This window comes from Notothenia rossii (genome assembly GCF_949606895.1).
Source record: "Notothenia rossii genome assembly, chromosome: 12".
Classification (NCBI taxonomy): domain Eukaryota; kingdom Metazoa; phylum Chordata; class Actinopteri; order Perciformes; family Nototheniidae; genus Notothenia; species Notothenia rossii.
In genome coordinates this window covers 3,240,868-3,385,046 of record NC_136911.1, presented here as the reverse complement: position 1 = coordinate 3,385,046, position 144,179 = coordinate 3,240,868, and the positions used below count along the sequence as shown (strand labels likewise).

At 41.3% G+C, this 144,179-nt stretch overlaps 7 protein-coding genes across 12 annotated transcripts in view; 1 reads left to right on the top strand and 6 right to left on the bottom strand.

Moving 5' to 3' along the window:
- The window catches only part of LOC307026689 (alanine aminotransferase 2-like), a 17,059-nt gene extending 8,450 nt beyond the window's left edge, over positions 1-8,609 (bottom strand). The window contains exons 1-5 of the mRNA XM_079662277.1: positions 8,463-8,609; positions 7,804-7,963; positions 3,559-3,648; positions 2,738-2,846; positions 958-1,091 (exon numbers count right to left, since the gene is read on the bottom strand). Of these exons, the coding sequence (XP_079518403.1) occupies positions 958-1,091; positions 2,738-2,846; positions 3,559-3,648; positions 7,804-7,944 (474 nt within the window). The 5' untranslated portion in view covers positions 7,945-7,963; positions 8,463-8,609. The remainder of the gene's footprint in view (positions 1-957; positions 1,092-2,737; positions 2,847-3,558; positions 3,649-7,803; positions 7,964-8,462) is intronic.
- A 1,936-nt stretch (positions 8,610-10,545) lies between these two features.
- ppp1r16a (protein phosphatase 1, regulatory subunit 16A) lies at positions 10,546-30,315 on the bottom strand. Of its 3 annotated transcripts, none has more exons than XM_079662217.1 (11): positions 30,184-30,315; positions 20,415-21,406; positions 19,821-19,891; positions 18,702-18,847; positions 17,958-18,061; positions 17,630-17,754; positions 14,986-15,111; positions 14,826-14,901; positions 14,437-14,566; positions 14,176-14,338; positions 10,546-12,259 (listed from the first exon to the last, which is right to left on the bottom strand). In XM_079662217.1, exons 2-11 carry the CDS (start codon positions 20,659-20,661, stop codon positions 11,756-11,758), a joined length of 1,692 nt encoding a protein of 563 aa, XP_079518343.1. In that variant the 5' UTR covers positions 20,662-21,406; positions 30,184-30,315; the 3' UTR covers positions 10,546-11,755. The 3 variants fall into 3 exon arrangements, with proteins under 3 accessions (XP_079518343.1, XP_079518345.1, XP_079518344.1); XM_079662219.1 differs by lacking the exon at positions 30,184-30,315 and adding an exon at positions 29,355-29,466; XM_079662218.1 differs by lacking the exon at positions 30,184-30,315 and adding an exon at positions 22,932-23,279.
- Positions 30,316-32,912: 2,597 nt separating this feature from the next.
- Positions 32,913-38,795, top strand: foxh1 (forkhead box H1). 2 transcript variants are annotated; one of them, XM_079661223.1, is made up of 5 exons: positions 32,913-33,078; positions 33,580-33,740; positions 34,949-35,541; positions 36,204-36,308; positions 37,027-38,795. In XM_079661223.1, the coding sequence occupies exons 3-5, from the start codon at positions 35,071-35,073 to the stop codon at positions 37,960-37,962; spliced, it is 1,512 nt and encodes a 503-aa protein (XP_079517349.1). In that variant the 5' UTR covers positions 32,913-33,078; positions 33,580-33,740; positions 34,949-35,070; the 3' UTR covers positions 37,963-38,795. The 2 variants fall into 2 exon arrangements, with proteins under 2 accessions (XP_079517349.1, XP_079517348.1); XM_079661222.1 differs by lacking the exon at positions 33,580-33,740.
- Positions 38,796-41,249: 2,454 nt separating this feature from the next.
- On the bottom strand, positions 41,250-67,088 carry LOC307025977 (5-oxoprolinase-like). Of its 2 annotated transcripts, none has more exons than XM_079661014.1 (27): positions 66,853-67,088; positions 65,555-65,761; positions 64,528-64,719; positions 63,689-63,803; positions 62,771-62,894; positions 61,799-61,994; positions 60,670-60,835; positions 60,297-60,435; positions 59,618-59,685; positions 59,014-59,189; positions 58,804-58,920; positions 58,347-58,459; positions 57,516-57,686; positions 55,265-55,402; positions 54,954-55,092; positions 54,687-54,799; positions 53,639-53,790; positions 52,939-53,201; positions 51,834-52,008; positions 51,341-51,525; positions 49,556-49,702; positions 48,324-48,458; positions 47,105-47,254; positions 44,449-44,606; positions 43,812-43,972; positions 42,954-43,051; positions 41,250-41,899 (listed from the first exon to the last, which is right to left on the bottom strand). In XM_079661014.1, the coding sequence occupies exons 2-27, from the start codon at positions 65,723-65,725 to the stop codon at positions 41,747-41,749; spliced, it is 3,915 nt and encodes a 1,304-aa protein (XP_079517140.1). In that variant the 5' UTR covers positions 65,726-65,761; positions 66,853-67,088; the 3' UTR covers positions 41,250-41,746. The 2 variants fall into 2 exon arrangements, with proteins under 2 accessions (XP_079517140.1, XP_079517139.1); XM_079661013.1 differs by having other exon boundaries at positions 66,866-67,088.
- Positions 67,089-69,457: 2,369 nt separating this feature from the next.
- On the bottom strand, positions 69,458-86,204 carry LOC307025930 (interferon-induced very large GTPase 1-like). The gene is made up of 6 exons (XM_079660930.1): positions 85,881-86,204; positions 81,037-81,112; positions 80,844-80,925; positions 80,498-80,761; positions 77,803-78,060; positions 69,458-75,564 (listed from the first exon to the last, which is right to left on the bottom strand). Exons 2-6 carry the CDS (start codon positions 81,076-81,078, stop codon positions 70,910-70,912), a joined length of 5,301 nt encoding a protein of 1,766 aa, XP_079517056.1. The 5' UTR covers positions 81,079-81,112; positions 85,881-86,204; the 3' UTR covers positions 69,458-70,909.
- Positions 86,205-99,028: 12,824 nt separating this feature from the next.
- LOC307025979 (5-oxoprolinase-like) lies at positions 99,029-128,110 on the bottom strand. Of its 2 annotated transcripts, none has more exons than XM_079661017.1 (28): positions 127,863-128,110; positions 126,573-126,779; positions 125,552-125,743; positions 124,611-124,725; positions 123,728-123,851; positions 118,422-118,617; positions 116,917-117,082; positions 116,544-116,682; positions 115,869-115,936; positions 115,265-115,440; positions 115,056-115,172; positions 114,632-114,744; positions 113,892-114,062; positions 111,643-111,780; positions 111,332-111,470; positions 111,065-111,177; positions 109,974-110,125; positions 109,288-109,550; positions 108,176-108,350; positions 107,652-107,836; positions 105,878-106,024; positions 104,540-104,674; positions 103,350-103,499; positions 102,159-102,316; positions 101,522-101,682; positions 100,682-100,779; positions 99,649-99,790; positions 99,029-99,119 (listed from the first exon to the last, which is right to left on the bottom strand). In XM_079661017.1, exons 2-27 carry the CDS (start codon positions 126,741-126,743, stop codon positions 99,776-99,778), a joined length of 3,777 nt encoding a protein of 1,258 aa, XP_079517143.1. In that variant the 5' UTR covers positions 126,744-126,779; positions 127,863-128,110; the 3' UTR covers positions 99,029-99,119; positions 99,649-99,775. The 2 variants fall into 2 exon arrangements, with proteins under 2 accessions (XP_079517143.1, XP_079517142.1); XM_079661016.1 differs by having other exon boundaries at positions 127,876-128,110.
- Positions 128,111-130,472: 2,362 nt separating this feature from the next.
- LOC307025976 (interferon-induced very large GTPase 1-like) lies at positions 130,473-141,999 on the bottom strand. Its single transcript, XM_079661012.1, has 5 exons — positions 141,905-141,999; positions 141,712-141,793; positions 141,360-141,623; positions 138,747-139,004; positions 130,473-136,523 (listed from the first exon to the last, which is right to left on the bottom strand). The coding sequence occupies exons 1-5, from the start codon at positions 141,944-141,946 to the stop codon at positions 131,869-131,871; spliced, it is 5,301 nt and encodes a 1,766-aa protein (XP_079517138.1). The 5' UTR covers positions 141,947-141,999; the 3' UTR covers positions 130,473-131,868.
- Between the last annotated feature and the right edge of the window lie 2,180 nt (positions 142,000-144,179).

The following is a 144,179-nucleotide window of genomic DNA, read 5'->3' as shown; positions in this document are numbered from 1 at the left end:
GTAGCTTAGTTAGTGTCTAGAGTAGCTTAGTTAGTGTGTAGAGTAGCTTAGTTAGAGTGTAGAGTAGCTAAGTTAGTGTGTAGAGTAGCTTAGGATTTTGTGACTGTTGCCTTTAATTTAGCTGTGTTTTTGTACAGTTTCCTGTATTTAGACTGTACCACTTTGACAGTGAGGGTTTTAGTTGTTATTTAGTTCGTTATTATCTATTTCTTTGTATGTAAACAGGCTCCTTTTGTTCGAGTCCTCCCTTTGTTTGTTCCTTAGTTAAGTCGTCGCCCTTTTGGCCCTTTTGTTTGTTCAGGCTGCGTGCCTTCCATTTTGTTTCACCCTGTTATATAATAAACTACTTGTAACTATTACCAATTCCATTCTGGTGTATGTTAATCTCCTCTACCCTAGAGGGGGACGTAACACTGTTGAAAATTACCCTTTGACCATACACGTCTCTAGTGTGCCCAAAAAGTAAGGTGGATATATTATAAATAACATTACGCCTGTTTTTAAAAATGACATTTGTCCGATGATTTGTTAATCTTCGCCAATCTAGATTCGAACAATAGCATAACCGTCAGTTCTGGAAACAAATAAACAAGTCCCTCAAACCCAAATCAAATTGGAAACCCCTATGAGCTTCCTGCAGGTACAAATATGCCAAATAAGGGCGTGCAAACCTCAATCCACTATTTACTACACTGAATACGGACCTCATTTAACCCCACTCCACAAAATCCTTGATCCTGATTTAGTTACATAAAACTGGAAAAAGCTGCATCCTCAGTGGCAAAGGTCTGTGGGTGGAGGATGTGCAAAGTGCAGCAGAGTGTATAATCAACAGGAGATAAACAAAGAAGAGACTCACGGGGCGATTATACCCAGAGTGTGTCCCATGTGCAGGGGTAAGGCAACAGATGAACTGATGGCCTACAGTGAGTCACTAGTAAACGGTGTAACGTGTACCACGATGGCGTCGCTGGCCCCGGTGGAGAGGTAGATGTTGTCGGGGTTGGAGGGGATCCCACCGTCTCTCTTCTCGATGTAGCGTGACACGTCCTGACGGATGCACTCGATGCCCTGGCTCGCACTGTAGGCCCCTGAGGTGGGAAGTAGTGGAGTACAAATACATCGTTACTTCATTTTTAAGTACATTGTTTTGGTATCAGTACTTTACTCCACTACTTATTTTTCTGAGGACTTTTTACTTTGACTTCTTACATTTTGAACACAAATACCTGAACTTTCTACTTCTTACATTTTGAACACAAATACCTGTACTTTCTACTTCTTACATGTTGAACACAAATACCTGTACTTTCTACTTCTTACATGTTGAACACAAATACCTGTACTTTCTACTTCTTACATGTTGAACCCAAATACCTGTACTTTCTACTTCTTACATGTTGAACACAAATACCTGTACTTTCTACTTCTTACATTTTGAACACAAATACCTGTACTTTCTACTTCTTACATGTTGAACCCAAATACCTGTACTTTCTACTTCTTACATGTTGAACTCAAATACCTGTACTTTCTACTTCTTACATGTTGAACACAAATACCTGTACTTTCTACTTCTTACATGTTGAACACAATACCTGTACTTTCTACTTCTTACATGTTGAACTCAAATACCTGTACTTTCTACTTCTTACATGTTGAACACAAATACCTGTACTTTCTACTTCTTACATGTTGAACCCAAATACCTGTACTTTCTACTTCTCACATGTTGAACACAATACCTGTACTTTCTACTTCTTACATGTTGAACACAAATACCTGTACTTTCTACTTCTCACATGTTGAACACAAATACCTGTACTTTCTACTTCTTACATGTTGAACACAATACCTGTACTTTCTACTTCTTACATGTTGAACACAAATACCTGTACTTTCTACTTCTTACATGTTGAACACAAATACCTGTACTTTCTACTTCTCACATGTTGAACACAAATACCTGTACTTTCTACTTCTTACATGTTGAACACTAATACCTGTACTTTCTACTTCTTACTTTTTAAACACAAATACCTGTACTTTCTACTTCTTACATGTTGAACACAAATACCTGTACTTTCTACTTCTTACATGTTGAACACTAATACCTGTACTTTCTACTTCTTACTTTTTAAACACAAATACCTGTACTTTCTACTTCTCTCATTTTCCAAACAGGCTGGTTCCTTTAGTCTGAATGTGTGTTTGGTGGCGTGATCATTATTATTTAGAGTCATTGCGTGCCTATTGATTTGAACACGATCCGTGTATCCATCATTTCCTGGTCTTCTCTAAAGAAGAGGGACCAATGGAAACGTTGTCATGTTGCCGTTGTTCAGCATGGAAACATTCATTAGCTAACAATGACATTATTGTTCTATTAATATAAAGGGAGGTCAGGTACTCTTTAAAACAGCTGCAAGTTATGGGTACTTTTTACTGAAGTACATTTCAAAGCCTCTTTACTTTGACTTGAGTCAAGAGGTTTAGTCAGTACTTCTACTTTCACCAGAGTATTTTTAATCACGAGTATCTGTACTTCTACTTGAGTAAAGGATGTGGGTACTTGTGCCATCTCTGCATGACAGTGAACTTGGACTTAAAAACAACACTCACTGCCTGTTTGAATAGTCAAACACTGTCCAAACAAATGTTAATGAGTAGACGAATGGAGGTGGGTGCGATGGAGGAGGGGTGGATGTGGTTGGAGGAGAAAGGGGGGGTGTCTGACCTATACTGTGGCCCCCGCAGGCCCCGAGGATACGCCGGGCTCTCTGCTTGGCATCCTCTGGAAACTTTTTGTCTTCCAGGAGATCAGGGTACGCACACAGAGCCAGGACCTGAGACGAGGGGAGAGAATACAAATCCAACAGAAACATTTAGACTGTGGTGTAAAGTAACAAAGTACATTTACTCAAGTACTCTACTTCAGTGCAATTTTGAGGTACTTGTACTTTACTAGTGAGTATTTCCATATTTTGCTACTTTGTACTTCTACTCCACTACATGTATTTAATACCTTTAGTTACTTTACAGATGTGGATGAATGATGTGAAATCTAATCAAGTGTTAAATCAGACTTTAGTTCCACCTGGAGTAAATCCACCAGCTACCCTGCAGTATACAAAGTCATTCAAACTAGCTGCACCTTTACCAGCTTTGAGAACACTTTCATGATCAATCATTATAAAACATATCATATATATTATTCTGAAATGGACCAATCTGCACAATGACTACTTTTACTGTCGCTACTTTCACTATATTTTGATGAGAATACTTTTCTACTTTTACTTGAGGAACATTTTGAATGCAGGACTTTTACTGTAACAGAGTATTCCTACACTCTGGTACTTCTACTTTTGTAGTACAAGATCTGAATACTTCTTCCACCTATGCATTTAGTCTGTGTAAATCCAGTAAGGCCAGTTTAACATGGAAGTATAGGAAACAGGTTTATAGCCAAGTAGGTTCACACATACGAGGCATTTGTCTTGGTGCATACATCAACACAGTTAAATAAATTAAAAAGGCACTCAAAAGATGTCTGACCTGTCTGAAAAATGTGATTGGTTTCTGACCCATGGCGTGGGCGTCACCAATGTTTGCCTTGATGACTTCTGTGAAAGGTTTCTTGACTCCCTGAAAATGCAAAAGACAGAAAACACAGCATGTGAGAAGAAGTCAGAACAGGTTGACTCGTATCATAAATACTTTACATCCATTATCTCTCGCATGTAGCAACAGCTCCACAAACAGGATGTGTGAAACTTTAACGAGGGGAGGAGACATCCATCTGGATAGGGAGGACTTTATGGCTTCAATTCAAAGTAGGAATTACAGCGACCTCCGCCCACTAGTCAATAACAGTTCAAATTGTCATCATTTAATCCTACGAGACATCTGTGTGAAATGTTCATTATTACAGTTATGGCCAAATATGTGTTTTGTGAGATCCTTGATTTAAAATGTTAAGACATTTACAGAGTGAATGGGATGGAAAACCTTCAAAAACGAATGCCTCCAGCCGCAGCATGGAGACATAAAAACGTCTCTAAACAAAGAAAGGTATTCCCTTCCTATGCCCAGAGTCAAAGAGAGAGGAAAGGTTGTTTGCATATCCCGCACACCCTTGTTTACAAAAGTGATTCATCCGTGTTGATTCAGACTTCTTACAACTCCTGTGTTTGAAATTCAAAAAGGTATCCCGATTTTATTTCTTTAGGGCTTTGGTGGTAGGAAAATGAAATCCTAATATAATCACGTGTGTTGTTCCCAGCTCTGGCTCTGAGTAGCACATTTTATTTTGTTTCTACACACACACACACACACACACACACACACACACACACACACACACACACACACACACACACACACACACACACACACACACACACACACACACACACACACACACACACACACACACACACACACACACACACACACACACACACACACACACACACACACACACACACACACACACACACACACACACACACACACACACACACACACACACACCTTCTGCTTCTGGTTTCACTCAAGAACTGCTGCCTTAATCCAAAAGTGTGACGAGCTTGGTTCTTTTTCATTACATGTCCCTCCTCGTCTGAACCATTTGCTTCTTCTATCAACTCGGATCGAATCAGAGTCCTTCATATTGATCTCTTTGCCTTAAGTGGACATTTAATCTTTAGTTTGGCGCCTGTAAGTCTGTGGGCCACAACACGCTGCAGCTGTTTATCAGATGACGTAATCAATTTGACTATAGATTGTCCAATGTTTCTTCATACCAGTGTTGGGCAATGAAAATCATGATAATCTTGAGTTTTATGGCTTTATAGTTTGTGCATTCAGAATCAGTTCATTAAATGAAGAGTCATTACATTTGACTGCAGGCTGAAGTGAAACTCAATGTATAATGAAACAGAAAATCTGATTAGATTAAGAAATGTTTGACTTCTTGTGAATTTTTGTATCTAATTGAACATGTAGAAACCTGCCTCGGGTGAGTGAGTGCAAACATGTCCTAGTGGTTATCCAAATAGTGGCTCATATCATATTATTGAACACACACAAAGCTACAGATAGAGCTGCACATCAATTGGCAACACAAATAAAAAGGTTTCATCCCTTTTCTAAATATAGTTGGACTTTGCATTTCACTATGCACTTATCAAGCCGTGATATTACATGATAACATATCAGGCAAAAGGCGTCCAAGGGTACATGTTTCCGTTTGATTAAGTCAATGTTAGCGTTTCTATGACCGTACATGACAGCGGGAGCAAAGCACAGGTTCTCTGGGTTTATGGGCCTGCTTGAAATGTGAGTAACCGGACGTTTCCTTTTCAGTCCCGGAGCAACAAAGACGCTGCTGTTCTCGGGGAAAGAGAGGAGCTCGGCACTGATTCTCCCTCGCTGCGCCAGGCACTGATTACACAGGCCGGAGCCCAGAGAGACAAGAGAGAGAGACAGGCAAGAGAGAGAGAGAGAGAGAAAGAGAGAGAGAGGCAAGAGAGAGAGAGAGAGAGAGACAAGAGAGACAAGAGAGAGAGACAAGAGAGAGAGAGAGGCAAGAGAGAGAGAGAGAGAGAGACAAGAGAGAGAGAGACAAGAGAGAGAGAGAGGCAAGAGAGAGAGAGAGAGAGACAAGAGAGAGAGAGACAAGAGAGAGAGAGAGGCAAGAGAGAGAGAGAGAGAGAGAGAGAGACAAGAGAGAGAGACAAGAGAGAGAGACAAGAGAGAGAGAGAGGCAAGAGAGAGAGAGAGAGAGAGAGAGACAAGAGAGAGAGAGACAAGAGAGAGACAAGAGAGAGTGACAAGAGAGAGAGAGAGAGAGAGAGACAAGAGAGAGAGAGAGAAGAGAGAGAGACAAGAGAGAGAGAGAGGTAGGAGAGAGAGAGAGACAAGAGAGACAAGAGAGACAAGAGAGAGTGACAAGAGAGAGAGAGAGAGAGAGAGAGAGAGAGAGAGAGAGAGAGAGAGAGAAAGAGAGAGAGAGAGAGAAGAGACCCTCAGGGCCACCAGGCTGAATCTCACTCAGTCTATGATTAATCTGATACACTGTCCTTACAGTGTCCAGTCAGGCTGGAATACTAAGAAAGGTTTGCTCATGCGATAAATGCAACTCCTGCCAATGTTTTTCCACACAAAGAAAAGAAAAGAAAGAGAAATACTTTTGTGATTACACAAATGATAACTAAATAAAAGAAGTGTTCTTCCCTGGTCTCTTGCTCTGTTGTCCTTGACAGTGCAGACTTTAGATCAAAGCTTAGCTAGATGTCTGGGTTAAGGATGAATAAGGGTCATCAACACACCAGCCGTATAACACACACTTGCATAAAATGTGCTGAGCCATCAGGAGAAGTGTTCCAGTCACAGGTCTGACAGGAAACACACACTCCCAGCTGATTGGACATCGGATGGAAACCCTCCTGACCTCGCAGAAAAACTCCTGGATTTCACTTTCATTTAACTCCTTTTTTATTGCTGCAAGAGTAACAAATGTCTGAAATCAAATCTGTACAATTCGTAAGCAAACGATGGTGCTGCAGGAGAGCTTTCTAGCTGCTCCTTGCTCCTTTCATCACTGGAGGCTAAACAAGTGGATTCCCAGGCACTGGAGCACTTTGGGCTGCGTGTACTGGAGGTCCTCGCAGAGAAAGGCCTGTGACGCTGCGGGGCCTGACAGCTGCAGCTCTGTCCAATGAACCCCCCCCCCCCCCCCCCCCCCCCCAGTGAAGAGGAGGGAGGTGAGCAAACCCAGAGACACAAAAGAGGAAAGAGAATGTCGTCTCTCATCTTACGTAATAACCTTCTACCGCACACATCCCCTCTCTTTACCCCTGAAATGCAAACACTTAGTCCCTCCCTCTAGGATGTGGCTCTATAATAAAAAGGACATAACTACTGAGGGCTGCGTCGCTCCTTGTTTAAAGTGCTGAGGAATGCATGCTGGATCCAAATGACCACTGTAGGATGTAATGTGAGATGAGAAGGGCTGCGCAGAACATAACAAGCTGTCATGCAGGGGCTTTTAAAACAACTACCATCTACTTCCTGCCTCCACTCTCTCAGCACAAGCTGTCAAATGCTTGCATGTCATTAGTCAGGTTTATAGCCTTGTCTTTCCTACCTCTTTGTTTTGTTGACATATATATTGAGGAAAAAGAGCATGGTAAATAACTCGTGTCTTCCTTCACAGCTAATGATGGGTGCCAAAATACACTGAGAGCCACTCAAGGTTTGATTGATTAAAAAAGAGTTTGGGAAAATACAGTAATACAATTTTTGTGAGAGAAAAAAAGCAGGGAAATAACTTGTGTTTGCTCTTAAAACTCATTTCCGAAAGAAAAACCGACTAGTATTTGGCTTTTGGCTTAAGTCAATTTCCAGGTGGTTCAACAGCTTTTCACACCTTCCTCTATCCCACAAACACGTTATTTCAATTCTCAACATTTGGAGTTTACTATTTGCTTGTAGGCCTACCCGTAGCTATGTGAAAAACAATAAAACTAAATGTTCCACATAAAAGCGTCAACTTCCCCGTCATATCATGGAAATGAATAATAACCGCTCTAAACTTCCCGCGTCAGCACGACTGAAATATTAATAAAAACATCCCTTGTGCTTTATCAACAGTGGTAGCCTATAGTAACTGTGTTCATTTAATGTACACTTTTGAGATACTAGTAGGCCTACTTTACTTGAGTATTTCAATGTTGTGCAACAATAGTCCTACCCCCGCCTCTGTGCATTAGCTCGCTAAACTCCATGAGTCTTCACCTCTTTCAGCTCCTTCTCTATCTGCACGGCTCGCTGCACGATGGCTCCTCGCACCGCGTACTCCACCTTCCTCACGTTGGGGTTCATGTTCTCCAGGGTCAGCACCTTGCCCCCGAACCCGTTCATCGGCTGATGTGACATGTTGCTTCTGTCTGGGTATCTGACAGAGAAAGAGTTTTAGATACTGCACAGTGAACAGCTGTGACTGTACACGGGCAGTTAAAGGGCGTCAGGAGTTACCCTCAGAGCTGGAAGAAGTATTCACATTCTCCTTTTGTAAAAGTACAATCAGGTAAATGTACTTAATGTATCACAGTAAAAGTACTCATTGTGCAGAAACATTGTGTGTATAATTTATTATGTGACATTTCTAGATAACATTGTTGCATTAAGTCGCATTTGACTGTTGTTTACAAACAAAGCTCTGATGACTTTTAGTAGGCTATACATTATTCAAATAATGTCTCTCTTGTGATTTAAAGAGTCCACTAGTTCAATTTTTTTAGAGATGCATTTCGTTAAAAGTAGCTGTTTATGTAATGTAGTGAAGTATATTTACACTATTTCCCTTTTGGAGTAGAAGTAGCATTACATGGTAATACTCAAAAAAAGTACCTCACAATTGTACTTAAGTGCAGTACTTGAGCAAAAGAACTCACCAGCTCTGCCAGTTGTTCCGCGAGGAGCTCAGAGTGCTCGCCTCGTGTTGTTTATCTCCACACGCACTCCTCGAGCTCCGATTGACAGTTGAGCCTCTCGTGTTCATATTCCCACCGGCGAGACACGCCTTCGCTCGTGGTTGGCTGGTTCCTTCTCCAACTTCCCCTCACAATTCAGCGTGCCATAAGGACGCCTTTACGTTCCGTAGGAAATATATAACATCCATGGGCCCTTTACGTACAGGAATGTAGATATCCCACTTCTTCAAAACCTTGTTCTCTTAAAAGGCAGAGGTGGAAGAAGTACTCAGTACCAGAGTGTAGGAATACTCTGGTGCAAGTAAAAGTCCTGCATTCAAAAGTAAAAGTAGAAAAGTACCACCATCAAAATAAACTTAAAGTACCAAAAGTTAAAGTAGTCATTGTGCAGATCGGTCCATTTGAGAATAATTTATATAATGATATGTTTTGATTATAATTATTGATGCATTAAAGTGTTAGCTTGTACATTTACTCCAGGTGTAACTAAAGTCTGATTTGTGAAATGATAGCAATAGTATACATTAAAATTAAAATGATAGATATGGAGAGTCATTTGGACAATTAAGTATTGGGTCACTCATGAATTGTAATTTAAGAGTCTATCATTCTGTACCAAAGGGACAATATAAAAGCAGTGCTGCGTTCGGAACCTAAAGAAGTTGTTTGTTTGTCTCTTTAAAAGGCAGACAAACCACATTAGGGTAATGTGGTAAAATGAGTGTTTGAGGAAATTAAGTTAAATTGGGTGTGTGTCTCACATAAATGCTTGGGTGTGTTGCAAGGAATTATGGGGCAGCATGTTTTTCTCAGGGATCCTTTAATCCATCATGTGCTCTGCATTAGGAACAAAGAGAGTTTTGAGAAAGGCTCTTACAATGCAAAGGTTATTTTCTGCAAGTTGCAACATTGTTAATAAGTTGACAAAAGCAGACTTTCCAGTAGCTCACAACCAAACATACTTTTGAAATGAGACTTGAGGACATGTTTTGGACAAATGTGGGGGTAATGAGAGACTTGGAATTTGGTCGACAACAAAAGCGAGTAAGAGTTAGGAATGCAGGCAAGGCAAGGATTTCAAAGCAGATAGAAGCTGTTGTGCAAAAAAAACCTTTGTTAGTGCAACAGAAAGAGAGCCACAGAATAAGCTGTGAGTGTGAGACATAGAAACCCCACGAGATGTTCTGGAAAGGTCTTGGGAAAGACATTTGATATCCCAACATGTGATGTCCCTGCAGTCTTCCCGAGCCATGCAGTGCGTATTTTGGCAGCATCACCTGACACTGTTCCATTTCAAACCACACCTTAATTTGAAGGACGCATCGACATTGTATAATAAATACAACTTTCAAACAGCTCTCTGTTAGTCGCTCACAGCCCTCGAGTTAAAACATCTCTGAATATAAGCAGGGGGGCATATTGAACACACTTCATGCACAGCTGTTACCAAGGCCACATACAACATGTGCTACACAGTGCGTGTGTGTGTGTGTGTGTGTGTGCAGAGATTCTTAAAAAGGGAAACTAAATTCTTGATGACAAGAGTCCCAAAAGTTCTATGTACATGCAGGGGCGCCGTAAGGGGGTGAAAAGTTAGGACGATTTTAAGGGCCCGTGACGGACAGGGGCCCAAACTATTTTAGAACATTAAGAAAAAAATGTGTAAGTAACCAATGTGATATCTTTTCATGGGGGCGGCGCCCCTGTGTACATGTGATACTTTTAAGTGTAGGGAAGGGTTTATTACGTACATCATGCGCTTCCCTTCGCAGGTGGATTAAGGACGGAGTGTGACATTCGAGATGAGCTGAAAGTGAGTGACCACATGATGTAAGAGGAAAAGTCTTTGTGCATAACACTTTTACATTTTCACCACGAGAGGGAGACATCGCTCACTTCATGTCAACAAGACCGTCAGTTCCCTTAACATGAGGCCAAGTTAAATTAAGCGTAATGTGTAAAGGTCCCCAAAACGTAGGTTGCAACGTCATGTTTCTTCACAAACGTGTATATCTAAACCAGACAGACAAAAAAGGCAGAAACATTAATGACAACTTTTTTTTATGTAGTTTTTTTTCTTAACAAGGCTCAGTAAAAATCACTAGCAAAACTGAATTGCAACACAGAAATGAGAGTGCATTGACCGCACGTCACGTAGGAGTTCATATCGGACAGATCATTTGATCCCAACTCTATGTGGGACTTTGTGCAAGCATTGCAAACCTAAGTCAAATCACCACCTAAGGAAGGCACCAACCTGTGAAATAAATCATATGTCAAGTTCACTTGGTTTGACAACTTCAATTATATATAATTACTCTGATAAATATCTTGCTTTCAAACTTTTATCTTAAAAAAAAAAAAAGGAACTGTACACCGTCAGCCATATTCAGTATTAGATAATAAATAATGTGATTCCATTCAGAGGGTAAAAAAAATAGAAGTGATTATGATAGGCCGAGGATCCACTGATTTCAATAGAAGCATTTATGATCTCTAATTATTTTTAAACAAAAACACTTGCACCGTTACACATGTAGGCTTTTCTGTGCACTGGAAAAGTAACAAAAAAAGTAATCAGGAAATGAAGTCCAATAAAAAAAACAATCAAGGAAATGTTTTGATCTTTCTGTAAATGAACATTTAGAAGAGCTCTGCTGTAGACGGGAACCATCATGACCGAGCAATCTCATGCACAAAGCGATCTCTGGCTCCTAATGGAAATGTATGCAAATGTGGATCACCCATCATAGGACTCAGAAAAGAAAACATCTTAATTTGAAACAAATAATCTTGAACTGAATTTCATTCATCTGAAATGTTAACCGACAGTAATTGTGTAGTGTAGTAAACGATAAATAAAGTAATAAACAAAAAGGCAGAATAAAGCAATTATTTGGTATCCGTCGTTTTTCTTTTAGTGTCTCACGTACACCTGACATCTGGAGGGAGCCACAGGGAATGTTAGGACCTTTAGTGGAGCGAGTGTATCGTGTTAAAAAACGTGAAATAAGCACAAGGGTTGCCCCTCAGTCACTGAGATGCTGCGTGGATCAAACCCTCATTGGCATGTGGCCTCAACTCAGTCTTTAAGGATTTCTTTGTTTGTTCTGAAAGCTTTTTTGCCACTTTGGAGTGTAACGCCGGCTTGTGTGTGTGTGTGTGTGTGTGTGTGTGTGTGTGTGTGTGTGTGTGTGTGTGTGTGTGTGTGTGTGTGTGTGTGTGTGTGTGTGTGTGTGTGTGTGTGTGTGTGTCTACATGAGTCCACAGCAGGGCTCCTTATTGTTAGACTGCTCCTCCTCAGGCGCTCTGAGTTTCAGAAGGGGAGGGTCTCCGCTGGCGGGGGTGAAGTACACCTGGCTGGGGGAGGCGAGCTCCTCTGCAGGGGGGGGGGCGGTCTGGACCTCATGCTGTGCCTGAGGGGGGGTCAGCTCCGCGGCAGGCTCCTCCTCCAGGGCAGGGGGCAGCGGGGGTTGAGGGGCTGGGTACTTGTTGAGCTTGGCGGCGGCTCGCTGGCGCTTCAGGTCGGCCAGCGTTTGGTGAGATTTCTCCCGAGTCATACTGTCCGCCCCCTCCCCCTCTGAGGGGCTGAGCTGGTAGGAGGCGCTGCGGTCCATCAGACCTCCTCCACTCCACACCTCTCCGGGGACAGAGGACGCCGGAGACAAAGACGTCCCTCCGTTACCCAGGCTGGACACAACGCTCCTGTCTGCAGACTCCAGCTCCTCGAGGCGGGACGTGGCTCCGGCACCAGCGACCTGGAGCAGCAGAGAGAACATTGAAGACAATCAGCTTCAACTAGTCGTGTAACAGGGAGACAGCATCCATGAGACATCTTCCAGTCATCATTAAAAACTCACCTGTTCACCATGGCCTTTGACCCCTAACCCATCACAGCTAGGCCTGTCGCGATAATCGATAAATTGACTTATCGTACGATAAATAAAAATGGACTCGATAACTTTTCTGAGCTCGATAAATTGCCGTTTACATAAAGATGTGACCAGCATTTTAGCCTGGAGCGCTGTGGCTGCCAGGCGCGCTGTGAGGGGCGGGGCTGACACACAGCCAGGTCAGGACACTCCGCGTGCACGTGCAGCAGCCAAATTAATAATATAGCGACAAGCGGGAGACAACGTGTGACTTACTCGCGGGGAATTTAAAGTGAAATGGAATTGGTTACAAAACCTAACTACACATCTCGATTCTCCGGTGTGGCAGTATTTTGGATTCAAACCAAATCAACGAGGCGAACCTACGGACTTGAATGAGCCGGGCGGTGTGTCGCATTGGTTTAAAAAAGTTAGCGACAAAAGCAGGCAATACCACGCATTTTAAACCACCTAAAACACAACCACTCCATTCCGTTTTCCCAGCTGGGAGCAAACACGGCAGCTGGAGATGGAGAGCCCCGCCCGACAATGCAAACATGTTGGTGTTCCTTGCTCGAAAACTTAGAAAACAGGTTTGGATATGGGCTGTTGAGGCATCTGGGTCTTTGACAGTGAACTGTACTCTTGACTGTTGTTTTAAGGAGGTTTTTTTTGCTTGTGAGACAATGTGTGCTCATATATATATATATATATATATATATATATATAGAGAGAGAGAGAGAGAGCTCTGTTTTCCAGCCTGACTATTTAATTTATTGTTTTGGTTGTGTGATTTAATTAATTTATTATAATTTAATTAATTTGTTTTATTTATTATATATCATTTATATATTTTAATATTATTTCAGATTTCATTTGCAATTTTGAATGTTCAATAAAAAGTTATGTTTGAAAGGATGTACTTGAATTATTATTATATATTATCATTATGTCTAAAATGGTCTTAAAACGGTGCCGACAATATTATCGTTTATCGCAATAATTTCCAGAAAAATGTATCGTCCAACAAAATTAATTATCGTGACAGGCCTAATCACAGCCCCCCTGCTTCCACTCCTACTGCTATTTATTTGATTTTTTTACTTTATTATTTGCCCCTTTTGTTTGTTTGTTCATCATGTAAAGCGGCCTTGGGTCCCTTGAAATGCGCTATACAAATGTAATCTATTATTATTATTATGAGACAAACGAACACAGACCCATGTCGCCCACATTGTTTAGTTTAATACTTTATCTACCTTAGTTGAACTATTCACATCTTAAACTGCACTGTAACTTTTATAATGTATTTTTTCTTATCTTTTTTTTTTAATGACTGATGTTAAATGCCATTTTCTTAATGTCTTTCATTTTTTGTAAAGCACTTTGAATTGCCTTGTGTTGAAAGGTGCTGTATGAATACACTTGCCTTGCCTTAGTGTCCTTAAGTGTTCTTATATAATAAAAAAAACAAGAAAGCTTTCAACCCGTTTTCTTTTTCACCCCTGAACCGGAGTTTGATAGAACTCTTTGAAAATGTAAGAATAAACAGTGAGAACTAGACAAGACATTATTGATTGACTAAATTGTCGTTTTGTTTTCGTTGTGTGTACGGCGACCTTGAGAGCCTTGAAAGCCGCCTTTATAAATAAGAGGAATTATTATATTATGTTTCTTTTTCCTAAGTTACAACCAGCTTGTTAAGAAGTGTAATCGGCTTCGTCTAGCGGTGTCCAAGTTCGACTGAAACCACGACACATCTCCTCAGCGCCATGTCAGCCTGTCTCCGGCCTCTCTCTCACCATGGTGGCGTGCCGGTGCAGCTCGTTGTCCGTCTGTCTGTCCTCGTCCTCGTCCTGAGACTCCGGCTGTCGGCCGCGCTCCTGCCACACCATGGCTTCTTTGTGGTGCTCGCGCCGGTACAGACTGGAGCGCTCGTTCACACTGACGCGACGTACCACCTTGCTGCACAGACAAACGAGAGAGAGGGGGACATTTTGGTTGAACTGCTCCAACTTCATGAGTACTTTCTTCCCCCTCTGGTCTGTAATGCTCCCTCTCACCCTCTGCTGCCGGTGCTCGAGGCTCGTCTCTGCAGCGTTCCTTTCTGCCGGTCCTGGCTCTTCATGATGGCGTCATGTTTGTGTTTCAGGTCCATCAGTTTGGCTCTGACCTCTTCGTCCATACACACATCTGAAACGCCAGTAGAAGCAAAGGTTACATGGAAGGAAAGATGCCAACAAGAATCAACAGGACTTTAAGAAATGTACCAGGATAACTAGTTCCTATTTTAGCGCAGGCAGTTTATACGAAATTCTAGCAGGGTGATTGTTGCTTTTTAAGTAACTGCATAGCCTGGGTGCCACTGGGATTACAATCAGATGAAAGCTATGGTTTCTTTTCCCAATTATTATTTTGCCATGAAGCAATACAGAACCATAAATGATCTTACCCAGAGGCGTCTCGTCCAGCACAGACTTTGTATTTAAACTGGCTCCATGCGCCACCAACAGCTCCACCATCTGGATCTATGGATCACACAGAGACATAGAGATGGTTCATTTAAGAAAAGTGGAAGGGTTTCATCCTCCGACGTGTGTTTCAGCACTCACCTGTCCCCAGCAGGAGGCGGCGTGCAGCGGCGTCCAGCCGTCAGAGTCCCTCACCTCCATCTGAGCTCTGTGCTCCACCAGCAGCTCCGCCACGGACACGTAGCCGTTAGCCGACGCTATGTGGAGCTGGAAGAGAAGTCAGTTTAACGTAGGGAGAAGCAAACAGCTGATGTAAAATACAACGTCCAAATGCATTCAGAAAAAGATACAAAACACATTTCCTTTGTTCTGCTGATTTAGAACTTCTCTGTTCGCACATCCGTGACTAAGAATAGGAACCTGTTTCGATATTGAATTGTAACCTTGAGATGGAGCACTTCAGAGAAACTAAAAGCACAGCCTAGATCAGGGATGGGCAACTTGGATGGTGGTGGGGGCCACATAATTGATGTACTGGCCACCAGGGGGCCGCAGATTCACTTGGACCACCATGTATTGTATGTAATTATTAACAAATACACTAAGTCTGACATCTTCATTGACATTTTACAATCTTTCAGGGAACATCCTCTAATAAGCTCACTAAACAAATATCAGTTCACAGAAATGTTATTTAATGTTTACAAGTGGCATGTTTGTATTGAACAGGTTATTTAACAGTGGAATAAAACTATTTTAAACTATTGGAAAACACGGAACATGTGTGTGCATTGAGATTAACCGTTAAGATGACATGAAGTCATGAACATTACCCCAGACATTAGTTTTTCTAACTTGAACCTAAGACACTTGTAGCCTGTCTCTGCTGACGCACAATAAGGGGAGTGTCCACACAGACACCTGTCAGCCCCCACTCTGCTGTTCCTCAGCTCCGCTCCCCCTCCCTCCGCTGAAATTATGACTGAAAGGCGTATAGTAATCATAGATAATTTTTTTAGTGTGTGCACGTGCGAAGTGCGCCGCGCCAATTTGTTTCTATGTGTCAGCACAAGAAAGGCTCTTGAGGCCTAGTACCAGGGCCGGTTCTATTTGCTGCCCTAGGCGAGATTTTATATATAAAGAATAAATGAAAACTCTCTACAAAATACAAATACACTAGAAAAACAGAAACTTATTGATATACGTCAAAATGGCTTCAAATGTGTTCAGTATTGTATGATTTTCTTTTAACCTGATCTAGGGGGTACAACTCTAAAACGCCCATATGAAAAAGATCAGTTTACATTTTAATAATCAATAAGTATGTGAACATAACCAATAACCTACCATAGCCAATAACAAATAAATGTAACTTATTTTATTTTTGTTGTTCATTCATATCTTATTTTACCAGTTAACATTCATTTATTTATTCATGCATATTTTTGTATCTCTCCAACTTTAAACGATATTTTTGGTTTACTGTCCTATAGTATACATTGGAATGATTTCAAACCTGTTTTTATTTATCCTAATAATTATAAAGGAGTGCCTTGGGAATATGTGTTTACATATAATAATAAAACACATATTTGTTTGAGACCCACTGAGATAACTTAGACTCAAATTAAATATCTAAACACTCAGAGAGTCCTTTACCTCACTGAGCCTCTCAGTCTGACAGGAGAGCTCTCCTCCACCCTGGTTGTAGAAACATCTACTTCTTATATCCGTTAGCGCAGCTAGCACCAGATTCTAATAACAACAGCGCCGGTACCGGTGCGCCCTCTCTCACTCTCTCCCTCCCTCCCTCGCTCGCTCTCTCGCTCTCTCTCCCTCGCTCGCACTTTGGCTGTGAGCTGCGGGCGCCTGATAAGCCAACACCCCCCACTTTCATCACTTACAGCGCCCATCGTACAGGGCAAATGAAAAGTGTAACTGGGGTGAAAAGGGTGTTACATTTACTTAATTATGAATGCTGTTAGATCAAGGCCAAAAATTAGGATGAGCGCCAACGGTCAAAAATGTTTATTCCCCTCCCAGAGCTCCCAGCGCAGCGCCCCCCAGATCTGGCGCCCTGCCAGTTCATACAGTGGCAATGTCTCAAGATTTAGCCAAAATACACCTTTATTGAACATACAGTAACACAAATACTACAAATCCACATAACAAACAATCAAAAATGAAAAAGGGTCGCCACTTATTATTATTTTAAATTTTTTTTTTTAAAGTTAAAAGAAAATATTTCTTTGTTTGTTTTGGGTACCTGGCTGCGCCGCCACTATCTGTATATAGGGGAAACACTGAAGCGGTAACTTGACGTCACAGCAGGCGTAACAACAGCCGGTGTTTCTTGTGAGTGGTTCCCCGGGAAACAAACAATATACACAAACGCGTCACAGATTATTGTGCAGCATTTGGCTGCCGAACGACATCATGTACGCAGCTCGCGACGTAACTAGGAGTCAGGCCCGCCATTTGCCCATCCCTGGCCTCGATGAACTAAAGCAAGTCGAGAAAGCTATGTTTGTGTTTTCACTGTTTGCTTTCGGACTCTAAACACAAGGTGGATATAATCCTACGCAGACACAACTGTAAACTAATGATGCCACTCTTTGGACATTCTCTCGTGCTCTCCTTGAAAAGCAATTTCCCCCAGAGGGTAATATATATTTCACTCATTCACCTAATTCTATAACACTAAAAACATATTGATAGCTTTCAAACTAAATGGCACAGCCTTATAAAAATCCCTGGCCTAATTTCTAATGTCCCTCTGACTCACCAGTGTGGTTCCGTTAGCATCCTGTGCGTTTAAGTCCGCTCCGTTCTGAACCAGAGCCTGAATGTCAGCCAGCATGGCTTTCTCTTTAGCCCCCCGGCATTCATCTATGCGGTCCTGAGTTATCCCTACACACACACAGGAAAAAAATGATTCATGTTAGCATACACACATTAACAGCCTGTTTATTATAGAGCACTAACTGGTTTCCAAAGGGAGCGACAAATAAGGAAGATGTGTTAGCTTAGAAAGAATCCATTATGTTTTTTATAAATGTTATTGCAAACAGCACCAATGCGTGAGAGAGCAAAAACAGATTTATTTTACTGACCCTGTTCAGCCATGACCATCTCCAGCAGCTCGAGCGTGGCCTCATCCTCACAGAGGTTATAGGGCATGTTGCCATCTGCATTGACAGCCAGCAGGTCAGCCCCACTACACACACACACACACACACACACACACACACACACACACACACACACACACACACACACACACACACACACACACACACACACACACACACACACACACACACACACACACACACACACACACACACACACACACACACACACACACACACACACACACACACACACACACACACACACACACACACACACACACACACACACACACACACACACACACACACACACACACACACACACACACACACACACACAGGATTAGTGCCACACTGTGACACGCCCAGATGTACTCACGAACATTCATACACATGCAAAGTGTCTTGAAAGCCAAAGTGCAGCCATGTTTGCATCGTTTATGTAGATCAGTCCCTCGCAAAGAAGTCTGTTTATATTCTGGACTAGAAATTGTATAATTAAAGCAGAATTTATCCTAATATAGTTTTTGTAAAACTCAATAATATATCAGTTTGGGGACATTACGTTTTGAAAACCTTTCCGTTTAAATATGCAAATGAGGCATTTCCCTTTTAAATGTGTGCTTATTTGCTTAGACCTTTGTTCACCGCGCTGACAGCAGGACGTTTTGAATGGTATCAAAGAAGCTGAAATATGGGGTTGATATTGATGGGGGAACTCACGCCTGGATGAGCAGCTGCACCAGGCCGGTGTGTCCACAGGTGGCAGCAGCGTGCAGCGGCGTCCACAGCTCACTGTCACACGCATTCACACAGCCACCAGCGTCCAGCAGGCACTGCACGACCTCCACAAAGTCATCTATGCAGCACTGAGAGGGAAAATACATACGAATACACAGGCAGCGTTAGAGAAAGGGATATCTATGCATTATTATTTATGGAAACTAATACACTTGCTTGAGTCAAATGTGCATGCGTGGCCCAGCCCTCTGCTCTGTAAACACTGACGTTTTCCAAGGGGAAGAGCAGAGGCGACGGCTTTTATAAAGAGTTCTCTGTGCGCACATATACCACCCTCGTGAATTTATGGCAGAATGTGTTTACTTAGGAAGAGAAATAAATAACAGAGAGCAAAACAAGAAGGGAGAGAAGGTTTCTGAGATATTTTAAAGTATGTGTTTCAAGGTCCTGACAAACTAAACACAGGACGCTAATGATGGTTACTTCTCAATCTGACTGCTGTGTTCAGGAAAGGAATGTAAGCCTTCAAAAACAGATGATTACACTAAAAGGGTGGAAATGAATAAGAGTGTGTTTTTGTAAACTGACTGAGGGTAGGTTATGGTTCAGACAAAACAAAGGCAAACTCAGATCAGAGCTGTGACTGCATGAGACGTACACACACACACACACACACACACACAGTGACCTGCCTCGTTAAGGGCAGTCATGAAGTGTTGGTGTAAAAGTAGGTAGCATCATCGAGAACAAATCATCGCTAATTTGAGCTCCACAGGTTTCAATGTACCAGTGTAAAGAATCTCCTCCCAACAGCTCCGCTTAAAAGTATCACTATAACACGACGGATAGCCATTACCCAACTGAACACCATAAAACAATCCTAAAAAAGGGTAAAAATCAAGAATAATATGCAAAATAATCTATGGAGTGTGAGCTAGTTTAAGCACCTTGGTCACAGATGGCTGATGCTACGCTATGACAGAGCAGTCTGTGTTTGAGGGGCGGGAGGCCAGTGAGGGATCGTGTCCTTCTCCCTGCACAGGTGACACAACTAGGTGTAAGTGTGTGTAAGTGTGTGTGTGTGTGTGTGTGTGTGTGTACCTGATGTAGGGCTGTCAGTCCATCCTCGTTGACCAGATCTGGGCTGACGCCGTTGTTTAGCAGTTCCCTCACTAAAAGAAACACACACACACACACACACACACACACACACACACACACACACACACACACACACACACACACACAACTGAGCACCCGGGCAGAGTCCTTTTCACATAAACATTATAACCCTTGGCACCTATCTGTCTGCACTAAATTGATCTAACGAGCACCTACAATGTGTCTGTGTGTTAATAATGAACTCACAAGGTTTATAATTAGCCCTGGGACTGACTATCCTATACACTATTGATAACCACCGTATATATAGGGTATAAATTATGCATAAATAACTTCCTTTGAGTCCCTTTTTACGGATCATCATGCCACCTTCTGATAATTGCTTTATGTCTCAGAAAAGGAGTTCATAGTGCCAAAGACTTTTAGCTTTCAAGGGTCATCGGACATGTTTTGGCAACTTCTGAGTGTTCTTGACTTTCCTCACCTATTCAAGATTTACTGATTTACTTTTCATTCAATGTATTGTGTTGTTTAAGCTTCTAGCGTTCTCTCTGAGTGCGTGTTGGTACCAACCCTCCTCCACGTCGTTGCGTGCAGCAGCATCCAGCAGCGTGATGGACTGGGGGAACGTGACTTTTATGGCGCGTGCCTTCTTCTTATCCGCTTTGGCTGTCGACCCTCGCGTTGAGTCCTTCTCCATCTGCGCCCATCCCTTCAGCTGCTGAACGCGACGCTTCTGGGCGTGTTTCAGGCGCTCGGTGGCTCCCAGGCGCCCGACTGTGGCCATCTCACCCAGCAGCTCCCCGTGCTCTGCTGCCATGCCACACCACCACCAACGGTCCCGGTGTCTTCTCCTCTCGGGTTCTCTTAGTCCAAAAGGATGTGGAACATAAAAGTTTCTTAAACGTCTTCTACGTCTCGCCCCTTAAGGAGGCCCTTCTGTAAGGCCAACCAGGCCTACGTTAGGGCCAGTGGGAGACAGACACTGCAGCTTAAGCTTATCTGTAAAAAAATAAGGAGCAAATTTCACAAATATCCAGAGTGTGATGAAACGTATGTTGTGCAATCAGGTGGAAGGTATCTCCCTGATTTCAGAAGGAAGCAACATGTTGTGGCAATGTCTCCTCCTCATCTTTCACATCGTGCCTTGGAAAATCAAAGAGAGAAACATCCAGGATTTGGGCTGTGAGCAACCGTCAGTCCTCCCGTCCATATCAGCTGTGGGGAACTTGACCCACTGAAGGGAAGAGATCGAGAGATGAGATGTTTCTAGAAAGGAATAGATGCCTTATGAGAGCTTCTGATCCAAAGTGAGGGTGACTGTGTCCAAGATGTTGATCCAAGTGTTTGAGAATCCATCGTGAGAATGTGATGAACAACACATCCACAGAACCGGAAGAAGTGAGGAGCTTAAGCTAGGATTTAAGTCCAACTTCAGCTGATGCTGTGGCAGTACCCCCCCCGTGTGGGTGAGTGGAGACTTTTCAAACGTGTTGTTGTGAACGTTTTGTCTTCAGGGATTCAAACGAGGTTTCAATGATTCGTCCCTCAACGTCATTGTCTGCCTGTAGAGCGGGAGAGAGGAGAAGAATTCAATGCGAGTGCCGCGTTACAGTGTAATGTTTGCACACTGCTCTCCTCGTGCTGTTATCTTTAACCCCTGAGCTCCTTCCAGCGACTCCCTCCTCTCCCACTCCTCTCCCGGAGGAAACCTGAGACGGTGGGACGCTTTTCATTAATGATTGACACACCCTGCAGCCCGATACACACGACGCCGCCATTAGCATAAACGTGGAGTAAAAACCGAGAGAGGGACGTGGTCGAGAAGCGGGTAAAAAGATCAGATGTGAGCGTGGAGTTATAACTCAGGTGACCGCACTCTCATTACTTTTCTTTAACTTCCCAGATGAGTTACGTGGCTCTCACACACACACACACATTAATACTCTTTCCAGGCTATTCATTTATAATTTAGGCCTGGCCTGTGAGCGCTGAGAGGAAGGTCAACTAGACGCACTCAGCGAGATAGAGAGCGACTGACAAGACACCAGTCCTGGGCCACGGAGACACGCCAACACGCAGCCACAGATAACACACCAAGAGGCATTTATAATAACCAGGTTAAAGTTAAACTAACTAGTTGATTTAATACATTACATTTTATCCAAAGTGACTTCCATACTCAACACTGTGGACAATCCCCACAGGAGCACTTTGGGGTGAAGTGTCTCAGGGACACAACGACATGCAGTGGGGCTTGAACCTGTGCTCCCCTGATCCCAACACCTACGGACAACCCACTGCACCACAGCCTCCAATTGATATCCAAATGAGGTGAAAGAAGTGCTGTCAATTGGTGTAAAAAGATGGATGTATAATTGCGTTAATAGTCATAACGCTATATATAAATAATTGTATTTTGGGGGAGAAAAAAAAAACATTTGGTGTTTTAATAAAGAAATGAATGACAAACTAGAAAGAGACATTTAGAGGGTTTTAAGTTGAATCATAACAACTCAATGGCATTAAATTCTGACTTTTTTCTGACAATGAGCTAAAGCATCATGAGGAAATACCTAACATAACTCAATAAAAATAAACACCAGGTCACAGTCCTTCTCACAACCTAGAAATCCTAAAACAACTGGATTATAATTTATATATAACGCAATTATTAAAAAGCAGTACTATTATCATATGACTACTTTTAGAGAAGTAAGGAAAAACATGTAGTACCTGCAGCATCACTGGCATATTGTGTGCAAAGTCTGAGGGTTGAATCTGGACATATATAAGGTGTTTATATATATATTTAGAGAGAGACCTACCAGTCACTGTTTCCGTTAAGACAACTTCCTAGCCACTCAAATAGTTCCTGTTTAAAAGGCGGACAGACGGTTGTCATTTGTTCCTTCGCTCTGCCGTTATTCTATTCTTAGGACATCTCACCTCTCACCCTTTGTCACAGGATACAATACAAGGATTTCCTTAGATTGAGGTAATAAGCTTAACTCTCCCCCATAGGCTGCTGAACACTGCACGCATAATTCATTCAGACAATACACACACGAACACGGACTTGTTACTCACGGGATCAAACATCATGAATGATGAATGTTAGGCTTGTTTATAATGCCAATTATCCACTTCTTTATTTCTTTAAGCCGTCCTCCTCCTAAAGGGAAAAGTCCATGTTGTGTTAAAAGGTCAACAGGATTCTAACAAACCCTTAAGGAACAGTGAAGGCTACGTGTAGCTAGCAGCAGCAGAGCTTATTTTGGGTCATTGTTCTTAATCACAGCTAACAAACTAAAAAGGGAAACCGTTTGTTAGCATTGTTCGAGCTTTAAGAGAAAGGATTGGAGGAATATGGAAAATCTCTGCAGGATTGTAACAGCTGTTAGCGGGACAATACCATCCACCAGGGACCATCAACAGGCGGCCCGCGGGCCAAATCTGGCACGCCAGACATTCTCATCCGGCACGCGCTGTGGCGCTGGCGGAGTGGTTACGCAGCGTCCACACGGCGGCGTGCGTTGAAGCTTGCCAGTGAGCTCGTCTGAAACTCAACCAATCACATGAATCTCCCGCCCCGGACACACAAGCACACGGTTTGATTGGCTAGAGCTTGTACTGGCATATGATTTGATTGGCTGACGCTTCAGCCGAAGCTTCAAAAGTTGAACATTGCTCAACTTTTGAAGCGAAGCAACGCTCCCACAATGCAGTTCGGTGATTCGTGACGCCCCCCTATTCAAAGTGAATGGACAGAAGCGTTGAAGCGTCAACGCACGCCGCCGTGTGGACGGGCCGTTAGTGCGTTCACCCCACACTCATTTCTTTTTTATTTTATTTTACAACGTCTCGTGAGTAATGTGCAGTACCGGAGTCCAACAGAGAGGCAGCAGCTGCGGGACAGTAGCCTGCACACTGCGTAGCCTGAAGAGTCTGCTGCGAGGCTCCGGCGACTTGACAGTAAATGAGCGTGCTCCACGAGCACCCCCCCCCGCCCCCCCGGTCAGCAACTTCAAAAGTCAGGGCTATATATATATATAAATCGATGGCCCCCGAAAGTGTCTCTAGGAATAATTTGGGCCCTTGGTGATGTAGTTGATGATCCCTGCCATACACAATCTAAAAGATCAGTGGAATGAAGGTCCCACTCTTGGAGCTGTGTGGCTCACAAAAGAAACTAAAGAACACATTCTCATCCGGCAGGATTTGACTCATATTTCAGATGACTCGTTTAAAGGAGTGGTGAAAAAACAACCTCCTAACAGAAACATCCACTTAATTCACCTGTTGCTCTGCACCTCTGCTGATTGTATCAATTCTATCAGCTTCTATTTGATGACTATGCAAATCTCAGGAGCAGGAGCGTTAGGCTTTTAGTTTGATGGCCTTACACTGACCTGCTTCGCCTGATTTGGATTTGTACTGTAAGAAGGGATGAAAGTTTGCTTTATTAATCCAAAATAAACTCACCGTGTTAAGTAGCTTTGGGACTACATTGTTAGTCCAATTGTCTCCATTTTGTATTAATGTAGTGCCAACCACGGTTCCTGTGATCATAACAATTAAACCGGTTTACAGTCTTTCCACCCTGACCATGAGCACAGTGACTCACCCGACTCAAGGCCACTTAGCGCTGCACAGACACACAGAAACACACCATCTAACATCTGGGAAGGGATTGTCTGGATGTTAATCACAACTACTTTGTGTAATGTCAGAACAGAGATATTTAAGTGTTCCTTCAAAATAGAGTCATAAAGAGAAGTTTAACCCTTAGAGTGAGGGTTGTTTACATAAAACGTCCATTTCTGGCCCACGTTGAAAGCATCAGGATATTCTAAAAGACAACAAAATCCCCCCCCAAAAAAAATTCGATCCGTCATTTGACCTAGCTTTGCACCAAATATAAATAAACAATCTTAATCTAAATCTCACCCACACTCAAGCGTCTGCCTTTAATGGCGCATTTCCACTACAGCACAGTTTAAGCGTGCCGTGCCCGGCCCATTTTTGGTTGCGTTTCCACCAGGCGTAGTTCCGGCTAGCGGATATCTTTTCACTCTTTTCTGGCTCTCCAAAATCGAGGTTCTTTCCGGGCCAACAACCGGGCTGAGTCGGGCTGAGTATGCTAAACTAGTGAGAGAATCGCTGGCAACTACAACCAAATGAACATATTTGACCTTGATTTAATTGTAATACACATTTCAAAATGATGCTGAAGTAACAACATACTGATACCGGTTAGTAAAAACCATGAATTAATGCTTTGACTAGTCTGCAGACAGACGGCAGGCGGAACACCTTTTAAAATGTGTGTTTTCTGAATGGAGCTTGGCTAAGCTAACGCAGTATATGCTCAGATCGTCCACACTCACAACAACGGCCTACAGACATAAACAAACCAGCGACTGTATTCTCCATGACACAGACAGTCTGTGGTTTGTACGTGTTTAACTTGTGTCTAGTCTCTGAACAGATATGAGGAGCTGTGAGCTCTGAGGGCTAACAGCTAACGGCTGATGTTGGTTTTGTGTTTCTCATTGAAGTTGACGTCACGGCTCCGCCTACACTGCGTTACTATAGTTACTGCCCCAGTTCCTAAACTGTAATGGAAACACAGCATAAAGTGAGCCTGGCCTAACGAGGCCTAGCCATACCGTACTAACCCGAGTGAGGCCCTGCAGTGGAAAAGCGCCATAATTGTGTCTTTCATTACAACAGACCAAACGGAGGGTGTTTTGTGAAGCTATAAAGTAGATTAATAATATTTTGTGTGTTTATAAATCATTTAACGGACTATTGGTGAGTGGTGATACTAATTTAGCGACTTGTTACATAACAGAGAGTTGAAAGGGAGGTCAAAGCTGCATGTAGGTAAACTTTTGACACATGCAGGCCACTCTAGCACTGATGATTTGCCACACACACACACACACACACACACACACACACACACACACACACACACACACACACACACACACACACACACACACACACACACACACACACACACACACACACACACACACACACACACACACACACACACACACACACACACACACACACACACACACACACACACACACACACACACACACACACACACACACACACACACACACTCTTGGCAGAGCGGGCTAGACAACACAAATCTCGGCCAAAGCCAATCAGTGCAGTTATCGAGGGAATGAAGCCGAGACAGTACGATGTGCGTGACTAAGAACAAAGAAACAATCCGTCAGGTCCATCATGAATAGATCATATTGCTCCTTTACGAACCTGGAATTGGACACACACTTTCTTTGCTTTCCACACAAGATTGGATTTGACAAAAAGCTATGTTTTACAACAGTAGCTGCACAATCATTATTAACAACCTCACTGAGCTCCCACATGTATGTAAAACTACATAATGAGAACAAATGGTTACTTCTAGTGTTGGAAAAAAATACATGATTATCCTGCCCGAAACAGCTCTCCAAAGTATCCCAAGAAATCATGCTTTAAATGGCATCGTTTTATCACTTTCCACTCCGACACAGATGTGGCATAAAGGTTCATTCTACACCAACAAGACCTACAACTTTATCATCAACAAATCAACTGACACAATGCATAGATTTACACACCCATACTCAACTATAACACATGGTAACTTTGAGTGAAACTGATTAAATCTACTCAAGACCAAGAGGATCAATACAGCCATCTCAATATTTCTCTAATGTTGTGATCTTACCTCATCTCTCTGTGCACACTCCTAAAGGTCTGCACACTCACAGGTCGACTGAGACACTGGATGCTAAGCTAGCATTTCACGAGCTGCAGTTGATTTAGTCCCGTATAAAATAAGCCCCAGCTCAAATGCAGAATGTTTTGGTGGCTAAACTGTGTAAGAGCCTTGTGATCCTGAGTCAGGACGAGGCCAGACGTCCGGGGAAAGCCCAGGTGAGATCACTCGTAGTGTACAAAACTAAACAGTTTGTGTTTTTGAAAAATATCCCTACATCAATATGACATTTGTCGGATTTTTCCACCTATTGACCGAACAGGAAGGGCTGAGAGGAACATAACCTTCATTCAACAGCTGCAATGAATAGACTAGTATACCTACCTCACACACACACACACACACACACACACACACACACACACACACACACACACACACACACACACACACACACACACACACACACACACACACACACACACACACACACACACACACACACACACACACACACACACACACACACACACACACACACACACACACACACACACACACACACACACACACACACACACACACACACACACACACACACACACACACACACACACACACACACACACACACACACACACACACACACACACACACACACACACAATTTCTTACTTTTACTATAGTGGACTTTAACCTCTGTGATCTTGAGTGCGGATCCTCCAGTACTGGAACTCTAGGTTATCTCAACTTCAAAAAGCACTTCACAAGATACTGAAGCGCCCGGTGTGTCACTAGTTAATCATTAGAAGTGTTTTTCTTGTCCTTATATACGGTAGTTATTTTCTTCAAAACAAGTTGAATGACCCCTGCAGTTATTTAAAGGTCACACTCTGTTGCATTTCTATTCTCTCGTACATCCTTTCCTTCTCATTTTTCTCAGTGTTTGAATCTGCACATACATCATCTCAGACTGTTGTCCCAGGAGTTTCTCCGTCTCCTCCCCATACTTCCTCCTCCTCCTCCTCTATCTCCTTCACACTATTTCCTCCACATCCCTTTGCCCTCTCATTCTATATCCTGTTCTCCAGAAAAAGCAGCAACTCTTTGTCTGAATTTCTCCTCTATACCTCCACACTCTCTCTCCCTCCTCCGTGGCATTGCTCAGATTTCTGAGTGATTATATGGAGCAAACCATTGCACATGACAGGACTTACTGTGTGCACACTTCTCCTCAAGTGCAACCCCCTCCCCATTTAGTTTGGCACTCATTGACCCGCAGTGTTTCCCCGAGGGCTGCAACTCAAGGGCAGATTGCTTCTGCTCTGAATACATTGTTTAACGGTTTCTGTTGTTAAAAGTTCAATATACTTAAGAGACGCCCAGTCGCCCACGGACCAAGGTGGATTCTTCAAATGCTTTGACCCATCAGAGGGAATAGGAACATATAGAGTAGTTTCCCCTTTTATGGCAACCATCATTTGATTGTGTGTAATATTCATATAGTAATTCCTGCATTTAAAAATAAATAACATAGTGCCACATATCTTGCTAAAATGATCTCCAGAGCTGAAATCCCCAATTCTGACTGTTTATTCGACCATCAAGGATTCTTTTCTAAACACTCTGAATAAGTTGATTGTAGTTTTCTGGAAATGCTGCAAGCTTGCTATTGTGGTAGCAAAGTACAGGAATGATCATGTGAACAGACTCACTCTATGCAGGGGGACCGTGTTATTAACTTTTTAAAGCTGGTTTTTCCCTTTTTATGATGTTTCTCTAAAGAAATCTGTCCTATCTATGATGCAGACGTTTAGACATTATTCAGAAATAATCAGGCAAAGTGATTCCAGCAACTTTGAGTGCCGTTTGAAGAGTTTTAAGCATCATTTCCTGATTATCGGAATGATTTTGGCCAGGATCATATCACTTAATTTGTATTTGCACAGCAGCAGATGAAACCCCTCTGAATATGATGCAGGCATGTTCACTTGGCATTGGTTCAGAGTGCAGCTCACGGGATGCTTCCCGAATGATCGCGCTGCACCGACTCAGCTTTGTGTGTTTCAGTCAACAGCTGAGCAATGTCATTCCTTTGTATCCAGGTTGAGTTCTGAGCAGAGTTTTAGCTCGGTATCGGTACTACTAAGTTCAGTGTGTGAGTGTGAGTGTGAGTGTGAGTGTGAGTGTGAGTGTGAGTGTGTGTGTGTGTGTGTGTGTGTGTGTGTGTGTGTGTGTGCTATTGAAGAAGTACTTTGACCACACGTCTGAATACTTGTGAGTTAGGTTAGACAAAGAATAAATGACTGTTTGTTTGGGTTAATAAGTCAGTGATGTTGTGTTTAAGTCGAATGGTCAGTGAACTATAGTATATCCTGCATAAAGTTATCATTAATCTGCATTTTTGTTGGAATAAATCTATTATTTCACCCAACATTTTGAGTTTACTGACACACATGGCAAAGAAAAGCAGTAAATCCAACTCATGGGACTCAAAATCATAAAACTCACCATCAAACACTTTTTTATTTTAATTATCTCCGGTAGTGTTCACTTTCTTGCAACCAACATGTGTGTGTAGTATAAAAAGCTAATTTGGTGCAACAGATCATGCTAAATATAGCTTAAGAGCTAAACAACTTCATTTGTTAAGATATTTGGACGGTATATTTAACCACGGAGGATACATCTAATGTCCTTCAAACTGTTATCTATGGAAAAGTGATAATATTCAATGCAGATATATGGAAAAATAGAATTACCTTTTTCTAAATCCCATGCATTTAACAGACGAGTGCACATCCACTAATCCATGACAATTAAAGGGAGATCCTGATGAGTTGATATGAAATTCCCCTAAAGTATATAACACCCCCCCCCATTACTTTTGTATATAAATCACTATACCAGCAGGACTGCAGCCCTGCATGACATTGGAGCCATGTGACTGAACTATGAGCTGCAGTTTGTGCTGTAACAGTCAACGTGCAGATGTATGCCAGCCCATGCACCTGATAGTATAGACTTTGCACTTACCACCCTGTCATAAAGCTGTGATATAATATAGACTAATATGAATCAGAAAACTACCATATAAGTATTAACTTATACTCACTTTCATTGGCTATAAAAAGGCTTTGAAAGCAACAACACCAGTGTTTACTTGTAGTCACTGTGCAGGATTAACGGTGGCTGCAGATTAGCTAATTTACCTTCATGCCCTCAACAGGTGGCTAATTCGACAGGTAACAAGCGGTTAATGAATAAAGCTACCTGGTTCATTTATCGACTCCAGCACGGATACAAGTAAACACAGGAGGGTGTGTCCTAACGTAGTGACTTTATATGACTAAACATGGTGAAAACACTATTAAAAGCAGCATTAAAGTTGACTAGCTCTGATGTCATGCTAACATCACTTTAGCCTCAGGTTAGCTCACCTTTCCGAAACACGACGCACGAACGCACACAGCGGTGCATTACAAGGTACGTCAAATAAAGAAAACGACTAACTTTGGCGAACACAAGTTAAAGTGAGAAAAGTGGAGAGGTATATCGATGGGAAATGATATTACATAAAGTGGATCCTACCTGTTGGCTGTGAGTGCTGTCTCCTGTGAAACTGAATCAGCTGCTGCTCCAGCCCTCAGGGGGAATGCTTCACCATAACAACCGGACCTGCGCGCTCTCCTCCCGGGTATCCCTCCGCCGGGGGGCGCCACAGCCTGGAGGATTTTATTCTCAACACACACACATCAGAGTATTTGTGGAGAGATTGGAATACAATTAAATTAAAGGTATTTATATAAAATGACAAGGGCTATAAGTAAGAGAGTAGGCCTACTATATAAATATAATAGAAAAATATCATTATAAAAGATCGGATTTGTATTCATTTACATTAGTACAATAATATTGTTCAATAATCTTTACTTTTACATTGACCCTGCAATTATGTAGGCCTATGTATTCATGTATGTATGTACTGTACAGTCCAACCAATATACTATTTGAACACATGTAATCATGAATCTTAATTTACATTATTATTTTTTACACGTTTGTTATACAGTACACATCATTGTTTACACTTTATTTTTCAATTTTCATTGCTTTTATATATTGTAGTATAATGCACATACTTAAAATACTTTTTATTTTATTTCGATGTATACATACATATATATATATATATATATATATATTAAAATTGGGGCAACAGTAACTTTAAATAATTTTCCTGCAGATATCCATAACAATTTTTAAATAATTTCTTAAATCAGGCACAGATAAGAACAAAAAGTCAACGAAATGGAGCAAAGACTTAAGAAATAAGGGGTACAAATCAAATTGAATTCACATAACATATCTCTGATTAATCTTAAAGAAAATGCTATATAAAATTGTGGAAATTGTGTTACAACACTGACCTTTATCCTAATTTGTACAGGTAAGTGCAGAGTGCAAACGCCCCTCGCCTTCTTTATTAAGCTGAATATAAAGGGGTGTGTTTGTGAGCTTAAGTATAGGATATACAGCTAATAGTGTGCTTATAATTGTAAAACATGAATGCACTTCCCCTATTTCACAACAAACTATCAGGGTGTGTTTGCCCTCTTGACAACACAAGCCTGAACACATGATCCTTTAACAAGCCACCAACCTAAAAGTCGTCTGGATGGTTTTCTATTATAAAAAGGAACCGGCTGATAATACTAACAGAAACCCAGTGGTGATCTGCTGACCCCTGCAGTGAACTGATCACCATCGCAGTAGTGACTCTGCAGAGACGCAATAAAGAAACAGCTCGGGAACATACTGTAAATCCCATAAACATTTTTTGACCAACTTGTGCATATTGTTTTGGTTTTAAGACATCCCTCTTCAAGACGTCTGCATTCCCTGCAAGAGGATATAATGCCTATTCAAAGGTGACATTTATAAGAGCTATACAAATATAAGCTTTCAACAAAAACTGTGTCAATGGTCATCTACATAATTTGATTTATTAAAACTTGTTTTTACTAAAGAAATAGTCCCTCTGTGGTTTATCCAGATACAATACATACATGAAAACACTATGAACAACACATCTAGTTAACGCTTCATTTGAGTGTTGGTTCTTTAGTCAAAAAGTGAAGTTGAAGAGCATTGTTTTGACCATGTATGATGTTGCTGTTTGATTTGTAAAATAATGCCCCTTTTCCACACTCTTACGTACATCCAATACACTTTGGTTGCAGAAAAAGATTTGGAGATGTACGTGAATCTCAAAAGAAGCATTCCTCAACAACAAGACAGCAGAGGTTAACAGTAATTAAACACAAAGAAGAAGTGTTTTTTTTCTCTGTCAATTCTTCTTTAAAAAACTGAACTCTGTTTTGAATAATTATTTTGATATAGGCCTCTATTATTTCCCTTAAACCTGCACAACACTGATGGCCGATCTGCTACTCAACAGCTTTAATCTGGGGCAGTGTATGTTTGTTGTTTGTGGTCAAATGAGTTACTAAAGTCTACTCTTGCAGTAATGAAGCAGTGACAGCACAATGCAAACTTCCTCTCACTTTCTGTGTCCGTCACAAAGGCTTAAAGTCTCGTCTCAGTTTCAGGATGAGTCCCAGGGCAGCTTAGGAGGGATTTGTCTGGACACAATCAGCCCATGTGAACAGCCCTGTGCCGCATGCTCTCCTATTCATATGCTTTTCCATTCTTCTCATGCGAGGCTCACTAACCCGGGCAAAACCTATTAACTGGCCCTCCGGTAGACAGGAAGACACAGATAAACAGGTGGTATTTAAATGACTGCGTTTTGCACGAGCACTTGTTTATAAAAAGGACATGTAAATCAGTCCAAACGTGTGTGAGGGGTTTGTACGTATATGTTTACTTTAATCTGATCTCAAAAAAGAAACCGCATTGATATGAAACTCAAATGTAACGCTCTGGAAGTTAGTGATACTTAAAGTTGGGATGCGTTTTCAGATTATAATAGTTTTGAATCCAAAAAGGCTTCATATATGTTTCAATCTAACCATTTCTTTTAAATCCTGAATTGCTCATCTAAGGATTCAAGTTTCTTTTGATTTGTCTTTCATATTTAGTTTAGGTTGAGTTTCGGGCAATACATTAATGTACATTGTGCTTTCATGGTTATTTGATCTGCGTGAAGATGGTGAAAATCAGTTTAATATATTTGAATATTTCTCACTAATATTTCACTTTTGTGAACTAAGAATTTTGAGTGTAGATCAAATAAAATAAGCTATATTAAAAAAAATTGAGTGATCCCTGGTAGATTCTTCTTCTTGTATGGGACACATTTGGGGTGAAACCACTAGAGGGAGACACACTTTCTGAGCATGCAGAGAGTGTGTGTCAACCAGAGAAGAAAATCACTGATGCAAACTGCAGCAGGTGAAGGAGGTTGAAGCATCTGACCTGGAAAACATTTAGAGTTTTACTGCAAAAATCAAGCTCAGCAAGGTGAGTTTGTCTCTCAGGGGGAATCATTGCTCCAATTGAGGCTTCTGCGCAGGACAACTTCAATGATATCAGCTTCTTACTTTATGCAATAACCCAATACAGAGTTTGAATCTGAAAGTTAAATTATGGAGAGGCTAGATTCCACTTTGTGTAAAAGGTAAACGCCCAGTAGCATTTTAAATTCAGAGTGATTTTGCATTTTACATGCAGGCTTCACTTCATGTCAAAATGTGCGTTCATTGTCGCTTAATTATGGATTTGGCAACATAGCTTTTCTTGTTTGATATCAGCTTGAAAACTGACAACTCTTTAGTTCCTCTGTCTTTCTGACAAATCTTGGTGGCAAAATCACTTTTTTCAAGAGTGGTTTCACTATCTTATCACATTGTAATATATCCACAATTTAAATTGAGCACATGAATACAAATCAAACTAAATTACAAAATGTACAAAAGCAACGTTTGTTGTTGATTCTTACATTGGGTTTTTGTTTGAGTTCAGGAGAACTTGATGGCTCCGTGTTTGAGGTGTGAATGTCCTTCCCAACAACGACACTTAGCAGCTTGTAATCGCTAGAAAACCCACAAATGGTGTTGAATGGCCCCCGTATTTCCTCACATGCTAAGCAGCTTCTCGGGGAAGGAATCGTCTCCAGCCTGCCGGTGGGGGTTCCTTCTAATCCAACTTGTTTTCACTGTCTTGCTGGGAAGAAAGCGTCTGCACATTAGCACTACGTTAATATGAACAAAAGACATGCATTCCCGAAACTTAGTCTTTCAACGCTGAATGATGTCTTGCATAGTCACAAGGAGACCCTACTGTGCGTAAAACACCCCCAAATGTTGCGCACTCTCACCAAAATGTCTCCAAATTATATATTCGGAGTCAGTTACAAATTGGAACATTTCCTTCCAAAATGCTTGTTGAGGAGTTTACATGTGCATTTAGTTTGGAATGAGGCTCAACTCCTTCAATGAAAGCATGACCTTTTCTTTTCTTTTTTAAAATTAACTTTCACTCTTTCCCTCACAATATAATTGACTCAAATGACTCAAGTATTTCAGAGACTACGTTATTGGCTGTGCCCTTTTTAAAATGGATTATTCTCAATCATGTAAATCACCATAATCGTAATGTTTTAGCGTTTGTATATTAGCCATTCGTTATGTATATTGCTCACCAAAAATTGTTGATTGCAAGCTTCAATCGAAATTACCCCTCTTTCTTGTACCCCACCCAACCCCCACACGCTTTAGCTTTCGCCTCTGAGCACAAGTGTCCTGACTCTCGAGAAAAGTATTTTTAATACAGCCTATATATGTAGATGACATGTTCTGCAGATTTAATTGAGATATTCAAATACAAATGATACTGCTTTATTTTTATTGTATTGATATCTATCTATCTATATACATATTGTTTAAAGTGTTCTTGATATAGTTCGCTATCTATGTACTTTTTTTTGTTTGATATTTCATGTATGCACCATGACATCAAGTCAAATTCCTCGTACGTGTGAACCTAGCTGATAATAAACCCGTTTCTGATTCTGATGCCCTTATCTTTGGAATTGTTAAAGTCAATGTAATTGTTTGGTTTAAATTCCCTCCTCCAAATACGCACTTAATATTTTAGGCCGTAAATCTCCTGATTCCAAAGAAAACTGAATCCCTGGGATGTAAGTGGCGTGTTGATATTATCATAAGGGTTATTTACAGGTTTACTGTCTTTCTGTCGCCCCTCCTCGTACACAGACCCTCCCCAGCCCCCCGGCGCGATCACTCATTCTGCTCTCAGATAACGCGTCATTCTCCTCTCGATTACGCAGCGGGATTTACATGAAACTGTTAATTGTTTGCTCTGTAAATAGTCAGCCTGGAGCCAGCAGTCTGCCAGAAAAGTTAAGGACCGACTCTTTGACCTCCCTCCCCCCCTCTCCGAGCTCCTGTCCAAACGTGCGGGCCGGTCTTCACCCCCCGGCTGGGCATCAGCATGACAAAGCACTGGCCGGAGCCGACAATCTCGGCACCAGCCGCCCTGTCCCACTGTGGAGAGCATCACGGCCATCACCTTGACTTCCACAGAGATGCGCAGCACAGTTGTCCTCCTCACTGCGGAGTAGCGCGGAGCTCTGCAGCCCAGCATTGGCCTCACCAACTGGCTCACATGGTTCCTCAGCAGCGCCTGGAGAAACCCACTGCGCGTCCTGACCACATCACCAGCACCACAGGATTCATGGATAAAACCGCACCACCAGGGTCTGATTACCCGAACCAACAAGATGCCAACTTTAAACAGGAGACTATTTCCCAGGGGACGTGGAATGGTGACCGGGAGAAGAGTAGCACCAGCGGGGCGAAGAAGAAGAACTATCAGCGGTATCCAAAACCTCCGTACTCCTACCTCGCTATGATTTCTATGGTCATCCAAAGGTCGCCGGAGAAGAAGCTTACGTTATCTGAGGTAAGATTATACTTAGTTTAATCACATATTTGTAAATGCTTGATTCCCCTTTGCTATGTTTGAGCTATTTTGGTAAAACTGGCACAGGGTGAGTTTTTACGCACAGTGCTACTCATGATGTTTACTTTAAACCAGCAGCATATCTCACAGGAATTACTCTGTAGTGAAATTCTTTCAGGAGACAAAGTATAACGAGACTTACTTTCACTTTCTATTAAATATATAAATAACGTAAACAGATAATGGGTTTCTAGAGTGACACTAAACAGCAGCCTGTTGGTGACACTTGAGTGACCGGCACCCTGACCATTCCTGCTTTGATTTGATAAGGCGGGACTGCAGTGAAACCAGACACTGATCTGTATCAGAAAAGTGATAACATGTGATATCACTTGCATTGTAAAACCACATTTCAGTTGTTAAACTAACAAAGTTCTGCCAATACAACTTTCATTATTATAGTGATTTCTGGCTCCCTGGCTTATTTCTTTATTAATTAACAGCTTTAAACTGAAGGGTACAGTAAGCATTAACTTCTGCAAGTCAGTTAAGTAACTTATCAACTCTGAAGTTATCGGTGTGTTTACATATCATTGCATACCCAAAGTTAAATGAAAATAAAGCTTCTTCTTCAGGCGGCCATACTGATGTTTTGTTTCTAGATCCTGAAGGAGATCAGCACCCTCTTCCCATTCTTCAAAGGAAACTATAAGGGTTGGCGGGACTCTGTGCGCCACAACCTGTCCTCGTATGACTGCTTTTTGAAGGTATGTTGAAATTATCACACAATTGAACCCTTATTCAATTTAAAATACACATTTCAATCCATCTAGATTGTTTTGGTGTGAGATTTTGAGTGTTCTGGTACGACTGTAGACTGCTTGTGATGCTTAACCATACACTCTAAAACTCAAACACAATGTGCCTTTTCAGAAAAGCATGGTCCAAATACTCAAGATGATCCACAGACTTTGTTTTAAACAGTTTCATCTTTGAACTATTTGCTTCATACCAAAACCACGACTGCCAATGAGTGAGCCTCTTCATATACCTCTCCTTCTGTGCAGTGATGCAGTTGTAGTTTGGTAGAGTGAAAATAGTTCCTACAGAAGGGAAACAAGATCTGTGTTTCATTTTGAAGTCATGATTTCTTGGAAGAGACGTGGTTGCAGCTGAAATCACCAAAAATCTGTAACTTGCACCAAAACGATCTAAATTCACGAGTAGCAATACATATAAAAATAGAGAATATGTTTCTTTGATTGAACTGGCCTTTTAACATTAGCATCGCACCATAGGTATCTCTTCTAGAAATATGCTCTAGGGGGTTTTGATTGAACCTTCAAACCAGTTTTGGGCCTACCCTCTGTTATTGTGATGGTTAACAGTAAAACTAGGTCAGTCCGGTCTGACTAGGTTTTCAGGCCAAGTGCTCATCTCACTGTCCCCCCCCCCCCCCCCCCCCCCCCCTCTCTCCACCTGTAGGTGCTGAAAGACCCCGGGAAGCCTCAGGGGAAAGGTAACTTCTGGGCGGTGGAGCTGAGCCGGGTCCCTCTGGAGCTCCTGAAGAGGCAGAACACGGCGGTGTCTCGGCAGGATGAGACCATCTTCGCCCAGGACCTCGCCCCCTACATCCTGCAGGGGCACAAGGTTGAATCTGAGCCTCCTGCACCTCCACCTGTCACCCACCTCCCCATTGTACACTCCAGAAACCCCTCCCCACCTCAGGAGGATCTCTTCCGCCCTAAACTGGACTCGTCCTTCGCCATCGACTCTCTTCTACACAGCCTGCGACCCCCGAGTGCCTCCGATGTGGACGTGTCCTGCTGGGGGAGGGGCGAGCGCCCTCGATCCCCTCGCCCTTGCTACGCCTCCACCGCCCGCAGCGCCTCTGCATCCTCCGCCAGCCCTGCCTCCACCTCCTCGTCGGATGAGGACTGGAAAGGGATGTCTGGGAAACGTGTTCCTTTGGATGGGGAGGCCGGGTCCGACGGGTACGAGGACTACAGACCCCCTCTGCACAAATCAGCTCGACGAGACACCTCTGCACCCCCATGGGAACTCCCTACGTCCTACGCCAAATATGCCCCCCCTAATGCTGTCGCCCCCCCCAGCATGCGGTTCAACGGAGGCCCTCTGATGCCCCTGCATGGCGGACTGCCTCTATACGGATATGGCAGCTCTCCTGTAGCTCCGGGTCACTTTTTAGGGCACGCCTACTGGCCTTTACTCCCTAATGGAAGGGTCTCTGCCCAAACCGCCCCCCTCCTTATGGACCTGGACAACATGTTGCAATCAGTGCCGCCCAATAAGAGTGTGTTTGACGTGTTGGTGCCGACCAATCAGAACTCACACCACCAACTCCCCAGTCAGTACACCCTGCAGAGCGGCCCCCACCTGAACAGGTACCCTCAGTACTGACTGAAACTCTGACTATTGGTGCAGGACGGGAAGATAAACCACACAGGAAATACATTTCTGATTTCTATCACTACCTCCAGGACAAGACATGTTGACATATGAACCACCTTTAACTACCTTAAAAGTCTACGTTTGATTTTTTTATGTTGCTATTTCCCCTTATTGTTTGTCAGTGTGGACTACATGGTTTCTTTGGGGGAAGCTGCTATACAACCAAACAGATCTACCTCAGACTCACTGCAAAGTTGCATGATTTTTTTTTTTATACATGAATTACTTTTGTATGTTGTCTACCTCGACGCCGAATGTATTGTTGGATCTAATCTTGAATTTAAAGTCGAGAAAAGTTTGAAATACGTTTTTTCAGGGTGTGAGTTTGGTTTGTTTGTTCAGATTACCAACATGTTTGTCCTTGTCTGGACTGTCTCAGTTTGGCCGTATACTTGTCTTGTTCCATTTGTGTTTGATTGGTTTACAAAAACAATCTTAACCAACAGAACTGACAACATTTTAAATTGTAGTCACTCTGTGAAAAATGCTGCCTGTCTTGAGGACAAACACTACACGACCTCCAGTCTCTACCTCAGGTTTGAATGTTTCCTCTGGACTTTGCACTGCCTGTTCTTTGCACTATTTTAATGTCATTATGATCATCTTCCAAATGAAATTGCTTTGTAAATATCTGCCTACCTCGACAGCTGAATGTTCTGTTGTTTTTCCTGTGGTCTTGTTAAAGGTTTGTACAGTAATGAGCTGAAGGGGAAACAGCTCAACGTATTATAAGGAGGAAGTGGAGTGGAACAGGGTATGCAATAAAATGCTGTTTATTTGAACTCTGCTGCTCAGCGTCGTTTGTGCCAATGTCTAAAGTCAAACTGCAACTCTTTACGGTCTCTTTACGGCGTGCATGTTGGATTGACTTTATCATTTATGTGTTAGTTTCAGCACGTTGGTTCAGATGCTGTTTAGGGCGGCTCGGTTTATTTGCTGACAGCTGGACTCTAGCAGTGTTGCACAATTTGACTAATGGCGGTCTCTTTAAGTCTCTTGATCTTTAATATTCAATGATTATTGGCTTTGGTTCTTCACTGCAGGTGAGCTGCAATGACAGAGCAACTAATTTTAAAGCAATTTTTCATGCAAAAGTACAAGAAAATGCTTTTTTCTGAAGCTCTAACCATCTTTTTCAGTTTGATATCAAAGCAAATATCCTTAGGAATGTCCGGCCATTTTATAAACCAGTTAAGAGAATACTCAAGCAGATCAATCAATATAGCTGTTAGCTGCATAAAATTACTTTATTCAATCAATTTTGTTTAACTATTTAGACATTTGTAGCTAATGTTTTAACTATCAAGCCATTACACATAGCTTCCTAATTTGACCATTTAATAGTTCATTATTTAAACTATGTTCAAACTATGTTCTCAACTATTTCAATTTGTTATACATCACCTTAAAGGTGGGGTAGGTACGTTTGAGAAACCGGCTCGAGATACACTTTTTGTTATATTCCATGGAATGCTCTTAACGTCCCGATAGCAATGAATATCTGAAGTGCTTTGACAAAAAATCCATAAAAAATGTCATCTGTGGAAGCCGTGGCGCTGTAAAAAGCACGACCAATCATCTGAGCCGGCCCGGCTAAAGTAACTGGATGGCCTACCTGCCTGTCAGCCTTCCATCTGTGCACACACTTATCTCGTGCCCTCATTGGTCATGTGCGCGTTCGTGTGTGTTGGAGGAGGGGCTCTGTGAGGAAGTCTGAAGGAAGAGGCAGATTATTTCCGGCTGTGTATTTTCAAATCCTAGCACACTCGAGCTGGTTTCTCCATTCTTACCTCCCCTACCTTTTAATAGTTCATTATTTAAACCACTGTTCAGACTATGTTCTCAACTATTTCAATTTTGTATACATCACCTTAAACTATTAGCCCTGATTAATTCGACTAAATATTTCAACTTATTATTCAAGCATTTGTATCCACCATATTCTGTTTACTATCTCATCTATTCATAATTTTTAGTACATTATTTTAAACTCCAACTCCATTTATCTTATAGCTGTCTTTGTCAAGAAGGAATTCATTATCGTTAGCTCTCTTTTTGTACCGTTTATTTTGACTAACTAAATTGAAATGAAGTCATTTATCTCTGAGTTATTATGAACGCAAGGCTTTACGAATGACATTCTGTTTTAAGATAGATTGGTTGTTAGGGTTGCCTCTACAGTTTCTCAAAGCATTTACATGAACTCTCTTAATTTCACAACTAAGGACTTTCTGTTGAGTCACGCTTTCTTTCTCTTCAGTCTCCAAAACCCAAAGCTATTTTCTTCCAGTAACTGAAGTGTAGAGATGGAGAGATAGTGCCAGATAGCAGCAGGGGGCGAGTTAGAAATCCTCTCAGTTTGATAGACTGTTTTACCACAGGAAATGTGATCTATAAACAACAATCTTTGATCCACAGCCCACAACACACACACACACACACACACACACACACACACACACACACACACACACACACACACACACACACACACACACACACATTTACATCCAGAGTCCACCCGTCAGCCTCCTGCTGTTCTCTGCTATCTCTTTATCTCATGCCTGCACTCCCTCACCATCCTTCCTCCTCTCCTCCCTCATCATTCCTCACCCACAGAGGGGAGGAGGGGACGCCACTTAAACAGGGACATGTCCCCTTCCCCCAAAAACACACAAACACACACACACGCACACAACGAGCCATTCTTGAATGCATCTCAACAGCTCCTCATGAATTTACATGCATGGCTGACATTGTGTTGTTTAATGGTCTGTGATTGGCTGGCTGGAAGTATTCTTCAAATTGTCTGCGTTCCCACACCCTTTTTTATAATTATCTATAGTAAAAGGGATATTATTGTTAAAGTGAATTATGGATGATATGTAGTGAATTCTGATATAGCCCTAGTATGTATTTATTTATTTGTATATAAGTATTTGCACATTCATACTAGGCTTTTCTGATGTTTTCCTTCCTTTTACATTTTTATTATGTTCTCAACTTTACCGTTATCCTTTTAATGCAAATTATATATTAGTGTATTTAAGCAGCAGTACATTAATGTTAACTCTTATAACAATGAAGAAATCCCAATGCCTACTTCCATACTGCACACGTTTCACAAAGTCAATTAATCTTTTCAACCATTTCACACAATTCCTACAAACACATTCATCGTGTCTTACATTAAAACACGTAGGGTTTTCTCTAAAAGGAATACAAAGAGGACAATCTAGTTAGTAGAAATGGGGTTTATTTGACACTACATTAGGACTTTGTTGTTCCAGTTCAACACAGATTAGCAGCTGCTTCATATGATTTACTTCAATTAACTTCAGTTCATTTCAGAATTAAAACACACTATGCTTTCCCTTACCTGGCGAATGTACACTGGGATGTGTAAATTAAACACATCCCTATTGTCTGTTGAATACAGTATGTTGTACATGTTCTATAAACAATTAAATGTATATTTCTATAAACAGATTCTACAAAACAGTATTATTGAAAAGAGTTTTGTGCCTGAGGTTATTTTATGCTACCAAAATAAATCTGTTGTTTGACATATTCCCCCTTTTTAACGTTAGTGTGTTCTCTGTCTCACAGTTTATTGCTTTGATCGTTTTAAAGAATCCTTCACTGACAAAAAGCCCCCCTCTGTTTCTGTGATTTCCCACCTCCTCCTCCTCTTCCTCTCTCTGTTAACCCTTCCTCTATTTCTGACTCCTCTTCATACTCCCTCTTGGGCCATCCGGTACTCGAAGACGCTGCCTCTCTCGGGGAAAGAGTCGTCGAGGCGCCGGCGCTTCGTTTGGGGTTTTCCGTTCGTGTCCCCCTCTCTTCCATACCCTCCTCCTCCGGGGGTGTAGAGGCAGAACATGTCCTGTAGGGGGAGACAAAGAGAAGGTTAATCTGACTGCTTATAGTTAAAATCAAATCAAATAAGAAGAAACTTTACTGATCCCACTTTGGGAAATGTTTGAGTTGCAGCAGCATAAAAGACATGGCATTGTACAACACACACACACACACACACACACACACACACACACACACACACACACACACACACACACACACACACACACACACACACACACACACACACACACACACACACACACACACACACACACACACACACACACACACACACACACACACACACACACACACACACACACACACACACACACACACACACACACACACACACACACACACACACACACACACACACACACACAATGCCAAAGGCAAGTATCAGCGGGAGCAGCAGCGCATTTACAACTTGGAGATATAACCACTATTTTCAATTTGTGGGGATAAAGGACGCAACAAATATTACGGTGAAATGTAAAGTGTGTGCAGGACAGGAAGCATTGTCCACTTGATTGTTGAGGCTACAAGAAAGATGCCTGTCAAAATGTCTAAACATATCTTTTGTGTTTTATTGTTCCATTGCATTTCATAATGATAATTGCTACAATGATGGGGAGTTGTCTTTTCTCTTACTGTGCCACAGAACAACACAAAAACTTGCATTTGTATTGTTATTATTTTTAAAGTAAAGTAAAGTAACTTGTTACAAGTTACTTTTATAATTTAGTAACTAATAAAGTAACTAGTTACTTTTTTGAGAGCAGTAACTATAACTATTACTAGTTACTTTTTAAAAGTAACTTGCCCAACACTGATCGACGTATTGGGCACCCCTGGTCTAGATATATATCCTTTATTCAACCAGGTAAAAAGTCTCATTGAGATTAAAGTCTGTTGACCTGGTCAAGAAGGGCAGCAAGAACAACAGATAAAACACAGACAATACAGGCAGAGGAACTCAGCTGTAAAACACAAATGAAATGGCACATTAACCAATCTATATGCGATAAAAGAAACTATTGGAAATCATAAAAACCGGTCAGTCTTAGTCTCACCCCGGGCTGCAGGCTGACGCTGGTCTTGCCTCCCAGGTTGAGGACTCGTCCGTCAGCTCTGTGCAGGAGGTTCAACCCGGAGGAACCGTCCTCACCCCCTGAGCCGCAGAGAGAGAGTGTTAGAGAGAGACAGAGCAAAGGACCTTTCAATGCTAATTAAAAATGGTCATATGCAAATATTATAATGACTATTATTATAATTATCTTAGTATCAGTTGACGTAAAAATAGGATGAGAAATGAAACTGTCTTGTTATCTGAATATGGACTTGTAGGAATTTATTTTTTATAAATGGGTGTATGTATGTATGTATGTATATGTGTACATATGTATGTGTATGTATATATAGAATTGAGTTTATCTGTGTGAGTATTTAATTATCTTTTATTTACTTTATTCTGCAACAGGATGACTAGCGGGAGGGCTACCTCTGTACAGACTACTTTCTGCCCTCCCACTTCTACACATTGTGTTTGTTTTTTAGATGTATAAACTGTCTAATTGTTGAAATAGTAGAATAAATAATAATTTAAAAAAAAGATACAAGTCTATATACATGTAAATAGAATAGGATATGTACAAGTACAGAATATTAAATACAATAATGTCAATTAAGACAACAAATTAAATACGGTTTATTGCGGTGTGTAAAATGTCTGCTGGTTCAGGTTGAAGGGGTCAGAGGTTGTTACAGGATGTATATTTTGTTGTGTAATTTTTATTATAATTTTTGTATCTTTAATATTTGTTTACGCATTCGTCTGAGGTAACATTAAGCTGTCTTTGGCTCTTTCCTGCTGTAACAATGTAAATGTCCCCTCTATGGGACGAATAAAGGTATTCTGATTCTGAGGTTACCCTGCAGGCCGTACGGTCGGGTGGACCTCCTCTCCGTCAGCACCGACAGCACCACCTGGTTCCTGAACAGAAGTTTCCTCACCACCCCGTCTCCCCCGCAGTATTTCCCTGCTCCTCCTGAGCCGGGCCGCAGAGAAAAGTGCTCTAAGATGACGGGATATCTGAAGAGCAGCAACACGTCGGTCAATATTCATACAAAGTGTTAGGAAAATACTGAATGTACTCTTCCAATGTACACATGATAACAAAGGTATCCCAACTGTAGCTGTGAACATGACAGGATGTGTGATTACCTAGAAGAGCATCAGGACTGTTTGAGGCATATGATAGCTATGTGATTAACATGATGATTCAGCCTCTATGGAGAGAGACATATGACAAGCATGATCATTTCTGACGTGGAGCTAATCTGAAGTAAACATTGAATACTGCTTTCTATTCCTCCATCTTGTGACTGGGTAACTCCCTCTCTTTGATATCAGCATGTGAAGGACACTGTTCAGGAACTAGCTGATGCTCTGTATGTGATGACTACTTCCATTCTGGAGAGGATCACAGATACATGGATCCTGAGATTCAAGCTCAAGCCGGAGACCAGGGAGATTTTTCTAACAAAATACTTGAGCTCATGTCTGACCTCTTCTCCAGGATCTCGGGGTCGGTGATGCGGGTGTTGGTCATGTGACTGTGAACACCGCTCCGCCCCCTCCAGCCTGGCCCCGCCCCCGCTCCCCCGGCAACCGTCTCATAGTAACCAACGCTCTCACTGCCGAAGGAAATGTTGTTCATGCAGCCCTGAGGGGAGGAGGAGGGAAAAGAAAAGTATGGGAAGTTCAAAAAAGTTTTAAAGGTCCACTATTATACGGTTTCTCTCAATATATCACAGGTCTCAGATATATACAGAGCCTGTCTCTGATTGGTTGAAACACCAAACAGATCATTGCAGCATTACCCATAATCCCCTCTGTTTCAGCCCTGTTTCCAAAGTGCTGATTCTCTGTCTGTTACTCTAGATGAAAATAAGGAGCCCCTCCCCACGCCCCTCTGAGAGATATTTGGTTACAAAGAACTCAATGGTGCTCTAGGAGGAGATTCAGGTGATAAGGGGGGGGTTACCTTGGTTGCTGATTGGCTAATGGTTACACAAGACAACACATCGTTATGACATCATAAAGTGGCCAAAATCTGATCAGCTCATTTTCAGTCAGGTTTTTATAGAAATGGATCAAAAAGAGAGAGAATCTTTGTTCCTGAAACTTTCAGAGTCTCTTTCCACAGAGGGGACACATGGTGATGTAGAAGAGACATGAAGAAGAGGGGACACATGTTGATGTAGAAGAGACATGAAGAAGAGGGGACACATGTTGATGTAGAAGAGACATGAAGAAGAGGGGACACATGTTGATGTAGAAGAGACATGAAGAAGAGGGGACACATGTTGATGAAGAAGAGACATGAAGAAGAGAGGACACATGTTGATGTAGAAGAGACATGAAGAAGAGGGGACACATGTTGATGTAGAAGAGACATGAAGAAGAGGGGACACATGTTGATGTAGAAGAGACATGAAGAAGAGGGGACACATGGTGATGTATAAGAGACATGAAGAAGAGGGGACACATGTTGATGTAGAAGAGACATGGAGAAGAGGGGACACATGTTGATGTAGAAGAGACATGGAGAAGAGGGGACACATGTTGATGTAGAAGAGACACTAAGAAGAGGGGACACATGTTGATGTAGAAGAGACATGAAGAAGAGGGGACACATGTTGATGTAGAAGAGACATGAGGAAGAGGGGACACATGTTGATGTAGAAGAGACATGGAGAAGAGGGGACACATGTTGATGTAGAAGAGACATGAGGAAGAGGGGACACATGTTGATGTAGAAGAGACATGGAGAAGAGGGGACACATGTTGATGTAGAAGAGACATGAAGAAGAGGGGACACATGTTGATGTATAAGAGACATGAAGAAGAGGGGACACATGTTGATGTAGAAGAGACATGAAGAAGAGGGGACACATGGTGATGTATAAGAGACATGAAGAAGAGGGGACACATGTTGATGTAGAAGAGACATGAAGAAGAGGGGACACATGTTGATGTAGAAGAGACATGGAGAAGAGGGGACACATGTTGATGTATAAGAGACATGAAGAAGAGGGGACACATGTTGATGTAGAAGAGACATGAAGAAGAGGGGACACATGTTGATATAGAAGAGACATGGAGAAGAGGGGACACATGTTGATGTAGAAGAGACATGAAGGAGAGGGGACACATGTTGATGTAGAAGAGACATGAAGAAGAGGGGACACATGTTGATGTAGAAGAGACATGGAGAAGAGGGGACACATGCTGATGTAGAAGAGACATGAAGAAGAGGGGACACATGTTGATGTAGAAGAGACATGAAGAAGAAGGGACACATGTTGATGTAGAAGAGACATGAAGAAGAGGGGACACATGTTGATGTAGAAGAGACATGAAGAAGAGGGGACACATGGTGATGTAGAAGAGACATGAAGAAGAGGGGACACATGTTGATGTAGAAGAGACATGAAGAAGAAGGGACACATGTTGATGTAGAAGAGACATGAAGAAGAGGGGACACATGGTGATGTAGAAGAGACATGAAGAAGAGGGGATACATGTTGATGTAGGAGAGACATGAAGAAGAGGGGACACATGTTGATGTAGAAGAGACATGAAGAAGAGGGGACACATGTTGATGTAGAAGAGACATGGAGAAGAGGGGACACATGTTGATGTAGAAGAGACATGAAGAAGAGGGGACACATGTTGATGTAGAAGAGACATGGAGAAGAGGGGACACATGTTGATGTAGAAGAGACATGAAGAAGAGGGGACACATGTTGATGTAGAAGAGACATGAAGAAGAGGGGACACATGTTGATGTAGAAGAGACATGAAGAAGAGGGGACACATGTTGATGTAGAAGAGACATGAAGAAGAGGGGACACATGGTGATGTAGAAGAGACATGAAGAAGAGGGGACACATGTTGATGTAGAAGAGACATGAAGAAGAGGGGACACATGTTGATGTAGAAGAGACATGAAGAAGAGGGGACACATGGTGATGTAGAAGAGACATGAAGAAGAGGGGACACATGTTGATGTAGAAGAGACATGAAGAAGAGGGGACACATGTTGATGTAGAAGAGACATGAAGAAGAGGGTACACATGTTGATGAAGAAGAGACATGAAGAAGTGGATTTTGCAGAATAGAAAAGACTTTTAAATGCACTAATGCAGTTTCTCTCACCTGTGAAGCGGCGCACACCTCAAACGCCCTGAAGATGACGTCCACCACTCTCTGGGATGTGAGCACGTTTCCTCCGACCACTGCTGCATTCTGGGAAGGCTGGAGGATCGAGCCGGGGGGAATGACCACTTTGATCGGAGCTAGACAGCCCTGAACATGTAAAGAAACCCCAATTCAACAACAGAAACTATATGGAAGTTATTGTACTTTTTTTAAACATTTGGGTTTATTGTTTGATGGGCAAAAATAATTACTGATCGACTCCAAGTTGAGCAAACATTCCGATTTCAGTTTTTTTTCTTTTTTATACTAATTATAAACAAGAGTCCGATGCAAAAAGTGACAATTTCGGTGGAATGTTTTTGTTCTCTTTACCCACTGATGGCTGTATATTGAGATGCAATGGATTTTATAAGTGGAGGTAAAAGACAGTTCCCTATTTCTGTTGAACAAGGGGCCAGGGCATTACATATTGAACCTTTCAACACGAGGCAATTCAAAGTGCTTTACAAAAATGAAAGTCATTAAGAGCACTAAGAGACATAATTATAAAATGGCATTTAAAAGCAAAGATGATTAAACATGAATAACAAAAGGTACATGGATCAAAGTTACAGTTCAGTTTAAGATGTGAATAGTTCAATTAAAAGCAGCGACAAAAAGAAAAGTCTTCAGCCTGGATTTAAAAGTAGTCAGAGTTGCAGCGGACCTGCCGGTTTCTGGGAGTGTGTTCCAGATATTTGGAGCATAATAACTGAACGATGCTTCTCCATGTTTAGTTCTGACTCTGGGGACAGAAAGCTGACCCGTCCCTGAAGACCTGAGAGATTTCTTTTAATATATATAATATTTTTCACTGATTCCCGTTTTATTAAAACACATTAGATTCAGCTGATTAAGCCAACAGAACATTTGGTCCTCAGTGACCAGATAACAATCAAACCGTTTTCACACATGCTCTGTATCCCTGAAACCATTGTATCCAGAGGAGGTTTATGTGAGAACACTAATGTCCTAACTACTCAGTCTGTGTGATGTCCAATCGATCCAACGTGTGAAAAACAGAAACAAAAAAGCCTTCCAAAACCTCAAAGTATTTAAAAGAAAGGTCACGTGATTAGCAAGGCCCATGCCATACGTCCTTTAATACTACAGGGATGTTCTGCATGGTTCATAATTCAGAAGTAGGTTAGAAATGTATTTTGGGCCTAAACCGTACCTGATTGAGGGGGATGTCCTGGCCCACCATGCAGCGCAGGCAGTAGATGAGGGCGGAGAGGGTGATGGCGCGGGGGGCGTTGCAGTTCCCCCAAACCTCGGTCCCCGTCCCCGTGAAGTCAAACACCGCACTGCCCTGTGGGGGGGGGGGGATGATCAGCTCAGTGTCAGAGATGGCAAAAGTACACACATCCTTTACTCAAGTAGAAGTACAGATACTCGTGTTTAAAAATACTCTGGTGAAAGTAGAAGTACTGACTAAACTTCTTTACTCAAGTCAAAGTAAAGAACTTTGAAATGTACTTCAGTAAAAAGTACCCATAACTAGCAGCTGTTTTAAAGAGTACCTGACCTCCTTTTATATTAATAGAACAATAATGTCATTGTTAGCTAATGAATGTTTCCATGGTGACCAACGGCAACATGACAACGTTTCCATTGGTCCCTCTTCTTTAGAGAAGACCAGGAAATGATGGATACACGGATCGTGTTCAAATCAATAGGCACGCAATGACTCTAAATAATAATGATCACGCCACCAAACACACATTCAGACTAAAGGAACCAGCCTGTTTGGAAAATGAGAGAAGTAGAAAGTACAGGTATTTGTGTTCAACATGTAAGAAGTAGAAAGTACAGGTATTTGTGTTCAACATGTAAGAAGTAGAAAGTACAGGTATTTGTGTTCAACATGTAAGAAGTAGAAAGTACAGGTATTTGTGTTCAACATGTAAGAAGTAGAAAGTACAGGTATTTGAGTTCAACATGTAATAAGTAGAAAGTACAGGTATTTGTGTTCAAAATGTAAGAAGTAGAAAGTACAGGTATTTGTGTTCAACATGTAAGAAGTAGAAAGTACAGGTATTTGGGTTCAACATGTAAGAAGTAGAAAGTACAGGTATTTGGGTTCAACATGTAAGAAGTAGAAAGTACAGGTATTTGAGTTCAACATGTAAGAAGTAGAAAGTACAGGTATTTGTGTTCAACATGTAAGAAGTAGAAAGTACAGGTATTTGTGTTCAGCATGTAAGAAGTAGAAAGTACAGGTATTTGTGTTCAACATGTAAGAAGTAGAAAGTAAAAAGTCATCAGAAAAATAAGTAGTGGAGTAAAGTACTGATACCAGAAACATGTACTTAAATACAGTAACGAAGTATTTGTACTCCACTACTTCCCACCTCTGCTCATTGTGCAAGTGTTTCAGATGATCATGAGACGATGCTCTCTGCTCACCTCTGTCTCATTTATCTGAACTCTCAGTCTGATCGCTGTCCCGTCGTCCATGAAATCCTCCGCCTCCACATCTAAGGAGCCCGTTTCTTGCCGGCGGCGCCGAGCAAAGTCTCTGAGCATGTCCCTCACCGCCAGCTCTGCATTACTCTGAAACATCAACAGGAAGCATGTAGAGGTACAACACCAGCAGTACACACTACTACTATTGTTCACTAAAGAGTGGTGCAGGCAGGGAGGAGGTATTTTTGAAGGCTGACCTGGAAGTTAGCATCGCAAAGGCTCTCTCCACAAAGAGCAATGGGGTCTTTCCATATCCATAAACACCACTTGATTATTGAAGTAAAAAGCTAACGTCAGGCTATCAGCGTGGACCACTGCTAAGCTTAAGATAAGACTTTACTCATCCCGAAGGAAATTGTTGAGCCAGAGTTACAAAAATACAATAATCACAGCAGCATAATAGTAACACTAACAGTAACACTAACAGTGCAGCAAAAAGATTCAATTCAATATCTACAGGAAACATGGACGGTCACATCATTAGTGTAAATATTACCAGTATTCAGTAGTGCAAAAAAACGTAGTGGCAGATGCATAATTGCACGTTATCATAGCACATTATTAATAATAATAATATTGCACATGTTATATAGCGGATAAATGTTGGGCGTGATGACGGTTAGTCGTCACATTTGTTAGTAACAGCTGTTTTTAATCCACCAGTGTGGTATTTACTGACGTATTCTATGTCGTAGAAGAAAACTATTGGAGAGGGGACAGGGATTGGTGAAATGCTGACTCATATCTGGGTTTTAGGACTCCTTCCTGCACCACTGAAATCACTCTTTCTACTGTGCACAGCAGAGTGGAGCAGTGGATTTTCGTAGGCCGATTGTAAATTAGCATCCCAGAGAGTCCCTCAACGAAAAGCGATGGGATTTCTCCATTCGATTTTGGATTATAGCAGAAAAATAATCTTGTTTATGATACTCACACGCTTGGCTCAGCAGGATAATCTCCACATATTAACACCATTTAAAAGATTCTTTAAAGGGGACCTATCATGCAAAATGCACTTTTGTACGTCTTGTCTACATGAACATGTGTCCCCGGTGTTCCAGGGAACTCACCAAGTGTCAGAAAACACAACCCTCTCTTTTCCTCCATACCCAAATCTCTTAAAAAGGGGCTGCAACGGATCTGATACAGACTGATCCAGATTTGAACACTTCTATGACATCACAGAAGTGGCGCTACGGCGATTGGGCCAACTCCACCAATCAGGAGGAGACAGCCACGGACATTGCCGTTGGAAAGCGCTGGAGATGCTGTAGTACATATGCCAGGCCTGTAGATGGTGCTGTTCTCACAGAATCAGCCCATGATGCAAAGACAGTGTTCAATTGAGAGAAATGAGGAATGGCTGAAATGCATGATCTGTTTGGTATTTTGAAAAATAAAAAGTATAAATATATCATAGGTATGGTCCTACACTATATTATTCAAATAGCATGATAGGTCCACTTTAAGTAAAAAGCTGACTATAAAGGAACTGCAGCAGCTAAAGGCGGCTAATGATGGGTGTGATGACTTTTTATTCGTCTCATTTGGGCCCTTGTTAAATCTCTTGCTTGTGTTAACCACAAACCTTATTTAAGGCTATCCAAAACACGTTAAGCACAAAAAGTTGACTTGGTGACAGTGGTAAAATGCTGACTCATTTCCAGGTTTGAGGACTCATTCCTGCACCGCTCTCTAACAGTGCTTTGTTTCCTTCACAGTTACCTGGATGTATCCCATGTAGGCCTGAACCACCGCTAACCCGTAGCTGTCAATCAACTCCCCCACCAGCTGGCTGCCTCTCCGATTGGCTGCCACCTGAGCCCGCAGGTCTGACAGGTTGTCATGGAGATTACGAGTCCCAGAGGATTCTGGGTACTGGGCCGGAGCCATCAGAGCTTCAGTTACAGCTGATAGAGACAGAGGGGAAAGAGACGGACAGAAAACAACGTTACTGGATGTTTTATTAAAGAAACAAATGTAAATGTTAAAGAACATAACTTAAAAGGATTTATGTGGATATCTAAGCTCCCCAAACCGGACCATTCTGGTAGTTTCTTATGTTTTAAATATAGTGTCCCTTGTCAACAGCAGTACACCTCTTAGCCTCCTGCTGTGACTCCTGTCTTTTTGGGGTCAAACACTGACTGTGGAAACCCGGTACAGTAACAAGACCCAGCTCTGACCTCTCTCTGTTCCCCTCCTCCTCCTCTCTTACCCTCTTCCTGGAAGACCCCACCAGTGACCAGTTTGAAGGAGATGAAGACGGCCCCCTCCTGCTGAAGGGAGGTGGAGTGGGGGGGCATGGAGCCTGGAGTGATGCCTCCGATGTCAGCGTGGTGCCCCCTGCTGGCCACGAAGAACACAGGACTGCTCACCCCCTTCCTGAACACCTGGAGCAGGAGAGAAGGGGTATTTAGAATCAGAATCAGAAACAGGTTTATCCCCAGCTAGGTTGACACGTACGAGGAATTTGACTCAGTGTCATGGTGCATACCTAAAAAGAAGATCCAAAGATATCGAAGTGACCGTTCATTTATATATTGATTGTTGTGCTTTCATTTAGGTCTTAATGTGTGCACATGTACAAATGTGTCTATGACTGTGTATATCTATACATATTTGCACACATATTTTTATATACATTTGTTTTTATATTCGGGATTGTAGGAAACGGTATTTCGATCTCTCTGTCTGTACACACAAACTGAAAGATTGACAATAAAGTTGACTTTGATTTGAAAGTAAAACAAAAAATAAAAACACAGATAGAGAACTATTTTAAGGTAACTATAATAACATTAAAAAAAAATATTAAAAAAATAGTCAAATATAGCAGTATTTATTTACATAGAAATAGAATGGAATAAAGTATGGAATAAAATGTGGCAGTGATAAAAAATGAAAACATATATTGTACATTATTAATGTAATAAGTGAGAAGAAGATGTAACTGGAAAATTCAGAGAAATGTTGACTGTGTGACGGAAACTGTGTGACTGTGTCCCAATGCCAACATTACCCCCGCTGAGTAAGTATTTATAGCATTAGTTGTATTGTTAAGGTACAACAAAGAATATCCATACATTTTAGCTCACTTTTAGCTGACTATTTTAACTGTTTATCTATTACATTTTTGGATTCTTGTAGCACATTTTTGTGTGTTTCGTGTCAACGCTGCCGGACGAGTAGCATGACAAAAATGTGCGGCCGTAGAAGGAGAATAAGATGAGATAATTATGTTGAATACTAGACTGTGTGTGGCTTCACCAGTCACACATAATTATGAGGAGATAAATCCGACACACAGCTGGAGGACTTACTGGTGTGATGACTGTGAGGTCGGGGAGGTGGCTCCCCCCCGCACACGGGTGGTTACTCAGGATCACATCGCCTTCTTTCAAAGTGTTCCCCAGAGACCTGATCTGGAACTGGACGGTCTCCTGCATGGCCCCCAGGTGCACGGGGATGTGGGGCGCGTTGGACACCAAACCTCCGTCAGGTCCGAACACGGCACAGGAGAAGTCCAGACGCTCCTTGATGTTGGTGGAGATGGAGGTTCTTTGGAGAACCCTACCCATCTGTTCTGTAGAGGAACAGAGGAGGAACACAAGCTGGGTCTGAGTGTCTGGACTTCAACACCACACACTCTCACACACTCACTCAGGACCAGACACGCTTTACGCTGCTATGGACAAACTTGCACTAATGTACATTCTCAAAGTTATTGAAGTGACTGTTATTTTTTATATATTGATTGTTGTGCTTTTATTTATGTCTTAATGTATACATGTGTCTGTTGATTGTGTATATATAGGATAAACATATTTTATACATATTTGTATTTTTGTATTCGGGATTGTGGGAAACGGTATTTCGATCTCTCTGTCTGTACACACAAACTGAAAGATTGACAATAAAGTTGACTTTGAGCTGATAAGAAAATGATACTCAACATGTTATAGTGACCCCCCCCTCCTCCACTTGACCCCCCCTCCTCTCCTCTCCTCTCCTGTGTTTTACCTGCGATGCTCATGAAGCGGTGAGAGAAGATGGAGAGCTGCACGGTGTTGAGCTCCGTGCCCAGAGCGCAGTGAGGGTCCGAGCCCACCGTCATGCACACATCGCCCCCTGCTGTCAGACGGGCCTCACAGCACGGCTCCACCAGGATGGTGCTGAAGGACGAAAGAGCAGAACACATATAAATAACACAGGCAAAGATGCATACAGGCATTCATGTATTTTAAAGAAACCACTGTTAGCTTAAAAGTAAAAATCAGGCTCAAGTGGAAGTATCTCAGTATGTGGAAAAATATCACGTCTCACTTAAAGGTGGGGTAGGTACGTTTCAGAAACCGGCTCGAGATACACTTGTTGTTATATTCAATGGAATGCTCTTAACATCCCGATAGCAATGAATATCTGAAGTGCTTTGACAAAAAATCCATAAAAAAATGTCATCTGTGGAAGCCGTAATACTGTAGATTGCCGCCCTGTCGGTCAGCCTTCCATCTCGTGCACGCACAAATGTATCTTGTGCCCTCATTGGGCGTGCCGTCACTGGGCGTGCATTGCAGCAGTACTTCAATGACTCGCCAGCAACAGGCGGCCACTTTCACCATGGCAGAGTTAGGTTCAACATCGTCTACTGGTCGCAAAAGAAAAAATGTAACAGAGCAAATTAAGAACAAAAAGAAAGTGGAAACTAGGAGAAGTCAAACCAGAGTCAATATCGGAGTGGCTTTGGCTGTGTAGTATTGCTAACCTAGATGTGTTTAGCTTTGCCTGATATGTAACGTTACTGCAGCCTGCTCTCGCGGAGGAGGTGCTCTGTAAGGAAGTCTGAAGGAAGGGGCGGATTCTTTTTGGCTGTGTACTTTCAAATTTTAGTGCACTCGAGCCGGTTTCTGAAACTTACCTACCCCACCAATGTTTATCTATTCAAATGTTCCAGTCTGTTGACTACTTCCATTCTTTCAAGGATAACAAATACATGTATCCTGATTATTGAAGCTCAAGCCGGAACACAGTCAAACCTTTTTATTATTTTGACAGCTGTTATAACACCTGCCTGTTTTTGTCGATGATGATGGCCGGCCCCTTGATGCTGTGACCGGACGGCAGCTCCTCCCACAGATACACACCTGTGTCCAGGTACCCTTCCTCAAAGTAACACTTGGTCATCTACTTGGAAGAACAGAGAGTGAAACTAAAAATAATACATTTAAAAAGGTAGGATTTAAAACCGATATGAACTTGCTTTCTTTTGTCACTTTTTGATGTCAGGACGTTTTTCTGTGTGTATTTGAGTTGTATGTATTTATAAGAGTGTGTGTACCGTGACTGGTTTGGCCTCTCCGCGCCCCGTCTCGGTTTTATACACAGATTTGATCCCAGATTTCCCACAACCCCTCACTCTGATGTCATCCACCATGATGGGTCTGTCTGGGATGGTGAATCCGAACTCCTTCAGATAACTAAAGAAGAGAAAAGGCAGCGGGAGGAATGTAGAGGAACATTAGCCTTTAGTAGAGTAAGCAACGTCAGCTGCAGAGTTTACTAAGCTTATCTCCTATGGAAAAATGACTGTAACTCGACTCGAAATGTGTAAGAGGCAATGGGTAAACCTGTAGAAGAGACAAATCTGACCGCTTGGTGAAGGCGCTGCGGAAGTCTCCGGCTGCACAGGACTGAGCGTTAGCGGGGTGAGCGTCAGCGGTGACCATGAGAGCGCAGTCTGTGCCTTTATAACGCAGGTGGAGGAAGACCTCCAGCGATATCTGACTGCTGGAGACGACAAGAAACAGAAGGAGAGGACGTATTCAGAGCCTGCACTGAATTTAAAGTACTAATACAACACTGTCCTGCATCCTAAACCTTTCTTACTTAAAGGTTGGTAGTAAAAGTATCGACTGTGCTTCTGAAGATTATTATGATGATATAAATCTGGCACAATATATATACCTCAACATTTAAAATTGAGACCATTCTGTCTGTGTACTTATACTTAGATTTATTCCACAAATGCAATACACACACACCTCCATCTTGGTTTCATTACTTGTTTAGTGAGAATAACACTCGACTAACACAGGGGTTCCCAAAGTGGGGTCGAGACCCCGAGTGGGGGTCGCGAGATGATTACAAAATTAAAATGGATTTATTTATTTTTTTTGATTTTTCTCACTAGCTCCCCCCCTTTACATAAATTGTGATCAAAACGTTTGAGACCCACTGAGATAACTTAGACTAAAGTGAACTATCTAAACCCTCAGAGTCCTTTACCTCACTGAGCCTCTCAGTCTGACAGGACAGAACTCTCCCTCCACATTATTGTAGAAACAGCTTCTTATATCCGTTAGCGCAGCAGAAGCTAACAACAATCCCCGCCGGTACCGCGGTATCCCCTCTCTCTATCTCTCTCACTTTGGCTGCGGGCGCCTGCTAAGCCAACATCCCCCACTTTCATCACTTACAGCGCCCATCGTACGGGGCAAATGGAAAATGTAACCGGGGTGAAAAGGGTGTTATCTTTACTTAATTATGAATGTTGTTACATCAAGGCTGAAAATTCGTTTTTTTTGTATTGTGGAAGTGCAGATCCCCTGTCCTCCACCAGGGGGTGCTGCAGCACCCTCAGCACCCCTACTTCCCACGGCCCTGACAGGATGTGTATTTTGAGCGTGGTCTTTAAATTTGAGAGCATACTTTATTGATTTCACGTTCAGAATATGTATTTCTTTCCCTCAAACCCTGTCCTCACACTCAAATAGTGCCTGCTTGCGCTTAGATTTGCTCTGCTTCTGCTCAAACTGTACGCGTGCACTCAGATACATTGCTGCGCTTACAGGTTTCCTGTGTTCCAGTTTAAAACCTTCTCCTTGCACTCAGGCTGTTTCTGTGCGCTCGTGAAATGTCTGCTCTCAGATTTCTTCTGTGCGCGCTTGGATCTTTTGTGCAACAACCCTGTCAAAATCCCTCCGTGGGGATTCCCCACAGTATTGAGTATGTAGTCGCTTTAGATAAAAGCGTCTAACAAGTAACATGTGATGTAATGCGCTATAAATGCGGTTGCTAGGTCCACATTGGGTATACAGCGTACGCCGGCTGGTGTTAAAATCACCCAATAACCCAGCAATGTTAATGATAATATCTTCTCTGTTATTTTCAGGCATTCAAAGGGAACAGAGGGGCACTGAGGGCGTCCTATCAAGTCAGCCTCCACAAAAAAAAAGTTAATCAGTTGCCAAGTGTTGGAGTTTCTTTGTCTCTCAGAGTGTTTTAAAACAGCTCTGTTCATTTAAAAGTGTTTAAAAAATGTGTGTACATAGTTTTTGATCTAGTGACAAACTTAATGTTGCACTTCTGATCATTTAAATGTGGTTTCACCTGTGATGTACTGAATACACTTGACTGCACTTCAGTTAGTGTTTTGTCCCTTTCTGTTTCCAACATGTTTGTTCTTTGTTCATTTAAAATAGTTTAAAATGGTGTGTACATAGTTTTTGAGCTAGCGACAAACTTAATATTGCACTTTTGATAATTGTATAATTTTGATTTGTACTGTATATACTTGACTGCACTTCCCATGTTTCGTCTTTCTGCTTTGATCCTTATTTTTTCTGGTCATGCTCAAAGGGAAGGTTGTTATGGTGAGAAACCTAATTGCTGCGATGCACTTTTAGAATTAAATAAATATTTTCATTTACATTTTAAATTCATGGTGTGTTGCATTCTTTGTTTATAACTGTAGATATTATGGAAAATCATGACATTTTTTGAGCTTGGCTCGCCTTAGGACAATAACATTTCTGTTTTGGGTCTCATGCTGAAAAAGTTTGGGAACCCCTGCTGTAGAGGGTCTAGTTTAACCTGATCACCCTGCAGTGTGTGTGCTGACCTGCTGAATCCTCGTGCACACAGCGTCTCTTGGCAGCGCTCTGAGAGCTGCTCCACCCTCCGGTTCAGATCTCTGAAGGCCTGCTTCTCGTACTGCAGGGAACACGGCTCCTGCTCCTCCTCCACCACGTCAGCCAGAGCCAGGCCGTAGGCCGACAGCACGCCGCTGTATCTGTGACACACACACACACACACACACACACACACACACACACACACACACACACACACACACACACACACACACACACACACACACACACACACACACACACACACACACACACACACACACACACACACACACACACACACACACACACACACACACACACACACACACACACACACACACACACACACACACACATCAAGTCTGAAATGTGAGTTGCATCACAGCAGCTCCATGTGTAGCATCAACATAGTTTGACTTTATTGATCTGCCATTAGATGGTAGCAGTTCATATTCTCTGTTCAGAACATGCTTTGGGTCCCAGAGGATGTTACTGGACAGCCTCACTAGGATTGACCAACAATCTTTGAGCAGATTTTTAACAGGTGGAGGAGTTTTGATTTTAAAGTGTTATTGATTGATTCTATTACAGGCTCAAGTAGATCCACACCCACCCACCCACCCCCCCCACACACACACACACACACACACACACACACACACACACACACACACACACACACACACACACACACACACACACACACACACACACACACACACACACACACACACACACACACACACACACACACACACACACACACACACACACACACACACACACACACACACACACACACACACACTCTCCCTTACTTGTGTATGAAGACCGTCTTCATCCCCAGGGCGCGGGCGATGGCACAGGCATGTTGCCCACCTGCCCCCCCGAAACATGCCAACACATGCTGAGAGGTGTCATGGCCCTTAGCCTGGGAGGTATGGGCGTAAGGAAAGAGAAAAGAATGCAGAGAAATCATAATTAAAATCATTTACACTACAGGTATTTGTGTTGTACCAGTATTGATTGATTTTATTTGAGGGATTATAAAGAAAAAAATATATATACAAAAGGTTGAAATGTTAAAGTGAAAACATAACAAAGCACGAGATATGCAAAATGAAACGAAACAAAGATGAGCCTGAAATCTATTTAAATTCCTCCACAATCAAAATACAAAAAATAAATGAAATCTAAAACCACTGATATGGTGACAGCCCTATTTGACACATTTACCAACCAAACAATTATCTGGAGTTAAAAACCAAAGCATACCTGTGTCAGCGCTCTGATTGGCCGGCACATGGCCTCATTAGCAACACGGATGAATCCCATCGCAACCTCCTCCACACTCATCTCTGACCCGCTGCCGTTGGCTCCATTTGTAGTAACCTGCGAATAAAAACACAAAAAAAACACATTACAGCCTCATCAGTAACACCCCCTTATAGACTTATTTAGAACGATATCAGTAGTTTTTAGTGCCTGTGATTGCTTAGAGGACAGGAAGAGGTTGATCTCCTTGCTCAGACGATGGAAATGCTTCATGGTTTCCTCTGAAGACAACGCCTCATTCTCCCCCGGCCCGAAGATCTTTGGGAAGAAGGACGGGAGCAGTCGACCCAGAGCTAAATTAGCATCGGTCACAGTCAGAGGGCCGTCTACGAGAACCACAGGGAAGCAAGGTTAGCTGAATGAGGTTCAAAGCGGGTATTTCAGTCTTGTATTTTAACAAAAGTTATGTAAGTCTGTGAGAAATGTTATGCTCTGCCCTACAGGGAACATTACATTTGAAGTTGTGTTTATTTTTGTTGGCACACAGCACATTTCCAACTGAGCACTAGGAGCTCCAGCTTCAGTTATATCATCTGAAGCTTGGACCTGTGCCAATGTCCAGGCTTCCTATAGCTATACCAGATTATAAATCCACAGAAGGGGGGAGGGAGGAGGACATGAGGAGACAGAAGTAGAAGCTCTGTGTGGATTTATGTCAAACAGATGGATTTAATGGCGAAAGGTGGGAGAATCGACCCTGACATGTATAGTTTGTAAAACAGATTAAAAGGGAGGGAGCAAAACAATGAGTTACCTTTTCTGTAGCAGGCGGGTCCTGGGTGAGCTCCTGCAGACTCTGGTCCAACCACAAACATCCCTGATCTGAGAGGAAGGAGAGAAAACAGAAAGGAGAGAGGCCATGAAACCCAAAGGAGCAGATATTGTACAAATCTGGATCCAACTGGATGCAGAGAGGAAGAAAGAGTATCGTGAATAACATGGCCTTATTTGCGTAAACAAATTGCAAGAGTACTCAGAATCTCAAATCTTAAGTACTTTGGACAAAAGGGCCGACAGTCTTTCATGCCTGTGCCACTTTGTTTTGGTAAGAACTGAGGTAAGTTTATCCTAGCACTTTATACAATCAGATTTGAAGTCGACCCCCAGGTTTAAGCACAGCGGGGTCTAATCCCCAAACACCGTTACATGCATCTGTGTATTCCCGGCAATACATATATATCGTTACATCAACACTGTCTCTCCTGATTGGAATGAAGCTTAGCGCAAGTTCAACCAGGAAGACCATCTTTAGTCATTCATTCACATATTCCCAGCTTACTACTCTCTCTCCTCTCAATCAGTGATCGACAGCTAGACCTATCACTTCGCCTCTATTCCCACAAGCCTATCATAGTGCATTGCTAAACCTTTAAATCTGCTCTCCCCCCTCCTCACAGTTGTCATGTTCCTGTTGTTCAGAGCTAGTGACCGACCTGAAGAAGAGGCGGGACCCTCCTCCTGCAGCTACAGTGTTGATGTCCAGCTGCGGGGCCTGCAGGGTGACCCCGGCAGTCGTTGCCTCGAACACGTGTTCATACTGACCCGCGTAGCGACTCACATCAGTGGATGTTCCTGGAGAGTGCAATAAGATGGAAGAAATCAGGAAGACAAGTAGCATGGAAAGCTAACACTTAGCATCTCTCCCGTTTATTCCCATTTTCTTGAATCTGTAAATAATCTATGCACAGGATAAAAAAACATGTCAGGTCTCAGGTGTGTTTGCCTGCAATAAATGTACACTAACAATATTCCTCCGCTTCTATGCAGCTCCACTGTTCTTAATTATGCAGCATTGCCCCTACTCACCTCCCATGTCAAAGCCAATCACAGGTTTCTTCTCCATCTGGTTGTATGAAGTGATGGCGTATCCCACCACCCCCCCCGCGGGGCCGGAGAGGACGGCCCGCGACCCGCAGAACTGATCCATGGGAGTCAGCCCGCCGTCCGACTGCATGAACAGGACGTCCACATCCTGAGGACAGAAAGTATGGATTCTCTGTCTGTTACTTCAGATGAAAATAAGGAGTCCCTCCCCACGCCCCTCTGAGAGACATTTGGTTACAAAGAACCCCAATGGTGCTCTAGGAGGAGATTCAGGTGATAAGGGGGGGGGGGGGGTTACCTTGGTTGCTGATTGGCTAATGGTTACACAAGACAAAACATCGTTATGACATCATAAAGTGGCCAAAATCTGATCAGCTCATTTTTCTTTTTATATATATATATATAAATGGATCAGGACAAAAAGAGAGAGAATCTTTTTTCCTGAAACTTTCAGAGTCTCTTTCCACAGAAGGGACACATGTTGATGTAGAAGAGACATGGAGAAGAGGGGACACATGTTGATGTAGAAGAGACATGAAGAAGAGGGGACACATGTTGATGTAGAAGAGACATGAAGAAGAGGGGACACATGTTGATGTAGAAGAGACATGGAGAAGAGGGGACACATGTTGATGTAGAAGAGACATGGAGAAGAGGGGACACATGTTGATGTAGAAGAGACATGAAGAAGAGGGGACACATGTTGATGTAGAAGAGACATGGAGAAGAGGGGACACATGTTGATGTAGAAGAGACATGGAGAAGAGGGGACACATGGTGATGTAGAAGAGACATGAAGAAGAGGGGACACATGTTGATGTAGAAGAGACATGGAGAAGAGGGGACACGTGTTGATGTAGAAGAGACATGGAGAAGAGGGAACACATGTTGATGTAGAAGAGACATGGAGAAGAGGGAACACATGTTGATGTAGAAGAGACATGGAGAAGAGGGAACACATGTTGATGTAGAAGAGACATGGAGAAGAGGGGACACATGTTGATGTAGAAGAGACATGAAGAAGAGGGGACACATGTTGATGTAGAAGAGACATGGACACGTGGATTTTGCATAATAGGTGACCTTTAAGTGGGTCTAGTGGAAAACACACCTTGAGGCCCCCCTTGAACCCAGAGGTGAAGCCCTTTAAATACTGATGTATTTTGGGAGTGAGGTATGCATCTGCGCAGACGGTGTATCCGCGAGGCACCGCCCGCACCATGGGCATCACCTTGCTGGACAGAGACACCTGAGAGAAGCCCAGACGGAGAGCCAGAGCCCCGACGGCTTTCTCATGATCCGACCATCTGAAGGAGAGAGGCAGGGGAATGAGGCGAGGCAGCAAAGCAAACATAAAAGTCTTATGTAATTAAAACCGCTCCTGTAAAGCCTGCCTTATCTTTTAAAACTGAGATATGTGAAACAAGTTGGGCAAGTGCTTTGTCCACTTAGAAGTGTGAGTGGATTCAAGGAGAACATGGGAATCGATACAGTTATTGATCCCACACTAGCATTATATAACATCATGTCCTTGGTGTGCGAGTTTTGATGTAAATTGTATGAGGTGTGTTGTTCTATAGATCTGTTACATCAGCTTCTTTGAAGTAAATTAAAACATGTTCGATAAAGTGGGATACACTTTAATATAATGCACGTTTTTAATTTCCAGTTACTTGGAGAACTTTTATTTTGAGCTTTGTTTGAGTGAGAGAAGGTCCTGTAGCTTAGGCAATTTAGCAGAAAATGTAAGCTAAGAAATACTAAATGTTTATTATGGAATGTTTAGTTCTGAGAAGGAAAGAAAAGTTGGAAACGGCAGGTTTAGACTTTCAAAAATTGGGAAATATATGCACCTCTTAAAGTTAAACATGAACTTTCCCCCAGTGCAACTCATGGGGACCCATACACTAACAGTGGAAATCAGACACCCGACACCTCTGACATACATACCACTATCCCCACAGAGAGGGTGGGAGCTGTTCACCATTGTACAGTGACAGGGAGAACAGACAAATGACTTCTATAAGAGAAGGAGAGATGGGCGAGGCAATCCTTAAAAGGTAGAAGGACAAGATGTACTGACGTGTAGGAGTGCAGCAGGAGGACAGCGAGGCTGGTGATCCCCCGGGACAAAACCCCCTTCAGGTCCTTCTCCACCAGATCCAGATCCAGCTCCCTCCACACCTCCAGAGAGTCTCCTGTGCTGCCTGAGGGAAAACACACACACACACACACACACACACACACACACACACACACACACACACACACACACACACACACACACACACACACACACACACACACACACACACACACACACACACACACACACACACACACACACACACACACACACACACACACACACACACACACACACACACACACACACACACACACACACACACACACACACACACACACACACACACACACACACACACACACAGCAGGACAATTAAAATGATGCGAACAAACAATGCCATCATGCATGTGACAGAAGATTGATTTAGATGACATTCAACCTATTGTCCTTGCACAAGCACTGAGCCTCTAACCAGAAGTGCAGAGGGATATTTAGTATGATATAAATCTATACATCTGTATAAGGCAGTATACACATTACAAACAGCAGTGTGGAAAAAATAAATACACTATAGATAAGGTATAAATAAGACAGTTTCATAAAGACATAATAAATAATTATTATTATTATAATATTATGGGCCGTTTTTTTAATTCTAGGAATAAATATGAGTATGCCATAGAAAATAGTTGTTTGGAAAGTTTTTGTAAATACACATAAGTTGGTATGTGAAGAAATGACAGTCACTAAGTATCCAGGGGGGTGTGTGTGTGTGTGTGTGTGTGTGTGTGTGTGTGTGTGTGAGCTGACTTTCCTACACTTACAATACATATAATGTATTCCTACCACCACTGAAGTCACGACTGACATAATGTGAAGTGTATTGGTGGTGGAATGGTTTGAGTTTCACACCTGTGACAATACGCTTGGGGTCTTTCCTGGGCAGCTGGCAGCCATCTTGCACGAGAACAACCCGCTCGGCCACTTCTATGACTTCTTCATACAGCACATCAGGAACTGCCACCTCCTAAACAAACACACACACAGGAAAGACCCCAAGCGTTTTGTCACAGGTGTGAAACTCAAACCATTCCACCACCAATACACTTCACATTATGTCAGTCGTGACTTCAGTGGTGGTAGGAATACATTATATGTATTGTAAGTGTAGGAAAGTCTTCTTCGTGTCAGAGCCCTACAGATAAGGATGAGGCCATATTTCAACATGCATAACTGTTCTGCATTAGCTCCATAGATAAGTGACCATTTAAACCACTAATGGTACAACTGGTCAGGGGACAAACTCTAAAAACTGCCCCCCCGTGTTCTGTTACGTAAAATAATGTCTAAACCTTGTATGATGCAGGGACCTGTACCCAGGATATTCACGAACAACACATTCATAACAGTAAAAAACATCATGATGATGATTTAGGAACTGTGGTCGGATACGCTGTCTATTTAGAATACAAGTAATTCACCTGTGGCCTTTTCAGTTAGCATGTTGTAAAATGTCAAGACACTTATCATAGAGATGCAAAATGTCCAAAGAATGACTAAAAGAGTCAAAAAACACGCATAATGATCACAATTATTATGAAAAGAGACAGGGACAAAACAACAGTGCTAAGGCCTTTTAAGTGTCTTTGCTCAGGGACACATCTTCTCATAATACACTCATGACTTTACAATTTAGTTTTAAACCTTTTCATATAAATATTCATGTGTTAAGAACATCTAGCATTACACACCAGGTCGAACAGCTTGGGTCTGGCCTGAGTGCCGATGTGCAGCAGGTCTTTGAAGCCCTGTGTGACCATCAGAGCCGTGCGCTCCCCCTCTCTCTCCAGCAGAGCGTTGGTCGCCACCGTGGTGCCCATCCGGATCCAGCCAATCAGAGAGGTGTCCACCGGCTGCTCGCGGGGGAACATCCGCCCCGTTTCCTGTACAAAAATATATCATGGTTCACGTCGCTTTGGATTTTGTGTAAATACTATACAAGCTACATGAATCTGTGCAGCATTCATTCATCCACCACATGACCACAGTCAGGGTCACATTGTATGCTTTTGGCAACACATACATCTATTGTGCATGGGTGCTTTCAGCTCCTGCTTTACACTCGCAAAGTTACTAACATTGTCCTGTGCGTGAACTCATTTCAACTAATTGATTAGTTTGGCGCCATAATCGCAAATTATTCTGATTATTTGTAAAAGTAATTTTCATGCAATGTCAAAAAACAGAAAATCTGCACACAAATGTAGGATCATGTAAAAGTAGATGTATCTGGGTTTTGCCCTGACTAAACGAAACATTTAAAGATGTCACGTTGTACTTCACACGGGCATTTTTCACTAGTTTCTGACGTGTTATACAGAATTATCTTTTATTATAAAAACAATTGTTAGCTAAAAAATAAATTATCTTTGTTTTGCAATTAAAATATATATTGGTATATTGGTAAAAATGGCTTCCGAAGAGGTGAGCTATGGAACTTGAACCAGACTCATGCCATAGTGTTCAAACTGAGACCATAATTACATTTAGAGGCAAGGCTTTTATTGGCATTTGTGCATAGTATAGGTATGACAATGAAAATCTTAGGTCACATTTAATGAGGATTCCAGAGAATCAAAAGGAACATTTAAGGAGCTACAAGTTAAGACAGCTAAATTGAGCTTTGAGTGTTCGGTAATTCTCCAAAACTCTTTGTATAAATGGAATATTAAATAGTAAATGCTTGTTTATGGTATGAATAATGTCCTGTCTCGTTACCTCCTCCAGGACCCTGCGGATCCCCTCTGTTGGGGCGTCTTTGTAGTTCTGGGGGTCCCGGGACAGCAGCTTCAGGACTCTCTCGCTGCCATCGGGCAGACGGGCAAACACATCGGTGAAGGTGCCCCCCCGGTCGATGGCGAAGTCGAATTTCCCCTGAGTCTCAGCCATGGTGAAGAGAGAAGAAGAGCTGCTGAGAGAGAGAATCTGCAGCCACAGGAGGAGAGTGAGGTGAGCTATATCCTCTGTATCACTGCGCTGATAACACACACATGCTCATTCACTAAATACACACTTATTGCACACTCACAATTCTTATCAACCCCCACCACGCTTATATAACTCGGACCCCCTCTCTCTCTCTGATCTCCAGGTTTGGTTTAACATTTTGCTGACTACAGACATTCCTCACTCATCAAAACGTTTCACACACTCCTGTGCATCTTAACTTCACACTTCACGCTTATCTTACTCTCAACAGATTTGATATTTGACTAAAAGCAGTAAAACCACAGCAAAAAAAAGTATAAATCTTGCATTCACAAACATGTAAAAAAAATGTAAAAATGCAAAAGTTGAAGCATCAAAATATACTTTAAGAAAATATATATTAATAAATATATTAAATACTAATGCATGATATTCATCAATAAAATATTGCAGCTTGTCTCAGTAGAGCTGCATTTATTAATGTATACTACTAGGGAATTACATTATACAAATAAACTATATTAAATTGGTTGATAGCATTTTGTACTAATATGAAGGAGGTAGAAGTAGCCTTTAAAGTAGTAGAATACAGAACTACTGAAGTAAAGTACACATGCAGTACTTGAGTACATGTACTAGTATGTCTTGTACTTTTAGCTCGTTTTTGACGATTATAAGTTTTCTGCATGACCTTTAACAAACCATGTCTGATTTGTGAGTTTAACCATGCTATTACATATATATATAGTGCATTTTCTTTTACAAATGCAGATTATGTAATTTTAAAGGAGTATTCAGTCACAGCCAAACAGAGAGGATCCCTGCAGGAATATCAATGAAACTGGGCCCCATAAAGTGAGATAAAACAGCCATAAACTCGCTACTGATTCATCAGCTGTTTGGTTTGGACTGTTATCGTTAGAGAGATATTAGAGACAGTAATACAGGATAATGCAATATAAATGAGTTTTGAAGGCTGTCTGCAGCTGACCATGCTGTGTCTGCAGACCCTTCAGTCTTTGTGCAGTAGGATTGCTTGCAGGACTCAGAATAGACGCTAAATGTGTGCACAAAGTGTCGGTGTTTACCGTGTTCACTCACCGGTCCGCCGCTGCTGCTCTGTCCGGTGATAATCTGTGATAATCCGGTAACTATCAGATGTTCCTCCCCTCTGCACTGACGGTGTTTGAAGGACAGGAAACACAAGGTTGCTGCTGCTGCTGACTGAGGGTTAAACCCCACCCCTCTGAGAGGCCCCGGTGACAGTGACGAGGACCCATTGACCTGTTTTTATGCTGTCCTAAAAATATGAAGCTAAACTCTAAATTAAAATGTTTCATCATACTCCATGTTATTCTGAATCCATCACATCTGACACCACGCATGCACCTTGTCCACGTGACCACAAAGAGACACTGACACCTGCTGGTGCTTCACTGGAAGTACAGATGAGATGTGACTGACTGATAATGAATAAAGTGGTCTTCTCCAATTAAACAATACATTACAAAATCCAAGATATAAAACATGTTAAAACACAAAATAATACCATCATTTAAGACTGACTGCACCACTTTAGTCACCTGAACATCAAGAAGAGTAGTAATGTTTTACAGCCTCAGTCAATCAATCAATAGACCCTTAGCCTTGAGCTTTAGAGATGACATTGATCATGTGGTTTCTTGGAAATGAGGATTCAGTTTACAATAAATGATATCAAAAACTTGATGAAACCCACCTCAGATGGCTTCATGATCAAAGGTGTTTTATTTCCTTTTTATAGAATTAAGACACATCGTTTCCTTCAATCAGACAATGATGGTGACACATTGCAGGTACAATTAAGTTGCCTACCAAAGTAAGACTATGAAGACATTCAAGGTTATATTCTCACATTGATATTTAATTTAAAAGGGAAACATTTGCTCTTTCTATCACAATGGGATCTAAGTAAGCAACATATTGCTAATAGAAAAGTGTGCTTTGGTCGACAGCTATATTTTTAGAAGCTTATTTGGTCAAATCTACAATTTGACAAGACAATGCCATCTCTATTAACTTTTAAAAGTGGCAATTGTGTGATTGAATTTTGAATAAACTTTTTGTGTAATTTTGTTGGTGATTTATTCAAAATTCAAGGCACACTTAACCAGCATGGCTACCACCGCATTCTGCAGCGCCATGCCATCTGGTCTGCGTTTACTGGGACCATCATTTGTTTTTCAACAAGACAATGACCCCAGACACACCTCCAGGCTATGTGAGGGCTATTTGACTAAGAAGGAAAGTGATGGAGTGCTGCGTCAGATGACCTGTCCTCCACAATCACCCAACCTCAACCCAATTGAGATGGTCTGGGATCAGTTGGACCACAGAGTAAAGGAAAAGCAGCCAACAAGTGCTCAGCTCCTCTGGGAAGTCCTTCAAGACTGTTGGAAAACCATTCCAGTTGACGACCTCATGAAGTTGACTGAGAAAAGCCGAGAGTGTGCAAAGCTGTCATCAAGGCAACAGGGGGCTACTCTGAAAAAAAGTCTAAAATCTAAATCATATTCTGGATTGTATATACAGTGGAGGAAATAAGTATTTGATCCCTTGCCAATTTTGTAAGTTTACCCAACTTGCAAGGGGATGAAATACTTATTTCACACGGTTAAATGTAAATCAATTTTTATCTTAGATATAATGTACATTTCTGGATTTACTCTCACTGTTAAAATATTATTATTAAGCCTGCTTTCAGTATAAGGCTCTCTAACCAGAGGTTATTTGCTTTATTAGCTAACATTATCTGCTGGTTATAGGCTACTTGATTATCTGCTCTATAACATTATAGAAAATGGGGGGAAATCTTCAACATTAATATTGTAGAAGCTGGAAATGTTTGGCATTTGTAGCTATACAACACCTTTCTGTTAACCATTCAGAATCATTTGTACAGTAGTGTTAAGAATTACTGCTGGATTGGCTATGTGTTGCTGTTTCCTTTTCACTTTGCAAGTCTTGAAGCAACAATAGTGCTTGCCAGGTGAAACCTCAATTTGATTTATAGTAGTCATGGCTGATCCAAATATAAATGAACAAGGAGTCTTTACATTTAGGAAACATGTAGGGCATATGTAAGTGTTTATAGTTTAATGTCTATGTTTTTATAGAGACACATAATTACAAAACCTGAGAAATCCTGATCTTATATTCTAAGTAGGTGTGGTTGGTCCACTAGATCAGTAATCAATTCATTTAAAATGTCATGGAGGTTGTGGTGCCCTTATATAATGTAGCAGTGAAGAGTTTTCAGGTTAACAATTTAAATTACATTTTAACTCAATCTAAAAACGTCTCTCACTTTCAGAGTCTGAACCTGTTTGTAACGGTCAGCCAAGCAAACCAAAGTGACTTCATATTGCCCACGGTAAAGACAGTGACACACACACACACACACACACACACACACACACACACACACACACACACACACACACACACACACACACACACACACACACACACACACACACACACACACACACACACACACACACACACACACACACACACACACACACACACACACACACACACACACACACACACACACACACACACACACACACACACACACACACACACACACACACACACACACACACACACACACACACAGGGAAACATTAAAGACATTCATAGCCAGTCTCAGATTTGGTCTCTTTATTGAAATAGTTTCAAGTCATGTTTACTTGTTGACAATAGCACTTTTATATTAATAATCTTTTAAGTGATTAATAAATGTAAATATGTGATATCAGGTAGTTGAAATAAAAGTCGTTACAGATTTGTAGCAAAGAAAGTTACATATCATACTCGATTAGGTAAGAAAAACTACCTGAAGGATAAATTACACGTTGACATTTAGACTGAAATATCTTTAAAACATTGAAAATGAAAAACAGAATAATGACAAAATCTAATAGATGTAACTTTCTGGAAAGCAATCACATATCATCCTTAACTTGATTCAAACGTTTTGTATCATGTTGACATGCTGAATATGAACAAAATGACATTTTAACTGATTTAAACTAAAACACGTGGCATTTGATGCAGCCCAAAAGGAAAACTGACATAATAATAATAATAATAGTATAACATGAACATTCAAATGTAAATATTTTTTAACTAAATTCTTAATTGGAACAAAAACAAAGAATTCACGTTTTTGGTAAGATCACATTTAGCACTCAAAAAGGTAAGAAAAGAAATGCATGTGTAATCTACATGTTGACATTTAGATTGAATGATATTTTAAAACATTGAATTTGTAAATATTTTTAACTGATGTTTTTATTTTTTTACAGAAACAAAATAGGAATATAATCTAACTCTCTGGGAAACGGTCACATATCAAACTGAACTTGATTACAACAGACTTTCTGTCATGTTTACATGTTGACTGTACCACCACTAAAACACAATGATTCATTCACTGATTTAAACATCTAGGTTTGTGGCTTTTGATTCAGCTCAGAAATGAATAGACAAACATTATAAATGTGTCAATAAAAACGTAAATAATAAGAAGCAGATACTTATTTGAAATAATGTGAAAAAATGAAGACATGTTCTATTCTTCCTGCTGACATGAAGTCTGAATTATATTTTAAAACATTGAAATGGAAAATCTTTTTTTTACAAAACCACAGAAAAATATAAAAGCTAACATGTTTGCATCAGATTTTTATCAAAGATATAAAAACTGTCAATCAAATCAAATGTTATTAATTGACACTATAATAAAATGTATCCGTACCAAAAAGGATTCAAAGTCTGATTTAATCAAACTGAAACATTGAGTATGCTTCCAACATCTGCATAGACTAAACATTTAGAATGTCCTCATCAACATTAAACAAAGACATTTTTTTTTTTGATTAAACATGATTAATGTTATCTCAGGTGAGTACTAATGCAGTAACTTTCTTATGTTCTTTGTAGTAAGCTGTGGTACAATAAATCATATAAACAGTACGTTACTTTGTGTGCTTCTCCTCCATATCATATAAAACAAGTGAAATCTAAATAACCATGAGAGGACGATGACTGTAATGAGGAGGACTACACCTCTGTGAGCACAAAGCTTGTAGTTTTTCATTTGATATGAAATGACTCTTTGAGGCTTGCCTCTGCTTGCTCAGGTGTGATTTCTTTCCATGTTGCAGGAATATCAGCAGGCTTTGCACCAAATGCTTCAGCCAGCTGTTTGTTGTACTTAACCAGTACATATTTCCAGTAGTCTGATGCCTGGAGGCTTGCATCTGGTGGGATTTTCCAGCCCGGATAAATCTCTTTGTAACGCTTGAAAGGGTGAGATACCCAGTTTGTAGCCATACACTCAAATGAATCTTCAGAGATAACAGAGGATGAGCATATATCAGTGACAAGTTTGCCTGAGGTAACACACCTGAACAGACCCAGAGCCTGTGGACGATGTAGTGAAGCGAAGTGCTCAGTGTGGGCTGTTCCTCCTGCCTCACAAGGCGTTTCGCAGAACGGACACTGTTGACCACATCCGATCAGTTTGTTGAAAAGCTCGTTCTGAGGATTCACATGAAGGTTCTTTAGTTTAGTTCGGAGATCTGTTCTTTTAAACTTCTCTCTAAGAGCGTGTGCCATGTCTTTGACAGACTTAAAGAGCCAGTGAGCAAACTGTTCCTGGTCTGCATTGTTCAGGATCATGAATGCACCAAGAGCACCCCGGGAAATGACCAGTTTGTCACCAAGCTCCTGACAGACAACTTCAACAAATGACTTTACGTTGCCACTCTTTTCTTTTTTAGCTTTCTGGATAGCATTATGTATGCTGTTGATACATGACTGGAGATGTTGTTCCTCAAACATCGTAGACCCATTTGAGAAGCGTTCCACTATTTTGTTGAGTATCCATTTCTTTACACAAATCTCATATGAGCAGATAAAGCTCTGGTACTTTTTAAAGTTATCCTTTGAGTTCATATCCAGTAAGACTGAATACTGGAAGGACATTCTTGTGCTGAACTGCTCACTTGTAAGCATTTCACCAATGATATCAGGACCCAGGGAGCGGTTTATGAAGTCTTCGACTGCAGGCTTCAAGCAGCGGTGTGTGAATTCTTCTGCCTTCTTCTGGCACTGGTCTACATTATGGAACACGTCTTTAAAATCAGCAAGAAACTTTTCTTTGTTTTTGTTCAAACATCTGTAGGGATCATTCTCATGGATGAAATCTTTGTGCATTTTCTGAAACATTCTGGCTGCATTTGCACAGATGTGCTGTTTCAGAGAGACTTCAAAAGTGATGTCTGATTCCTGATTGTTTTGCAGCCTCTCATCAATCATGTTTAAAATCTCTGCGATGTAGGTATCATGGTAATTACTTTGTCTTTGCATTGTATCAGTCACAAACTGAGAGCAAATTGTTATGATGCTGTCAGCCATTTGTTGAACAGCCTGTGTGTGACTTGAAATGTTTAACAAAAGTTGTACTGCCTCTTTACATTTTTTGATGAATCCTTCAGCTTTATATTTAAAAGGCCCCAGTCCACACTCTTCCAGGATTTTTCGATTTATCAAATCATTTGCGTGACTTCCCTTGGTTGATAGATTTGTTCTCAGGTGGTGAGACACACTGGTGAAAATGTCCTCCACCTTCATTTTTGAAAAGGATAGTTCATTCACTGTTTTAGTCCACATTTTGTCAAATTCTTCATCCAGCTCTTCCTCTGACATCTTGACTTTTTTCTCCCAACATTCTTCAATCAAAGCACTTACTCGGTTCTCCAACTCCTTTGTGTGGTTCTCCTTGATTCTATCCATTTCTGTCATCCCCTGTCTGACGTCGGCTGCTGCTGTGAGCTGATTAAACACAGACCTTTCCATTTCTCCTCGAAGGCTGTTTGCGCTGTTTGCAAAATCCTGTCTGTATCCTTCAACAAGATAGACATGACCCTCTGTTCTCTTGAAATACTGTTCCAGATTTCCAAGAAGCTTTGTTTCCCATTTAGACAGCTCTGTCAAAGCTTCGTTTTTCAATAGCATGAGAAGTTCTCTTATGTCAGATACATTAGATTTATCAGCAGGTGTACCGAAGTTGGAGAGTCTTGTTTCAGCTTGGGTAACCCATGTGTACATTTCTTTTTTGAAGTCCCATTCCCATTTGTTGAATTCTTTGCACAGCCTCATGTATGCATCAGCCACGAGACTGTTTCTGAAGCTGAAGATGAAGTTCTCGTGTTTTACTGCAGTCCACAGGCTCTTCATCCACTCTGTAAACTCCAAGATATTATTAGCTGACGATCCACAACTTCCCAAAATGGTGATTATGTTCTTCTTGAGCTCATAGACAGCCTCGCTGTAGCCTGCATTGACTGGTGCCATTGGTGGGTTTCCATTCCAGAGTCCAGGAATGTAACAGTTTCCAGTGTCTGGACTGTACTCCATCACATCAGTGAAGCTCGTATTCTCTTTTTTCTTTTCCATTTTGGCTGCTGCCTGGGTCATCTCGTTTAACTGTTCCAGGAGCAGTTTCCTGTCTCGCAGGTTCTTGTCATGGGCTGAAACATCGGACACATTCTGGTGAACAAACTGACATTTGGGCTTTTTGCCCACCTCTTTCATCCTGAGGAAAGCGTGTACAACTATCTGTAGGATGTCCTTCATTTCTGTGGAATTCTCCATTGCAATATTGATGATGGTGATATCACTCAGCCCCACAACAAGTGTTGCAAGCTCATTGTCGTGCTCGTGGCTATTGTCCAGTTGTGCCAGCTCTGGTGACTTTAAGCCCTCAGTGTCGATGATCACCATGAAGTCACAGTTGAGGTCTTTTCTGACATTTTCATTGATTTTAATCAGCAACATAAAGGCACCTCGAGTGCATCGACCACTGCTGACTGCAAACTGCACTCCAAACATGGTGTTGAGGAGAGTGGACTTTCCTGTGCTCTGAACTCCAAGAACTGTGACTACCAGGATCTTGTTCGTAGGAGACACCAAGTCATTGAGCTGAGAGAGAACGTCACTCACCCATCCGATAGGTATGTTGGATGCTTCTCCATCTACAAGCTCAAGTGGAAATCCATCAAGCATTAATTCTGCACATAGCTTGGGGAGATGCTGTAGTTGTTGACGTGCTGGGTCTGTTTCAGGAAGGGAAAGGGAAGCTTCATAGATCTGCCCCATCTCACGGAAGAAGTGTTCAGTCCCTAATGAGCTGTTGGAAAGTTGTAGGTCAATGTCCTTTATCTCCTCTTTGTTCTCAGAGTTTTTGCATTTCTCTTTGTACTGCTCCCTGAGGTCAAAGAGTTTTTCCCGAGACACGTTATCGAGGTTCATTCGCATCCATTTCAGGAAATAGCACCTCTCTATCCCTGGGCTTGATATTGCATTGATGAAACATGCTATTGCCTTCGACATGTCATAAGAGTTCTGTTTTTCCCGAAGTTGTGTTTTCTGTACCAGAAGATTACTTTTATACTCTTCTATTTTTTCAGACCCAACTTTCCGAAGCCGGAATTCTTCCTTCTCTAAGCGAGTAAGGTCCTTCCATATTTGTCCTTGCAAGGGAAGCTCAGATTCTTTGTATTGAAGAATGTCTTGAATTTCTGCAGTGATGGAATCTGCATTTTTCTTGGCAGTCTGGCACTCTGGAGAGTCTTCATCAACACATATTCCCAGTTCATGGGCAATTTCAGACATTTGTTCAATTCCCATCTTCACCTTTGAGGTTTCAAATACATTGCTGACTTTTTCCCGCAAATCTTTGACAAAGTCTGCATCATTCATGTGCTTAGCTTTCAACAGGATGTTGCCGTTAGTCAAGTTCAACTTGGTTGCTACCTTTATTACAGCATCTAAACTGAAAACGTTGCTTTGACGGTTACCCACCAAGAAGATCTGTGCCTTGTGGTTTTGGTTGGTTAGCAGCTCACACTCAGAGTCCAAAGCATCAAAGAACACAAACACAGCTGCAGATGTTTGACACAAGAAAGAAAATTGTGTTTCAAATGAAGCAATGTCCCCACGGAGGTTAGCTACAGCAACTGGCTGGCTGAAGACATCCATGTTTTTGTTCCCACAAGGAAGGTACCAAGTCATTTCAACCAATCCATTGGATATCCTCCTTGGACTGTCGCCACCCTCCATGTTGGAGTGAACAAATGTGTCATGGTTCTGCTGAGAATTGCTCAGAAGCTTATTGAGGATCTCTGACTTGGACAAGGAGCACTCACCCAGTCTTACAAAAGATATCATTGGAAGTTCAGAGACAACTATTCTTTCTTCAATAAATCCCTTGGATTGTAAGAGTGACTGAGGTCTGTACTTTTTAACAATGTCTCTCATGGCCCAAAGCATGAGTGTGCTCTGCTTTGTGTCACAGTTGGGAAGCAACAGAGGCACGGAAAACTGACACATGGACATTTTGAGGGCCATTTCCTGCTGTACAAAACCATCAGAGCACAGGAAGAGAGCAGTGATTATGTCAAGGGGATTGAGTGTGTCACCTAAATGTGTACTTTGGTCTAGATCATAAAGATCTAAGTGATCACCAGAGTTTGACTTGCATGCAGATGTACATTTCAAATTTCTAGCTGTCACATTAACCATCATTAGTTTCTTCAGAAAATACCGTGGAAGATCTGAATTACACTTAGCAGGTTCATCGGTAATGGTCTTTTCGTCAATGCTTAGAACTGAGCTTATGGATAGCTTATTTTCATAGAGGTGATCCAACCCCAGATCCTCCAGTAGGCTCTCTAGGTGTGTCTCTGTTTAAAAAAGAAAACATGAATATTAAACCCATTATTTTTCTCATCCTCAATCCAATGTTTAGGATTTAGATTTCTAACATTTGACAGAATTTGATTTAACACAGTTCAGAAAAATAAATCTTGCAAAAATGATGACAGTTTTGGGCAGTCAATCAGTAAACTGCTTGCCTAATGCATTGATACAAAACATTTGACAATAGTAGAATGAAATCTTCTGTTTGCATTAGTTTTTAAGTTGTTCCCAAATGTTGGTTTTTTGTGAATAGAAGACACATAATAATCTAATGTGCAGCATGCAATGAAATGTATGGCATTGTAAAATGACTTGAAAGAGGTGGATAGAGATATTTTTGAGCACCAGAAAACAGCTTTGACCTCGGGGTCTGGAAATTATCTGAAAAGACTCAAGGAGGACACTCATCGACAACTGGCCAATAATTGGTGCTGGATACATTGTGCCATCTTGAGGGCCAGTATCCCATGGTCAGTATGAACTCTAGCTTTCACCAACTAATAAACAAAGACACTATTCAGAATGATTTTATGTTGAATGACTGTATAACCACCAGGGCCCCTGGTAGACCCCCACACAATAGAGACTCTTGCAATCCTGTGCAATAAACCTGCAATGTGCAAATATAAACACAAATGTGTACAGCGCTATAATCACTTTAATGTAGAAAATACTTATTTTTATAAAATGTCCCAACTTATATTCTTTTAAGGTCCCAATACTACAATACCATCTATGTGACTCAGTTTACTCAAATTGCTGTTACTAATTTTGTAGCTATGGTTGTCTACTTACTTGTCTTTATTTTAATTGTATTACTAATGTGTGCTTTACTTTGTTACTTTTACCTGCTATTCAACTTAAGCTGCAACACTTTCAATGTCCCCGCTGTGGGACTAAGGATTTCTGATTCTGATTGCAAATTGGTTTAAACTTTGTATTTTGATGAAGGAACTACAGAAAACAGGTTTCCTTCTTCCTCAAGGAATCAATCAAGAACAATTCTGCAGTGATGGCATAATCATTTATATAAAATATAAAAATATAAAATCATACATGTTATTTATATAGCGCTTTTCCTGATGCACAAAGTGCTTTACAAGCAAGTAAAGAAGAAAAATAACAACAAAAAAAGTGCTAAGCTAGGTGGAATAGGGGCGAGGGTTTAGTGGATTAGGAGTTTGTGAAGCTGACAATTGAGTGGCCCGACAAGCAAGGAGGCAGAGGCAGAACGTCCAAAAATATAACCCGGTGTGAGCATTTATTAAACTTCAGCACGACAGGACACAGCCTCAATCTTGCTGTACCCGTGAGCACAGTCACCAGCCACAAGGATCTCACACACCTCTCCCAAACAGAAAAACCCCAGAGCCTAAATACACACACTAATCAATCAACAAGACACAGGTGAGGGGGGAGGAGACAACACAGGGCACCAGGTGAACACAATGAACCACAATAAAGCTATACAACCCGTAACGGAGGCGGAGATCTATGGGCCCAGACATCACCTCCGTGACAGAGTTGAAGGCAAGAGTGAAAGGGGGAGTTTTGAGCGCTTTTTTGAAAGACGTGAGTGTTTGCAGATCTGACGTGGCTGGGGAGGGAGTTCCAAAGTGAGGGGGAGGCTGCTGCGAAGGCATATATTATGTCTTATACACCGATTACTCTGTTCAATTGTATTTTGAGTCTTATGTGTTTAACAGACATTTGTTTAGGTTTGATATTCTGGGAGGGCAAAAGGTGGGGTAAAAGGTGTATTTACAAATGGTTAAGACTGGGGGGTTTTATGGTTTAATGGTGGGAATGTAAGATAATGTCTAACATAATTCATGGGTATAGGATAAATTGACTGTTTTTCTTTCTTCTAGTGGGAATGTAAGCTGTATTGGGGGTGCAGAACTTCTTTATCCTCTGAGGATGAAGTTGCTCAGTTCCTGCATTTGAGATCGATTTCAATTGTATCTGACTTTCTTTATTACTTTATTAAATATAAAAAAATACAAACTTGTTTATGAATCATTTATCGGTTTCTCTTAAGGTAATGAAAAAGTCCACCACAATGTAATCTGCATTTTTCTTGGCACACTCAAACTCTGAAAAGTCTCAACCCAGAAGCATGTTCACTTAAAGCCATCTACTCAATTCCAATCTTCATCTTTGGGTCAACATCTTTGACATTGTCTTTATCAACCATGCAATAATGATTTTATTTGACTTACTTGTGTTTGCAGATGTTACAGTTGGCTTGCTTAAACTTCCATTCCGAAGTTTTGTAGAAACCAGAAGAGAGTAACACTCCCCTGGCTTCAGGTTGTTGAATGTCATCTTGTTTGTGTCAGTTGTCTCTTTCACAATGTATCCCTCACTGCAACAAGTCACAATGTAACTCTCCACTTCACCAGCAGGGGTGTCCCAATGCAGAGACAGTGACTCGCTGCTGATCTGGTCGACTGTAATCTGCACAGGAGGGCTGGGCTCTATGGGAACATGTAAAGGTTTCACTGAAACTGAAAATTCGTATTCTGTCAATGTTTGGCTGCTTTTTAAAGTGCAAGTAAAATAGGTGTAATGACCCTTATTTGTCTGAAACTAACTTTTAACAGACATTTCCTAGATTCGTACGGTGGCCCTGAAGTGCAAGTCAAAACAACATTTCAGAAAACAATTCAGCATTTCACAAAACACTTCAGCATTTCACAAAACACTGACATTTCATAAAACACCACAGCATTTCACAAAACACTACAGCATTTCACAAAACACTACAGCATTTCACAAAACACTTCAGCATTTCAGAAAACACAATGACATTTCATAAAACACCACAGCATTTCACAAAACACTACAGCATTTCCAGTGGCGACTGGTCATTAGGCACAGCCCCACCTAGTGTCAGCAGAAAGTATTACAAATAATGATTAAAACAAAATGCAAAAAAAATATATATATAAAATATATTTTAAAATAATTTTTAATCATCTGATTCTTCTGTACATTTCTGTTTTAGTCTGTGTTCTTCTAATTAGTGTCTACAGTGTGTACCTATTGAGCTGTTTAGAGCCATGTGGGACAAAACCCGATCATGCCCCTCCCTCTCACTGTCTAAGTGAACGGTGACTGTAAAAACGACACTGCGCAATGCATGCTCAGAGTATTGTCCTATTTAATGTGTGTGGCAAACAAATAATGACCATAGGGGCACTGAGCTGCCATCCCCACCATACGTCATCTCACATAATTCAGAGCTGATTGGCTGTAAGTACGTGTGCCGCGAAAAGTGTGGTGTGTGTGAAGAGGAAGAGAGAGGCGTCCCAAAACCAGGAAGTAAGCTGCGCATGGGTTCCCTCCACAAATAGCAATGAGATTTCTCCATAGGATTTTAGAAAATAGCTCAAAATAAGATCTGTGGGAAACGTACCTGTTAGATAAATGCACGTTTTGTTCAGCCGGTAAATATCCACATGTCTACCCTACTTTTATAATTTTCTAATCATAAATCTATCGATTAGATTTTTATGACTTTTGAAACTACAAGAAGATAAGGAGGACTTTTACAAAAAAGTAATAGAGATTTTTGTCCGGAAGGATAGGCAAATGGACTTCATCTTCAAGTCAAGGTAAGACCGCAATTTTATTGAAAATGGGATCTTGAGAACAATTCAACATTTAAATGATAACATTACATTTTTTGAGTATCCTTTTGTTGAACTGTCTGTTTAAAATTAATCAAAGCATCAGACAAAAAAGGTTTTGAAAATATTATATTTTGATTTAGGTCAAAATATTATATTTGTAAACCTGAAGAGTCAGTGCCTCACCAGCCATGAACCTCACTGCATGTCACTGCAGAAGCTCATATATAGACATCTAAATTTGTTGTGCCCCACCACTTTTGTATATATAAAAACGCCACTGAGCAGTTCAGAAAAACATTACAGCATTTCAGAAAACATTACAGCATTTCACTCAAAGCTACAGCAGGGGTCGCAACCCTAGGCACGCGTGCCACCATTGGCACACGGTACCGTAACCAGTGGCACACTAGGAATAAGTGTGCAAAACATTTAAATTGTATTTTCCGATCCTGAACGAGACCGCCGGCAGAGCGCGTCTCCCCCTGCAGAAGGAAGCCATGCACACCATGCACGCCATGCACGCAACGCAGCGCAGAAGGATAACTTCTAGGCCCCGCCCTCTTTAAATCCAGTCGACTTTCTGCTGCTTTCCTCCATGGTGAAACGATCAGGGGTGTAGCACACTTCACAAATTGCAGTACCCATAAGGGTACAAAAAACGCTAAAGCATTTCAGAAAACACCACAGCATTTCACTTGTGCAGACAAGACGTCAGGCGAAAAACCTTTAAAAATGTGTGTTTTCTGAATGGAGATCGAATCGACCTGTAGCTGCTCCGTCCAAACTCACAACAACGTCCTACAGACATAAATAAAGCAGCAACTGTATTCTCCATGACACAGACAGTCTATAGTTTGTACTTGTTTAACTTTTGTCTAGTTTCTGAACGGATATGAGGAGCTGTGAGCTCTAAGTGCTAACAGCTGATGTTTTGGGACATGTTGCACTGTCGGGTGCTGACCAATCACGAAGCGTCATTTCTTGATTGGCAGCAAAAACAACCAATCACAACAGTGCTTCTCTGGCTGGCTCTGTCCAATCACAAACAATAAGTGTTCTCCCTAAAGGAATACCCTTTCCGTAAAATTTGAAATGTTGAAGTGTTTTGTGAAATGCTGTAGTGTTTTGTGAAATGTTGAAGTGTTTTGTGAAATGTTGTAGTGTTTTGTGAAATGTTGTTTTGACTTGCACTTCAGGGTCACCATAGATTTGTTCAGGAAGTGATCGAAAAACACTTTAATACATATTAGATTTTTATGGATTTGTTTTTCAGATTTACCTGTGAAGACAGATAGCGAGGTTGCTTTGCTTTGATTTCCATTGTCTGCAATCCTTGTGATGCTGAAGGTATACTCAGTGCCAGGTATCAGTCCAACAACCTTCACAGGGCTGGAGTCATCAACAGTCAAACAGCCTCTTTGTGTTTCACAGGAGTAATCTAACTGTAGTCTAAACCCAGCAGAGTTTTCAGTGGGTGGAAAGCCAAGAGAAACTGTCTCCTGGTCAGAATTAAGAACTGTTACTTCAGCTGGTGGAGGAACATCTGTCATAAGAGAAGAAAGTTACATATCTTTACATATCGCTGCGTATATGTTTATTACAATATATCAGTTATTGACACTTACGGTCCGACTCTGGTGCTGCTGGAGTGTTCTTTCCTTCCTCACAGCACGGGTCAAGGAAGGAATCTGATACATCATAATATTCCTTGGTAATTGAAATAGTAATGAGTTAATGAATCATACCTTATTCACAATAGCGTATATGACAACATCTATTTGTACTGTAATGTTTTACAGTAATTATTTCATTGTTTACCTCCTCATCGGAGCTATCCATTGCAGAAACACTCTCAGCCATCCCACACTCTCCAGATTATTTAAACAGCTTCTCACTGAAAACATTGAAAATAATCCTTTAACACCATCTACTCCAACAACTATGTAACACAAAAATCACAGAGAAAAAAAACAATCAGCAGACTATATGAGCCATGAAGGAAAGATTAAACATGATGAGTTAGGAACGGGCTGGACTCTGACCCAGCCCAGCCCACAACAATTCGTGCCATGCCGCGGTGTAGTGCTATTGGTTTAAGTACCTGTGCCACCTGACCAATTTTGACGGGGGCGGCAGAAGCGCAATGAAAAGAAAAATTGGGGTGTAAACATTTTTTTTGCGCCAATATGCACGTCATTTCATATACGATATTGTTGTTGGTGTTGGTAGAAGGGGGCGCAGCGAATCTGCAGCGGTGCTGACTTGAGACCGGTCTCTACCTGACCGGAGTCACGCTGTGTGTGTCCGTCAGGAAACAAGCTGTTAAAAAGTAGTTCCAGAAAACATCCACTGATAAACTGCGATGTTAACAACCTCATGATAACCTCATATGTTTTTAACTTAGGATCATACCTGTGTTTAGTCTAGAAAAAGGTAAATGTGTGCATTTTATTATAAAGTTGTGTATATTTACAGACTGTTGCAAAAACTAAGAAGCTTATAAACATCAGGTTTAAAACTAAAAGAGCTTTACAAAAAAGTAACACAATGAAATATGTTTGGAGTTTTATTTGAGTTATTAATTTACATTTTTTGTCTAAGAGATGCTGATTTGAAACCGTTGTTACATACAGTTACGGCATTTCCTGTTTCTGCCGGAGAGAGGGGAGGCCGTCCCAAAGCTTGCCGCTGTATTTACTCCCTCCATCTGACAGGAGGGAGCCTCGTTGAGCTGCGAGTGAGGCTACAGACGGAGTTCACTCCATCACGGAGGGCTAGGGTCGAGGGAGTGGTTTGGGATTGGTCCGTAGTTAAGTGACGGAGGCCCATAACTATTAGTGCAGATGTAGCGTTAGCATATCTGCCCCATGAGGGCCCCAGGGCATCCGGGCTTAAACGTTGTATTATAGAATGATCTCACCGATGTGACAGTACTCTTCAAAGGGTTCACGAAATATGACTACTACTCTTACTGTTTAACATTTTGGGTTACTTAATGTTACTTCATGTTAAGGCTAATAAGAATTACAAGGCTAAGGCTGTAATGCTAACTAACGTGCTTGCTACAAGCTAGGTAGCTAACTTGATCCAGCCACTCCTGGTCCTTTCATCAGACGGGAAGCGAAAGAACGAGCAAGACCCATTACTGGTATGATAACAACCTGGCACTAAGCACACAGGCATCTTGTTTAAAGTTATCTTATCTTAGCTATCTCTTATATTTAGTGGAGGAAAAAAATTATGTATGTATGTATTATTATTATGACATCAAGGGTAGGAATTTCACGACGGCCATGGCCGTCGTTGCCCCTCGGTCTGGCCGAGAGGCCTCGAAAATAATTGTACGTCCTGGTCTTTGTGCCCCTCACACTGTTAAAATCTTGAAGTTGCTTTAAAGGAGACCTATCATGCAAAATGCACTTTTGTACGTCTTTTCTACATGAACATGTGTCCCCGGTGTTCCAGGGAACTCACCAAGTGTCAGAAAACACAATACTCTCTATTTTCCTCCATACCCAAATCTCTTAAAAAGGGGCTGCAACGGATCTGATACAGACTGATCCCGATTTGAACACTTCTATGACGTCACAGAAGTGGCGCTACGGCTATTGGGCCAACTCCACCAATCAGGAGGAGACAGCCACGGACATTACCATTGGAAAGCGCTGGAGACGCTGTAGTACATATGCCAGGCCTGTAGATGGTGCTGTTCTCACAGAATCAGCCCATGATGCAAAGACAGTGTCCAATTTTGCGAAATGAGGAATGGCTAAAATGCATGATCTGTTTGGTATTTTGAAAAATAAAAAGTATAAATATGCCTTATATAGGTATGGTCCTACACTATATTATTCAAATATAGCATGATAGGTCCACTTTAAAGGCGTCAAAACAGTGGTCTGGTCTGTGAACTGCATTATTCTGCGTTTACACCGGACGATGCGAATATTCGCATTGTTCTAATCGCTGAAGCTTCACTGCGGCTGTCAGCTGTGTGTACTCCTGTCATTCAAACAGGATGCGCTGGAGAGGGGGCGGGGCTTATATCCATGTAAACACTTTGGTAGAAACCAACTACAACAAAATGAACATATTTTACTGTGATTTAATTCTAATAAACATTTTTAAATGATGCCGAAGTCACAACTAACGGTTAGTATAAACCATGAATTAATGCTTTGAAAAAAATCTTTGTTTTCTGAATGGAGATCAGATCGATCATGCTAAACTAACGTTGTATCTGCTCCGTCCACACTCACCACAACGCCCTACAGACATAAATAAACCAGCGACTGTATTCGCCATGACACAGACAGTCTGTGTTTTGTTTAACTTTTTTTCCAGTTTCTGAACAGATATGAGGAGCTGTGAGCTCTGTGTGCTCACAGCTAACGGCTGATGTTTTGGTTTTCTGATTCAACGTCACTGACGGCAGGCTGAGTTCCTCACCGCTGATTGGCTACTGCGAAAAACGCATCACGCAAAGAGACTCTCGCACGCACGCACGCACGCACGCACGCACGCACGCACGCACGCACGCACGCACACACACACACACACACACACACACACACACACACACACACACACACACACACACACACACACACACACACACACACACACACACACACACACACACACACACACACACACACACACACACACACACACTTTTGCATTTCAAAGTATTGCTTGTTCATACAGTTGAATGTTTGAGCAACAATCACTGTGCACTGCTGAATGATTTATGTGCAGAGTTTGACCCTTGAAGGCTGTTTCTTCTGCTCTGAAATGGAATATATTTGTTACATATTGGATTTCAGATTTGTGAATGGGAGAAGTAGTAGATGGAAAACATACCAAACACTAATTATTCAAAGTAGAGTATTTCATTTTATATACGGTAATACTAAGGAGGCATAGGCCTGTATGATGATATAATGTTTGACATTATTGATATTCAAAAAGTTATTTTTTTTCCAAATCCTTTTTCCCTCAATGGCCTTTGTGCCCTAACAAAATGTGTCACACCCAAGGCCAAATGGGCTTGACCCTAAAATGACGAAATTCCAAGCCTGATGACATCAATTACTCTGGGATTTGTAGTCTTTAGTTGCGTATTTTTCAGTCTTATATTTCAACAGTTTTACGACAAACTGAGACTTTTTCGACATGGAAATGATTTTTTAAGATTGACAAACATCAGTATGTGTAATTCATGGCACAATTCAAACGGGATCGAAAGATACGTTTTCTCTCGCCATTGACTTCAATACATAATTTTTCCGAAATAAGGTCCTATGAGTTCCACCGGAAAGGGAGGGACTTCGCTTCTCTATGCACCTGTAACATCTCATGTATTTAGTTGGGCTATATTAAGCATTTCATTAAATTATGCCGGTAACCTTAACTCCATTGCTGCCTGTTAGCTGCCTGTGTTTCATCGTCAGTTCAGCAACTACCATTGGAATAATTTCCAACCGTCTTACTTCAGAACGATAATGTGTAGCCCTGCAATAAAAACGTTATAAACTACCACTATAACCGTTATTGATTTAGTCAACTTCATTTAGCAAACACCTCAAAGGTGAGACTGACAAGTCCTTTGTAATTTTTGATTGAGGACTTTGCATCAAAGAAGTCAAGGAAGGTCAGACTAGACGGCAGTTTGCGAGTTGAACTTAGAGATGCCTAATTCTGTAAATAAGTTATTTAATGTGTGTTCTGTTCGGTTTGTGTGTTGAAAGATTTGTGCAATTTAGTATTTTCTATAACTTATGTCTTTTTATTTATTAAAGTTTTTTATATTCATGTTTATTTTGTGATACTGTTATTTAATTTGTGTAGTTATTTTTGATTGTACATATTGGGGGGGGGGGGGGGGGGGGTTATGGGAGGTGCACCGCCCAGGGCACCATATTAGCTAGAACCGCCACTGAACATAATAGGACAATCAGTAAACCATTTTGCAAATGACTCATTGTGGGTGATTCTTACAGCATATGCGGCCCACACCCTCACGGTCATGAATCCCTGTATCACGTGAAGGCAGAAAGAATGATAAACCTTAAGTTAAATATTAGCGAATATATCTTTACTTGTAAGTTAAAACCACACGTTTGTATAGCGCCATTGCTTCTTAGGATGCAACCTAAATGATAATGTTAAATTAAAGGAACAACATATCATTCATTGCACGCCGTCAGCCGGCCTGGACAACAGGTGTTATTCCCGCCGAGACATGCATTGCTTGCACCTCGCGGGAGCGCAAAGCGTAACGCGAACACTCCCAGACATTTCAATGATTTGTACGGCAAAGTACGGTTTGGAAACGATATCATTTTCTTTTTGGTTCATCAATGGTGATAAATAATCTGAACTCTATAGTTTATGAACATTAAAGGTAGGTAAGAATGGAGGAACCAGCTAGGTAAGCTAGATTTTGAAAGTGCACAACCGAAAAATATCTGCCCCTTCCTTCAGACTTCTACAGAACAAAGCACGGCATCACACCTTTTGTTCTGTGATTTTTGATAACATAGATGGCACGTACCAATCGACTCAATCTGTATAAGGCCAGGGAAAGCCCAAAATGAAAACTATTTAGGGATCTTAAAGAGATAATTGAAACAATAATTGACAAAGAAAGGTTTACCTACCTTTGTTGATTAACCATGGTAGAAACGATGCCTCTTCTTTTACACCAAATTGTTATACTGTACTAAGCTATATGCAATATTTTTGTCATGTAGCCTATATCTGTCTTGAGTCGGGTTTTGCATTTCTCTGGCGATGCCAAACCTGTTCCAGGCATCTCCTTTTATAGTGCAGGGACTTTCGGTTTTGCTTCTCAGAAACGATTGTCTAGTTTCCAGTAAAGTGAAACTTATGGTTGGTCTCCTCCTTTTTCTTAACCCTATGGTGTTCGGGTCTGTGGCATCATTTAGCCAAAGAAAAATGATATGATAAATTATTTTTTTCAAACTCACACTCAATGGCCTTGGCTCATTTTCTGTGAAGAACATATCAGAACACATTTTCAATGACCACCCACTGTATCTCTAAAAACGGGGCTGCAACGGATCGGATACAGACTGATAGAGATTTTAAATTGTTCTGACGTCAGAAACGGGGTGCTCCGCCTATATGGGCAACTCTCCACCTATCAGTGGAATGAGAGGTTGCGTGGCATGGTAACAGCATGGTAACAGCATGGTAACATGACGCTCGTGCCTCGCCCCCCTCCTTTGCAGGGGGCGTGCTCAAATGCAGCTCATTTGCCACAGAATCAGCCCTTGTGAAGACAGGGTTGGAATATAGCAAATAGAGCGAAATGAGGCATGGCTAAAATGCATGATCTGTTTCTTATTTTGAAAAAAAAACTTCACAGACATGTTTTATATAGGTATGGCCCTACACTATATTATTCAAATATAGCATGATAGGTCAACTTATGTATGAGATAAAAACGTTGGTTTTGTCCTGGCAAACTTCAAAACACTCCTGAAAGACAAAAGACATGTGTGGGATTACCAATATACACTTCAAAATACAACCGGCTGCTTTTTAATAAACACACGTTTAGAATTTGCCCCAAGGTTTGCGGTAAGTTGGAGCAAATTAGAGGTAAACAATTAGGAAAAGGGAACATGGATTAAAATGTGTCATATACTTAAATTAATACTAATGAATGGTCTTCCTGAATAAAACCAGAACTTAGTTTAAGGGGACAAAGACTAAACATCAAAAAAAGGAATATATTATTTAAAATAAAACTAAACCATGCTCTCAAAAACTTAGAAAAGAGCAAACAAAAATATGTTCTGTTGATTACTGCAGGAAAACTGACAAAACCCAATTGTCAAATTATTTAGAAACATAGGGGAACATATTATTCCACAATAGTACATTTTCAAAATGATGTATGTTTTAGTAGAAATATGTATGTAATAATCCAATTAGCATTTGCATTTTGACACACTGTGAGTATGTCTAATTGTTAATAAATACCATTCTATTTTTAACTGTGACTTTAATGTTTTCAACATATATTTAAACAGGTAGTATACATATTTGGTTAGGGTTAGTTCTTAAAGGCAGCTCGAGTGCGCTAGAATTTGAAAAAATACACAAACGTTAAAAATCTGCCACTTCCTTACAGAGCCCCTCCTCCAACACACACGAACGTGCACATGTCCAATGAGGGCACGAGATAAGTTGGTGCACAGATGGAAGGCTGACAGGCAGGTAGGCCATCCAGTTACTTTAGCCGGCTCAGATGATTGGTCGTGCTTTTTACAGTACTACGACTTCCACAGATAAAATGTTGTAATGTATTTATTGTCAAAGCATTTAATGCATTCATTGCCATCGGGATGTTAAGAGCATTCCATGGAATATAACAAAAAGTGTTTCTGAAGTGAATTACCTACCCCACCTTTAAGATAAAACAATCCTTTAACTATTAGTTTCATTAAAGGTATTATTATTTGATTGAATAAAGAGCAAAGACATGTGTGAGTTTGGAAGTGTATTTATTGATAATTAAGGCACAAGTGAACACCAGCGACACAGCTGATGTTTGAACACAGGTAACAGTGGAGACTTCTCATGGCTTGTCAGTGAGGGGCAGTAGTGTAGTGGAGGGGAAGGATTCAATCAGAATAACATGCATAGTTGAAATAGAACATATTCAAAATACTACCATGGGTACAAAGCTTTTAAACGTTTAATAAAGCTGTAAGTGTGTTTGCTAACATGCAGCCGATCTATTAAGCTGCCCGACAAAAGGAATAAATCTGCCTTTTCAGAAATGTTTTCAAGTATTGCAATAAATCGGACTATTAACTTCTATTTATTAATAATATCCGAATCTAACACTCAGTACCTCAGCACCAAAACAGCCTGCTTCCACTCAAACATTAACAATCAAACACATTTCAAACTTCTTTGGTGACAAAGGACACATGCAGTCAGACACGAAAAATGTAACAATATATAACTCTATTAACTTTGTTTGAATACCTCTATGGAGAAAATTGCACGTCAAGGACACAAGACAGATTTAGTCAGAACACGTCGTCAGAAACACCCTGCAACAGCTTTTGTGCACACAAATAAGGCCACAGTTTAGTTTCAGTTTAGTTTAAATGTTTGGATGTTTTTATGTGGGTCTTATGAGGTGCTTATCCACAGTCAGTGTATTACTGACAGCATGCAGCTTGGGTAACAGACAGGAGTACAAACAGGAAGCTAAGTAATGAACGGCTGAAACAAAAACATATAAAATCAATATCAGTCTTTTTCTCTACTAAAGTGAATATGGAGAAGCACCAACATTCAACGCCACTTCATAACTCCAAACCGTCCCTTTAATGTAATGCATTGTAGCTGCTTCCAAAACAGAAAAGGACACACCTGTATTGCTTCACTTGCAGTGCAAACATTTAAAAGTCAGAAGTGATCTTTTAAAAATATATATATCAACGTATAACTTAAAAGGTTTAATTAAAAAAGTAAGTTAATCTAGTGGTTAGAAATGGTGTCCAGTTATAATACGAGGAACCTGCTTGAATACACTTTTCCTTTAAGCTTAATCCTCTTTTCCCTATTTTAGAGAATACTTTATTTAAAGGTGTATATCTCAGTACACTTTATAATCTGCCCTCTCAGGTTTCTCAGTGGCAGTTCTGACATTTAGGATGACATTTCTGATTGTCGACGTTGCAGCGACATCCCCCGCTGGTGTCTCCAGGACCCTTTAAGAAACAGATCAGAATAAGAGGTGACTACCTTTCAAATAAAACCTTTTTCAACCACCAAGTTTTGGCAGATTTCTATTTGGATCATTATTCCAGGGTGTAGGAGATTGGGTTTCTACACAAAGGGTAATTGAAAATGTTTTTTCTCAGTGATTGTGCTGTTATGTTAAATGTCTGTTGTTTGTTTTTCATGTATTGTGTCTTGATATTTGTCTGTTGATGTTACACATGGAGCTGCTGTGATGCAAATCAAATGTAAGACTTGATCTGACCAATAAAGTATTATCGTATCGTATCTTATAACAAAAGAGAGATGCAATGAGGAAAGGAAGGGTTTCTTACCCCCGGCCCCCAGCGAGGCCCTCTGGTCACCCAGCAGATCTCAGAGTGACAGACGGTGCAGCGCAGCCAATCACATCCATCCCTCTTCTGCACGATGATACCACACTGAGGACAGTGCATGGCCTCGCCTGACTGCACCAGGGTCTGTTTGAGACAGATAAGTGTGAGTGACAGTTTCTGATATGCAGAGATGGCTAAAGTACACACATCCTTTACTCAAGTAGAAGTACAGATACTCGTGTTTAAAAATACTCTGGTAAAAGTAGAAGTACTGACTAAACTTCTTTACTCAAGTGAAAGTAAAGAACTTTGAAATGTACTTCAGTAAAAAGTACCCATAACTAGCAGCTGTTTTAAAGAGTACCTTACCTCCCTTTATATTAATAGAACAATAATGTCATTGTTAGCTAATGAATGTTTCCATGGTGACCAACGGCAACATGACAACGTTTCCATTGGTCCCTCTTCTTTAGAGAAGACCAGGAAATGACGGATACACGGATCGTGTTCAAATCAATAGGCACGCAATGACTCTAAATAATAATGATCACGCCACCAAACACACATTCAGACTAAAGGAACCAGCCTGTTTGGAAAATGAGAGAAGTAGAAAGTACAGGTATTTGGGTTCAACATGTGAGAAGTAGAAAGTACAGGTATTTGTGTTCAACATGTAAGAAGTAGAAAGTACAGGTATTTGTGTTCAACATGTAAGAAGTAGAAAGTACAGGTATTTGTGTTCAACATGTAAGAAGTAGAAAGTACAGGTATTTGAGTTCAACATGTAAGAAGTAGAAAGTACAGGTATTTGTGTTCAACATGTGAGAAGTAGAAAGTACAGGTATTTGGGTTCAACATGTAAGAAGTAGAAAGTACAGGTATTTGGGTTCAACATGTAAGAAGTAGAAAGTACAGGTATTTGTGTTCAACATGTAAGAAGTAGAAAGTACAGGTATTTGGGTTCAACATGTAAGAAGTAGAAAGTACAGGTATTTGGGTTCAACATGTAAGAAGTAGAAAGTACAGGTATTTGTGTTCAACATGTAAGAAGTAGAAAGTACAGGTATTTGTGTTCAACATGTAAGAAGTAGAAAGTACAGGTATTTGGGTTCAACATGTAAGAAGTAGAAAGTACAGGTATTTGTGTTCAACATGTAAGAAGTAGAAAGTACAGGTATTTGTGTTCAACATGTAAGAAGTAGAAAGTACAGGTATTTGGGTTCAACATGTGAGAAGTAGAAAGTACAGGTATTTGTGTTCAACATGTAAGAAGTAGAAAGTACAGGTATTTGTGTTCAACATGTGAGAAGTAGAAAGTACAGGTATTTGTGTTCAACATGTAAGAAGTAGAAAGTACAGGTATTTGTGTTCAACATGTAAGAAGTAGAAAGTACAGGTATTTGGGTTCAACATGTAAGAAGTAGAAAGTACAGGTATTTGTGTTCAACATGTAAGAAGTAGAAAGTACAGGTATTTGAGTTCAACATGTAAGAAGTAGAAAGTACAGGTATTTGTGTTCAAAATGTAAGAAGTAGAAAGTAAAAGTCGTCAGAAAAGTAAGTAGTGGAGTAAAGTACTGATAACAGAAACATTTACTTAAGTACAGTAACAAAGTATTTGTACTCCTCTACTTCCCACCTCTGCTGATACGCATGAAACGTGATTTTATCCCAGATTGGTTATTGCACCAGTGCATTCCTTAAAACCAGTCAAATAGAAAGCTCAGAGGAGGTTTTCCTTTCACTTCACAGTCCACACATAAACACAAGTGAATGCAGCTTGCCTTCAGTAGCTGTGTCGTCCTCCTGGCTGCAGAGTCATTTATAGCGCGCGCTGCGAGGTCATCCTGGTATTGCTTACAGTTCATTCCCTCGTGGATAGACTGAGGAGAGACGGGACATAGAAACAAGGAGCTAAATATAACCTCAGTGGAAGTTTAATGCATACAAATAGAAACATTTCTGTCTCCTAACAGCAGTACGCCTGAGGGGATCAATTAGAAACATGTGAGTCTCAATAAGTTCTTTCAAAGGGCTTGCTGTTATCAATTAGACTAATTTGTTAGAGCACAGTAAAATCTTTCTACTATTTCTATTATCACCAACACAGAATATATAATTGTCTACCACTAGGGGTCTCCCAATCAAGACATGACACCATCACAACTAACAAAAATAAAACGCAATCTCACCTTGATTGCATTTACGGATTGCTCTGGGTTCGAAAATGGTTGGAAATAACGTGAGTATCAAACTCATCAATATATATGGAACAAAGTCTAGCTGTGTTTCTACTTTGAATGCAGTAATCTTAAACATTGCCCCAGCAAATGATCCAATGCTGTATCATTGGTGTGTGTATATACTGTTGATATGTCCTACCTTGCAGATGAGGCAGTTGTGCTTGGTGCAGACGGGGCAGTGGAAGACGTTGACCGTGTCCTCGTACACACACCAGCCTGCACAGTCGGGGGTGGCGCAGTGATAGCTGCCCTCGCACCGAGACTCCGCCACAGACAGACCTCTCTGCAGCCAGCGCTCGTACTCCTCTGCCGGCACCAACTGAGGACGAGGAAGGGATGTAAGTTATGAAGGACGAGTTAGCACTAATTTCCACCACCTAGTTTCCGTTCCACATCACCATCCCTTCAGTCACATGCTTTTATCACACGGCAATACTTATGTTGATGTATCATTTTTTAATAATTGTTTTGCTATGATGTTTGTATTTAGTTTTTGTTTGCTTTGTTCAGCCCTTTGAGGCATTTCTTGTGATTTGGGGCTATAATACATTTTGATTTGATTTAATTCTAATAATACTGCTAACAGGATTCTGGATTTCAGGATTCTGTTGATACACATTGTTCGTCCACACATCTTGTTCTGCGCACAAAGGCATTTAAACTGTTACATTCCTTCAGCTTTTCTGTTTAGATTATAGTTCATGTTTTTACATCTAGAAGCTGGGGAGGTTGAGAAACTGTTGCTTCATATAAGCTGAAGCCGCTGAAGTCTCATGAGGAGAGGTCAAAGTCTGGGCAGAAAGCAGAGCAGTAGCTCCAGCACAAAGTACTTTAAATATGCAAAACTTGACTGGGAATCAACACAAAACAGGCATAACTCCTATAGTTAATGGAAAACAATCTGTAGCCATGTTTGAAGCATGCTCAAATATAGTGTATCAATCAAAACTGCAGCAGCATCAAGGTGTGAATTCTTCTTATAGTGACTAATTGACACCTAGATTCTTGATGTCACTGCTACTTTTCCTGATGGACTAACTCAACACCGTTCTGTTCTCTTTACACAAAAGGAAGCATTCTTTTAGCTACTTCAGGAAAAAAGGCCAGTTGTAAATATGTGGAAGGTAAAAAAGTGTGTGTTGTTGTGACTCACGGCTCTGATCTCCCTCTCCTGCAGGGAGCAGGTACAGGAGTACGTGTCGTCTCTGTAGGGACACGCCACCTCCGGCTCCTCACTCAGCATGATGACTGAACGCAGGCACTCTCTGGAGACACACATCGAACAGACAGGAAACACATGAGGCGGAGGAAGCGCCACTCCCTTTCATTTCTAAACATCTTTACATCTCACTGCCTTTCCACAGAGATGGCAAAAGTACACACATCCTTTACTCAAGTAGAAGTACAGATACTCGTGTTTAAAAATACTCTGGTGAAAGTAGAAGTACTGACTAAACTTCTTGACTCAAGTGAAAGTAAAGAACTTTGAAATGTACTTCAGTAAAAAGTACCCATAACTAGCAGCTGTTTTAAAGAGTACCTGACCTCCCTTTATATTAATAGAACAATAATGTCATTGTTAGCTAATGAATGTTTCCATGCTGAACAACGGCAACATGACAACGTTTCCATTGGTCCCTCTTCTTTAGAGAAGACCAGGAAATGATGGATACACGGATCGTGTTCAAATCAATAGGCACGCAATGACTCTAAATAATAATGATCACGCCACCAAACACACATTCAGACTAAAGGAACCAGCCTGTTTGGAAAATGAGAGAAGTAGAAAGTACAGGTATTTGGGTTCAACATGTAAGAAGTAGAAAGTACAGGTATTTGAGTTCAACATGTAAGAAGTAGAAAGTACAGGTATTTGAGTTCAACATGTAAGAAGTAGAAAGTTCAGGTATTTGTGTTCAACATGTAAGAAGTAGAAAGTACAGGTATTTGTGTTCAACATGTGAGAAGTAGAAAGTACAGGTATTTGTGTTCAACATGTAAGAAGTAGAAAGTACAGGTATTTGAGTTCAACATGTAAGAAGTCAAAGTAAAAAGTGGTCAGAAAAATAAGTAGTGGACTAAAGTATGATACCTAAAAATGGACTTAAGTACAGTAACAAAGTATTTGTACTCCACTACTTCCCACCTCTGCCTTTCCACCTGTTATAACACATGTTCTCTGAGTACCTGCAGAAGCAGTGCAGACACTCCCTCAGCAGGACCCCCTCCCCTCTCTTCAGGTCCACATAGCAGATCCTGCAGTCCACGGGCTCGGGGTTCGGCAGCAGCTCCTGTCCGTCCAGCAGCACCAGCCGGGCGAAGTTCTCTCTGCGCTCCGCTTCCCGGGTCTGGGGTTATTGGGAGGGTTAGAATAATGCTCTGACTGTTTCCCGTCAGTATTTGTCATATGCACAATACACTGAATGTATGTTGTGAAAATACTGAATGTCCTCTTCCAACATGAGAGTCACATGCTAACAAAGGTATCCCAACTGTAGCTGTGAACATGACAGGATGTGTGATTACCTAGAAGAGCATCAGGACTGTTTGAGGCATATGATAGCTATGTGATTAACATGATGATTCAGCCTCTATGGAGAGAGACATATGACAAGCATGCTCATTTCTGACGTGGAGCTAATCTGAAGTAAACATTGAATACTGCTTTCTATTCCTCCATCTAGTGACTGTGGAACTCCCTCTCTTGGATATCAGCATGTGAAGGACACTGTTCAGGAACTAGTTGATGCTCTGTATGTGATGACTACTTCCATTCTGGAGAGGATCACAGATACATGGATCCTGAGGTTGAAGCTCAAGCCGGGGACCAGGGAGAGTTTTCGAACAATGTGTAAGAAGTATAGTAAGACGCAAACATTGTGTATAAACATTTTATTTCAATGTGATTCACAATATACAGTGCAAAAATAGCAATCAGGCTGATACATTCAATTTAGTGGCAAACTCTTATTAAAGTTCATTTAAAAAACAGTTTGAATTGCCTTGTGTTGAAAGTTGCTATATAAATAAACTTGCCTTGCCTTGCATGATGCTGATCATGATTATCCAGCTTAATATAAGTACAAGTCTTTCATAACCTTTCTCACCCCTTTATATCTCCAGCAGTCTGTACCAATAACCAGATATATGAGGGCTTCACTCAGGGTTTCACAAGAGAGTCAGACTAAGTGATTTATGTCATTATGATACAAATAAATCCATCTTTCCCAGACTTTTTAAAACTCTAAAAAATTGCAATATTTGATTCTTTGTATGTAGGATAACATATACCACCACCTATTTTACCGGTATTAGGTTGATAGGGATATACAAAAGTCTTGTACATCTCAAATGACCCACATTCAACTTCAGAGTGGCAATAAAGGGCCATGTGCTTTCTAACAGTATATTCTGCTGAGACGATGGTTCAGGCTGTCAATGAGACACATCTAAACGTGTGTGTGTGTGTGTGTGTGTGTGTGTGTGTGTGTGTGTGTGTGTGTGTGTGTGTGTGTGTGTGTGTGTGTGTGTGTGTGTGTGTGTGTGTGTGTGTGTGTTCAGTAGTCCTGGTCCAGGTTAAACAGGAGTGAGTTGTTTTGAGCCTCAGCACTCCTCAGCACCTCTCTTCTCCCTTTCTCCTTTAAAAAAACAGAGACAGAAGAGAAGAGAGTAAAACTGAGGGGCCGGCAAATTTGAACTTGAATCAATGTCAGACTTTCCCCCTGCTTAGCATTTGGTCCAACGTGGAGCCCTGTGTTGCTTTAAAGGCTGTACCTATGTTATTCCTTCATTCTAAACTTGCAACTAAGATAATTCACTATAATAGTGTGTAATTACATTTTATAAATGTACTTTTTGGTGCTGTTAGATTGCTGCATTTCAGATATTATACGTCTAAACATATTATATGTTTAAATTTGCCTCATTCACAGACTGAACCATCCTCATGCCAACGTCTATTTTTATGTCTATGTGCTTGAATTAAAAGCACATGGCTCTTTTATTTCCATTCTTAAGTTGAATGTGGGCCATTTGAGATTTACAATACTTTGATATCCACACCAATTGATCAAACAAATGAAATAGGTGGAGGTATATGTTATCATACAGGAAATACAGATATTTTAATAGATATAAGTGTCATTTTAAATCTCTGCCACCATCAAACCAAGGTTTTACTCTCAGTCATATGGGTGGATGAAGCTGTTGTTATAGAGTGTACTGTGTGTCAGACTGAGTGTGCAGGTGTGCAGGTGTGCAGGTGTGCAGGTGTTATTGAGTTTCTACCTGCTGGTACTGTCTGACCGCCTCCTTCTCCTGCTGGATGCGTCTGAGCTCCAGGTCGTCGGGCCGGTACCCCCCCGGCACCACGTATCCCTCAGGGCGGTTGGTGCTGCAGATCTCACAGCCCGGACGCGTGGGTTTGTTGATGTAGGTGCAGGACGGACACGCCCAACCCTGAGGGGTGGGATCAATCAATCAATCAACAACGTTATTAATCCCGCAGGGGGCAATTGGTTATGAGAAGCATTTGTCATGGACACAGGCAGGAAGACACAGGAAGAAAGCACACAGATACACCCAGGAGCCTGGATGTGGATCATTCCAATGTACACGATAAATTGTTCATAGCATCAAAATAAAGAAGTAAATAAATAATCAAGTTAAAAAATGAATTTGGCAACAGATGAAATTCATGTGCAAGAACATGACCTGGAGATGAATTTCACCTGTTGCCATCAGGGCGTAGATATGCTCTACCTGCTCTTAGGAGAAAGAACATGTGAGAAACACAGCTACCTACTTTAAATATGACATATTTGATCAAACATTGAGCATTTCTAAAAGTGTGTAAATAATAAAGTTTGGTTCTTATTAAAGCAAGACTGCTCTCTTACCTGTGTGGAGGCTGTGTTGGGGGTCAGAGCTCTGTGGAGTTGAGGCATCTCCATGTTGGCTAGATCTCTGATCTCACGGATGTCCCCTCTCTCAGACCCACCTGCGACAGAACAAAGCATCTAATAAGCAACCAGGAATGTTTCATATGTGTGTATGGTTGTACTTTAGTGTTGTTGGGTCACGGTAGGGCTTGAGCCAACATCTAGCAGAGCAGTGATCTCTTTACATTCAGTCTTAGTAGAATTGCACTTTCTTTTTATACAACACAATTAGACAGTGTTATAAGGTCATGCTAGAGAAGCATGTGGGTCGTAGCATTACATTTAAATACCCTGTAGTTTTCAATGTAAAGTTCTTTATTCAACTGTGTTTCAGTGCCGAGATAATGACTTCTGGTATTGTTGCAGCATCAGACTGCTAAAACAGTTAATGATTCAAAGCGTATTGTAGTAAACTAAACACTGAACTAAGAGCTGTAATCTCACGTGTGCCCTTGACATTTAAAAGTAATATACAGGAAAACATTCCTTCCCACTGCAATAACTCTATATAACAAATCCCCTCTGGCTGGCAAAATTAGGATCAATCTTATCTCTTATTAAAAAATCAAATCTGATAACCATCACATCCTCCCTCACCCGTGCTGCTGCTGCTGCTGTGGAGCCTCGCAGGCAGGGTGGTGTACGGCCTCCGGTCCAGAGAGGAGGGGCCGTTAGCAGAGGTAGCGTTCAGCAGGGGGGTGGAGGGAGGCAGAGAGGGAGGGGTGAGGAGAGGCAGAGAAGGAGGGGTGAGGAGCAGAGCACTCTCCTGGTCCTGCTGCAGGGCCTGGAGGGAGAGGCGAGCGTGTCGGGCGGACAGGAGGAACAGGAAGGCCGAGTCGTCGTTCTGACGGACCCCGTACGAGGCCAGGGAGCGCTGGTCGCTGCACAGACACTGACCGATCACCCAGCGCTGCACCCGAGGGTGGAAGCCGTACTCCAGGAACATCTGGGGAGGAAGAAGAGTGGGGAAGACATTTTAGCTTTTTTTAAATTAATTTGTGATTCTGTGAAAGCTCGATATGTCATTTTATGCCGTGGTTTCTCATTTAAAACAACGACAAAAGATAGAGTTTGTGTTCTGAATGTCCTCTTCCAACATGAGAGCCACATGATAACAAAGGTATCAACTGTAGCTGTGAACATGACAGGATGTGTGATTACCTAGCAGAGCATCAGGACTGTTTGAGGCATAATATAGCTATGTGATTAACATGATGATTCAGCCTCTATGGAGAGAGACATATGACAAGCATGATCATTTCTGACGTGGAGCTAATCTGAAGTAAACATTAGCCGCGTTCACACCGGAGTACTTTTCCCATTTTAGTTCCGAAATGTCGCGTTCACACCAAAAAGAGCCGGAACTCAAATTAGTTCATGAGAACCTTTTGACCCCTTTTCCGTCCCTGCTAGAGAGCAGGGACTCTCATGCGGCTCTCTTGTGAGAAAAGAGCTATATTTCTGATTGGCTGGGCGGATTGCAAACCACGCCCCGTAAAACAAAAAAAAAGTGTTGTGAAGTCACCATTTTATTATCCTCGCATTAGCATTATTAGCATTAGCATTAGCCCAGCGCAGAAACGCAGAGAGACTAACTTTTGGCAACACAAAATAAAACATGGGAGCGGTGGAGATGAGGAGGTGTCGGCGTTCTGGCGATTTACTCTGAGGCTTCAGTAGAAGCTGCTGGGAGTCCCAGCAGCTTCTACTGAAGTCAGTCCCTAACTCCGGGGACTTCCGGCCGGGGATTTTGGGCGGCAGTATACGCCGTGAAGTTGTTTGCGGCCTGCCAGTAAACCCAAAGCAGAAGAAGAAGAAGTGACGTCAGCGGCTTCATTTGCCTAATCCACCCCCAGGGACTTATTCCGGTGTGAACGCGATCTGTACTTAGTTCATGAGAACTAAAGAGTTCTCAGGAACCTTTGTGGGAAAAGTACTGTGGTGTGAAAGCGCCTATTGAATACTGCTTTCTATTCCTCCATCTTGTGACTGGGTAACTCCCTCTCTTGGATATCAGCATGTGAAGGACACTGTTCAGGAACTAGTTGATGCTCTGTATGTGATGACTACTTCAATTTTTTATATTGCAGTTGGCATCCCCTAGTTATGATTTGTTCAGGAAGTTTTTACCCCGAGCAGAATTATCCACAGATAACTTCCTCTCCAAAACAGACAGTCTTGTGATTGAAGTACAAACAGGGAATGAAGCCGTGTTATGAAAGCTGTTTGGCTGCAGCTGATGTTTCTTTCCAGCTGATTCCTCTGATAGCTTAAGATCCCAACATCCAATGACTAACATCCTTCCTCAGGTTACAATATAGAGCTAAAAACGACCAAGATCGAAACGGTGTTTGGTGAAAAATGTGTCTTAAAGTGGATAAAAAGTCTAATTGTGACAGCTTCTGACAGACCACGCTGTCACATGCTCAAAGGGAATAAGACGCCATTACTAAATAATAAAATCAACTGGACATGATTATTTCAGGACACTAATAAAGAACAGAAGCATCTCTCAGACTGACCTGCTGTTTCAGTGCAGCCGTCGTCATGTGTGGGAAAACCTTCACAGTGACGCAACACGACGAAGAATAATCCTCAACAGCAACGACCAAGCTGTGGGATAAATGAGACGCACACAGTTAGACAAACTCTTCCAAAAGATAAAGATCACTTATTGATCCCAATTTGGGCAATGTTTTTGGTCACAGCAGCCGGTTAAAACAAGGCAGTGCAAATCATTTGAAAATGAAAAAGATTAGAAAATAAACAAAACTGAGATATACACATCTCAGGGTATTATTAACATGAAGTGTGCAACATCATATCTTTAAACAGGACATCATTGAGCTATGGAAGGTTAAAGTGAAAAGACTCAACTGCTGTGAGGAAATGTTGAATATGGTTAATCTAGTAAACTGTACTCTGCTCTGTTTGTGGATGTGCTTTAATTGTATTTTGTCAAATCTAACATTCTACTAACGGCACACTTAAAAAATATATATTATTTATTTTCAGCATTATGTTTTAATCTGCCACATGTCTAATGTTGGGGAATGTTCAGTTGTGTTTGTGTCATGTGAATCAATAAATACATGTTTTAAAAAATAAAACAAATAACATTATTATCCATTAATCTGCCTACTTGATTTCATTGTCCTCAGCGTCTCGGGGGGTCGGCTGGATCTTCAGCGCGGCGTGTTGTCGGGCGAGCGTCGCAGCGCAGAGCGACGCTGACTGCATGTCGCCTGCCTGTATGGCTCGAGTCAGCTCTAGGCAGGTGTCCTCTACAGATGGACACACACACACACACACACACACACACACACACACACACACACACACACACACACACACACACACACACACACACACACACACACACACACACACACACACACACACACACACACACACACACACACACACACACACACACACACACACACACACACACACACACACACACACACACACACACACACACACACACACGGCAACGTATCAGCGAGAGCAGCAGCACATTTACAACTTGGAGATATAACCACTATTTTCAATTTGTGGGGATAAAGGACGCAACAAATATTACGGTGAAATGTAAAGTGTGTGCAGGACAGGAAGCATTGTCCACTTGATTGTTGAGGCTACAAGAAAGATGCCTGTCAAAATGTCTAAACATATCTTTTGTGTTTTATTGTTCCATTGCATTTCATAATGATAATTGCTACAATGATGGGGAGTTGTCTTTTCTCTTACTGTGCCACAGAACAACACAAAAACTTGCATTTGTATTGTTATTATTTTTAAAGTAAAGTAAAGTAACTTGTTACAAGTTACTTTTATAATTTAGTAACTAATAAAGTAACTAGTTACTTTTTTGAGAGCAGTAACTATAACTATTACTAGTTACTTTTTAAAAGTAACTTGCCCAACACTGATCGACGTATTGGGCACCCCTGGTCTAGATATATATCCTTTATTCAACCAGGTAAAAAGTCTCATTGAGATTAAAGTCTGTTGACCTGGTCAAGAAGGGCAGCAAGAACAACAGATAAAACACAGACAATACAGGCAGACGAACTCAGCTGTAAAACACAAATGAAATGGCACATTAACCAGTCTATATGCGATAAAAGAAACTATTGGAAATCATAAAAACCGGTCAGTCTTAGTCTCACCCCGGGCTGCAGGCTGACGCTGGTCTTGCCTCCCAGGTTGAGGACTCGTCCGTCAGCTCTGTGCAGGAGGTTCAACCCGGAGGAACCGTCCTCACCCCCTGAGCCGCAGAGAGAGAGTGTTAGAGAGAGACAGAGCAAATACCTTTCAATGCAAATTAAAAATGGTCATATGCATATATTATAATGACTATTATCATAATTATCTTAGTATCAGTTGATGTAAAAATAGGATGAGAAATGAAACTGTCTTGTTATCTGAACATGGACTTGTAGGAATTTATTTTTTATAAAGGGGTGTATGTATGTATGTATGTATATGTGTACATATGTATGTGTATGTATAGAATTGAGTTTATCTGTGTGAGTATTTAATGATCTTTTATTTACTTTATTCTGCAACAGGATGACTAGCGGGAGGGCTACCTCTGTACAGACTCCTTTCTGCCCTCCCACTTCTACACATTGTGTTTGATTTTTAGATGTATAAACTGTCTAATTGTTGAAATAGTAGAATAAATAATAATTTTAAAAAAAGATACAAGTATATACATGTAAATAGAATAGGATATGTACAAGTACAGAATATTAAATACAATAATGTCAATTAAGACAACAAATTAAATACGGTTTATTGCGGTGTATAAAATGTCGGCTGGTTCAGGTTGAAGGGGTCAGAGGTTGTTACAGGATGTGTATTTTGTTGTGTAATTTTTATTATAATTTTTGTATCTTTAATAGTTGTTTACGCATGCTTCTGAGCTGTCTTTGGCTCTTTCCTGCTGTAACAATGTAAATGTCCCCTCGATGGGACGAATAAAGGTATTCTGATTCTGAGGTTACCCTGCAGGCCGTACGGTCGGGTGGACCTCCTCTCCGTCAGCACCGACAGCACCACCTGGTTCCTGAACAGAAGTTTCCTCACCACCCCGTCTCCCCCGCAGTATTTCCCTGCTCCTCCTGAGCCGGGCCGCAGAGAAAAGTGCTCTAAGATGACGGGATATCTGAAGAGCAGCAACACGTCGGTCAATATTCATACAAAGTGTTAGGAAAATACTGAATGTACTCTTCCAATGTACACGTGATAACAAAGGTATCCCAACTGTAGCTGAGAACATGACAGGATGTGTGATTACCTAGAAGAGCATCAGGACTGTTTGAGGCATATGATAGCTATGTGATTAACATGATGATTCAGCCTCTATGGAGAGAGACATATGACAAGCATGCTCATTTCTGACGTGGAGCTAATCTGAAGTAAACATTGAATACTGCTTTCTATTCCTCCATCTTGTGACTGTGGAACTCCCTCTCTTGGATATCAGCATGTGAAGGACACTGTTCAGGAACTAGCTGATGCTCTGTATGTGATGACTACTTCCATTCTGGAGAGGATCACAGATACATGGATCCTGAGATTCAAGCTCAAGCCGGAGACCAGGGAGATTTTTCTAGCAAAATACTTGAGCTCATGTCTGACCTCTTCTCCAGGATCTCGGGGTCGGTGATGCGGGTGTTGGTCATGTGACTGTGAACACCGCTCCGCCCCCTCCAGCCTGGCCCCGCCCCCGCTCCCCCGGCGACCGTCTCATAGTAACCAACGCTCTCACTGCCGAAGGAAATGTTGTTCATGCAGCCCTGAGGGGAGGAGGAGGGAAAAGAAAAGTATGGGAAGTTCAAAAAAGTTTTAAAGGTCCCCTATTATACGGTTTCTCTCAATATATCACAGGTCTCAGATATATACAGAGCCTCTCTCTGATTGGTTGAAACACCAAACAGATCATTGCAGCATTACCCATAATCCCCTCTGTTTCAGCCCTGTTTCCAAAGTGCTGATTCTCTGTCTGTTACTCTATGAAAATAAGGAGCCCCTCCCCACGCCCCTCTGAGAGACATTTGGTTACAAAGAACTCAATGGTGCTCTAGGAGGAGATTCAGGTGATAAGGTGAGGGGGGGGGGGGGGGTTACCTTGGTTGCTGATTGGATAATGGTTACACAAGACAAAACATCGTTATGACATCACAAAGTGGCCAAAATCTGATCAGCTCATTTTCAGACAGGTTTTTATAGAAATGGATCAAAAAGAGAGAAAATCTTTGTTCCTGAAACTTTCAGAGTCTCTTTCCACAGAGGGGACACATGTTGATGTAGAAGAGACATGAAGAAGAGGGGACACATGTTGATGTAGAAGAGACATGGAGAAGAGGGGACACATGTTGATGTAGAAGAGACATGGAGAAGAGGGGACACATGTTGATGTAGAAGAGACATGAAGAAGAGGGGACACATGTTGATGTAGAAGAGACATGAAGAAGAGGGGACACATGTTGATGTAGAAGAGATGTGAAGAAGAGGGGACACATGTTGATGTAGAAGAGACATGGAGAAGAGGGGACACATGTTGATGTAGAAGAGACATGAAGAAGAGGGGACACATGTTGATGTAGAAGAGACACATGTTGATGTAGAAGAGACATGAAGAAGAGGGGACACATGTTGATGTAGAAGAGACACATGTTGATGTAAAAGAGACATGAAGAAGAGGGGACACATGTTGATGTAGAAGAGACACGGAGAAGAGGGGACACATGTTGATGTAGAAGAGACATGAAGAAGAGGATTTTGCAGAATAGAAAACACTTTTAAATGCACTAATGCAGTTTCTCTCACCTGTGAAGCGGCGCACACCTCAAACGCCCTGAAGATGACGTCCACCACTCTCTGGGATGTGAGCACGTTTCCTCCGACCACTGCTGCATTCTGGGAAGGCTGGAGGATCGAGCCGGGGGGAATGACCACTTTGATCGGAGCTAGACAGCCCTGAACATGTAAAGAAACCCCAATTCAACAACAGAAACTATATGGAAGTTATTGTACTTTTTTTAAGCATTTGGGTTTATCGACTCCAAGCTGAGCAAACTTTCCGATTTCAGTTTCTTTTCTTTTTTATACTAATTATAAAAAAGAGTCCGATGCAAAAAGTGACAATTTCGGTGGAATGTTTTTGTTCTCTTTACCCACTGATGGCTGTATATTGAGATGCAATGGATTTTATAAGTGGAGGTAAAAGACAGTTCCCTATTTCTGTTGAACAAGGGGCCAGGGCATTACATATTGAACCTTTCAACACCAGGCAATTCAAAGTGCTTTACAAAAATGAAAGTCATTAAGAGCACTAAGAGACATATTATAAAATGGCATTTAAAAGCAAAGATGATTAAACATGAATAACAAAAGGTACATGGATCAAAGTTACAGTGCAGTGTAAGATGTGAATAGTTCAATTAAAAGCAGCGTCAAAAAGAAAAGTCTTCAGCCTGGATTTAAAAGTAGTCCGAGTTGCAGCGGACCTGCAGGTTTCTGGGAGTGTGTTCCAGATATTTGGAGCATAATAACTGAACGCTGCTTCTCCATGTTTAGTTCTGACTCTGGGGACAGAAAGCTGACCCGTCCCTGAAGACCTGAGAGATTTATTTGAATATATATAATATTTTTCACTGATTCCCATTTTGTTAAAACACATTAGATTCAGCTGATTAAGCCAACAGAACATTTGGTCCTCAGTGACCAGATAACAATCAAACCGTTTTCACACATGCTCTGTATCCCTGACACTATCGTATCCAGAGGAGGTTTATGTGAGAACACTAATGTCCTAACTACTCAGTCTGTGTGATGTCCAATCGATCCAACGTGTGAAAAACAGAAACAAAAAAACCTTCCAAAACCTCAAAGTATTTAAAAGAAAGGTCACGTGATTAGCAAGGCCCACGCCATACGTCCTTTAATACTACAGGGATGTTCTGGATGGTTCATAATTCAGCAGTAGGTCAGAAATGTATCTTGGGCCTAAACCGTACCTGATTGAGGGGGATGTCCTGGCCCACCATGCAGCGCAGGCAGTAGATGAGGGCGGAGAGGGTGATGGCGCGGGGGGCGTTGCAGTTCCCCCAAACCTCGGTCCCCGTCCCCGTGAAGTCAAACACCGCACTGCCCTGTGGGGGGGGGGGGGGGGGGGGGGCATCAGAGATGGCTAAAGTACACACATCCTTTCCTCAAGTAGAAGTACAGATACTCGTATTTAAAAATACTCTGGTGAAAGTAGAAGTACTGACTAAACTTCTTTACTCAAGTCAAAGTAAAGAACTTTGAAATGTACTTCAGTAAAAAGTACCCATAACTAGCAGCTGTTTTAAAGAGTACCTGACCTCCCTTTATATTAATAGAACAATAATGTCATTGTTAGCTAATGAATGTTTCCATGGTGAACAACGGCAACATGACAACGTTTCCATTGGTCCCTCTTCTTTAGAGAAGACCAGGAAATGATGGATACACGGATCGTGTTCAAATCAATAGGCACGCAATGACTCTAAATAACAATGATCACGCCACCAAACACACATTCAGACTAAAGGAACCAGCCTGTTTGGAAAATGTGAGAAGTAGAAAGTACAGGTATTTGTGTTCAACATGTAAGAAGTAGAAAGTACAGGTATTTGTGTTCAACATGTAAGAAGTAGAAAGTACAGGTATTTGTGTTCAACATGTAAGAAGTAGAAAGTACAGGTATTTGTGTTCAACATGTAAGAAGTAGAAAGTACAGGTATTTGTGTTCAACATGTAAGAAGTAGAAAGTAGAGGTATTTGAGTTCAACATGTAAGAAGTAGAAAGTACAGGTATTTGAGTTCAACATGTAAGAAGTAGAAAGTACAGGTATTTGTGTTCAACATGTAAGAAGTAGAAAGTACAGGTATTTGTGTTCAACATGTAAGAAGTAGAAAGTACAGGTATTTGAGTTCAACATGTTAGAAGTAGAAAGTACAGGTATTTGGGTTCAACATGTAAGAAGTAGAAAGTACAGGTATTTGAGTTCAACATGTAAGAAGTAGAAAGTACAGGTATTTGTTTTCAAAATGTAAGAAGTAGAAAGTACAGGTATTTGTGTTCAACATGTAAGAAGTAGAAAGTACAGGTATTTGTTTTCAAAATGTAAGAAGTAGAAAGTACAGGTAGTGTGTTCAAAATGTAAGAAGTCAAAGTAAAAAGTCGTCAGAAAAATAAGTAGTGGAGTAAAGTACTGATACCAGAAACATGTACTTAAATACAGTAACGAAGTATTTGTACTCCACTACTTCCCACCTCTGCTCATTGTGCAAGTGTTTCAGATGACCATGAGACGATGCTCTCTGCTCACCTCTGTCTCATTTATCTGAACTCTCAGTCTGATCGCTGTCCCGTCGTCCATGAAATCCTCCGCCTCCACATCTAAGGAGCCCGTTTCTTGCCGGCGGCGCCGAGCAAAGTCTCTGAGCATGTCCCTCACCGCCAGCTCTGCATTACTCTGAAACATCAACAGGAAGCATGTAGAGGCACAACACCAGCAGTACACACTACTACTATTGTTCACTAAAGAGTGGTGCAGGCAGGGAGGAGGTATCTTTGAAGGCTGACCTGGAAGTGAGCTCTCTCCACAAAGAGCAATGGGGTCTTTCCATATCCATAAACACCACTTGATTATTGAAGTAAAAAGCTAACGTCAGGCTATCAACGTGGACCACTGCTAAGCTTAAGATAAGATAAGACTTTACTCATCCCGAAGGAAATTGTTGAGCCAGAGTTACAAAAATACAATAAACACAGCAGCATAATAGTCAAACTAACAGTAACACTAACAGTGCAGCAAAAAGATTAAATTCAATATCTACAGGAAACATAGACGGTCACATCATTAGTGTAAATATTACCAGTATTCAGTAGTGCAAAAAAACGTAGTGGCAGATACGTAATTGCACGTTATCATAGCACATTATTAATAATAATAATATTGCACATGTTATATAGCGGATAAATGTTGGGCGTGATGACGGTTAGTCGTCACATTTGTTAGTAACAGCTGTTTTTAATCCACCAGTGTGGTATGAATGTCGTAGAAGAAAACCATTGGAGAGGGGACAGGGATTGGTGAAATGCTGACTCACATCTGGGTTTTAGGACTCCTTCCTGCACCACTAAAATCACTCTTTCTACTGTGCACAGCAGAGTGGAGCAGTGGTGTGGATTTTTGTAGGCCGATTGTAAATTAGCATCCCAGAGAGTCCCTCAACGAAAAGCGATGGGATTTCTCCATTTGATTTTGGATTATAGCAGAAAATAATCTTGTTTATGATACTCGCACGCTTGGCTCAGCAGGATAATCTCCACATATTAACACCATTTAAAAGATTCTTTAAAGGGGACCTATCATACAAAATGCACTTTTGTACATATTGTATACATGAATATGTGTCCCTGGTGTTCCAGGGAACTCACCAAGTGTCAGAAAACACAACCCTCTCTATTTTCCTCCATACCCAAATCTCTAAAAAAGGGTCTGCAACGGATCTGATACAGACTGATCCAGATTTGAACACTTCTATGACGTCACAGAAGTGGTGCTACGGCTATTGGGCCAACTCCACCAATCAGGAGGAGACAGCCACGGACATTGCCGTTGGAAAGCGCTGGAGACGCTGTAGTACATATGCCAGGCCTGTAGATGGTGCTGTTCTCACTGAATCAGCCCATGCAAAGACAGTGTTACATTGAGCGAAATGAGGAATGGCTAAAATGCATGATCTGTTTGGTATTTTGAAAAATAAAAAGTATAAATATATCTTATAAGTATGGTCCTACACTATATTATTCAAATAGCATGATAGGTCCACTTTAAGTAAAAAGCTGACTATAAAGGAACTGCAGCAGCTAAAGGCGGCTAATGATGGGTGTGATGACTTTTTATTCGTCTCATTTGGGCCCTTGTTAAATCTCTTGCTTGTGTTAACCACAAACCTTATTTAAGGCTGCTATCCAAAAAACGTTAAGCACAAAAAGTTGACTTGGTGACAGTGGTAAAATGCTGACTCATTTCCAGGTTTGAGGACTCATTCCTGCACCGCTCTCTAACAGTGCTTTGTTTCCTTCACAGTTACCTGGATGTATCCCATGTAGGCCTGAACCACCGCTAACCCGTAGCTGTCAATCAACTCCCCCACCAGCTGGCTGCCTCTCCGATTGGCTGCCACCTGAGCCCGCAGGTCTGACAGGTTGTCATGGAGATTACGAGTCCCAGAGGATTCTGGGTACTGGGCCGGAGCCATCAGAGCTTCAGTTACAGCTGATAGAGACAGAGGGGAAAGAGACGGACAGAAAACAACATTACTGGATGTATTATTAAAGAAACAAATGTAAATGTTAAAGAACATAACTTAAAATGATTTATGTGGATATCTAAGCTCCCCAAACCGGACCATTCTGGTAGTTTCTTATGTTTTAAATATAGTGTCCCTTGTCAACAGCAGTACACCTCTTAGCCTCCTGCTGTGACTCCTGTCTTTTTGGGGTCAAACACTGACTGTGGAAACCCGGTACAGTAACAGCGTCCACATCTTTATCTGGACTTGTGGGCGAGACCCAGCTCTGACCTCTCTCTGTTCCCCTCCTCCTCCTCTCTTACCCTCTTCCTGGAAGACCCCACCAGTGACCAGTTTGAAGGAGATGAAGACGGCCCCCTCCTGCTGAAGGGAGGTGGAGTGGGGGGGCATGGAGCCTGGAGTGATGCCTCCGATGTCAGCGTGGTGCCCCCTGCTGGCCACGAAGAACACAGGACTGCTCACCCCCTTCCTGAACACCTGGAGCAGGAGAGAAGGGGTATTTAGAATCAGAATCAGAAACAGGTTTATCCCCAGGTAGGTTGACACGTACGAGGAATTTGACTTGGTGTCATGGTGCATACATAAAAAGAAGATCCAAAGATATCGAAGTGACTGTTAATTTATATATTGATTGTTGTGCTTTCATTTAGGTCTTAATGTGTGCACATGTAAAAATGTTTCTATGATTGTGTATATCTATACATATTTGCACACATATTTTTACATTTTTATATACATTTGTTTTTATATTCGGGATTGTAGGAAACGGTATTTCGATCTCTCTGTCTGTACACACAAACTGGAAGATTGACAATAAAGTTGACTTTGATTTGAAAGTAAAACAAAAAATAAAAACACAGATAGAGAACTATTTTAAGAAATCTATAATAACATTAAAAAAAAAATATTTAAAAAATAGTCAAATATAGCAGTATTTAGTTACATAGAAATAGAATGGAATAAAGTATGGAATAAAATTTGGCAGTGATAAAAAATGAAAACAGATATTGTACATTATTAATGTAATAAATGAGAAGAAATGAACTAGAAAATTCAGAGAAATGTTGACTGTGTGACGGAAACTGTGTGACTGTGTCCCAATGCCAACATTACCCCCGCTGAGTAAGTATTTATAGCATTAGTTGTATTGTTAAGGTACAACAAAGAATATCCATACATTTTAGCTCACTTTTAGCTGACTATTTTAACTGTTTATCTATTACATTTTTGGATTCTTGTAGCACATTTTTGTGTGTTTCGTGTCAACGCTGCCGGACGAGTAGCATGACAAAAATGTGCGGCCGTAGAAGGAAAATAAGATGAGATAAGTATGTTGAATACTAAACTGTGTGTGGCTTCACCAGTCACACATAATTATGAGGAGATAAATCCGACACACAGCTGGAGGACTTACTGGTGTGATGACTGTGAGGTCGGGGAGGTGGCTCCCCCCCGCACACGGGTGGTTACTCAGGATCACATCGCCTTCTTTCAAAGTGTTCCCCAGAGACCTGATCTGGAACTGGACGGTCTCCTGCATGGCCCCCAGGTGCACGGGGATGTGGGGCGCGTTGGACACCAAACCTCCGTCAGGTCCGAACACGGCACAGGAGAAGTCCAGACGCTCCTTGATGTTGGTGGAGATGGAGGTTCTTTGGAGAACCCTACCCATCTGTTCTGTAGAGGAACAGAGGAGGAACACAAGCTGGGTCTGAGTGTCTGGACTTCAACACCACACACACTCACTCAGCACCAGACACGCTTTACGCTGCTATGGACAAACTTGCACTAATGTACATTCTCAAAGATATTGAAGTGACTGTTATTTTTTATATATTGATTGTTGTGCTTTTATTTATGTCTTAATGTATACATGTGTCTGTTGATTGTGTATATATAGGATGAACATATTTTATAAATATTTGTCTTTTTGTATTCGGGATTGTGGGAAACGGTATTTCGATCTCTCTGCCTGAACACACAAACTGAAAGATGGACAATAAAGTTGACTTTGAGCTGATTAGAAAATGATACTCAACATGTTATAGTGACCCCCCCTCCTCCACTTGAGCCCCCCTCCTCTCCTCTCCTGTGTTTTACCTGCGATGCTCATGAAGCGGTGAGAGAAGATGGAGAGCTGCACGGTGTTGAGCTCCGTGCCCAGAGCGCAGTGAGGGTCCGAGCCCACCGTCATGCACACATCGCCCCCTGCTGTCAGACGGGCCTCACAGCACGGCTCCACCAGGATGGTGCTGAAGGACGAAAGAGCAGAACACATATAAATAACACAGGAAAAGATGCATACAGGCATTCATGTATTTTAAAGAAACCACTGTTAGCTTAAAAGTAAAAAGTAGGCTCAAGTGGAAGTATCTCAGTATGTGGAAAAATATCACGTCTCACTTAAAGGTGGGGTAGGTAAGTTTCAGAAACCGGCTCGAGATACACTTTTTGTTATATTCAATGGAATGCTCTTAACATCCCGATAGCAATGAATATCTGAAGTGCTTAGACAAAAAATCCATAAAAAAATGTCATCTGTGGAACCCGTAATACTGTAGATTGCCGCCCTGTCTGTCAGCCTTCCATCTCGTGCACGCACAAATGTATCTCGTGCCCTCACTGGGCGTGCCGTCATTGGGCGTGCATTGCAGCAGTACTTCAATGACTCGCCAGCAACAGGCGGCCACTTTCACCATGGCAGAGTTAGGCTTAACATCGTCTACTGGTCGCAAAAGAAAAAATGTAACGGAGCAAATGAAGAACCAAAAGAAAGTGGAAACTAGGAGAAGTCAAACCAGAGTCAATATCGGAGTTGCTTTGGCTGTGTAGTATTGCTAACCTAGATGTGTTTAGCTTTGCCTGATATGTAACGTTACTGCAGCCTGCTCTCGCGGAGGAGGTGCTCTGTAAGGAAGTCTGAAGGAAGGGGCGGATTCTTTTTGGTTGTGTACTTTCACATTTTAGTGCACTCGAGCCGGTTTCTGAAACTTACCTACTGTACCCCACCTTTAATGACAATTATTGGGACTGCAAAACAACTCAGTCAATGTTTATCTATTCAAATGTTCCAGTCAGTTGACTACTTCCATTCTTGCAAGGATAACAAATACATGTATCCTGATTATTGAAGCTCAAGCCGGAACACAGTCAAACCTTTTTATTATTTTGACAGCTGTTATAACACCTGCCTGTTTTTGTCGATGATGATGGCCGGCCCCTTGATGCTGTGACCGGACGGCAGCTCCTCCCACAGATACACACCTGTGTCCAGGTACCCTTCCTCAAAGTAACACTTGGTCATCTACTTGGAAGAACAGAGAGTGAAACTAAAAATAATACATTTAAAAAGGTAGGATTTAAAACCGATATGAACTTGCTTTCTTTTGTCACTTTTTGACGTCAGGACGTTTTTCTGTGTGTATTTGAGTTGTATGGATTTATAAGAGTGTGTGTACCGTGACTGGTTTGGCCTGTCCGCGCCCCGTCTCGGTTTTATACACAGATTTGATCCCAGATTTCCCACAACCCCTCACTCTGATGTCATCCACCATGATGGGTCTGTCTGGGATGGTGAATCCAAACTCCTTCAGATAACTAAAGAAGAGAAAAGGCAGCGGGAGGAATGTAGAGGAACATTAGCCTTTAGTAGAGTAAGCAACGTCAGCTGCAGAGTTTACTAAGCTTATCTCCGATGGAAAAATGACTTTAACTCGACTCGAAATGTGTAAGAGGCAATGGGTAAACCTGTAGAAGAGACAAATCTGACCGCTTGGTGAAGGCGCTGCGGAAGTCTCCGGCCGCACAGGACTGAGCGTTAGCAGGGTGAGCGTCAGCGGTGACCATGAGAGCGCAGTCTGTGCCTTTATATCGCAGGTGGAGGAAGACCTCCAGCGATATCTGACTGCTGGAGACGACAAGAAACAGAAGGAGAGGACGTATTCAGAGCCTGCACTGAATTTAGAGTACTAATACAACACTGTCCTGCATCCTAAACCTTTCTTACTTAAAGGTTGGTAGTAAAAGTATTGACTGTGCTTCTGAAGATTATTATGATGATATAAATCTGGCACAATATATATACCTCAACATTTAAAATTGAGACCATTCTGTCTTTGTACTTATACTTAGATTTATTCCACAACTGCAATACACACACACCTCCATCTTGGTTTCATTACTTGTTTAGTGAGAATAACACTCGACTAACGCAGGGGTTCCCAAAGTGGGGTCGAGACCCCGAGTGGGGGTCACGAGATGATTACAAAATTAAAATGGATTTTTTTTTTTTTAAATTGATTTTTCTCACTAGCTCACCCCCTTTACATAAATTGTGATCAAAACGTTTGAGACCCACTGAGATAACTTAGACTAAAGTGAACTATCTAAACCCTCAGAGTCCTTCACCTCACTGAGCCTCTCAGTCTGACAGGACAGAACTCTCCCTCCACATTATTGTAGAAACAGCTTCTTATATCCGTTAGCGCAGCAGAAGCTAACAACAATCCCCGCCGGTACCGCGGTATCCCCTCTCTCTATCTCTCTCACTTTGGCTGCGGGCGCCTGCTAAGCCAACATCCCCCACGTTCATCACTTACAGCGCCCATCGTACAGGGCAAATGGAAAATGTAAACGGGGTGAAAAGGGTGTTATCTTTACTTAATTATGAATGTTGTTACATCAAGGCTGAAAATTCGTTTTTTTTGTATTGTGGAAGTGCAGATCCCCTGTCCTCCACCAGGGGGTGCTGCAGCCCCCTCAGCTCCTACTTCCCACGGCCCTGACAGGATGTGTATTTTGAGCGTGGTCTTTGAATTTGAGAGCATACTTTATTGATTTCACGTTCAGAATATGTATTTCTTTCCCTCAAACCCTGTCCTCACACTCAAATAGTGCCTGCTTGCGCTTAGATTTGCTCCGCTTCTGCTCAAACTGTACGCTTGCACTCAGATATATTTCTGCGCTTACAGGTTTCCTGTGTTCCAGTTTAAAACCTTCTCCTTGCACTCAGGGTGTTTCTGTGCGCTCGTGAAATGTCTGCTCTCAGATTTCTTCTGTGCGCGCTTGGATCTTTTGTGCAACAACCCTGTCAAAATCCCTCCGTGGGGATTCCCCACAGTATTGAGTATGTAGTCGCTTTGGGTAAAAGCGTCTAACAAGTAACATGTAATGTAATGCGCTATAAATGCGGTTGCCAGGTCCACATTGGGTATACAGCGTCCGCCGGCTGGTGTTAAAAATCACCCAATAACCCAGCAATGTTAATGATAATATCTTCTCTGTTATTTTCAGGCATTCAAAGGGAACAGAGGGGCACTGAGGGCATCAAGTCAGCCTCCACAAAAAAAAAGTTAATCAGTTGCCAAGTGTTGGAGTTTCTTTGTCTCTCAGAGTGTTTTAAAACAGCTCTGTTCATTTAAAAGTGTTTAAAAAAATGTGTGTACATAGTTTTGGATCTAGTGACAAACTTAATGTTGCACTTCTGATCATTTAAATGTGGTTTCACCTGTGATGTACTGAATACACTTGACTGCACTTCAGTTAGTGTTTTGTCCCTTTCTGTTAACAACATGTTTGTTCTTTGTTCATTTAAAATAGTTTAAAATGGTGTGCACATAGTTTTTGAGCTAGCGACAAACTTAATATTGCACTTTTGATAATTGTATAATTTTGATTTGTACTGTATATACACTTGACTGCACTTCCCATGTTTCGTCTTTCTGCTTTGATCCTTAAATTTTCTGGGCAAGCTCAAAGGGAAGGTTGTTATGGTGAGAAACCTAATTGCTGCGATGCACTTTTATAATTAAATAAATATTTTCATTTACATTTTAAATTCATGGTGTGTTGCATTCTTTGTTTATAAATGTAGATATTATGGAAAATCATGACATTTTTTGAGCTTGGCTCCCTTAGGACCACAACATTTCAGTTTTGGGTCTTATGCTGAAAAAGTTTGGGAACCCCTGGTGTAGAGGGTCTAGTTTAACCTGATCACCCTGCAGTGTGTGTGCTGACCTGCTGAATCCTCGTGCACACAGCGTCTCTTGGCAGCGCTCTGAGAGCTGCTCCACCCTCCGGTTCAGATCTCTGAAGGCCTGCTTCTCGTACTGCAGGGAACACGGCTCCTGCTCCTCCTCCACCACGTCAGCCAGAGCCAGGCCGTAGGCCGACAGCACGCCGCTGTATCTGTGACACACACACACACACACACACACACACACACACACACACACACACACACACACACACACACACACACACACACACACACACACACACACACACACACACACACACACACACACACACACACACACACACACACACACACACACACACACACACACACACACACACACACACACACACACACACAGTCAGATCAAGTCTGAAATGTGAGTTGCATCACAGCAGCTCCATGTGTAGCATCAACATAGTTTGACTTTATTGATCTGCCATCAGATGGTAGCAGTTCATATTCTCTGTTCAGAACATGCTTTGGGTTCCAGAGGATGTTACTGGACAGCCTCACTAGGATTGACCAACAATCTTTGAGCAGATTTTTAACAGGTGGAGGAGTTTTGATTTTCAAGTGTTATTGATTGATTCTATTACAGGCTCAAGTAGATACACACACACACACACACACACACACACACCCCCACACACACCCCCACACACACACACACACACACACACACACACACACACACACACACACACACACACACACACACACACACACACTCCCTTACTTGTGTATGAAGACCGTCTTCATCCCCAGGGCGCGGGCGATGGCACAGGCATGTTGCCCACCTGCCCCCCCGAAACATGCCAACACATGCTGAGAGGTGTCATGGCCCTTAGCCTGGGAGGTAACGGCGTAAGGAAAGAGAAAAGAATGAAGAGAAATCATAATTAAAATCATTTACACTACAGGTATTTGTGTTGTACCAGTATTGATTGATATACAAAAGGTTGAAATGTTAAAGTGAAAACATAACAAAGCACGAGATATGCAAAATGAAAAGAAACAAAGATGAGCCTGAAATCTATTTAAATTCCTCCACAATCAAAACACAAAAAATAAATGAAATCTGAAACCACTGATATGGTGACAACCCTATTTGACACATTTACCAACCAAGCAATTATCTGGAGTTAAAAACCAAAGCAGACCTGTGTCAGCGCTCTGATTGGCCGGCACATGGCCTCATTAGCAACACGGATGAATCCCATCGCAACCTCCTCCACACTCATCTCTGACCCGCTGCCGTTGGCTCCATTTGTAGTAACCTGCGAATAAGAACACAAAAAACCACATTACAGCCTCATCAGTAATACTCCCTTATAGATTTATTTAGAATGATATCAGTAGTTTTTAGTGCCTGTGATTGCTTAGAGGACAGGAAGAGGTTGATCTCCTTGCTCAGACGATGGAAATGCTTCATGGTTTCCTCTGAAGACAACGCCTCATTCTCCCCCGGCCCGAAGATCTTTGGGAAGAAGGACGGGAGCAGTCGACCCAGAGCTAAATTAGCATCGGTCACAGTCAGAGGGCCGTCTACGAGAACCACAGGGAAGCAAGGTTAGCTGAATGAGGTTCAAAGCGGGTATTTCAGTCTTGTATTTTAACAAAAGTTATGTAAGTCTGTGAGAAATGTTATACTCTGCCCTACAGGGAACATTACATTTGAAGTCGTGTTTATTTTTGTTGGCACACAGCACATTTCCAACTGAGCACTAGGAGCTCCAGCTTCAGTTATATCATCTGAAGCTTGGACCTGTGCCAATGTCCAGGCTTCCTATAGCTATACCAGATTATACATCCACAGAAGGGGGGAGGGAGGAGGACATGAGGAGACAGAAGTAGAAGCTCTGTGTGGATTTATGTAAAACAGATGGATTTAATGGCGAAAGGTGGGAGAATCGACCTTGACATGTATAGTTTGTAAAACAGATTAAAAGGGAGGGAGCAAAACAATGAGTTACCTTTTCTGTAGCAGGCGGGTCCTGGGTGAGCTCCTGCAGACTCTGGTCCAACCACAAACATCCCTGATCTGAGAGGAAGGAGAGAAAATAGAAAGGAGAGAGGCCATGAAACCCAAAGGAGCAGAAATTGTACAAATCTGGATCCAACTGGATGCAGAGAGGAAGAAAGGGTATCGTGAATAACATGGCCTTATTTGCGTAAACAAATTGCAAGAGTACTCAGAATCTCAAAGCTTAAGTACTTTGGACAAAAGGGCCGACAGTCTTTCATGCCTGTGCCACTTTGTTTTGGTAAGAACTGAGGTTATTTTATCCTAGCACTTTATACAATCAGATTTGAAGTCGACCCCCAGGTTTAAGCACAGCGGGGTCTAATCCCCAAACACCATTACATGCATCTGTGTATTCCCGGCAATACATATATATCGTTACATCAACACTGTCTCTCCTGATTGAAATGAAGCTTAGCGCAAGTTCAACCAGTAAGACCGTCTTTAGTCATTCATTCATTCCCAGCTTACTACTCTCTCTCCTCTCAATCAGTGATCGACAGCTAGACCTATCACTTCGCCTCTATTCCCACAAGCCTATCATAGTGCATTGCTAAACCTTTAAATCTGCTCTCCCCCCTCCTCACAGTTGTCATGTTCCTGTTGTTCAGAGCTAGTGACCGACCTGAAGAAGAGGCGGGATCCTCCTCCTGCAGCTACAGTGTTGATGTCCAGCTGCGGAGCCTGCAGGGTGACCCCGGCAGTCGTTGCCTCGAACACGTGTTCATACTGACCCGCGTAGCGACTCACATCAGTGGATGTTCCTGGAGAGTGCAATAAGATGGAAGAAATCAGGAAGACAAGTAGCATGGAAAGCTAACACTTAGCATCTCTCCCGTTTATTTCCATTTTCTTGAATCTGTAAATAATCTATGCACAGGATAAAAAAACATGTCAGGTCACAGGTGTGTTTGCCTGCAATAAATGTACACTAACAATATTCCTCCGCTTCTCTGCAGCTCCACTGTTCTTAATTATGCAGCATTGCCCCTACTCACCTCCCATGTCAAAGCCAATCACAGGTTTCTTCTCCATCTGGTTGTATGAAGTGATGGCGTATCCCACCACCCCCCCCGCGGGGCCGGAGAGGACGGCCCGCGACCCGCAGAACTGATCCATGGGAGTCAGCCCGCCGTCCGACTGCATGAACAGGACGTCCACATCCTGAGGACAGAGGGGCGGTAGAGATGGAGGAGATCATATTGTTGTTTGGATAAAGCTCAGCATATCAAAAACATGTCTAAACTTCAAAAACAGAAGCGCCACCAGCAGATTAAAATGGACGTCACTGCTGCCTGGTGTGACCTAGCAGAGTCGTATTCTAATGATTGCTAATAGGAAAAGGAAAATCTAATATCAAAACATATATGAAGCATTTATGACAATACATTTATGACCTTAAAGGTCCCCTATCATACTGTTTCTCATCAATATATTCCAGGTCTCAGATATATACAGAACCTGTCTCTGATTGGCTGAAACAGCAAAAAGGTCATTGCAGCATTACCCATAATCCCCTCTGTTTCAGCCCTGTTTCAAAAGGGTTGATTCTCTGTCTGTTACTTTAGATGAAAATAAGGAGCCCCTCCCCACGCCCCTCTGAGAGAGATTTGGTTACAAAGAACTCAATGGTGCTCTAGGAGGAGATTCAGGTTATAAGGGGGGGGGGGGGGGGGGGGGGGGGGGTTACCTTGGTTGCTGATTGGCTAATGGTTACACAAGACAAAACATCGTTATGACATCATAAAGTGGCCAAAATCTGATCAGCTCATTTTTCTTTTTATATATATATATATAAATGGATCAGGACAAAAAGAGAGAGAATCTTTTTTCCTGAAACTTTCAGAGTCTCTTTCCACAGAAGGGACACATGTTGATGTAGAAGAGACATGAAGAAGAGGGGACACATGTTGATGTAGAAGAGACATGAAGAAGAGGGGACACATGTTGATGTAGAAGAGACATGAAGAAGAGGGGACACATGTTGATGTAGAAGAGACATGAAGAAGAGGGGACACATGTTGATGTAGAAGAGACATGAAGAAGAGGGGACACATGTTGATGTAGAAGAGACATGGAGAAGAGGGGACACATGTTGATGTAGAAGAGACATGAAGAAGAGGGGACACATGTTGATGTAGAAGAGACATGAAGAAGAGGGGACACATGTTGATGTAGAAGAGACATGAAGAAGAGGGAACACATGTTGATGTAGAAGAGACATGAGGAAGAGGGGACACATGTTGATGTAGAAGAGACATGGAGAAGAGAGGACACATGTTGATGTAGAAGAGACATGAAGAAGAGGGGACACATGTTGATGTAGAAGAGACATGAAGAAGAGGGGACACATGTTGATGTAGAAGAGACATGAAGAAGAGGGAACACATGTTGATGTAGAAGAGAAATGGAGAAGAGGGGACACATGTTGATGTAGAAGAGACATGGACACGTGGATTTTGCATAATAGGTGACCTTTAAGTGGGTCTAGTGGAAAACGCACCTTGAGGCCCCCCTTGAACCCAGAGGTGAAGCCCTTTAAATACTGATGTATTTTGGGAGTGAGGTATGCATCTGCGCAGACGGTGTATCCGCGAGGCACCGCCCGCACCATGGGCATCACCTTGCTGGACAGAGACACCTGAGAGAAGCCCAGACGGAGAGCCAGAGCCCCGACGGCTTTCTCATGATCCGACCATCTGAAGGAGAGAGGCAGGGGAATGAGGCGAGGCAGCAAAGCAAACATAAAAGTCTTATGTAATTAAAACCGCTCCTGTAAAGCCTGCCTTATCTTTTAAAACTGAGATATGTGAAAGCAAGTTGGGCAAGTGCTTTGACCACTTGGAGGTAGAAGTGTGAGTGGATTCAAGGAGAACATGGGAATCGATACAGTTATTGATCCCACACTAGCATTATATAACATCATGTCCTTGGTGTGCGAGTTTTGATGTAAATTGTATGAGGTGTGTTGTTCTATAGATCTGTTACATCAGCTTCTTTCCAGTAAATTAAAACATGTTCGATAAAGTGGGATACACTTTAATATAATGCACGTTTTTAATTTCCAGTTACTTGGAGAACTTTTATTTTGAGCTTTGTTTGAGTGAGAGAAGGTCCTGTAGCTTAGGCAATTTAGCAGAAAATGTAAGCTAAGAAATACTAAATGTTTATTCTGGAATGTTTAGTTCTGAGAAGGAAAGAAAAGTTGGAAACGGCAGGTTTAGACTTTCAAAAATTGGGAAATATATGCACCTCTTAATGTTAAACATGAACTTTCCCCCAGTGCAGCTCATGGGGACCCATACACTAACAGTGGAAATCAGACACCCGACACCTCTGACATACATACCACTATCCCCACAGAGAGGGTGGGAGCTGTTCACCATTGTCAGTGTTGGGCAAGTTACTTCCAAAATGTAATATATTACATATTACTTATTACTCTCTTTTGAAAGTAATAAGTTACATTACAATATTACTGTCTCTGAAATGTAATGAGTTACACTACTTTAGTTACTTTTTAGTTACTTTCACCAAAATAACCGCAAAAGAATAGCTAGGTATTTTAAATGCTAAAATGTAGTTTAGTGCAGCTCATTATGCATCCAGTGAAGGGCAATGTGGTATAGCATAACAACTGTGTAGGCCCTTAAAGGCCATGTAATGCATCTAACACAGGTGTTTTTTAACATGTAGTTTAGATATCACCAGAATAAAAATAAATAAAAATGTTTAAAGTTTCGTCATAATTAAATGACATATACGTTAAAAACCGATGTTGGTTCCGAAGTTTGCCGAGTACGCCCCCGATCACTCCCGAACGAGCGGTGACGTCACACGTGGCAAACATTGCCATTTGATCAAATCAGTCCGAATGGCAAGCAACGCGATAACTTCAGACAGCGACAGCGACAGCGATCATTCAAGCTCAGATTCGGTGGGTTATCTGGATACAGTTACAGAAGTAGAGAGTGAACCAGCTAGCCTTTCACTTCAAGGCATCTTGCCTTATAAGTACGAGCCTCCTGCCCAGCAATCGAACAACGAGGCAGAAACTTGTGAAAGAGAAGCGGATTCCGCAGCCGGCGAGACTCGAGTCGGCAATACTGAATGGTAAATTCTGTTTTATTTAATTTGACCTGCACTAAATGTCGATCTTAATTTGTCATCTGTTCCTCACACGTCCGGCAGATATTGTTTTGTTTTTTAATGTTATGTACAATATTCAGGTGTACATGTCAATGCTGTGAAAGCATGCCCACTGCAGATGAATGTGTATGCTGCAGAGAGATCTGGCAGGTGATGGAACAAATAGACAGTTTGCAACCTACTGACCAGATAGCAGAGTCCTGCATCGGGTCGGGTATCCGCGGGTACCCGACGGGTGACCCGCAAAAAAGGTGATTTGCGGGTGGTATTTTTTCAAACGCTTTTTTCCGGGTTCGCTTCTGGGTAAAACAAAGATGATGCGGGTCCGGTTGCGGGTGTTGCATAATAAATATATTTAAACAATAATAATTTAGTTTAATGTTTAAATCCTCAGACCTCTCCTCCGCGTTACCGAGCATAATCATAACCTCTGCAGTGCATCTATCTGCTGCTGAGCGCACCACATTCTGAATGGCTGAGGTGAAGCTCTCTATAGGGGAGAATACAGCATTTTCAATAACTCTTCCTCAAGAGCGAAATCCAACGTCTGGGAGGCTTTTGGTGTCATCCTAGATGGAGAAAATAAACAACATCCCAGGCTTTTTGAGCCAAATATGCAACTGCGTGTGTTAATAATTGCACGTTGTCACTGCTTATAGGCCTATATATGCGGGTTCGGGTCGGGTTGCGGATCATGTGCCGGCGGGTCGGGTCGGGTTGCAGAACTAATTGGCAATATGTGCGGGTAGCGGGGCGGGTTCGGTACTGCACGTCACGGGTGCGGGGCGGGAGCGGGTCTTGAAAATCAGACCCGTGCAGGACTCTGCCAGATAGAAGACACCGACAAGAAACCAAGGTGCATTATTAGCCACCCAGGCTTTAGAGAAGGCTGTCTCAGTGTTTGGACACTGAAAATAGCGTATCTTCAATACAAACAACAACACAGAGCAGTTGATGGCCCACTACACCAGTAAGTAAATATTGATTGACCCAACTGCCTATTGCAGCTTTGCTTTCATATAATACTTTTAGTCGCTACAGATATGGTACACTTTTAAAGATACCATTAAACTCTTTCAAGCAGTCAAAAACAGCTTGGCTTTTATTTTTTCTGTGTATGCAAGTTCAATGTATGCTTGGGAAAAGAAACAACTACACATGTGAGGAAATATATAAGAGGTCTATGATTCTGTCAAGCAGTCATGTAAAACCTCATATTTATTTTGTACAAGTAAAATACAAATATCATGTTATAAGCCAATTTGTAACCATTGCTACATAATAGTACTACATAACATTTTATTTTTCTCCAAATATATTTATAATCTGTATACTTTTTTTTCATTAGGAAGTATCGATATACAGCTTATCGACAGTTTGTACGTTGGTGCTGGGGTGTACTCGGCCCAAAAATCAGAATCCCGCTGCCTGCATGTGCTGTAACCGAGATACGGAAGACTTACCCTGAACCGGGAGGCCGCTATCAGGGATTTCAATGGCCAAATCTGTAATTTGACATAAGTCATGCAGCTGAACTGGTTAAAATGGTTTCGCATGATGTAAATAATTTACAAAGTACATCATTTACAATATTATTTTTCCAAAGAAACATGTAAATAAAACAACATTTTCCAAATCGCAAATTTGTAAGATTGTATTAATTTACTGTTTGATAAATAAAAAAGGGTTCTTTTGTTAATTTTTCACTTGTAACATTTTATCTTTATTGCAGTGTACATTAGTCTATTTTGGTATATGTGCGAGCCCACAAATAATTAAAAGTGGTAAAAATAATAAAGATATTCAGACGTAATTCATTTTTGGCCTTACTTATTTCACTTCAACTTTTATATATTTCAGTCACTAGGCAAGTTCACTGTACTCTGGTGACATTTAGCTCAAGCTGGCATAACACCTGTAGTAACTTAATTCTGACCCGAGTTTTGTGCACAATCTTCCAGCACCCATGATCAATGTTTATAGCAATCAGGAAACATTCACAGCTCACAATTACACATCGCTTCCCCATCATGAATTGTTAGATAAAAAAAGTTTAGCGAGGTCCGGTTACACATATGTTAAGCGAAAATAGCGGAAGGATACAAAACAAACAATCCAGACGGGGCTGGTGTTTGCCACGTGTGACGTCACACAGCTGGGTTAATGGCTGGCAAGCTTTTTGCTACCGGAGCGGAATAACACGGGAAAGTGGCACACATTTCATGTTATTTGGGGGGTATTTATGGAAAGAATCATTGATGTTGATATGTCAAATGAAACAGTGGAAAGTGATGAAGCGATTTATTAACACAGAATAACATTTATTTTGGACATTACATGGACTTTAAGGCTACTAACAACTTGTATTACAGGGCTTAGTTGAATACTCGATTCTGATTGTAAATTCTTAACATGTGACACGTTGTTAATACAGCAGTAGCCTACAGACCGCTGTCAAGGACTATAATGAAGGTTAACATATTGTAAATCAGGGCAAATATGATTTAAACCATGCTAATGGTTTGAAATGGCAAACATTGAAAGGCAAAAGTATTATTAAAACCATGTAGCCTACTACATCATCACCTTGCTCCCATCATATACGCTGGGAAGAGAATATTTACTGCTCTTGAAAACTGGTATCACATCATCATGTGAGGTTGACTTTGTGACCTGGAGAACATTTCAGCTGCAACATCAGCTCGTTTATAATAAGCTTGGGATATGAGATATTTTTGTAGCCATTCGTGGTGAAGGCATCTGTGCTATTGTATGCATTATTTTTTACCCAACATTTGTACAGGCATGTCAGAATATGGTACTATTTTCACATGAATATTCTAGCCATTGTCTATTTGTATACCACAAGCTGCAAAATGACTGCCTTACCCCACTTTACAGGCGGGTAATTGTTTCGATATACCTGGCACCTGCGGGCCGCAGAGGGGCGGCGTAGTTTCGGGCGACGAAGACTGCTGCTCCGGGCCCGGCGAGTCAGGCGGGAGTAAGCTAGTGTCCACAACGGAGGGTAACGTGATGTCCGCATCTGACCTGTTGCTACTGTCTGCAGTAGATGCAGTGTTGCTGGCGTTTAGTGATGGTTGCTTTAACCATTTTCGTATAAATGATTATCCACAGATCAGATGTGTATCACTGCTGTGGAAGCACTTTGGAAATGATGCACGCGCAGCGGAGCAGGTCACGCGCACCTGACGCAATTTGTTGTTATTTTTCGCTACGTTCTCTTTTTTGAATGGTTGCATAACGTTCAACTTCCCCGAAGATCTCAACGCGAAGCCTGAAGGGTAAACACCAGGTTTACTAATCTACCCGCACAATTTGTCCGGTGTCGCAATGTCTCGCTATGTTAGTACATTCTTAAAAAACAAAACACCATTTAATTTCGGGTTAAAATGTGTTGTAACTGCGTTACTGAGCATTGTAACGGGTAATATATTACCCACATTTCATTAGTAATGCGTTACATTACTTCGTTACAGCAAAAAGTAATATATTACTGTAACTTCGTTACTTTTGTAACGCGTTACACCCAACACTGACCATTGTACAGTGACAGGGAGAACAGACAAATGACTTCTATAAGAGAAGGAGAGATGGGCGAGGCAATCCTTAAAAGGTAGAAGGACAAGATGTACTGACGTGTAGGAGTGCAGCAGGAGGACAGCGAGGCTGGTGATCCCCCGGGACAAAACCCCCTTCAGGTCCTTCTCCACCAGATCCAGATCCAGCTCCCTCCACACCTCCAGAGAGTCTCCTGTGCTGCCTGAGGGAAAACACACACACACACACACACACACACACACACACACACACACACACACACACACACACACACACACACACACACACACACACACACACACACACACACACACACACACACACACACACACACACACACACACACACACACACACACACACACACACACACAGCAGGACAATTAAAATGATGCTAACAAACAATGCCTCATGCATGTGACAGAAGATTGATTTAGATGACATTCAACCTATTGTCCTTGCACAAGCACTGAGCCTCTAACCAGAAGTGCAGAGGGATATTTAGTATGATATAAATCTATACATCTGTATAAGGCAGTATACACATTACAAACAGCAGTGTGGAAAAATAAATACACTATAGATAAGGTATAAATAAGACAGTTTCATAAAGACATAATAAAGAATTATTATTATTATAATATTATGGGCCGTTTTTTAATTCTAGGAATAAATATGAGTATGCCATAGAAAATAGTTGTTTGGAAAGTCATTGTAAATACACATAAGTTGGTATGTGAAGAAATGACAGTCACTAAGTATCCAGGGGTGTGTGTGTGTGTGTGTGTGTGTGTGTGTGTGTGTGTGTGTGTGTGTGTGTGTGTGTGTGTGTGTGTGTGTGTGTGTGTGTGTGAGCTGACTTTCCTACACTTACAATACATATAATGTATTCCTACCACCACTGAAGTCACGATTGACATGATGTGAAGTGTATTGGTGGTGGAATGGTTTGAGTTTCACACCTGTGACAATACGCTTGGGGTCTTTCCTGGGCAGCTGGCAGCCATCTTGCACGAGAACAACCCGCTCGGCAACTTCTATGACTTCTTCATACAGCACATCAGGAACTGCCACCTCCTACACACACACACACACACACACACACACACACACACACACACACACACACACACACACACACACACACACACACACACACACACACACACACACACACACACACACACACACACACACACACACACACACACACACACACACACACACACACACACACACACACACACACACACACACACACACACACACACACACACACACAGTCAATTCAAAGCCGGTCTTGAGGAAAGTTTGACCAACAGCTCGTGTCAGAGCCCGACAGATAAGGATGAGGCCATATTTCAACATGCATAACTGTTCTGCATTAGCTCCATAGATAAGTGACCATTTAAACCACTAATGGTACAACTGGTCAGGGGACAAACTCTAAAAACTGCCCCCCCCGTGTTCTGTTACGTAAAATAATGTCTAAACCTTGTATGATGCAGGGACCTGTACCCAGGATATTCACGAACAACACATTCATAACAGTAAAAAACATCAAGATGATGATTTAGGAACTGTGGTCGGATACGCTGTCTATTTAGAATACAAGTAATTCACCTGTGGCCTTTTCAGTTAGCATGTTGTAAAATGTCAAGACACTTATCATAGAGATGCAAAATGTCCACAACAAGTCTTAAAATGACTAAAAGAGTCAAAAAAGACGCATAATGATCACAATTATTATGAAAAGAGACAGGGACAAAACAACAGTGCTAAGGCCTTTTAAGTGTCTTTGCTCAGGGACACATCTTCTCATAATACACTCATGACTTTACAATTTAGTTTTAAACCTTTTCGTATAAATATTCATGTGTTAAGAACATCAAGCATTACACACCAGATCGAACAGCTTGGGTCTGGCCTGAGTGCCGATGTGCAGCAGGTCTTTGAAGCCCTGTGTGACCATCAGAGCCGTGCGCTCCCCCTCTCTCTCCAGCAGAGCGTTGGTCGCCACCGTGGTGCCCATCCGGATCCAGCCAATCAGAGAGGTGTCCACCGGCTGCTCGCGGGGGAACATCCGCCCCGTTTCCTGTACAAAAATATATCATGGTTCACGTCGTTTTTGATTTTGTGTAAATACTATACAAGCTACATGAATCTGTGCAGCATTCATTCATCCACCACATGACCACAGTCAGGGTCACATTGTATGCCTTTGGCAACACATACATCTATTGTGCATGGGTGCTTTCAGCTCCTGCTTTACACTCGCAAAGTTACTAACATTGTCCTGTGCTTGAGCTCCTTTCAACTAATTGATTAGTTTGGCGCCATAATCGCAAATTATTCTGATTATTTTTAAAAGTAATTTTCATGCAATGTCAAAAAACAGAAAATCTGCACACAAATGTACGATCATGTAAAAGTAGATGTATCTGGGTTTTGCCCTGACTAAACGAAACATTTAAAGACGTCACGTTGTACTTGACATGGGCATTTTTCACTAGTTTCTGACGTGTTATACTGAATTATCTTTTATTATTAAATAAATTGCTAGCTAAAACATAAATTATCTTTGTTTTGCAATTAAAACAGGTATATTGGTCAAAATGGCTTCCGAAGAGGTGAGCTATGGAACTTGAACCAGACTCATGCCATAGTGTTCAAACTGAGACCATAATTACATTTAGAGGCAAGGCTTTTATTGTCATTTGTGCATAGTGTAGGTATGACAATGACAATGTTAGCTCACATTTAATGAGGATTCCAGATAATCAAAAGGAACATTTAAGGAGCTACAAGTTAAGACAGCTAAATTGAGCTTTGAGTGTTCGGTAAGTCTCCAAAACTCTTTGTATGAATGGAATATTAACTAGTAAATGCTTGTTTATGGTATGAATAATGTCCTGTCTCGTTACCTCCTCCAGGACCCTGCGGATCCCCTCTGTTGGGGCGTCTTTGTAGTTCTGGGGGTCCCGGGACAGCAGCTTCAGGACTCTCTCGCTGCCATCGGGCAGACGGGCAAACACATCGGTGAAGGTGCCCCCCCGGTCGATGGCGAAGTCGAATTTCCCCTGAGTCTCAGCCATGGTGAAGAGAGAAGAAGAGCTGCTGAGAGAGAGAATCTGCAGCCACAGGAGGAGAGTGAGGTGAGCTATATCCTCTGTATCACTGCGCTGATAACACACACATGCTCATTCACTAAATACACACTTATTGCACACTCACAATTCTTATCAACCCCCACCACGCTTATATAACTCGGACCCCCTCTCTCTCTCTGATCTCCAGGTTTGGTTTAACATTTTGCTGACTACAGACATTCCTCACTCATCAAAACGTTTCACACACTCCTGTGCATCTTAACTTCACACTTCACGCTTATCTTACTCTCAACAGATTTGATATTTGACTAAAAGCAGTAAAACCACAGCAAAAAAAAGTATAAATCTTGCATTCACAAACATGTAAAAAAAATGTAAAAATGCAAAAGTTGAAGCATCAAAATATACTTTAAGAAAATATATATTAATAAATATATTAAATATTAAGGCATGATATTCATCAATAAAATATTGCAGCTTGTCTCAGTAGAGCTGCATTTATTAATGTATACTACTAGGGAATTACATTATAAAAATAAACTATATTAAATTGGTTGATAGCATTTTGTACTAATATGAAGGAGGTAGAAGTAGCCTTTAAAGTAGCAGAATACAGAACTACTGAAGTAAAGTACACATGCAGTACTTGAGTACTAGTATGTCTTGTACTTTTAGCTCGTTTTTGACGATTACAAGTTTTCTGCATGACCTTTAACAAACCATGTCTGATTTGTGAGTTTAACCATGCTATTACATATATATAGTGCATTTTCTTTTACAAATGCAGATTATGTAATTTTAAAGGAGTATTCAGTCACAGCCAAACAGAGAGGATCCCTGCAGGAATATCAATGAAACTGGGCCCCATAAAGTGAGATAAAACAGCCATAAACTCGCTACTGATTCATCAGCTGTTTGGTTTGGACTGTTATCGTTAGAGAGACATTAGAGACAGTAATACAGGATAATGCAATATAAATGAGTTTTGAAGGCTGTCTGCAGCTGACCATGCTGTGTCTGCAGACCCTTCAGTCTTTGTGCAGTAGGATTGCTTGCAGGACTCAGAATAGACGCTAAATGTGTGCACAAAGTGTCGGTGTTTACCGTGTTCACTCACCGGTCCGCCGCTGCTGCTCTGTCCGGTGATAATCTGTGATAATCCGGTAACTATCAGATGTTCCTCCCCTTTGCACTGACGGTGTTTGAAGGACAGGAAACACAAGGTTGCTGCTGCTGCTGACTGAGGGTTAAACCCCACCCCCCTGAGAGGCCCCGGTGACAGTGACGAGGACCCATTGACCTGTTTTTATGCTGTCCTAAAAATATGAAGCTAAACTCTAAATTAAAATGTTTCATCATACTCCATGTTATTCTGAATCCATCACATCTGACACCACGCATGCACCTTGTCCACGTGACCACAAAGAGACACTGACACCTGCTGGTGCTTCACTGGAAGTACAGATGAGATGTGACTGACTGATAATGAATAAAGTGGTCTTCTCCAATTAAACAATACATTACAAAATCCAAGATATAAAACATGTTAAAACACAAAATAATACCATCATTTAAGACTGACTGCACCACTTTAGTCACCTGAACATCAAGAAGAGTAGTAATGTTTTACAGCCTCAGTCAATCAATCAATAGACCCTTAGCCTTGAGCTTTAGAGATGACATTGATCATGTGGTTTCTTGGAAATGAGGATTCAGTTTACAATAAATGATATCAAAAACTTGATGAAACCCACCTCAGATGGCTTCATGATCAAAGGTGTTTTATTTCCTTTTTATAGAATTAAGACACTTCTTTTCCTTCAATCAGACAATGATGGTGACACATTGCAGGTACAATTAAGTTGCCTACCAAAGTAAGACTATGAAGACATTCAAGGTTATATTCTCACATTGATATTTAATTTAAAAGGGAAACATTTGCTCTTTCTATCACAATGGGATCTAAGTAAGCAACATATTGCTAATAGAAAAGTGTGCTTTGGTCGACAGCTATATTTTTAGAAGCTTATTTGGTCAAATCTACAATTTGACAAGACAATGCCATCTCTATGAACTTTTAAAAGTGGCAATTGTGTGATTGAATTTTGAATAAATAACCAACACCAGAGTTACCTCTGCTGCAGAGGTAACTCTGGTGTTGGTTATTTATTCAAAATTCAAGGCACACTTAACCAGCATGGCTACCACCGCATTCTGTAGCGCCATGCCATCTGGTCTGCGTTTACTGGGACCATCATTTGTTTTTCAACAAGACAATGACCCCAGACACACCTCCAGGCTATGTGAGGGCTATTTGACTAAGGAGGAAAGTGATGGAGTGCTGCGTCAGATGACCTGTCCTCCACAATCACCCAACCTCAACCCAATTGACATGGTCTGGGATCAGTTGGACCACAGAGTAAAGGAAAAGCAGCCAACAAGTGCTCAGCTCCTCTGGGAAGTCCTTCAAGACTGTTGGAAAACCATTCCAGTTGACGACCTCATGAAGTTGACTGAGAAAAGCCGAGAGTGTGCAAAGCTGTCATCAAGGCAACAGGGGGCTACTCTGAAAAAAAGTCTAAAATCTAAATCATATTCTGGATTGTATATACAGTGGAGGAAATAAGTATTTGATCCCTTGCCAATTTTGTAAGTTTACCCAACTTGCAAGGGGATCAAATACTTATTTCACACGGTTAAATGTAAATCAATTTTTATCTTAGATATAATGTACATTTCTGGATTTACTCTCACTGTTAAAATATTATTATTAAGCCTGCTTTCAGTATAAGGCTCTCTAACCAGAGGTTATTTGCTTTATTAGCTAACATTATCTGCTGGTTATAGGCTACTTGATTATCTGCTCTATAACATTATAGAAAATGGGGGAAAATCTTCAACATTAATATTGTAGAAGCTGGAAATGTTTGGCATTTGTAGCTATACAACAACTTTCTGTTAACCATTCAGAATCATTTGTACAGTAGTGTTAAGAATTACTGCTGGATTGGCTATGTGTTGCTGTTTCCTTTTCACTTTGCAAGTCTTGAAGCAACAATAGTGCTTGCCAGGTGAAACCTCAATTTGATTTATAGTAGTCATGGCTGATCCAAATATAAATGAACAAGGAGTCTTTACATTTAGGAAAAATGTAGGGCATATGCAAGTGTTTATAGTTTAATGTCTATGTTTTTATAGAGACACATAATTAGAAAACCTGAGAAATCCTGATCTTATATTCTAAGTAGGTGTGGTTGGTCCACTAGATCAGTAATCAATTCATTTAAAATGTCATGGAGGTTGTGGTGCCCTTATATAATGTAGCAGTGAAGAGTTTTCAGGTTAACAATTGAAATGACATTTTAACTCAATCTAAAAACGTCTCTCACTTTCAGAGTCTGAACCTGTTTGTAACGGTCAGCCAAGCAAACCAAAGTGACTTCATATTGCCCACGGTAAAGACAGACACACACACACACACACACACACACACACACACACACACACACACACACACACACACACACACACACACACACACACACACACACACACACACACACACACACACACACACACACACACACACACACACACACACACACACACACACACACACACACACACACACACACACACACACACACACACACACACACACACACACACACACACACACACACACACACACATTAAAGACATTCATAGCCAGTCTCAGATTTGGTCTCTTTATTGAAATAGTTTCAAGTCATGTTTACTTGTTGACAATAGCACTTTTATATTAATAATCTTTTAAGTGATTAATAAATGTAAATATGTGATATCAGGTAGTTGAAATAAAAGTCGTTACAGATTTGTAGCAAAGAAAGTTACATATCATACTCGATTAGGTAAGAAAAACTACCTGAAGGATAAATTACACGTTGACATTTAGACTGAAATATCTTTAAAACATTGAAAATGAAAAACAAAATAATGACAAAATCTAATAGATGTAACTTTCTGGAAAGCAATCACATATCATCCTTAACTTGATTCAAACGTTTTGTATCATGTTGACATGCTGAATATGAACAAAATGACATTTTAACTGATTTAAACTAAAACATGTGGCATTTGATGCAGCCCAAAATGAAAACTAACATAATAATAATAATAATAATAATAATAGTATAACATGAACATTCAAATGTAAATATTTTTGAACTAAATTCTTAATTGGAACAAAAACAAAGAATTCACGTTTTTGGTAAGATCACATTTAGCACTCAAAAAGGTAAGAAAAGAAATGCATGTGTAATCTACATGTTGACATTTAGATTGAATGAAATTTTAAAACATTGAATTTGTAAATATTTTTAACTGATGTTTTTATGTATTTACAGAAACAAAATAGGAATATAATCTAACTCTCTGGGAAACGGTCACATATCAAACTGAACTTGATTACAACAGACTTTCTGTCATGTTTACATGTTGACTGTACCACCACTAAAACACAATGATTCATTCACTGATTTAAACATCTAGGTTTGTGGCTTTTGATTCAGCTCAGAAATGAATAGACAAACATTATAAATGTGTCAATAAAAACGTAAATAATAAGAAGCAGATACTTATTTGAAATAATGTGAAAAAATGAAGACATGTTCTATTCTTCCTGCTGACATGAAGTCTGAATTATATTTTAAAACATTGAAATGGAAAATCTTTTTTTTACAAAACCACAGAAAAATATAAAAGCTAACATGTTTGCATCAGATTTTTATCAAAGATATAAAAACTGTCAATCAAATCAAATGTTATTAATTGACACTATAATAAAATGTATCCGTACCAAAAAAGGATTCAAAGTCTGATTTAATCAAACTGAAACATTGAGTATGCTTCCAACATCTGCATAGACTAAACATTTAGAATGTCCTCATCAACATTAAACAAAGACATTTCTTTGTAGTAAGCTGTGGTACAATAAATCATATAAACAGTACGCTACTTTGTGTGCTTCTCCTCCATATCATATAAAACAAGTGAAATCTAAATAACCATGAGAGGACGATGACTGTAATGAGGAGGACTACACCTCTGTGAGCACAAAGCTTGTAGTTTTTCATTTGATATGAAATGACTCTTTGAGGCTTGCCTCTGCTTGCTCAGGTGTGATTTCTTTCCATGTTGCAGGAATATCAGCAGGCTTTGCACCAAATGCTTCAGCCAGCTGTTTGTTGTACTTAACCAGTACATATTTCCAGTAGTCTGATGCCTGGAGGCTTGCATCTGGTGGGATTTTCCAGCACGGATAAATCTCTTTGTAACGCTTGAAAGGGTGAAATACCCAGTTTGTAGCAATACACCGAAATGAAGCTTCAGAGATAACAGAGGATGAGCATATATCAGTGACAAGTTTGCCTGAGGTAACACACCTGCCCAGACCCAGAGCCTTTGGACGATGTAGTGAAGCGAAGTGCTCAGTGTGGGCTGTTCCTCCTGCCTCACAGGGCGCTTTGCAGAACGGACACTGTTGACCACATCCGATCAGTTTGTTGAAAAGCTCGTTCTGAGGATTCACATGAAGGTTCTGTAGTTTAGTTAGGAGATCTGTTCTCTTAAACTTCTCTCTAAGAGCGTGTGCCATGTCTTTGACAGACTTAAAGAGCCAGTGAGCAAACTGTTCCTGGTCTGCATTGTTCAGGATCATGAATGCACCAAGAGCACCCTGGGAAATGACCAGTTTGTCACCAAGCTCCTGACAGACAACTTCAACAAATGACTTTACGTTGCCACTCTTTTCTTTTTTAGCTTTCTGGAAAGCATTATGTATGCTGTTGATACATGACTGGAGATGTTGTTCCTCAAACATCGTAGACCCATTTGAGAAGCGTTCCACTATTTTGTTGAGTATCCATTTCTTTACATAAATCTCATATGAGCAGATAAACCTCTGGTACTTTTTAAAGTCATCCTTTGAGTTCATATCCAGTAAGACTGAATACTGGAAGGACATTCTTGTGCTGAACTGCTCACTTGTAAGCATTTCACCAATGATATCAGGACCCAGGGAGCGGTTTATGAAGTCTTCGACTGCAGGCTTCAAGCAGCGGTGTGTGAATTCTTCTGCCTTCTTCTGGCACTGGTCTACATTATGGAACACGTCTTTAAAATCAGCAAGAAACTTTTCTTTGTTTTTGTTCAAACATCTGTAGGGATCATTCTCATGGATGAAATCTTTGTGCATTTTCTGAAACATTCTGGCTGCATTTGCACAGATGTGCTGTTTCAGAGAGACTTCAAAAGTGATGTCTGATTCCTGATTGTTTTGCAGCCTCTCATCAATCATGTTTAAAATCTCTGCGATGTAGGTATCATGGTAATTACTTTGTCTTTGCATTGTATCAGTCACAAACTGAGAGCAAATTGTTATGATGCTGTCAGCCATTTGTTGAACAGCCTGTGTGTGACTTGAAATGTTTAAAAAAAGTTGTACTGCCTCTTTACATTTTTTGATGAATCCTTCAGCTTTATATTTAAAAGGCCCCAGTCCACACTCTTCCAGGATTTTTCGATTTATCAAATCATTTGCGTGACTTCCCTTGGCTGATAGATTTGTTCTCAGGTGGTGAGACACACTGGTGAAAATGTCCTCAACCTTCATTTTTGAAAAGGATAGTTCATTCACTGTTTTAGTCCACATTTTGTCAAATTCTTCATCCAGCTCTTCCTCTGACATCTTGACTTTTTTCTCCCAACATTCTTCAATCAAAGCACTTACTCTGTTCTCCAACTCCTTTGTGTGGTTCTCCTTGATTCTATCCATTTCTGTCATCCCCTGTCTGACGTCGGCTGCTGCTGTGAGCTGATTAAACACAGACCTTTCCATTTCTCCTCGAAGGCTCTTTGCGCTGTTTGCAAAATCCTGTCTGTATCCTTCAACAAGATAGACATGACCCTCTGTTTTCTTGAAATACTGTTCCAGATTTCCAAGAAGCTTTGTTTCCCATTTAGACAGCTCTGTCAAAGCTTCGTTTTTCAATAGCATGAGAAGTTCTCTTATGTCAGATACATTAGATTTATCAGCAGGTGTACCGAAGTTGGAGAGTCTTGTTTCAGCTTGGGTAACCCATGTGTACATTTCTTTTTTGAAGTCCCATTCCCATTTGTTGAATTCTTTGCACAGCCTCATGTATGCATCAGCCACGAGACTGTTTCTGAAGCTGAAGATGAAGTTCTCGTGTTTTACTGCAGTCCACAGGCTCTTCATCCACTCTGTAAACTCTAAGATATTATTAGCTGACGATCCACAACTTCCCAAAATGGTGATTATGTTCTTCTTGAGCTCATAAACAGCCTCGCTGTAGCCTGCATTGACTGGTGCCATTGGTGGGTTTCCATTCCAGAGTCCAGGAATGTAACAGTTTCCAGTATCTGGAGTGTACTCCATCACATCAGTGAAGCTCGTATTCTCTTTTTTCTTTTCCATTTTGGCTGCTGCCTGGGTCATCTCGTTTAACTGTTCCAGGAGCAGTTTCCTGTCTCGCAGGTTCTTGTCATGGGCTGAAACATCGGACACATTCTGGTGAACAAACTGACATTTGGGCTTTTTGCCCACCTCTTTCATCCTGAGGAAAGCGTGTACAACTATCTGCAGGATGTCCTTCATTTCTGTGGAATTCTCCATTGCAATATTGATGATGGTGATATCACTCAGCCCCACAACAAGTGTTGCAAGCTCATTGTCGTGCTCGTGGCTATTGTCCAGTTGTGCCAGCTCTGGTGACTTTAAGCCCTCAGTGTCGATGATCACCATGAAGTCACAGTTGAGGTCTTTTCTGACATTTTCATTGATTTTAATCAGCAACATAAAGGCACCTCGAGTGCATCGACCACTGCTGACTGCAAACTGCACTCCAAACATGGTGTTGAGGAGAGTGGACTTTCCTGTGCTCTGAACTCCAAGAACTGTGACTACCAGGATCTTGTTCGTAGGAGACACCAAGTCATTGAGCTGAGAGAGAACGTCACTCACCCATCCGATAGGTATGTTGGATGCTTCTCCATCTACAAGCTCAAGTGGAAATCCATCAAGCATTAATTCTGCACATAGCTTGGGGAGATGCTGTAGTTGTTGACGTGCTGGGTCTGTTTCAGGAAGGGAAAGGGAAGCTTCATAGATCTGCCCCATCTCACGGAAGAAGTGTTCAGTCCCTAATGAGCTGTTGGAAAGTTGTAGGTCAATGTCCTTTATCTCCTCTTTGTTCTCAGAGTTTTTGCATTTCTCTTTGTACTGCTCCCTGAGGTCAAAGAGTTTTTCCCGAGACACGTTATCGAGGTTCATTCGCATCCATTTCAGGAAATAGCACCTCTCTATCCCTGGGCTTGATATTGCATTGATGAAACATGCTATTGCCTTCGACATGTCATAAGAGTTCTGTTTTTCCCGAAGTTGTGTTTTCTGTACCAGAAGATTACTTTTATACTCTTCTATTTTTTCAGACCCAACTTTCCGAAGCCGGAATTCTTCCTTCTCTAAGCGAGTAAGGTCCTTCCATATTTGTCCTTGCAAGGGAAGCTCAGATTCTTTGTATTGAAGAATGTCTTGAATTTCTGCAGTGATGGAATCTGCATTTTTCTTGGCAGTCTGGCACTCTGGAGAGTCTTCATCAACACATATTCCCAGTTCATGGGCAATTTCAGACATTTGTTCAATTCCCATCTTCACCTTTGAGGTTTCAAATACATTGCTGACTTTTTCCCGCAAATCTTTGACAAAGTCTGCATCATTCATGTGCTTAGCTTTCAACAGGATGTTGCCGTTAGTCAAGTTCAACTTGGTTGCTACCTTTATTACAGCATCTAAACTGAAAACGTTGCTTTGACGGTTACCCACCAAGAAGATCTGTGCCTTGTGGTTTTGGTTGGTTAGCAGCTCACACTCAGAGTCCAAAGCATCAAAGAACACAAACACAGCTGCAGATGTTTGACACAAGAAAGAAAATTGTGTTTCAAATGAAGCAATGTCCCCACGGAGGTTAGCTACAGCAACTGGCTGGCTGAAGACATCCATGTTTTTGTTCCCACAAGGAAGGTACCAAGTCATTTCAACCAATCCATTGGATATCCTCCTTGGACTGTCGCCACCCTCCATGTTGGAGTGAACAAATGTGTCATGGTTCTGCTGAGAATTGCTCAGAAGCTTATTGAGGATCTCTGACTTGGACAAGGAGCACTCACCCAGTCTTACAAAAGATATCATTGGAAGTTCAGAGACAACTATTCTTTCTTCAATAAATCCCTTGGATTGTAAGAGTGACTGAGGTCTGTACTTTTTAACAATGTCTCTCATGGCCCAAAGCATGAGTGTGCTCTGCTTTGTGTCACAGTTGGGAAGCAACAGAGGCACGGAAAACTGACACATGGACATTTTGAGGGCCATTTCCTGCTGTACAAAACCATCAGAGCACAGGAAGAGAGCAGTGATTATGTCAAGGGGATTCAGTGTGTCACCTAAATGTGTACTTTGGTCTAGATCATAAAGATCTAAGTGATCACCAGAGTTTGACTTGCATGCAGATGTACATTTCAAATTTCTAGCTGTCACATTAACCATCATTAGTTTCTTCAGAAAATACCATGGAAGATCTGAATTACACTTAGCAGGTTCATCGGTAATGGTCTTTTCGTCAATGCTTAGAACTGAGCTTATGGATAGCTTATTTTCATCGTGGTGATCCAACCCCAGATCCTCCAGTAGGCTCTCTAGGTGTGTCTCTGTTTAAAAAAGAAAACATGAATATTAAACCCATTATTTTTCTCATCCTCAATCCAATGTTTAGGATTTAGATTTCTAACATTTGACAGAATTTGATTTAACACAGTTCAGAAAAATAAATCTTGCAAAAATGATGACAGTTTTGGGCAGTCAATCAGTAAACTGCTTGCCTAATGCATTGATACAAAACATTTGACAATAGTAGAATGAAATCTTCTGTTTGCATTAGTTTTTAAGTTGGTCCCAAATGTCGATTTTTGTGAAGAGAAGACACATAATAATCTAATGTGCAGCATGCAATGAAATGTATGGCATTGCAAAATGACTTGAAAGAGGTGGATAGAGATATTTGTGAGCACCAGAAAACAGCTTTGACCTCGGGGTCTGGAAATTATTTAAAAAGACTCAAGGAGGACACTCATCGACAACTGGCCAATAATTGGTGCTGGATACATTGTGCCATCTTGAGGGCCAGTATCCCATGGTCAGTATGAACTCTAGCTTTCACCAACTAATAAACAAAGACACTATTCAGAATGATTTTATGTTGAATGACTGTATAACCACCAGGGCCCCTGGTAGACCCCCACACAATAGAGACTCTTGCAATCCTGTGCAATAAACCTGCAATGTGCAAATATAAACACAAATGTGTACGGCGCTATAATCACTTTAATGTAGAAAATACTTATTTTTATAAAATGTCCCAACTTATATTCTTTTAAGGTCCCAATACTACAATAACATCTATGTGACTCAGTTTACTCAAATTGCTGTTACTAATTTTGTAGCTATGGTTGTGTACTTACTTGTCTTTATTTTAATTTTATTACTAATGTGTGCTTTACTTTGTTACTTTTACTTGCTATTCAACTTAAGCTGCAACACTTTCAATGTCCCCGTTGTGGGACTAAGGATTTCTGATTGCAAATTGGTTTAAACTTTGTATTTTGATGAAGGAACTACAGAAAACAGGTTTCCTTCTTCCTCAAGGAATCAATCAAGAACAATTCTGCAGTGATGGCATAATCATTTATATAAAATATAAAAATATAAAATCATACATGTTATTTATATAGCGCTTTTCCTGGTGCACAAAGTGCTTTACAAGCAAGTAAAGAAGAAAAATAACAACAAAAAAAGTGCTAAGCTAGGTGGAATAGGGGCGAGGGTTTAGTGGATTAGGAGTTTGTGAAGCTGACAATTGAGTGGCCCGACAAGCAAGGAGGCAGAGGCAGAACGTCCAAAAATATAACCCGGTGTGGGCATTTATTAAACTTCAGCACGACAGGACACAGCCTCAATCTTGCTGTACCCGTGAGCACAGTCACCAGCCACAAGGATCTCACACACCTCTCCCAAACAGAAAAACCCCAGAGCCTAAATACACACACTAATCAATCAACAAGACACAGGTGAGGGGGGAGGAGACAACACAGGGCACCAGGTGAACACAATGAAGCTATACAACCCGTAACGGAGGCGGAGATCTATGGGCCCAGACATCACCTCCGTGACAGAGTTGAAGGCAAGAGTGAAAGGGGGAGTTTTGAGCGCTTTTTTGAAAGACGTGAGTGTTTGCAGATCTGACGTGGCTGGGGAGGGAGTTCCAAAGTGAGGGGGAGGCTGCTGCGAAGGCATATATTATGTCTTATATACCGATTACTCTGTTCAATTGTATTTTGAGTCTTATATGTGTTTAACAGACATATGTTTAGGTTTGATATTCTGGGAGGGCAAAAGGTGGGGTAAAAGGTGTATTTACAAATGGTTAAGACTGGGGGGTTTTATGGTTTAATGGTGGGAATGTAAGATAATGTCTAACATAATTCATGGGTATAGGATAAATTGACTGTTTTTCTTTCTTCTAGTGGGAATGTAAGCTGTATTGGGGGTGCAGAACTTCTTTATCCTCTGAGGATGAAGTTGCTCAGTTCCTGCATTTGAGATCGATTTCAATTGTATCTGACTTTCTTTATTACTTTATTAAATATAAAAAAATACAAACTTGTTTATGAATCATTTATCGGTTTCTCTTAAGGTAATGAAAAAGTCCACCACAATGTAATCTGCATTTTTCTTGGCACACTCAAACTCTGAAAAGTCTCAACCCAGAAGCATGTTCACTTAAAGCCATCTACTCAATTCCAATCTTCATCTTTGGGTCAACATCTTTGACATTGTCTTTATCAACCATGCAATAATGATTTTATTTGACTTACTTGTGTTTGCAGATGTTACAGTTGGCTTGCTTAAACTTCCATTCCGAAGTTTTGTAGAAACCAGAAGAGAGTAACACTCCCCTGGCTTCAGGTTGTTGAATGTCATCTTGTTTGTGTCAGTTGTCTCTTTCACAATGTATCCCTCACTGCAACAAGTCACAATGTAACTCTCCACTTCACCAGCAGGGGTGTCCCAATGCAGAGACAGTGACTCGCTGCTGATCTGGTCGACTGTAATCTGCACAGGAGGGCTGGGCTCTATGGGAACATGTAAAGGTTTCACTGAAACTGAAAATTCATATTCTGTCAATGTTTGGCTGCTTTTTAAAGTGCAAGTAAAATAGGTGTAATGACCCTTATTTCTCTGAAACTAACTTTTAACAGACATTTCCTAGATTCGTACGGTGGCCCTGAAGTGCAAGTCAAAACAACATTTCAGAAAACACTTCAGCATTTCAGAAAACACAATGACATTTCATAAAACACCACAGCATTTCACAAAACACTACAGCATTTCAGAAAACACAATGACATTTCATAAAACACCACAGCATTTCACAAAACACTACAGCATTTCCAGTGGCGACTGGTCATTAGGCACAGCCCCACCTAGTGTCAGCAGAAAGTATTACAAATAATGATTAAAACAAAATGCAAAAAATATATATATATAAAATATATTTTAAAATAATTTTTAATCATCTGATTCGTCTGTACATTTCTGTTTTAGTCTGTGTTCTTCTAATTAGTGTCTACAGTGTGTACCTATTGAGCTGTTTACAGCCATGTGGGACAAAACCCGATCATGCCCCTCCCTCTCACTGTCTAAGTGAACGGTGACTGTAAAAACGACACTGCGCATGCTCAGAGTATTGTCCTATTTAATGTGTGTGGCAAACAAATAATGACCATAGGGGCACTGAGCTGCCATCCCCACCATACGTCATCTCACATAATTCAGAGCTGATTGGCTGTAAGTACGTGTGCCGCGAAAAGTGTGGTGTGTGAAGAGGAAGAGAGAGAGGCGTCCCAAAACCAGGAAGTAAGCTGCGCATGGGTTCCCTCCACAAAAAAACAATGAGATTTCTCCATAGGATTTTAGAAAATAGCTCAAAATAAGATCTGTGGGAAACGTACCTGTTAGATAAATGCACGTTTTGTTCAGCCGGTAAATATCCACATGTCTACCCTACTTTTATAATTTTCTAATCATAAATCTATCGATTAGATTTTTATGACTTTTGAAACTACAAGAAGATAAGGAGGACTTTTACAAAAAAGTAAGAGATTTTGGTCCAGAAGGATAGGCAAATGGACTTCATCTTCAAGCCAAGGTAAGACTGCAATTTTATAGAAAAGGGGATCTTACTAAGAGAGAACAATTCAACATTTAAATGATAACATTACATTTTTTGAGTATCCTTTTGTTGAACTGTCTGTTTAAAATTAATCAAAGCATCAGAAAAAAAAAGCTTTTGAAAATATTATATTTTGATTTAGGTCAAAATATTATATTTGTAAACCTGAAGAGTCAGTGCCAGTGCCTCACCAGCCATGAACCTCACTGCATGTCACTGCAGAAGCTCATATATAGACATCTAAATTTGTTGTGCCCCACCACTTTTGTATATATAAAAACACCACTGAGCAGTTCAGAAAAACATTACAGCATTTCAGAAAACATTACAGCATTTCACTCAAAGCTACAGCAGGGGTCGCAACCCTAGGCACGCGTGCCACCATTGGCACAAGGTACCGTAACCAGTGGCACACTAGGAATAAGTGTGCAAAACATTTAAATTGTATTTTCCGATCCTGAACGAGACCGCCGGCAGAGTGCGTCTCCCCCTGCAGAAGGAAGCCATGCACACCATGCACACCATGCACGCCATGCACGCAACGCAGTGCAGAAGGATAACTTCTAGGCCCCGCCCTCTGTAAATCCAGTCGACTTTCTGCTGCTTTCCTCCATGGTGAAACGATCAGGGGTGTAGCACACTTCACAAATTGCAGTACCCATAAGGGTACAAAAAACGCTAAAGCATTTCAGAAAACACCACAGCATTTCACTTGTGCAGACAAGACGTCAGGCGAAAAACCTTTAAAAATATGTGTTTTCTGAATGGAGATCGAATCGACCTGTAGCTGCTCCGTCCAAACTCACAACAACGTCCTACAGACATAAATAAAGCAGCAACTGTATTCTCCATGACACAGACAGTCTATAGTTTGTACTTGTTTAACTTTTGTCTAGTTTCTGAACGGATATGAGGAGCTGTGAGCTCTGAGTGCTAACAGCTGATGTTTTGGGACATGTTGCACTGTCGGGTGCTGACCAATCACGAAGCGTCATTTCTTGATTGGCAGCAAAAACAACCAATCACAACAGTGCTTCTCTGGCTGGCTCTGTCCAATCACAAACAATAAGTGTTCTCCCTAAAGGAATACCCTTTCCGTAAAATTTGAAATGTTGAAGTGTTTTGTGAAATGTTGAAGTGTTTTGTGAAATGTTGTTTTGACTTGCACTTCAGGGTCACCATAGATTTGTTCAGGAAGTGATCAAAAACACTTTAATACATATTAGATTTTTATGGATTTGTTTTTCAGATTTACCTGTGAAGACAGATAGCGAGGTTGCTTTGCTTTGATTTCCATTGTCTGCAATCCTTGTGATGCTGAAGGTATACTCAGTGCCAGGTATCAGTCCAACAACCTTCACAGGGCTGGAGTCATCAACAGTCAAACAGCCTCTGTGTGTTTCACAGGAGTAATCTAACTGTAGTCTAAACCCAGCAGAGTTTTCAGTGGGTGGAAAGCCAAGAGAAACTGTCTCCTGGTCAGAATTAAGAACTGTTACTTCAGCTGGTGGAGGAACATCTGTCATAAGAGAAGAAAGTTACATCTCAGTATCTTTACATATCGCTGCGTATATGTTTATTACAATATATCAGTTATTGACACTTACGGTCCGACTCTGGTGCTGCTGGAGTGTTCTTTCCTTCCTCACAGCACGGGTCAAGGAAGGAATCTGATACATCAAAATATTCCTTGGTAATTGAAATAGTAATGAGTTAATGAATCATACCTTATTCACAATAGCGTATATGACAACATCTATTTGTACTGTAATGTTTTACAGTAATTATTTCATTGTTTACCTCCTCATCGGAGCTATCCATTGCAGAAACACTCTCAGCCATCCCACACTCTCCAGATTATTTAAACAGCTTCTCACTGAAAACATTGAAAATAATCCTTTAACACCATCTACTCCAACAACTATGTAACACAAAAATCACAGAGAAAAAAAACAATCAGCAGACTATATGAGCCATGAAGGAAAGATTAAACATGATGAGTTAGGAACGGGCTGGACTCTGACCCAGCCCAGCCCACAACAATTCGTGCCATGCCGCGGTGTAGTGCTATTGGCTTAAGTACCTGTGCCACCTGACCAATTTTGACGGGGGCGGCAGAAGCGCAATGAAAAGAAAAATTGGGGTGTAAACATTTTTTTTGCGCCAATATGCACGTCATTTCATATACGATATTGTTGTTGGTGTTGGTAGAAGGGGGCGCAGCGAGTCTGCAGCAGTGCTGACTTGAGACCGGTCTCTACCTGACCGGAGTCACGCTGTGTGTGTCCGTCAGGAAACAAGCTGTTAAAAAGTAGTTCCAGAAAACATCCACTGATAAACTGCGATGTTAACAACCTCATGATAACCTCATATGTTTTTAACTTAGGATCATACCTGTGTTTAGTCTAGAAAAAGGTAAATGTGTGCATTTTATTATAAAGTTGTGTATATTTACAGACTGTTGCAAAAACTAAGAAGCTTATAAACATCATGTTTAAAACCAAAAGAGCTTTACGAAAAAGTAACACAAGGAAATATGTTTGGAGTTTTATTTGAGTTATTAATTTACATTTTTTGTCTAAGAGATGCTGATTTAAAACCGTTGTTATATACAGTTACAGCATTTCCTGTTTCAGCCGGAGAGAGGGGAGGCCGTCCCAAAGCTTGACGCTGTATTTACTCCCTCCATCTGACAGGAGGGAGCCTCGTTGAGCTGAGAGTGTGGCTACAGACGGAGTTCACTCCGTCACGGAGGGGTAGGGTCGAGGGAGTGGTTTGGGATTGGGCCGTAGTTAAGTGACGGAGGCCCATAACTATTAGTGCAGATAGCATGAAGTAGAAATTATCACTGATGCTAATGTAGCGTTAGCATATCTGCCCCATGGGGGCCCCAGGGCATCCGGGCTTAAACGTTGTATTATATAATGATCTCACCGATGTGACAGTACTCTTCAAAGGGTTCACGAAATATGACTACTACTCTTACTGTTTAACATTTTGGGTTACTTAATGTTACTTCATGTTAAGGCTAATAAGAATTACAAGGCTAAGGCTGTAATGCTAACTAACGTGCTTGCTACAAGCTAGGTAGCTAACTTGATCCAGCCACTCCTGGTCCTTTCATCAGACGGGAAGCGAAAGAACGAGCAAGACCCATTACTGGTATGATAACAACCTGGCACTAAGCACACAGGCATCTTGTTTAAAGTTATCTTATCTTAGCTATCTCTTATATTTAGTGGAGGAAAAAAATGATGTATGTATGTATTATTATTATGACATCAAGGGTAGGAATTTCACGACGGCCATGGCCGTCGTTGCCCCTCGGTCTGGCCGAGAGGCCTCGAAAATAATTGTACGTCCTGATCTTTGTGCCCCTCACACTGTTAAAATCTTGAAGTTGCTTTAAAGGAGACCTATCATGCAAAATGCACTTTTGTACGTCTTTTCTACATGAACATGTGTCCCCGGTGTTCCAGGGAACTCACCAAGTGTCAGAAAACACAATACTCTCTATTTTCCTCCATACCCAAATCTCTTAAAAAGGGGCTGCAACGGATCTGATACAGACTGATCCCGATTTGAACACTTCTATGACGTCACAGAAGTGGCGCTACGGCTATTGGGCCAACTCCACCAATCAGGAGGAGACAGCCACGGACATTGCCGTTGGAAAGCGCTGGAGACGCTGTAGTACATATGCCAGGCCTGTAGATGGTGCTGTTCTCACAGAATCAGCCCATGATGCAAAGACAGTGTCCAATTTTGCGAAATGAGGAATGGCTAAAATGCATGATCTGTTTGGTATTTTGAAAAATAAAAAGTATAAATATGCCTTATATAGGTATGGTCCTACACTATATTATTCAAATATAGCATGATAGGTCCACTTTAAAGGCGTCAAAACAGTGGTCTGGTCTGTGAACTGCATTATTCTGCGTTTACACCGGACGATGCGAATATTCGCATTGTTCTAATCGCTGAAGCTTCACTGCGGCTGTCAGCTGTGTGTACTCTGTCATTCAAACAGGATGCCGCTGGAGAGGGGGCGGGCTTATATCCATGTAAACACTTG

Coding starts and splice junctions, on each gene's coding strand:
- LOC307025930 (XM_079660930.1), bottom strand. CDS start 81,078: ATGGCTGAGAGTGTTTCTGCAATGGATAGCTCCGATGAGGAG. Junction 80,926..81,036: donor TGGATAGCTCCGATGAGGAG/GTAAACAATGAA, acceptor TCAATTACCAAG/GAATATTATGATGTATCAGA. Junction 80,762..80,843: donor AGCAGCACCAGAGTCGGACC/GTAAGTGTCAAT, acceptor CTCTTATGACAG/ATGTTCCTCCACCAGCTGAA.
- LOC307025979 (XM_079661017.1), bottom strand. CDS start 126,743: ATGGCTGAGACTCAGGGGAAATTCGACTTCGCCATCGACCGGGGGGGC. Junction 104,675..105,877: donor TTCAGATAAATGAGACAGAG/GTGAGCAGAGAG, acceptor CCCCCCCCACAG/GGCAGTGCGGTGTTTGACTT. Junction 101,683..102,158: donor CCCGAGATCCTGGAGAAGAG/GTCAGACATGAG, acceptor GCTGCTCTTCAG/ATATCCCGTCATCTTAGAGC.
- LOC307025976 (XM_079661012.1), bottom strand. CDS start 141,946: ATGGCTGAGAGTGTTTCTGCAATGGATAGCTCCGATGAGGAG. Junction 141,794..141,904: donor TGGATAGCTCCGATGAGGAG/GTAAACAATGAA, acceptor TCAATTACCAAG/GAATATTTTGATGTATCAGA. Junction 141,624..141,711: donor AGCAGCACCAGAGTCGGACC/GTAAGTGTCAAT, acceptor CTCTTATGACAG/ATGTTCCTCCACCAGCTGAA.
- foxh1 (XM_079661222.1), top strand. CDS start 35,071: ATGACAAAGCACTGGCCGGAGCCGACAATCTCGGCACCAGCCGCCCTG. Junction 35,542..36,203: donor AGAAGCTTACGTTATCTGAG/GTAAGATTATAC, acceptor TTTTGTTTCTAG/ATCCTGAAGGAGATCAGCAC. Junction 36,309..37,026: donor CGTATGACTGCTTTTTGAAG/GTATGTTGAAAT, acceptor CTCCACCTGTAG/GTGCTGAAAGACCCCGGGAA.
- LOC307025977 (XM_079661014.1), bottom strand. CDS start 65,725: ATGGCTGAGACTCAGGGGAAATTCGACTTCGCCATCGACCGGGGGGGC. Junction 55,093..55,264: donor CGCAGCGCCTTCACCAAGCG/GTCAGATTTGTC, acceptor TCTCTTCTTTAG/TTATCTGAAGGAGTTCGGAT. Junction 53,202..53,638: donor CCGCTTCATGAGCATCGCAG/GTAAAACACAGG, acceptor GTTCCTCTACAG/AACAGATGGGTAGGGTTCTC.
- ppp1r16a (XM_079662217.1), bottom strand. CDS start 20,661: ATGGCAGCAGAGCACGGGGAGCTGCTGGGTGAGATGGCCACAGTCGGG. Junction 15,112..17,629: donor ATGCTAACGGAACCACACTG/GTGAGTCAGAGG, acceptor CTTCTCTTCCAG/CTCCACATAGCGTCGGCTAA. Junction 12,260..14,175: donor TGCACCGGCACGCCACCATG/GTGAGAGAGAGG, acceptor CTGCTGCTCCAG/GTCGCTGGTGCCGGAGCCAC.